We start from the raw sequence: 144,179 nt of genomic DNA, 5'->3' as shown, positions 1-144,179 counted from the left end.
CTGTACTCACCGTTCTCGTCTTTTAAATCACGGCGGTGTGCTATGTCATAATATGGTGGGCGGATCCTTGTCTTCCGCCTGCCTGGAGGTGGCCACCGCCGTGTTCAGTGGTCGTACCCCGCTGGCGGTTGGTGTGGTACATTGGCTGTCTGTGGGGGATTGGTGTGTGATCTGGGCTACAGAGAACACGGACGCGGATTTATAACCCTTAACAGGGATTTTCTTGATTTATTTTAAGTTCTAGGAAAGGTGGAACAAATAATAGAATGGTAGCTTTTCTTTTCCTTCTTTTGTTTCTCTTCCGCAAGTCTGTGGAACCTCCAAGGTCTTTAATGGTTTCCTTTTGTTTTCTCCCAGGTGGCGATCTCCGGGTGTCCTCCCCTTGGTATCACGATTTCCCTCTGAAGAACAAAAGAGGATACAGCAGGTAAGTGGGACGGTTTTTCTTGATCTCCTGATTTGGGGTTTAGTGAGGGGAGGGGAGGAGGTGTGAGGGGAATAGGAAGTGAACAGTCAAGCAAATAACTAATACGAGTTATGGTGTTTTTATTTTGTTAGTGGGGTGGTTTGGGGTTTGTGAGGGAAGGTGGTTCTGGGCTCTCTAGAGGTTAAAGGTCGAGTGGTAGGGTGCCCTGGGAGTTTCCCCAGTCCTTAACCTCCTGTATCTTACCACCCTCTCTCCCCCTCTCTCCTTCCCCTTCTCTCTCCTTATTGTGGTTGCCCGTACCTTGTGCAGCCACGACCCTCCTGGGCCGTGGCAGGCTATCTCGTGTTCTCTCCGTCTTTCTGCTCCGGCCGTCTTCTTCGGGTCGGGGTCTGTCCTCGTCTCCGGGTCTCCTCGCGCTGGGGATCTTTGGTGTTTCCCTTGCTCCGTCTTCCGCTCCTCGCGCTCGATCGCGGCGTCTTCACTTTTTAAATCCCTGGCAACCCGGAAGTCCGGGGCCGATTGCCGTCTCAGCCCCCACGCGTCTCCATGACGACGTGGGCAGAAGCCAGGGAAGGCGTCTGGCGAACGCCAATATTGTTTCTCAGTAGGTGAGGCGAGCGACGCCCGCCTACACACCCCTTCCCATGAACGGGACTGGTAGAGGACCATGGAGTGTGGACAGCGGGAGAGAAAGTCAGCGGGACATTGACGTGCCCCAGGAATGTGACAGACCTGAAAGGTAAAGGGTTGCAATTCAAGGAACCAGCGTAATACTCGGGAATTGGTATCCTTATGGGAAGACAACCATGTTAAGGGTGCATGATCAGTGTAAAGGATGAAAGGACGCCCCAGGAGATAGTATTGTAAACACTCTATCGCCCACTTTATGGCAAGGCATTCCTTCTCGATGGTAGGATAGTTTAATTCCCTAGGTAACAACTTCCTACTGATATACACAATTGGGTGATCGTGTCCCTGCTCGTCCGGCTGTGCTAATACGGCCCCCAATCCGACATTTGAAGCGTCAGCAAAAAGATGAAAAGGTCTGGAAAAATCGGGACATCGTAACACGGGTTCAGTAGTTAGGGCTTCCTTGAGCCAGTAAAATCCCCGGAGTTGTGCGGGGGAAAAAGGAGGGAGGGCGTTTGAGTATTGCTTCTTTAATAGGTCAGTAAGGGGGGCCGTAATGGTCGAGTACTGTGGTATGAACCGTCGGTAGAACCCTACCAGCCCCAGAAATGAACGGAGTTCCTTCTTAGTCTTGGGAAGTGGTATTTGTCTAATGGTGGCTACTTTATCTTTTTGTGGACTCAATACTCCCTTACCGATGACATAACCAAGATAGGAAATCTGTGTATGTCCTAGGACACACTTTTTTGGGTTGGCGGTAAGGCCTGCTGCTGCTAACGCTGAGAATACTTTCCCTAGGTGTAGGAGATGGTCTGGCCAGGTAGAGCTAAAAATGACAATGTCGTCGAGATAGGCAGCCGTAAAGTCATGGAAGGGTCTCAAAAGACGATCCATCAATCGTTGGAATGTAACCGGGGCACCATGAAGGCCGAATGGGAGGACGGTAAATTGATATAACCCCGAAGGGGAAACGAACGCTGTTGTCACGGTTTCGGGCGGGGCTGATCAGGACTTTGGTTGGGACACCCCTTGAGGTCACCGAATATCCTAAAGAGGTAGTACACTGGGGCAGAGGAGCAGCTAAAGGCATATACGGAAAGGACAGCTATGGATAGGCACAGGAAACAGGAAAGTAAAAGCAGAGCAACCCTTGTGCGAACAAACAGGAAACAGATTACCAGTGGACAAACACGCTGGGGTTGTACACAGAGTAAGGCGCAGAACCTCCCACAGTGACAGGGAATCTCAATGCCTCTGTGCAGTTTGCTCTTACAGATAGACACCCTGCCAGCCCCATAGAAAGGAGGCGGCAGAAGTGATTCTGTCTCTGGACCCTAGAGCACAAACAAGGATAGTACTTACATACACAGGACACGCTCTTGTGGGTCCAGCTGGAAACACAGTGGCGATTCCTGAGAAAACAGCAATAGCACACTGTCACTGTCAGGCACGATATACAACGTATAACACTGGACAAGGATGGGGGCTGGAATTGCCTCCTGGAAACCAGGAGCCAACCCCAGTACACAGGAGGACACGTATACACTGGTGAAGACTGATAGAACACTTACCAGACACAAAGAACCAAGAAGAAACAGAAACAGAAGGGAACAAACAAAGAGGCAGAGGCAAGAACTAGGAACAGGCTCAGGCTGAAGCAAAGGCGGGACTAGGACTTGAAAACAGGGCGCAAACTTCTGTCTGGGACAGACAGAGACAGGACTGGGAAACTGAGAACAGGCTCTGGCTGGAACAGGCAAGGACAGGACTGGAATACAGGGAGTAGGAAATGAGCAGTAAACAGGACTGGGAAACAGAGAGAAGGTTCAGGCTGAAACAAGGCAGGAGCAGGGCAGAGAAACAGGGAGCAGGCTTTGGAAGAAACAAACAGGTACAAGGCTAAGAAATAGGGAGCAGACTCTGGCTGGAAAAATCAGGAGCAGGGCAGAGAAACAGGAAAAAGGATCAGGCTGGAACAGAACAGGAACAAAACTGGAACACCATCCGACAAGGGGTCTGTAACACAAAGGAATTGAAGTCCGATGCACGACAAGGATCTTGAGGAAATGGCTGCTTATAAGCAGTTCCAAGCTGGGCTGCACAGGAGAGGTTTCAGGTGTGTGTGGTTTCGGACACTTGCAAGTCCTGGAGGAGAGGATCCAGTGAAAAGGAGCAACTGGATTTCTCCCATTGAAAACAATGGGAAACAGAATCCGGGTTTTCCTGACTACCAAGCAGTGCATTATGGGATTTGCAGTCCCAAGAAGCAAATGTAGTCCTACACAAGTGTACCATGGAAAAAAGAGAAACAAACAGGAGTCAGCAAGGGACTCTAGATAGGTGTTCAAGGTGATTCCCAGGCTTCTGACAGTCCCCTTACAGCGCCCCGTGGAAATGGGACGACCGAGTCGTAACAGTATACCCTCTCCCACCAGTCTGCTCAAGAAGAGAAGGCGATCCTTTGGCTGAAAAAAGTTGAAGAGGAACAGCCACAGCAAGAAAATCCAACACCAACCTTGGTGGATAAGTTTACAGTCCTGCCATAGGTGAAACTTCCAATGAGCAAAGCATGGATTAATACCCATATGGGCTCTGATGTCTTTCCTCTCTATTTTTCGATTGATATGGGAGGAGTGCATGGAGTTGGTTTCTGGTGAAGTAGATTCAGGAGCAAGGAGATCTGGAATGGCATCATGGGCGGTATTCTTTAGGACTTTAGTTTCCTGTTCAGTACTGTCTTCTTTGGAGGACATAATTGGCGTATTAGTAAGGTCTGTAACTCCTTCTGACAAGCAGGATATGTCTGTTTCTGCAGCAGTATTTGCATTGATTGTGGTCTGAGGCTTGCAAAGCATAGAAACTTGGGAGACATGGGTAACTGGTGTTCTCAAGGTGAACATGAAATATTCAGAATTTTCTTTAGTTTTGGATGACTTCGGAGTATCAATCACAGGATCAACAAGAGTTTTTAAGTCTTTAGAAACTGGATTAACATCTGAAAATGTAGAAGTTCCACAAACTAATTCTTTAGGGTGATCTTCTGACAAGACTGAGATTTCTTCATTGCAAGTGCTCTGTGGTGTATTCGTGGTATCAGAAATGGTTTCTTTGCAAGGTGTTTCTACTACAGGTAGTTGATCTTCAGCTCTGTTAACACTGAAAGGTTGTTCTTTGAATTGAAATAGAACTGGAGTCTCTTCAGAAATCGCCTCTATATTGTTATCTAAATCTTCAGCTTTAGCCTTTGTATTGATGATGGTTTCTTGCAATAAAACACTAAGAACAGTACTTATCATCAGATCTTCGAATACAAGATTCAAATTCAAGTCTTTAGTTTTAGTGGGAAGTATTACATCTTTCAGCACTTGAGCTTCGGTTTCAGATTGCTGGGTTTCAGGAGTCTTTAATTTCAGGGACACAGCAGGTGACATTGGTGTGGCTGATTTTACATCAAGATCAGATACCGGTAGCTCAGAGATCTGTTCTTCACTAATTGTGGAGCTGGAAACAGGATACACATTGGCAGGGATCAGCTGGTCAGGATCAGTGGTTGAGGCTGCAACTGTGTCCAGTTCTAGGCGAAGGATCTCATTTCTTATGACAGGCTGCTTGATTTCAGATTGCTGGCTTTGTTCCTTGTCTGAAATCTCCACGGTTTGCTTTGACACAGAAGAGATTTTTAAACTTTCTGAGAAGTCCATTACATTCTTAGTAATTGCGGGTATTTCTTCATGGTCAGAAAAATCCATTAGTTCACTTGAAACAGGAACTGTCTCTTTATTGTCTGAAAATTCTATGATATTGTTTGAAAGGGCAGGAGTATTCCCACAATCTGAAAATTCTGGTGTGTGCGCCATTTGTACAGCACTATCTGCAGGTTTGTTCACGGCAAGGCAGGAACCACTGTCATCACTAGATTCAGATTCTTCAACACTGTTGCACAACTTGCCATTAATCTCCAGTAAAGTCATATCTTGGTTTCTTAAGGTGCAGCTATTGGAGTCTGCATCAGAACTCTCTTCTTCCTTTGGCTTTATTTGTTCTGATAGAGGGGCTGAGACACTTCCTTCTGAAGACTCTGATCTATCCTTTGAATCAAGAGGTGTCAAATCTCTCAGAGATGTCAGAGATTCAGTCAACTGCACAGGGATATTCTCTGGAAAACTACAAGCTGAGAGAGAGTCTGAAGAAGAGGCTGATCTATATATAACTGGAGCTGTCTTTTGACTGTCATAAATAGAAGGGGCAATCTGCTCGATAGAAGTCTTTGGAGAGGCACACAAAGTAGCATACTGTTCTTTAAGCCAAAGCTGGTGATCATTTTCTTTTTTCAGGTTTTCAAATTGCCTTGCAGTAGTTTCCCTCAGCTGCTCTGTTACTTCTTCTACCTTACAGATAAACAGAATGTCTGGTTCTGGCAACAGTGAACTTTGCATTGATGAAAAGAGCCCACGTGCACGATTTCTTGTGTATGTTACAACATATTCATCATAGAAGTCCGATATCTGCCTTTTAATCTGCCAAAACTGCTCTTTTAGTGTGTGTATGTCCATATTGTTATCAAACCCACTCAGAATAGAAAAGGGTTTAGCAGAGCTTTTAGGGATTGAGACTGGTGTATTATCATCCAGTTTGGGAAGAGCACAAGCCTTTTGAGTTGACCTAAGGAATCCCACAGTCTTTACTGATCCCTTTGATACAGGTTCTATCCTGCTGACTTGAAAGCACTGAGGAACTGGTAGATCCTTACAAGAGTCAGCACAACACTTAGCAATTGAGACTGATGTACTGTCATCCAATTTGGGAGGAGCACAAGCCATTTGAGTTGAACTAAGGAATCCCACAGTTTTTACTGATCCCTTAGATACAGGGTCTAGCCTGCTGACTTGAAAGCTCTGAGGGACTGATAGATCTTTATAAGAGTCAGCACTGCACTTTGAATTCTGAGAAACTGGCCTAGATGGGCTGAAGCACTCAACAGAAAACAAGGGAATCCCTAGTGTGGCTTCGTGAACAGTGTCAGGGTTCTTTGTTATGGCAGAGTCCTGGAGGTGAACTTGGGATGCACTAGCATGAGGCAAGGAATTAACCATCTTTTCTTGAGAGTAAACGTCTTGTGCAGAGGTAGCAAAAGCACTTCCACGGTTACGAACATTCTTACTGGCTTCAGCTAATAGATATTGCAAAAACTCATTACGTCCTTGTAATTCTTCTACAGACAGGGACTGGGGGTCATAGCCACAAATAACATAATAGTCTATCATTGAAAGATTAGCAAGCCACTCAGTATAGTACTGAACTTGCAAGTTATGGTTTTCTTTAACAAGTCTATCCTTTAAACTAAGGTCTTTTTTAGAGGATTTCAGAGAATGTATAGGCTTAGAAAGGGGTGTCTTAACATGATAGGAAAGCATTTTAGGTCTGTGTGTGCCTTTACTGCCTGGGGAGCTTGACATTTTTGGGTCGTGCATTCTGTCACGGTTTCGGGCGGGGCTGATCAGGACTTTGGTTGGGACACCCCTTGAGGTCACCGAATATCCTAAAGAGGTAGTACACTGGGGCAGAGGAGCAGCTAAAGGCATACACGGAAAGGACAGCTATGGATAGGCACAGGAAACAGGAAAGTAAAAGCAGAGCAACCCTTGTGCGAACAAACAGGAAACAGATTACCAGTGGACAAACACGCTGGGGTTGTACACAGAGTAAGGCGCAGAACCTCCCACAGTGACAGGGAATCTCAATGCCTCTGTGCAGTTTGCTCTTACAGATAGTCACCCTGCCAGCCCCATAGAAAGGAGGCGGCAGAAGTGATTCTGTCTCTGGACCCTAGAGCACAAACAAGGATAGTACTTACATACACAGGACACGCTCTTGTGGGTCCAGCTGGAAACACAGTGGCGATTCCTGAGAAAACAGCAATAGCACACTGTCACTGTCAGGCACGATATACAACGTATAACACTGGACAAGGATGGGGGCTGGAATTGCCTCCTGGAAACCAGGAGCCAACCCCAGTACACAGGAGGACACGTATACACTGGTGAAGACTGATAGAACACTTACCAGACACAAAGAACCAAGAAGAAACAGAAACAGAAGGGAACAAACAAAGAGGCAGAGGCAAGAACTAGGAACAGGCTCAGGCTGAAGCAAAGGCGGGACTAGGACTTGAAAACAGGGCGCAAACTTCTGTCTGGGACAGACAGAGACAGGACTGGGAAACTGAGAACAGGCTCTGGCTGGAACAGGCAAGGACAGGACTGGAATACAGGGAGTAGGAAATGAGCAGTAAACAGGACTGGGAAACAGAGAGAAGGTTCAGGCTGAAACAAGGCAGGAGCAGGGCAGAGAAACAGGGAGCAGGCTTTGGAAGAAACAAACAGGTACAAGGCTAAGAAATAGGGAGCAGACTCTGGCTGGAAAAATCAGGAGCAGGGCAGAGAAACAGGAAAAAGGATCAGGCTGGAACAGAACAGGAACAAAACTGGAACACCATCCGACAAGGGGTCTGTAACACAAAGGAATTGAAGTCCGATGCACGACAAGGATCTTGAGGAAATGGCTGCTTATAAGCAGTTCCAAGCTGGGCTGCACAGGAGAGGTTTCAGGTGTGTGTGGTTTCGGACACTTGCAAGTCCTGGAGGAGAGGATCCAGTGAAAAGGAGCAACTGGATTTCTCCCATTGAAAACAATGGGAAACAGAATCCGGGTTTTCCTGACTACCAAGCAGTGCATTATGGGATTTGCAGTCCCAAGAAGCAAATGTAGTCCTACACAAGTGTACCATGGAAAAAAGAGAAACAAACAGGAGTCAGCAAGGGACTCTAGATAGGTGTTCAAGGTGATTCCCAGGCTTCTGACAGTCCCCTTACAGCGCCCCGTGGAAATGGGACGACCGAGTCGTAACAGTATACCCTCTCCCACCAGTCTGCTCAAGAAGAGAAGGCGATCCTTTGGCTGAAAAAAGTTGAAGAGGAACAGCCACAGCAAGAAAATCCAACACCAACCTTGGTGGATAAGTTTACAGTCCTGCCATAGGTGAAACTTCCAATGAGCAAAGCATGGATTAATACCCATATGGGCTCTGATGTCTTTCCTCTCTATTTTTCGATTGATATGGGAGGAGTGCATGGAGTTGGTTTCTGGTGAAGTAGATTCAGGAGCAAGGAGATCTGGAATGGCATCATGGGCGGTATTCTTTAGGACTTTAGTTTCCTGTTCAGTACTGTCTTCTTTGGAGGACATAATTGGCGTATTAGTAAGGTCTGTAACTCCTTCTGACAAGCAGGATATGTCTGTTTCTGCAGCAGTATTTGCATTGATTGTGGTCTGAGGCTTGCAAAGCATAGAAACTTGGGAGACATGGGTAACTGGTGTTCTCAAGGTGAACATGAAATATTCAGAATTTTCTTTAGTTTTGGATGACTTCGGAGTATCAATCACAGGATCAACAAGAGTTTTTAAGTCTTTAGAAACTGGATTAACATCTGAAAATGTAGAAGTTCCACAAACTAATTCTTTAGGGTGATCTTCTGACAAGACTGAGATTTCTTCATTGCAAGTGCTCTGTGGTGTATTCGTGGTATCAGAAATGGTTTCTTTGCAAGGTGTTTCTACTACAGGTAGTTGATCTTCAGCTCTGTTAACACTGAAAGGTTGTTCTTTGAATTGAAATAGAACTGGAGTCTCTTCAGAAATCGCCTCTATATTGTTATCTAAATCTTCAGCTTTAGCCTTTGTATTGATGATGGTTTCTTGCAATAAAACACTAAGAACAGTACTTATCATCAGATCTTCGAATACAAGATTCAAATTCAAGTCTTTAGTTTTAGTGGGAAGTATTACATCTTTCAGCACTTGAGCTTCGGTTTCAGATTGCTGGGTTTCAGGAGTCTTTAATTTCAGGGACACAGCAGGTGACATTGGTGTGGCTGATTTTACATCAAGATCAGATACCGGTAGCTCAGAGATCTGTTCTTCACTAATTGTGGAGCTGGAAACAGGATACACATTGGCAGGGATCAGCTGGTCAGGATCAGTGGTTGAGGCTGCAACTGTGTCCAGTTCTAGGCGAAGGATCTCATTTCTTATGACAGGCTGCTTGATTTCAGATTGCTGGCTTTGTTCCTTGTCTGAAATCTCCACGGTTTGCTTTGACACAGAAGAGATTTTTAAACTTTCTGAGAAGTCCATTACATTCTTAGTAATTGCGGGTATTTCTTCATGGTCAGAAAAATCCATTAGTTCACTTGAAACAGGAACTGTCTCTTTATTGTCTGAAAATTCTATGATATTGTTTGAAAGGGCAGGAGTATTCCCACAATCTGAAAATTCTGGTGTGTGCGCCATTTGTACAGCACTATCTGCAGGTTTGTTCACGGCAAGGCAGGAACCACTGTCATCACTAGATTCAGATTCTTCAACACTGTTGCACAACTTGCCATTAATCTCCAGTAAAGTCATATCTTGGTTTCTTAAGGTGCAGCTATTGGAGTCTGCATCAGAACTCTCTTCTTCCTTTGGCTTTATTTGTTCTGATAGAGGGGCTGAGACACTTCCTTCTGAAGACTCTGATCTATCCTTTGAATCAAGAGGTGTCAAATCTCTCAGAGATGTCAGAGATTCAGTCAACTGCACAGGGATATTCTCTGGAAAACTACAAGCTGAGAGAGAGTCTGAAGAAGAGGCTGATCTATATATAACTGGAGCTGTCTTTTGACTGTCATAAATAGAAGGGGCAATCTGCTCGATAGAAGTCTTTGGAGAGGCACACAAAGTAGCATACTGTTCTTTAAGCCAAAGCTGGTGATCATTTTCTTTTTTCAGGTTTTCAAATTGCCTTGCAGTAGTTTCCCTCAGCTGCTCTGTTACTTCTTCTACCTTACAGATAAACAGAATGTCTGGTTCTGGCAACAGTGAAATTTGCATTGATGAAAAGAGCCCACGTGCACGATTTCTTGTGTATGTTACAACATATTCATCATAGAAGTCCGATATCTGCCTTTTAATCTGCCAAAACTGCTCTTTTAGTGTGTGTATGTCCATATTGTTATCAAACCCACTCAGAATAGAAAAGGGTTTAGCAGAGCTTTTAGGGATTGAGACTGGTGTATTATCATCCAGTTTGGGAAGAGCACAAGCCTTTTGAGTTGACCTAAGGAATCCCACAGTCTTTACTGATCCCTTTGATACAGGTTCTATCCTGCTGACTTGAAAGCACTGAGGAACTGGTAGATCCTTACAAGAGTCAGCACAACACTTAGCAATTGAGACTGATGTACTGTCATCCAATTTGGGAGGAGCACAAGCCATTTGAGTTGAACTAAGGAATCCCACAGTTTTTACTGATCCCTTAGATACAGGGTCTAGCCTGCTGACTTGAAAGCTCTGAGGGACTGATAGATCTTTATAAGAGTCAGCACTGCACTTTGAATTCTGAGAAACTGGCCTAGATGGGCTGAAGCACTCAACAGAAAACAAGGGAATCCCTAGTGTGGCTTCGTGAACAGTGTCAGGGTTCTTTGTTATGGCAGAGTCCTGGAGGTGAACTTGGGATGCACTAGCATGAGGCAAGGAATTAACCATCTTTTCTTGAGAGTAAACGTCTTGTGCAGAGGTAGCAAAAGCACTTCCACGGTTACGAACATTCTTACTGGCTTCAGCTAATAGATATTGCAAAAACTCATTACGTCCTTGTAATTCTTCTACAGACAGGGACTGGGGGTCATAGCCACAAATAACATAATAGTCTATCATTGAAAGATTAGCAAGCCACTCAGTATAGTACTGAACTTGCAAGTTATGGTTTTCTTTAACAAGTCTATCCTTTAAACTAAGGTCTTTTTTAGAGGATTTCAGAGAATGTATAGGCTTAGAAAGGGGTGTCTTAACATGATAGGAAAGCATTTTAGGTCTGTGTGTGCCTTTACTGCCTGGGGAGCTTGACATTTTTGGGTCGTGCATTCTGTCACGGTTTCGGGCGGGGCTGATCAGGACTTTGGTTGGGACACCCCTTGAGGTCACCGAATATCCTAAAGAGGTAGTACACTGGGGCAGAGGAGCAGCTAAAGGCATACACGGAAAGGACAGCTATGGATAGGCACAGGAAACAGGAAAGTAAAAGCAGAGCAACCCTTGTGCGAACAAACAGGAAACAGATTACCAGTGGACAAACACGCTGGGGTTGTACACAGAGTAAGGCGCAGAACCTCCCACAGTGACAGGGAATCTCAATGCCTCTGTGCAGTTTGCTCTTACAGATAGTCACCCTGCCAGCCCCATAGAAAGGAGGCGGCAGAAGTGATTCTGTCTCTGGACCCTAGAGCACAAACAAGGATAGTACTTACATACACAGGACACGCTCTTGTGGGTCCAGCTGGAAACACAGTGGCGATTCCTGAGAAAACAGCAATAGCACACTGTCACTGTCAGGCACGATATACAACGTATAACACTGGACAAGGATGGGGGCTGGAATTGCCTCCTGGAAACCAGGAGCCAACCCCAGTACACAGGAGGACACGTATACACTGGTGAAGACTGATAGAACACTTACCAGACACAAAGAACCAAGAAGAAACAGAAACAGAAGGGAACAAACAAAGAGGCAGAGGCAAGAACTAGGAACAGGCTCAGGCTGAAGCAAAGGCGGGACTAGGACTTGAAAACAGGGCGCAAACTTCTGTCTGGGACAGACAGAGACAGGACTGGGAAACTGAGAACAGGCTCTGGCTGGAACAGGCAAGGACAGGACTGGAATACAGGGAGTAGGAAATGAGCAGTAAACAGGACTGGGAAACAGAGAGAAGGTTCAGGCTGAAACAAGGCAGGAGCAGGGCAGAGAAACAGGGAGCAGGCTTTGGAAGAAACAAACAGGTACAAGGCTAAGAAATAGGGAGCAGACTCTGGCTGGAAAAATCAGGAGCAGGGCAGAGAAACAGGAAAAAGGATCAGGCTGGAACAGAACAGGAACAAAACTGGAACACCATCCGACAAGGGGTCTGTAACACAAAGGAATTGAAGTCCGATGCACGACAAGGATCTTGAGGAAATGGCTGCTTATAAGCAGTTCCAAGCTGGGCTGCACAGGAGAGGTTTCAGGTGTGTGTGGTTTCGGACACTTGCAAGTCCTGGAGGAGAGGATCCAGTGAAAAGGAGCAACTGGATTTCTCCCATTGAAAACAATGGGAAACAGAATCCGGGTTTTCCTGACTACCAAGCAGTGCATTATGGGATTTGCAGTCCCAAGAAGCAAATGTAGTCCTACACAAGTGTACCATGGAAAAAAGAGAAACAAACAGGAGTCAGCAAGGGACTCTAGATAGGTGTTCAAGGTGATTCCCAGGCTTCTGACAGTCCCCTTACAGCGCCCCGTGGAAATGGGACGACCGAGTCGTAACAGTTGTCTTCTCTTTGTCCGAGGGAGCTAAGGGAATCTGCCAATATCCCTTCGTCAGATCAATAGTGGGCATAAAGCGGGCTTGTCCGATTTTCTCTAACACCTCATCCACCCGGGGAATGGGATAGGTATCGAAAAGTGATACCTCATTGAGTTTCCGAAAATCGATGCAGAAGCGGACCGAACCATCCGGTTTCGGCACTAGTACTATAGGAGAGCACCATGGGCTGGTGGACGTCTCAATAACCCCAAGAGATAACATTTTTGTTATTTCTTCCTTTATAAGGATTTTTCTCGCTTCGGGGATTCGATAGGGACGTTGGTGTACAATTTTGCCCTCAGGTGTTCGTATATGATGTTGGACCAAAGAAGTTTTCCCTGGCAGTTCAGAGAAGAAGCGGGCATGACTTTGGATTAGCTCCATTATTTGCCGTGTCTCCATCTCAGAAAGGGACTCATTGATCCTGGGAAGTTTTTGTGGGTCTAGTTGGGAGATGGGACATAGTTCTAACGCTAGTGGTTGATTCGGGGTGATCAGGTACCCCCTTGCAGGTGCATTGTTGCCGTTTTCCGGGTCCTCCCATTTCTTTAATAGATTGATGTGATAAGTTTGGGTTCGTCTGGGGTGGGTATTTAGGTCCACCAAATAGGTAACCGGGGTGACCGCTTTTATTATCCGATTCGGCCCTTGCCATTTGGCTATTAGCTTATGTTCCGAGGTGGGTCGGAGGATTAACACCTTATCGTTGGGCTGTAGTACCCGTAGTTTGGTACCCTGATCATAGTAAGTTTTTTGATTGTCTTGGGCTTTCTCTAAATGTTGTCTTACATCCTCCCACACTGTCTGGAGATGGGCTTTTAACTTGTGAATATAGTCTAGGATGGGTCGCTCCTCGTTATTCTCCTCTTACCATAATTCTGCCGCCATGTCTAGTAAATTTCTAGGTTGTCTCCCAAATACAAGTTCAAACGGGCTATGCCCGGTAGAGGATTGCTCGTGTGTTCTTATTGCATACAACACTAGGGGAAGTTTTTGATCCCAGTCTTTCCCCGTTTCGCTCACTATTTTCCTCAAAAGGGTTTTGATCGTGCGATTATATCGTTCCACTAAACCATCCGTTTGTGGGTGATATACTGATGTCTTGATTTGGAGAACACCTAGGGACTTACATATCTGTTTCATAAGTCCAGATACGAACGGTGTTCCCTGGTCGGTAAGAAGTTCTTCAGGAAAACCCACTCGGGCAAAGAAAGTTATCATGGCTTGCGCAACTGCTTTAGTAGTGATACTGGTGAGTGGAATTGCCTCGGGATACCTGCTCGCATAATCAACTAGGACGAGAATATGGGTGTGTCCTTTACTGGATGGCAGAAGGGGCCCAACTAGGTCCATACCGACTCGTTTGAATGGGGTATCAATAATCGGTAATGGTCGTAACGGGGCTCTCCTAATGGCTCCTGGCTCTACCAGTTGACAGTTCGGGCAGTGGGCACAATATCGCCGGATATGTGCATATACTCCGGGCCAGTAAAACCGTCTCAGTAAATATTCTTCGGTTTTCTCCCGGCCACAATGACCTCCTCCCGGGTGGCTATGGGCTAGGAAGAGTACCTGTGCTCTGTATGGTTCGGGGACTACGAGCTGCCTCTTTTCCCCATTTGCGCTGGTGGTTACTCTATACAGCAAGTCCTTGTGTATCAAGAAGTAGGGACCTACCTCTCCAGTAGAGGCATTTTTGGCAGTCTTCCAGGCATTCACTAGGGTAGGATCTTCGTGTTGACTCATTCTAAAAGATATGGGGGCAGTTTCTATATTGGCCACCAATCTCTCCTCTTCTTTTCGGTCTTGTTTGGTTGCAAACTTATGCTTCTCTGCTCTCCTTTCTTTCCGGGTTAACTTTTTCCTTGTGGGGGGGCTACATATGGAGTCATCCGAGAAAGGGGCCGTACCCCACCACTCATCTACCGGATTATGCTTTTGTGTTTGATCCAGAATCTCATAAAATCTCTGGTAGTCAGTCCCAATAACGCACTCCTCTATTAAGTTATTCATGAGCCCCACGGAGAGGGGGTCAAGGTGAGTGTTCCATTCAACTTCTACCGTTGCAAGGGGATACTGAGCACGGTCTCCATGAATACAACATATTGTTACCCACTGATCGTCAGTCGTTTTTATAGGGTGTATTATACTACGACGGATTACCGACTGACTGCATCCGGAGTCAATCAAGGCCATGACCGGAGACCCATTTATCCGAAGGGGGTGTTTAAAGGACACATCACTTTTTCCAAGGCATAGGACTCTTCCTCGAGTAACACCTATTTCCATCGGCTCTACCCCCTCATGTTTTTTTGGGCATCCGCGGGCGATATGACCCCACTCCCCACAACTGAAGCACTGAGGTTGTTGCATGGGACTTCTCTCCGTACTCCGTGAGGGTCCTGGTTCTTCTGTTGTTCATCTGGGAGGGAAATGAGGAGGAGTTATAGGCATTTTCCCCAAAGGCCGGGCTGGTTGATGTTTCACATCCACCGACCTATGGTAGGCGCATGCCAGGTCGACGGCTGTCTCAGTGTCTATTTTTGGGTGCTGCCTTATCCAGTTTCGGGTGCTGGACAGCAGGGAATCCAGATACTGTTCTAGGATTATGACTTTGATAACGTCCTCACAGTCAGTCCCTATGAGTCCCAGCCATTTTAGTCCCAGGTCCTTCACCCGGTAATAATAGGTCCGTGGGTCTTCATTGGGCCCCCATTTTACTTTTCGGAATTTTGCCCTGTAATACTCAGTGTCATGTCCCACACACTCTAAAACACTTTTCTTTATCTCAGAATATGGGGTGATGCCACCTGGATTGGCCGCCTGATAAGCAGATTGAAGAGTGCCCGTCAGGAGGGGGGCAATGTATTGTCCCCACCTATCTTCAGGCCATTGAGCGGAGGAGGCTACTCTTTCAAAGTTCGTGAAAAAAGAATCAGGATCTTCCCCTTCCTGATACTTTTGTAATACCGAACTTGGCACATTTGGATGCACCTTGCTGGCAGCGATGGTGTCGGTCAATTTTTTTAAAGCAGTCTCATGGACCAGTTGATTACTGGCCATGATAGTCGCCTGACTTTTTAGAGCGGATTGCAGGGCCTCTCTGTCCTCCTTGGCCTCCCTTTGTTGCGCTTCCCACACTAACTGGAGGTGGCGCTGACCTTCCGCAAGTTGTTTGATCATATCCTCGAGACTGGGTTTGGCCTCCATTGTAGAACTGTCTCTGTATGCCCGTCGGGACCAAATCCCACTTCTGACACCACTGTGGGGGATTGGTGTGTGATCTGGGCTACAGAGAACACGGACGCGGATTTATAACCCTTAACAGGGATTTTCTTGATTTATTTTAAGTTCTAGGAAAGGTGGAACAAATAATAGAATGGTAGCTTTTCTTTTCCTTCTTTTGTTTCTCTTCCGCAAGTCTGTGGAACCTCCAAGGTCTTTAATGGTTTCCTTTTGTTTTCTCCCAGGTGGCGATCTCCGGGTGTCCTCCCCTTGGTATCACGATTTCCCTCGGAAGAACAAAAGACGATACAGCAGGTAAGTGGGACGGTTTTTCTTGATCTCCTGATTTGGGGTTTAGTGAGGGGAGGGGAGGAGGTGTGAGGGGAATAGGAAGTGAACAGTCAAGCAAATAACTAATACGAGTTATGGTGTTTTTATTTTGTTAGTGGGGTGGTTTGGGGTTTGTGAGGGAAGGTGGTTCTGGGCTCTCTAGAGGTTAAAGATCGAGTGGTAGGGTGCCCTGGGAGTTTCCCCAGTCCTTAACTTCCTGTATCTTACCACCCTCTCTCCCCCTCTCTCCTTCCCCTTCTCTCTCCTTATTGTGGTTGCCCTTAAAAAGGGCATGTACCTTGTGCAGCCACGACCCTCCTGGGCCATGGCAGGCTATCTCGTGTCCTCTCCGTCTTTCTGCTCCAGCCGTCTTCTTCGGGTTGGGGTCTGTCCTCGTCTCCGGGTCTCCTCGCGCTGGGGATCTTTGGCTTTTCCCTTGCTCCGTCTTCCGCTCCTCGCGCTCGATCGCGGCATCTTCACTTTTTAAATGTCCGGCAACCCGGAAGTCCGGGGCCGATTGCCGTCTCCGCCCCCACGCGTCTCCATGATGACGTGGGCGGAAGCCGGGGAAGGCGTCTGGCGAACGCCAATATTGTTTCTCAGTAGGTGAGGCGAGCGACGCCCGCCTACACTGTCTATGGGAGGGATCTCCTCCATGGTCATTATTTGGCAGTCATTACCCCCGGCCTGGCGATGGTACTACCGCCATCGCCGGCGTGGCTGGCACCTGACCTCCAAGGTCATAATGAGGGCTGTAATCCTAAAATACTTCACAAACTACATGAATCTAGAAATCTGGTAAATGTTTATAAATATTATACATGTTTATGTGCTGGTTCACAGAACTGATCATTTAAGTGAAGTGACATTATTGTAGTCAAATCACACTTGTTTTCATACATTGATTGTTCTTAATGAACTATCAATAAAGATTTATTATTGCTTCACAGGCAGATCCGCGCCATCATAAAATATCTCTGGGCCCCTGGTCCATTTAGGAGGCATTTGTGTTACATGCCCCCTTCCTGCTTGCTCAGCAGTGAGGCACATTAGGCTCTGGCTCAAACTCCTGCACCTCACTGCCTTTAGACTATGTGCAGCCTTGAAGTCCTGTCTGCCAGTAACAGTGCATGCCCCTGGACTGCTCCTCTGTCGCTGCATGTAACCCGTGTATGTCTATGGATTGCCCCTCTGTTGCTGCCTGTAACTAGGGCACGACTGTGGAATGGCTCTTGTCTCTGCCTGTGACCCTCAGCATGCCTTCAGACTGTCTCTCTGTGGATACTTGTAATGCCTGGACGTATACAGCACATACCCTTGCTGCCTGTAACCAGTGCACTCCTGTGGGTCACTCCCCTGTCACTCCTAGATGGACACTCCTGTGGGCTGCTCCTCTGTCACTCCTGGGTGGACAGCCCTGTGGGATGCTCTTCTGTCAGTCCTGGGTGGACACCCGTGTGGGATGCTCCTCTGTCACTCCTCGGTGGAGTCTATAAAGCACATACCCTCGCTGCCTGTAACCAGTGCACTCCTGTGGGCTTCTCTGTCACTCCTGGGTGGACAGCCCTGTGGGATGCTCCTCTGTCAGTTCCGGGTGGACACCCCTGTGGGACGCTCCTCTGTCACTCCTCAGTGAGCTCTATAAATCACATACCCTGCCTGTAACCAGTGAACTCCTGTGGGTCGCTCCTCTGTCACTCCACGTTCGCTCTTCTGTCACTCCTGATGGAAACTCCTGTGGGCGTCTCCTCTGTCACTCCAGCGGGACGCTCCTCTGTCACTCATGGGTGGACACCCCTATGGGACGCTCCTCTGTCACTCCTGGTGGAGTGCTGGTGGACACTACTGTGGGTCGCTCCTCTGTCACTCCTGCTGGACACTCCTGTGGGTCGCTTCTCTGTCACTCCACGGTCGCTCATCTGTCACTCCTGGTGGACACTCCTGTGGGACTCTCCTCTGTCACTCCTGGGTGGACACCCCTGTGGAACGCTCCTCTGTCACTCCTGGGTGGACACTCCTGTGGGACACTCCTCTGTCAGTCCTGGGTGGACACCCCTGTGGGTCACTCCTCTTTCACTCCCGGGTGGACACCCCTTTGGGACTGTAGGAGAGCGTCAGAAATCGAAGACCACGTTTGTCTTTGATATAATGATTTATTAAAGTAAAGTAGAGTTTTACAGTCTCACAATCGTTTTATTCTTGATGTTTCTTGGCTCTTTGTGGTCTTTGCCTTCTCCTTTAATCTTCAAGGTTTCTCATCGTGTTATTCTTCACTTGTCCAGGGCAAAGCATGGAAAGGAACAGGGAGAACACAAGGGTTGGTAAGTATGTTCTCTTTTTGCCATATGTTCCCTCTCTTTCCTTGTCATTTCTTTAATTTTTCTCTCTACCTTTTCTTTTCTGGTGCTGGTCTTTCTTTGCTTTCCTCTCTGCTCCCCTTCTATTTCTATGCTTTTCTTAACTTCCTGTTGTGTTTCTTTGCTTTCTCTTCTTCTCCGTTTATCTTTCTGTCTCGCTTTTGTTGTCCTGTCTTTACTATCTTTTCCTGTTCTCCTCGGTATTGTTTGTCTTCTTTAACCGTCTCCAGTACTCAATAAACTGATTTGTGTCTCTGAATAAATAAAGATAGTAACCCACTGTTTCCGTTGATTTCTTAATTATTTCCTGGCATTCTGTTGTGGGCTGCTCTATGAATATATACTATCTCTAAAGCCAACTAAACACAACCATCTGGTTACACAACAAAAAAACAAATAAACAAAACCAAATCAGATCCTGCTCCGTTCTCTCTTCTCTATGGCCGGTTGGAGCGGTAAAACAGTGAAAAGAAAAAACCTAAAGTACAAGAACCTAAACATTCCCTTTCACGCCCGCCCCCCTCCCCGTTCCTGGTTAGGCCACGCTCTCCTAGAGCCTGGCCGGCTTCAGCGTTTTGCTGCCTCCGAGTGGTCCAGTCTGCTGTGCCTCAATCGTGAGGAATCTTCGTTGTCGCGGTCGGCTTGTGCTTTGTCTTCGGCTCCTCTGGTGACGGCGTCAGCTGTGGCGGCCCCCTCACCGTGATCTCCCAAGCTTTTTAAGAGCCCTTCCGTCCTCAATGGATGCAACCCGCAGGTACCCCGGGGGCACGTCCACGTATTTCAGGGGTACCTGCGGGTTGCATCCATTGAGGACGGCCCGCTACAGGGACGCTCCTCTCTCACTCCTGGGTGGACTCTATAAAGCACATACCCTTGTTGCCTGTAACCAGTGCACTCCTGTGGGCTGCTCCTCTGTCACTCCTCGGTGCACACTGTAGGAGGCTGGTCTGGCTTGCAGTGGGTACCAAGGGGTACTTGCACCTTGCACCAGGCCCAGGTATCCCTTATAATGTAGGAGGCTGGTCTGGCTTGTAGTGAGTACCTAGGGGTACTTGCACCTTGCACCAGGCCCAGTTATCCCTTATTAGTGTATAGGGTGTCTAGCAGCATAGGCTGATAGATAATGGTAGCTTAGCAGAGCAGCTTAGGCTGAACTAGGAGACGAGTGAAGCTACTACAGTACCACTGGTGTCATATGCACAATATCATAAGAAAACACAATACACAGATACTAAAAATAAAGGTACTTTATTTTTATGACAATATGCCAAAAGTATCTCAGTGAGTACCCTCAGTATGAGGATAGCAAATATACACAAGATATATGTACACAATACCAAAATTATGCAGTATAGTATTAGAAAACAGTGCAAACAATGTATAGTTACAATAGGATGCAATGGGGACACATAGGGATGGGGCAACACAAACCATATACTCCAAAAGTGGAATGCGAACCACGAATGGACCCCAAACCTATGTGAGCTTGTAGAGGGTCGCTGGGACTGTAAGAAAACAGTGAGGGTTAGAAAAATAGCCCACCCCAAGACCCTGTAAGGAAGGTGTAAAGTGCACCTACAACCCCCAGAGAGCACAGAAGTCGTGATAGGGGGATTCTGCAAGGAAAACCAACACCAGCAAAGCAACAACAGTGGATTTCCGGACCTGAGTACCTGTAAGAGAAGGAGACCAAGTACAAGAGTCGCGATAGTGTCAAGAGTGGGCAGATGCCCAGAAATGCCAGCTGAGGGTGCATGGAAACTTCCACCGGATGGGAGAAGCTTCGTGTTTTGCAAGAACAAAGAGGACTAGGAACTTCCCCTTTGGAGGATGGATGTCCCACGTCATGAAGAAGCTTTCAGAGGTGTTCCCACGCAGAAAGACCGCAAACAAGCCTTGCTAGCTGCAAGGCTCACGGTTAGGGTTTTTGGATGCTGCTGTGGCCCAGGAGGGACCAGGATGTCGCCACTTGGATGAGGAGACAGAGGGGGTGCCCAGCAAGTCAGGGAGCCCTCACAGAAGTAGGCAGCACATGCAGCAGTACCGGAACAGGCACTTAGAAGAGGAGTGAACCGGAGTCCACCCGAAGTCACAAAAGGGAGTCCCACGGCGCCTGAGGACAACTCAGAAGGTTGTGCACTGCAGGTGAGAGTGTCGGGGACCCAGGCTTCGCTGTGCATGAAGTAAATCCTGGAAGAGTGCACAGGAGCCAGAGCAGCTGCAAATCACGTGGTACCCAGCAATGCAGTCTAGCGTGGGGAGGCAAGGACTTACCTCCACCAAACTTGGGGGGTCATTACAACCCTGGCGGTTGGTGTTAAACCGGCGGTAAGACCGCCAACAGGCTGGCGGTCTTACTTTGGGGAATTATGACCATGGCGGTTACCGCCATGGTCATCAGCCGGTTTTCCGTTCCGCCCGCCAGGGCGGAGACAACCGCTGGGCTGGAGACCTGGGTCTCTAGCCCGGCGGCCGTCACTATACCGCCAGCGGTATTTGGACCCGGCCTACCGCCGTGGATTTCCAGCGGTTTGAACCGCCATGAAATCCACGGCGGTAAACACTATCAGTGCCAGGGAATTCCTTCCCTGGCACTGATATGGGTCTCCCCCACCAAGGACGGAGAGCTGCCAACGGTCATAAAAGGCCGCTCGTCGTGCTGAGAGGGGACCCAGAGGACCGGTGATGCAGTCTTTTGTTGCCTGCGGTTGCAGGGGGAAGATTCCGTCGACCCCCGGGAGATTTCTTCAGAGCTCCTGGTGCAAGAAGGAGGCAGGCCACCCCCAGAGCATGCACCACCAGGAAACAGGTGAGAAAGCCAGCAGGATGAAGTGATACAAGGTTGCAGTAGTCGTCTTTGCTACTTTGTTGCGGTTTTGCAGGCGTCCTGAGCAGTCAGCAGTCGATCCTTTGGCAGAAGGTGATGAGGGAGATGCAGAGGAACTCTGGCGAGCTGTTGCATTCGGTATCTGAAGAATTCCCCATAGCAGAGACCCTAAATAGCCAGAAAAGGAGGTGTGGCTACCTAGGAAGGAGGATAGGCTAGTAAGAAAGGTAAGAGCCTATCAGAAGGAGTCTCTGACGTCACCTGATGGCACTGGCCACTCGGAGCAGTCCAGTGTGCCAGCAACACCTCTGTTTTCAAGATGGCAGAGGTCTAGGGCACACTGGAGGAGCTCTGGGCACCTCCCCTGGGAGGTGCAGGTCAGGGGAGTGGTCACTCCCCTTTCCTTTGTCCAGTTTCGCGCCAGAGCAGGGCTGGGAGATCCCTAAATTGGTGTAGACTGGCTTATGCAGAGATGGGCAGCATCTGTGCCCATCAAAGCATTTCCAGAGGCTGGGGGAGGCTACTCCTCCCCAGCCCTGACACCTATTTCCAAAGAGACAGGGTGTAACACCCTCTCTCTGAGGAAGTCCTTTGTTCTGCCTTCCTGGGCCAGGCCTGGCTGGACCCCAGGAGGGCAGAAACCTGTCTGAGTGGATGGCAGCAGCAGCAGCTGCAGTGAAACCCCGGGAAAGGCAGTTTGGCAGTACCCGGGTTCTGTGCTAGAGACCCGGGGGATCATGGAATTGTCTCCCCATTGCCAGAATGGCATTGGGGTGACAATTCCATGATCTTAGACATGTTACATGGCCATGTGTGGAGTTACCATTGTGACGCTATACATAGGTAGTGACCTATGTATAGTGCACGCGTGAAATGGTGTCCCCGCACTCACAAAGTCCGGGGAATTTGCCCTGAACAATGAGGGGGCACCTTGGCTAGTGCCAGGGTGCCCACACACTAAGTAACTTTGCACCCAACCTTCACCAGCTGAAGGTTAGATATATAGGTGACTTATAAGTTACTTATGTGCAGTGGTAAATGGATGTGAAATAACATGGACGTTATTTCACTCAGGCTGCACTGGCAGGCCTGTGTAAGATTTGTCAGATCTCCCTATGGGTGGCAAAAGAAATGCTGCAGCCCATAGGGATCTCCTGGAACACCAATACCCTGGGTACCTCAGTACCATATACTAGGGAATTATAAGGGTGTTCCAGTATGCCAATGTGAATTGGTGAAATTGGTCACTAGCCTGTTAGTGACAATTTGGAAAGCAGAGAGAGCATAACCACTGAGGTTCTGATTAGCAGAGCCTCAGTGAGAAAGTTAGTCATCACACAGAGAACACATACAGGGCACACTTATGAGCACTGGGGCCCTGCCTGGCAGGGTCCCAGTGACACATACACTAAAACAACATATATACAGTGAAATATGGGGGTAACATGCCAGCCAAGATGGTACTTTCCTACACAACCCCGCCCCCCCAAACGAAGGACAATAAGACTAGCCATGACCTGATGAGTCTTCATTGTCTAAGTGGAAATACCTGGAGAATCCATCTGCATTGGAGTGTGTACTCCCAGGTCTATGTTCCACTGTATAGTCCATTCCCTGTAGAGATATGGACCACCTCAACAATTTAGGGTTTTCACCTTTCATTTGTTTTAGCCAAAGTAGAGGTTTGTGGTCTGTCTGAACAATGAAGTGAGTGCCAAACAGGTATGGCCTCAACTTCTTCAGTGCCCAGACCACAGCAAAGGCCTCCCTCTCTATGGCAGACCAACGCTTTTCTCTGGGGGTTAACCTCCTGCTGATAAAAGCAACAGGTTGATCCTGCCCCTCATAATTGAGTTGTGATAAGACTGCCCCTACCCCTAATTCAGATGCATCAGTTTGAACAATTAATTTCTTGGAGTAACATGGGCTTTTTAGGACAGGTGCAGAGCACATGGCCTGTTTGAGCTCCTCAAAAGCTTTCTGACAGCTAGCTGTCCACAATACCTTTTTAGGCATCTTCTTAGAAGTGAGATCATTAAGTGGGACTGCAATGGAGCCATAGTTTTTAATGAATCTCCTGTAATACCCAGTGAGGCCTAAGAAGGCTCCCACCTGGGTCTGAGTTGTAGGGGGAACCCAATCCATGATTATTTGGATTTTCCCCTGAAGTGGTGCAATCTGTTCTCCACCTACCAGGTGTCCCAGATAAACCACATTCCCCTGCCCTATCTGGCACTTTGAAGCCTTGATAGTGAGGCCTGCCTTTTGCAGGGCCTCCAAAACTTTCCACAGGTGGACCAGGTGATCATCCCAGGTGGAGCTAAAGACAGCTATATCATCTAGATATGCTGCACTAAAAGCCTCCAATCGTTGCAGGACTGTATTGACCAACCTCTGAAAAGTGGCAGGTGCATTTTTCAACCCAAAAGACATTACTGTAAATTGGTAGTGCCCTCCAATAGTCGAAAATGCAGTTTTTGCTTTAGCATCCTCTGATAACTTGATCTGCCTATACCCTGCAGTCAAATCAAAGGTGCTTAGATACTTGGCAGATGCCAGTGTATCTATGAGCTCATCTGCCCTGGGTATAGGGTGAGCATCTGTTTTTGGTACCTGGTTGAGACCTCTGTAATCTACACAAAACCTCATCTCCCTTTTTCCATCTTTTGAGTGAGGCTTTGGTACAAGCACCACAGGAGAGGCCCATGGGCTTTCAGAATGTTCAACCACTCCTAGTTCAAGCATTTTCTGAACTTCTTGTTTTATGCAGTCCCTGACATGGTCAGGCTGCCTATAGATTTTACTCTTGACAGGCACGCTGTCTCCAGTATCTATTGTGTGCTCACACCAAGATGTGGTACCTGGCACAGTTGAAAATAGTTCAGAAAACTGACCTAGGAGATTTAAGAAGTTGTCTTTCTGCTCAGCAGTAAGACAGTCTGCCAAATCTACACCTTCCACTAGAGCATCCTCATCTGTGGAAGAGAAGAGATCAGGGAGAGGGTCACTCTCTTCTTCCTGTCCCTCATCTGTTGCCATGAGCAGGGTGAGATCAGCCCTGTCATAGTAGGGTTTTAGGCGGTTGACATGGAGCACCCTAAGGGGACTCCTGGCAGTGCCTAGGTCAACCAAGTAGGTGACCTCGCCCTTCTTTTCAACAATGAGATGGGGTCCACTCCATTTGTCTTGGAGTGCTCTTGGGGCCACAGGCTCCAATACCCACACTTTCTGTCCTGGTTGGTACTGAATCAGAACAGCCTTCTGGTCATGCCATTGCTTTTGGAGCTCCTGGCTGGCCTGAAGGTTTTTACTGGCCTTTTTCATGTACTCCGCCATTCTGGATCTTAGGCCAAGTACATAGTCCACTATATCTTGCTTAGGAGCTTTTAAAGGTTGTTCCCAACCCTCCTTCACCAGTGTTAGAGGACCTCTTACAGGGTGCCCAAATAGGAGTTCAAAAGGGCTGAAGCCCACTCCTTTCTGGGTACCTCCCTGTAAGCAAAAAGTAGGCAAGGTAACAGGACATCCCATCTCCTCCTGAGTTTTTCAGGGAGTCCCATTATCATTTCTTTGAGAGTTTTATTAAACCTCTCTACCAGTCCATTTGTTTGTGGATGATAAGGTGTGGTGCATTTGTATGTTACACCACATTCTTTCCACATAGCCTTCAAGTATGCAGACATAAAGTTGCTACCTCTGTCTGATACAACCTCTTTTGGAAAACCCACCCTGGAAAAGATTCCCAGGAGGGCTTTTGCCACTGCAGGTGCTGTAGTGGTCCTTAGAGGAATTGCTTCAGGATATCTTGTGGCATGGTTCACTACCACCAAGATAAACCTATTGCCTGAAGCAGTAGGAGGGTCAAGAGGGCCAACTATGTCAACCCCTACCCTTTCAAAGGGAACCCCAACCACAGGTAGTGGAATAAGGGGAGCCTTTGGAGTGCCACCAGTCTTGCTACTGGCTTGGCAGGTCACGCAAGACGTACACAAATCTTTTGTGTCCTCTGACATCCTAGGCCAGTGAAACAGGGGGACAAGTCTTTCCCATGTTTTAATCTGACCCAAATGTCCAGCCAAAGGAATGTCATGAGCCAGAGTTAGGAGGAACTCTCTGTACTGCAGGGGAATGACCAATCTCCTGGCTGCTCCAGGTTTTGGGTCCCTTGCCTCTGTGTACAAGAGGTTGTCCTCCCAGTAAACCCTATGTGAGTCACTGACATCCCCATTTTGCTGTTTGACAGCTTGCTGTCTGAGACCCTCTAATGTGGGACAGGATTGCTGTGCCACACTCAGCTCCTTCCTGGCAGGCCCCCCTCCACCCAAAAGCTAAGCAGTGTCTGCTGCCAGCTCCTCTGGTGAAGGTTCTGCACAGGGTGGAAATTCTTCTTCCTCAGAAGTTGAATCGTCTGTAGAGGGAGGGATAGTGGGTAGGAACTTACCCTTGCTACCCCTAGCTTTAGGGAGCACTTGGTCCATTGTTCCAGGATCCAAGTCACCCTGTCCTTTTTGCTTTTTGGCCTGAGCCCTTGTCAAAGCAAAAATATGCCCAGGAATGCCCAGCATTGCTGCATGAGCCTCCAACTCCACTTCTGCCCAAGCTGATGTCTCTAAATCATTTCCTAGTAGACAGTCTACAGGTAAATCTGAAGCAACCACAACTTTCTTTGGACCAGTAAACCCCCCCCCCCCAGTTGAGATTCACAACAGCCATGGGGTGGCTAAGAGTGTTGTTATGAGCGTCTGTCACTTGGTACTGGTGACCAAGTAGGTGTTGTTCAGGGTGCACTAGTTTCTCTTTCACCATGGTAACACTGGCACCTGTGTCCCTGTTGGCCTGAACCTCAACACCATTGATTAGGGGGAGTTGCTTGTACTTATCCATATTAAGGGGACAAGCAACCAAGGTGGCCAAATCAATGGCACCTTCAGAGACTAACACAGCCTCTGTGGTCTCCCTAACAAGACCAACCCCAACTAAATTACCAAAAGTGAGCCCAGCTACTCCCTTGGATTGGCTATTAGTAGGTTTGCTCCCACCAACACTGCTATTACTAGGGGCACTAGAGGTTGCAGTAGGGGTTGTGGTAGTGGGAGGTTTGGTGTTTTTCTTTGGACAACTGGCATCAGTTGTCCACTGGCCTTTTACTTTACATAAATAACACCAAGTCTTTTTGATTTGATTAGAAGAGGATTTGGACCCACCACCCCCACCAGAGTGTTTTTGTGGGCCTGATGAAGACTCATTTTTAGATTTGTCCCCACCCTTGTCAGAAGACTTACCATCCTTCTTCTTGCCATTCTTGTCACCCCCTGTATGAACTTTTCTGTTCACTCTTGTTCTGACCCATTTGTCTGCCTTCTTTCCCAATTCTTGTGGAGAGGTCAGATCTGAGTACACTAGATATTAGTGTAACAAGTCAGACACACAGTTATTCAGAATATGCTCTCTCAGAATTAGATTGTACAGGCTTTCATAGTCAGAAACTTTACTGCCATGTAACCACCCCTCCAAGGCCTTCACTGAACAGTCAACAAAGTCTATCCAGTCTTGTGAGGACTCTTTTCTGGTGTCTCTGAACTTAATCCTGTATTGTTCAGTGGTTAAGCCAAATCCATCCAAGAGTGCATCCTTCAAAACTGCAAAATTATTGGCATCACTTTCTCTAACAGTAAGGAGCCTATCCCTACCCTTTCCATTGAAAGATAGCCATAGGATAGCAGCCCACTGCCTTTGAGGGACCCCCTATACCATACAGGCCCTCTCAAGTGCAGCAAACCACTTGTTAATGTCATCCCCCTCCTTGTAAGGGGGAACTATCTTGTGAAGATTCCTGGAATCATGCTCTCTCACAGGATTGCTATCAGGAATACTGCTGCTGCCACCATGGGGTCCAACCCCCAACCTCTATCTCTCCTTTTCCGGATCTAGGGATTCCCTGTCTAGAGCCAGCTGTTGCTGTTTAAGCTTCAGTCTGGTCTCTTCCACTCTCAACTTATTGAGTTCCCTTTCTAACATTTTGTCTTCAGGGTGGGTGGGTTGGGAATGTTTAGACACTGAGGATATATTGGAACCAACAGAGGGAGACCTGTCCCTAACAGCTTGCACCCTAACAACCTGGCCTCCAGGAACAAAAGCATCCCTACTGTGATGAGAGCTTCTACTACTACCAGCATTGCTAGGTGGTCTGCTAAGGGGCAGATTTGGAAGAGAACCCTGTACACCTCCCTCAAGGGGTTCCCCTGAGTCAGAGTGTGAGCTATCTACTAACTTCTCAGATGAAGTGCCACCTAGGGACTTATCATTCTCAATGAGCATGTTAAACAGAAATTCTCTAGAAGGGTTCTTTCCTTCCACTAAACCTCTATCAATGCAGAGACTCCTTAGGGTCTTAAAGTTAAGATTGTCATATGGTGTATTGACCATTTTAAGAGAAGTTCCTACATCAGACATGATAGAAGAAGGTTTAGGGACAGTGAGAAGAGAGAAAAAGTTTCAGGACTTTTAAAAGAACAGAAAAAAAACTTTTTCAAACTTTTTGAAACTTTTAGAAAGTTAAGGAGTACTTTTCAGCACTGAGCAAAAAGTGTAAGAGAAGAAAAGCAAAACTTTTTGGTTAGGTGTACATACACTGAACTTGTTTTGTATATTTTTCTCTTATGAAAAGTACAATATGACAAAGTGGTAAGTAGTTACAAGTACTTATCCCACCGCTGCACAACCAATGTAGGAGGCTGGCCTGGCTTTTAGTGGGTACCAAGGGGTACTTACACTCTGTACCAGGTCCAGTTATCCCTTATTAGTGTAGAAGAGGTGTTTCTAGCAGCTTAGGCTGATAGAAGGTAGTTATAGCAGAGCAGCTTAGGCTGAACTAGGAGACATGCAAAGCTCCTACTATGCCGCTGGTGTCATATGCACAATATCATAAGAAAACACAATACACAGATATACTAAAAATGAAGGTACTTTATTTTTATGACAATATGCCAAAAGTTTCTCAGTGAGTTCCCTCAGTATGAGGATGCCAAATATACACAAGATATATGTACACAATACCAAAAATATGCAGTAATAGCAAAAGGAAGTAATGCAAGCAGTGTAAAGTTACAATAGATTGCAATAGGAGCACATAGGTATAGGGGTAACACAAACCATATACTCCAAAAGTGGAATGCGAACCACGAATGGACCCCAAACCTATGTGAGCTTGTAGAGGGTCGCTAGGGCTGTAAGAAAACAGTGAGGGTTAGAAAAATAGCCTACCCCAAGACCCTGTAAGGTAGGTGTAAAGTGCACCTACAACCCCCAGAGAGCACAGAAGTCGTGATAGGGGGATTCTGCAAGGAAAACCAACACCAGCTAAGTAACAACAGTGGATTTCCGGACCTGAGTACCTATAAGAGAAGGGGACCAAGTCCAAGAATCGCGACAGTGTCGAGAGTGGGCAGATGCCCAGGAAATGCCAGCTGAGGGTGCAAGGAAGCTACCACCGGATGGGAGAAGCTTGGTGTTTTGCAAGAACGAAGAGGACTAGGAACTTAACGTTTGGAGGAAGGATATCCCACGTCGTGAAGAAGCTTGCAGAGGTGTTCCCACGCAGAAAGACCACAAACAAGCCTTGCTAGCTGCAAGGGTTGCGGTCAGGGTTTTTGGATGCTGCTGTGGCCCAGGAGGGACCAGGATGTCGCCACTTGGTTGAGGAGACAGAGGGGCGCCCAGCAAGTCAGGGAGCCCTCACAGAAGCAGGCAGCACCTGCAGAAGTACCAGAACAGGCACTTAGAAGAGGAGTGACTCAGAGTCCACCGGAAGTCACAAAAGGGAGTCCCACGACGACGGAGGATAACTCAGAAGGTTGTGCACTGCAGGTTAGTGTCGGGGACCCAGGCTTGGCTGTGTACGAAGGAAATCCTGGAAGAGTACACAGGAGCCAGAGCAGCTGCAAATCACGCAGTACCCAGCAATACAGTCCAGCGTGGGGAGGCAAGGACTTACCTCCACCAAACTTGGACTGATAAGTCACTGACTGTGTTGCTGAGTTACAGGGACCACGCTCGTCGTGCTGAGAGGGGACCCAGAGGACCGGTGATGCAGTCTTTTGTTGCCTGCGGTTGCAGGGGGAAGATTCCGTCGACCCACGGGAGATTTCTTCAGAGCTCCTGGTGCAAGAAGGAGGCAGGCTACCCCCAGAGCATGCACCACCAGGAAACAGGCATGAAAGCCGGCAGGATGAAGCGATACAAGGTTGCAGTAGTCGTCTTTGCTACTTTGTTGTGGGTTTGCAGGCATCCTGAGCAGTCAGCGGTCGATCCTTTGGCAGAAGGTGAAGAGGGAGATGCAGAGAAACTCTGGTGAGCTCTTTCATTCGGTATCTGAAGAATTCCCCAAAGCAGAGACCCTAAATAGCCAGAAAAGGAGGTTTGGCTACCTAGGAAGGAGGATAGGCTTGTAAGAAAGGTAAGAGCCTATCAGAAGGAGTCTCTGACGTCAGCTGATGGCACTGGCCACTCAGAGCAGTCCAGTGTGCCAGCAACACCTCTGTTTCCAAGATGGCAGAGGTCTGGGGCACACTGGAGGAGCTCTGGGCACCTCCCCAGGGAGGTGCAGGTCAGGGGAGTGGTCACTCCCCTTTCCTTTGTCCAGTTTCGCGCCAGAGCAGGGCTGGGGGATCCCTAAACCGGTGTAGACTGGCTTATGCAGAGATGGCCACCATCTGTGCCCATCAAAGCATTTCCAGAGGCTGGGGGAGGCTACTCCTCTCCAGCCCTGACACCTATTTCCAAAGGGAGAGGGTGTAACACCCTCTCTCTGAGGAAGTCCTTTGTTCTGCCTTCCTGGGCCAGGCCTGGCTGGACCCCAGGAGGGCAGAAACCTGTCTGAGGGGTTGGCAGCAGCAGCAGCTGCAGTGAAACCCCGGGAAAGGCAGTTTGGCAGTACCCGGGTTCTGTGCTAGAGACCCGGGGGATCATGGAATTGTCTCCCCAATGCCAGAATGGCATTGGGGTGACAATTCCATGATCTTAGACATATTACTTGGCCATGTTCGGAGTTACCATTGTGACGCTATACATAGGTAGTGACCTATGTATAGTGCACGCGTGAAATGGTGTCCCCGCACTCACAAAGTCCGGGGAATTTGCCCTGAACAATGTGGGAGCACCTTGGCTAGTGCCAGAGTGCCCACACACTAAGTAACTTTGCACCCAACCTTCACCAGGTGAAGGTTAGACATATAGGTGACTTATACGTTACTTAAGTGCAGAGGTAAATGGCTGTGAAATAACGTGGACGTTATTTCACTCAGGCTGCACTGGCAGGCCTGTGTAAGATTTGTCAGATCTCCCTATGGGTGGCAAAAGAAATGCTGCAGCCCATAGGAATATCCTGGAACCCCAATACCCTGGGTACCTCAGTACCATATACTAGGGAATTATAAGGGTGTTCCAGTATGCCAATGTGAATTGGTGTAATTGGTCATTAGCCTGTTAGTGACAATTTGGAAAGCAGAGAGAGCATAACCACTGAGGTTCTGATTAGCAGAGCCTCAGTGAGACAGTTAGTCATCACACAGGGAACACACACAGGGCACATTTATGAGCACTGGGGCCCTGCCTGGCAGGGTCCCATTGACACATACACTAAAACAACATATTTAGAGTGAAATATGGGGGTAACGTGCCAGGCAAGATGGTACTTTCCTACACACACTCCTGTGGGTCACACATGGAAAGAGGAAAAAACAAGGAGAAATAAATATTTTTCTCCTCGCTACGCCTGCTCTGGGGAGGCGTAAGGTTTTGGTGCTGCCCCAGGTTAACATTATTAGGTAAATCTGGGGCAGGATCAAAATCCATGGATGTTGCGTGGGAAAACCCACCGCAACGCCCATGGAACCCTTCCCTGATGCAGAGTAAGACAACGCAGCGACTTGCACTGCCTTGTCCGACTCCACATCTATGACGCCATTCAAAACCACGCACAGTGGCTTAGCGTGGCCTCACAGATCTGACACAAAGGTTTGGGCAGCCGCAGCATCACAAACAGTTACACTCCGGCGGCGCAAGCCTCTCATAAATATGCCCCTCAATGTGCCGGAAACTGTTGTTTGTTTTTCAAAAACAGGCTCCTGCTTTGGGAGTGTGTTCCTAAAACAAAAACACGTTCCTGTGTTGGTACCTTGAACATGGCTGTCTGAGAGCTGCAGTATCTCCACCATTTGCACACCTGTGGCGGTTCCTCGAAGGCACAACAATCTTCACATGAAGGCAAGCAGAGATCTCTAAGTTTGGTGGGCTGTGGCCCGCTAGGAAAGTGCAGTACATTCCCACGATGTCCTGGCAGAACTTAGGCCCATATTTATACTTTTTGACACAAACCTGCGTTAGCGCAGGTTTGCGTCAATAAGTTTAGCGCGGCTAGTGCCATTCCAGGATGCTAGCCAGGTGCCATATTTGAGGAATGGTGCAAGCCGGCGCTAAGGCCCAGTTAGGGTCAAAATACATGATGCTTACCGGGCAGGCATAGAGAAAACTGGAGGTTGTGTGCGAAAGAATGGCGCTAGTCAGGTTAGAGTCAAAATAATGGCTCTCGCCTGACTAGCGCCATTGTTAGACACACAACCCCCATGAACATGACTCCTGTCTAAGTAAAGACAGTAGTCATGCCCCCCAGCCCAATGGCCATGCATGGCCATTAGGCATAGTGCCATGTAGAGGGGCCCAAGTTAGGCCCCCATGGCACTTTAAAAAAAAAGATAAATTCTTACCTCTCCTTACTTGTGTTAACGAGTCCCTTTATGATTAATTTACTCCCTTTGGGACTCGTTTTAGGGCAATGAATCTTTTGACCCTGATTGAAGACACCTTAGGATGAGCTAACTAATCAGCATGTCAGTCAATAAGTCAATAACGTCATCAAGGTTTACTGTAATAAGACAATTCAGATTAGTCAAAGACATTAATAAAACTCAGAAACCACCATGACCTTGCAGTCATGAATAACCACACCAGTTTAGTACTATTATATGAAGTTTATTCCCTATTGATTACAATTCTACTAGTAAGTTTATTAGTCTCAAAACCAAGAAACACATTAACATAGTCACAATATGGCAACTCTGATAAGATTTCATCAAAGCAAGAATCACGAATATTAGAATGTAGCACGACGTCAACATAGGTTATCCTTAGCAGAGTATCATTATCACGTTATTCAACAAAGCATAGATTCAGTCATTTGTCTATTTGCGTATATTGGGTGAACCCCTCATCTAACCTCAAATTAGCATTGGCATGTTGGGCTTCATGCAAAACAATTTAGCAACACCAATTTAGAAAACATCTAACTATGGTCTCTGTCAAAAGAAGCAGTTGGTACCTAGAAAGGAAAAGCAAACAGACAATTAAAATTTCATTGTCATATTGTTACCCTCCGTATGGGGCAGCACACAGATTCAGTCTTCGTCCTCAGGACATCAGTTGATTCGCCATAAAGAATTCAGCAATAGGGAAAAAGGGGGGCACTTCCCTCATAAGGAGGTAAAGTGTAAACGGGCAATATAAGGCAAGGATGGTTTTAAGAACCAAACAGCAAAGTCTCTATGCAGAGTGACAAAGTGTCTGGGTCATAGCAAATCGCATCAGCATCTCCCCCTCCTCTAATCAAATGGCTCTCCTTTCTGATTTAGTTCCTTGTGTCAAGGGTTTTTATCCCTTTTCCGTTGTACAGTCCCTTAATTTTCCATTGGTCTGGGGTTTGCACCCCACTATCTCCCTCCAATAGGGTTTCAATGATTTCTTTAAATTTGTCACCCCATAACAGTTCTCACGTAGTTTATTGGTCCTTATCATTGACGTCTTCAGCGGGTAGAATGTCCGGTATGATTTCATCCTCTTGTGGTCCTTTTTTGCATCTTTAGTCAGTGGTTCCATTGTCTGTACCGGTTCAGGCGACCTTGTACCTGCGAGTATTCTACACTGTTGCATTCAGCAAGAATGTTTCACTAAGCAAGTTGAATTTCATGAGAACGGATCTACTACGGTTACATTAATCTTCTAGCTTTGGAAAAATTCGAGTTCATGTCCTTCAGCAAGTCAGCACACTGCACATTAGAAAAACACATTTAGGGGGTCATTACAACCCTGGCAGACGGTGTTAAAGCGGCGGTAAGACCGCCAACAGGCTGGCGGTCTTTTTTTGAGGATTATGACCATGGCGGTTACCGCCATGGTCATCCGCCGCTTCTCCGTTCCGCCCGCCAGGGCGGAGACGACCGCTGGGCTGCAGACCTGGGTATCCAGCCCGGCGGCCGTGACAATACCGCCGCCGGTATTTTGACCTGGCTTACTGCCGTGGATTTCCAGAGGTAGGAACCGCCATGAAATCCATGGCGGTAAGCACTATCAGTGCAAGGGAATTCATTCCCTTGCACTGATAGGGGTCTCCCCCACCCCCCACTCCCACCCCGACTCCCTCCGCTACACCCCCCACCACTCCTGCCACCCCACAAAGGTGGCAGGACCCCCCTCCCCACCCGACCCCCGACATTACCTTACACATACACACCCGACACGCACGCAGGCACCACCAACACACATACACGCACACACACCAACATACATGCCAACATCCACACACACAGTGAGACACGCACACCCACATTCAAACATACACGCACACATCCATACAGACATACCTACGGACATACACGCACTCATTCCCAAAACATGCAACACCCCTGCAAGCATACACGCACTCACACACCCCCTCTACATACACCCACGCACACCCCCATGCACCCACACAACACACAACACCCCTCCACCCTCCTCCCCTAACGGACGATCGACTTACCTGTTCCGTCGATCCTCCGGGAGGGGACGGGAGCCTTGGGGGCAGCTCCGCCGAAACCACACCGCCAACAGAACACTGCCGCGCCGAATCACAGGACGTGATTTGCTGGGCGGTGTTCTGTTGCCGTGGCGGTGGAGGTGGAGCAACCTCCACTTCCCCTCTGCCCGTCACTATGGCTGTTGGCGGCTCTCTGTCGGAAAAACGACGTAGAGCTGCCAACAGTCATAATACGCTGAGCGGAAAACCACCACCACTGGCGGTCTTCAGCCCGGCGGTCCGGCGGCGGTCTTGTAAAAAGACCGCCGAGGTTGTAATGACCCCCTTAATATGAAACCGGGCTGCTAGGCCTCGACTCATGCTAACTAAAGCCTAATGATTTATTAGCAGAACTTTAACATATAGGGGGTCATTCTGACCCTGGCGGTCCATGACCGCCATGGCGGAGGGCGGCGGAAGCACCGCCAACAGGCTGGCGGTGCTTCCTGGGCTATTCTGACCGCGGTCAGAAAAGGGAAACCGGCGGGTTCCCGACGGTTTTCCCCTGGCCCAGGGAATCCGCCATGGCGGTGCTGCTTGCAGCACCGCCATGGGGATTCCGACCCCCTTCCCGCCAGCCTGTTTCTGGCAGTGTCCACCGCCAGAACCAGGATGGCGGGAACGGGTGCCGTGGGGCCCCTGGGGGCCCCTGCACTGCCCATGCCACTGGCATGGGCAGTGCAGGGGCCCCCTAACAGGGCCCAACAAAGATTTAGGTGCCACTGCACCCGTCGCACCCCTGCAACTCCGCCGGCTCCATTCGGAGCCGGCTTCCTCGTTGCAGGGGCTTTCCCGCTGGGCCGGCGGGCGGCCTTTTGGCGGTCGCCCGCCGGCCCAGCGGGAAAGTTGGAATGACCGCCGCGGTCTTTTGACCGCGGTCATTTGGCGGTAACCGCATGGCGGGCGGCGAGCGCCGCCCGCCGCGGTCAGAATGACCGCCATAATCTCTTAACATTAGTGCAAAATCATACTTTAACATAACAATTGATCATGATTAATCAGTTTCATTAGTCATTGTATATATTGGCAGCCACTCCCCGTGGGCACATTTCAAGCGCACATTTAGCAAAATACATTAATACATTTTCTATGCAGCATTATCACACATTAGTTCATAAACATTTCATGTTAATATTGAGTATATAAGCTGCGCTCTCCCACCTGTACTTATCTGGGATAGGGTCCACCATCCTCTGCTGTCCCTTTGGTGAGGGTGGGGGTGTCCCTAGGGCCTGGGGAGGGCACCTGAGGGCTTATTCCATGGTGTTCTACCATGGAAATAGGTCCACAGGTCCCCTAACGTCTGCCCTGACCCAGGAGTTAAATAATGGCACCAAGCAAGCTTAGCGCCATTATTTAGGCCCGCCTCCCTCCCGTGCGTGATTTTTGCATAGGAGGATAAATAAGGCGCTAGGGCCTTAGAGTCATTTTTGCCAGGGAATGCCTACCTTGCAGGTCATTGACACAAGGTAGTTTTCCGCAGGCAAAAAATGACTTTAGCTCCAATATTTTGGCGTTATACATGCTTGGCACCAAAATATAAATATGGAGTTAAGTTTGCACCGGATTTGAGTGAAAAAAAAATATGCAAATCACTGTATTGCATTACTCTGCCCTGAACAGGTGTTTCCATGGGTGATGCGTGGGTGTTCCCATGCAGTACCCATGGAATTTGACACATCCTCAGAGTTACAAGAAGTTGCAAACCTGGAAATGCACCAAAAAGATATACCTCACCAGGAGAGGCGTCACGAGGAAAAATATTTTCATTTCCCCCCGTTTTTTCCTCTCTGCATTCTGCAGCACACATAGAAAGAGGAAAACGCCTCTCAGGATTGTGTTTGTGCAGGAACGTGTCCCTTCCTGCACAAAAACAACCCTGCATGCAATGGAGGTACCCCGGCACGTGGGGCTGCTGAGATGGCGCCAGCGCAGGGGTAAAGGACAGAAATGCACCGTATTGAATAAGTGTGGCACATTCCTGTGACGCCGCGCAGCAAGGGACTCACTGAGCTGCCCCTGGGCCACACAAGTCTCAAACATGCCCCTAAGTACAGCCCACCAGGTCTAGACAAGCCACCTTGTTTTTGAAATGTACCAATATTTCTGTTCTTCCTGCCTGATGAGAGCATCTGTCCAGATGACCACATAGTCTCCGGAAAGAGACCGAGCGAGAAGCAGGATCTTAGGGCGCGCGGCTCCCCTCGTACCGAGAGATGCTGTAACCACAACCCCTCTGTGCCCAGGGCTCTCTCAGATTAGCACAACCTTCAGCTATACACTAACTCAGCCTCTCGCCCTGGCCATCCTACGCTTCTGGTTATACTCTGGGGCTCTGAAGCTCAGCTTCTGAAGTTGTCACTGCTGAGAAATTGTTTTACAATAATTTGAAAATGGAGGTGATTGATCAGGTATATTTTTTAATCTTCTATTTATGTTTTATGTTTTCGCTTAGGGTATTGTAGTAAAGTCTCCTCTGTATTGTGATCTTTTAAGGATCTAAAAGGTACTTCCATGCCAGGTAAACAGCTTTATTTCGATACAGTGTGGAAAATCTTCCAGCAGCAAATTGAAAAGATCCCAGTCTACCCTGAGCCAAAGTAATTAACTGAAATGGATTTGTTTTTTTCAGTAAACAAGGTGTAATTGGATTTTTGAGCTTTACTCCTTAGACGCCCTTCTGAGCATGATGGATGATGGAGGCCAGTGCAGCCGCTCCCTCTGCAGGGAAGGACCCACAGGAGGCCTGCTCCAGGCAGAGACAGAGGACACGGAAGATGGAACAAGCCAGGCAGGCAGGGGGAAGAGATAAAGAGAGGCCAAACAACAAGAAACATGCCAGGCCCAGGTAGAGATAAAGAGAGGACAAAGAACAAGAAACATGCCAGGCCCAGGTAGAGATAAAGAGAGGACAAAGAACAAGAAACATGCCAGGCCCAAGTAGAGATAAAGAAAGGACAAGCAACAAGAAACATGCCAGGCCCAGGTAGCGATACAGAGAGAACAAAACAACAAGAAACATGCCAGGTCCAAGTAGAGATGAAGAGAGGCCAACAACAAGAAACATGCCAGGCACAGGTAGAGATAAAGAGAGGACAAAACAACAAGAGACATGCCAGGCCCAGGTAGAGATACAGAGAGAACAAAACAACAAGAAACATGCCAGGTCCAAGTAGAGATAAAGAGAAAGACAAAACAACAAGAAACATGCCAGGCCCAGGTGGAGATAAAGAAAGGACAAACAACAAGAAACATGCCAGGCCCAGGTAGAGATAAAGAGAGGACAAAGAACAAGAAACATGCCACGCCCAAGTAGAGATAAAGAAAGGACAAGCAACAAGAAACATGCCAGCTCCAAGTAGAGATGAAGAGAGGCCAACAACAAGAAACATGCCAGGCACAGGTAGAGATAAAGAAAGGACAAACAACAAGAAACATGCCAGGCCCAGGTAGAGATAAAGAGAGGACAAACAACAAGAAACATGCCAGGCACAGGTAGAGATACAGAGAGAACAAAACAACAAGAAACATGCCAGCTCCAAGTAGAGATGAAGAGAGGCCAACAACAAGAAACACGCCAGGCACAGGTAGAGATAAAGAAAGGACAAACAACAAGAAACATGCCAGGCACGGGTAGAGATAAAGAGAGGACAAAACAACAAGAGACATTCCAGGCCCAGGTAGAGATAAAGAGAGGACAAACAACAAGAAACATGCCAGGCACAGGTAGAGATAAAGAGAGAACAAAACAACAAGAAACATGCCAGGTCCAAGTAGAGATAAAGAGAGGACAAAACAACAAGAAACATGCCAGGCCCAGGTGGAGATAAAGAAAGGACAAACAACAAGAAACATGCCAGGCCCAGGTAGAGATAAAGAGAGGACAAAGAACAAGAAACATGCCACGCCCAAGTAGAGATAAAGAAAGGACAAGCAACAAGAAACATGCCAGGCCCAGGTAGAGATAAAGAGAGGACAAACAACAAGAAACATGCCAGGCACAGGTAGAGATACAGAGAGAACAAAACAACAAGAAACATGCCAGCTCCAAGTAGAGATGAAGAGAGGCCAACAACAAGAAACACGCCAGGCACAGGTAGAGATAAAGAAAGGACAAACAACAAGAAACATGCCAGGCACGGGTAGAGATAAAGAGAGGACAAAACAACAAGAGACATTCCAGGCCCAGGTAGAGATAAAGAGAGGACAAACAACAAGAAACATGCCAGGCACAGGTAGAGATAAAGAGAGAACAAAACAACAAGAAACATGCCAGGTCCAAGTAGAGATAAAGAGAGGACAAAACAACAAGAAACATGCCAGGCCCAGGTGGAGATAAAGAAAGGACAAACAACAAGAAACATGCCAGGCCCAGGTAGAGATAAAGAGAGGACAAAGAACAAGAAACATGCCACGCCCAAGTAGAGATAAAGAAAGGACAAGCAACAAGAAACATGCCAGGCCCAGGTAGAGATAAAGAAAGGACAAACAACAAGAAAAATGCCAGGACCAGGTTGTAGGAGGCTGGACTGGCTTGTAGTGAGTACCAAGGGGTACTTACACCTTGCACCAGGCCCAGTTATCCCTTATTAGTGTATAGGGTGACTAGCAGATTAGGCTGATAGATAATGGTAGCTTAGCAGAGCAGCTTAGGCTGAACTAGGAGACGAGTGAAGCTCCTACAGTACCACTAGTGTCATATGCACAATAGCATAAGAAAACACAATACACAGATATACTAAAAATAAAGGTACTTTATTTTTATGACAATATGCCAAAAGTATCTCAGTGAGTACCCTCAGTATGAGGATAGCAAATATACACAAGATATATGTACACAATACCAAAAATATGCAGTATAGTATTAGAAAACAGTGCAAACAATGTATAGTTACAATAGGATGCAATGGGGACACATAGGGATGGGGGCAACACAAACCATATACTCCAAAAGTGGAATGCGAACCACAAATGGACCCCAAACCTATGTGACCTTGTAGAGGGTCGCTGGGACTGTAAGAAAACAGTTAGGGTTAGAAAAATAGCCCACCCCAAGACCCTGAAAAGTGAGTGCAAAGTGCACTAAAGTTCCCCAAAGAGCACAGAAGTCGTGATAGGGGAATTCTGCAGGAAAGACACAAATCAGCAATGCAACAACAATGGATTTCCAAATGAGGGTACTTGTGGAACAAGGGGACCAAGTCCAAAAGTCACAAGCAAGTCGGAGATGGGCAGATGCCCAGGAAATGCCAGCTGTGGGTGCAAAGAAGCTGCTACTGGAGAGTAGAAGCTGAATATTCTGCAGGAACGACAAGGGCTAGAGACTTCCCCTTTAGAGGATGGATGCCCGACGCCGTGGAGAGTTGTGCAGAAGTGTTTTCCTGGAGAAAGACTGCAAACAAGCCTTGTTAGCTGCAAGTCATGCAGTTAGGGTTTTTGGATGCTGCTGTGGCCCAGGAGGGACCAGGATATCGCCAATTGCGTCTGGGGACAGAGGGGGCGTCGAGCAAGACAAGGAGCCCTCTCAGAAGCAGGCAGCACCCGCAGAAGTGCTGGAACAGGCACTACAAAGAGGAGTGAAACGGTGCTCACCCGAAGTCACACAAAGGAGTCCCATGTCGCCGGAGGACAACTTAGAAAGTCGTGCAATGCAGGTTACAGTGCTGTGGACCCAGGCTTGGCTGTGCATGAAGGATTTCCGCCGGAAGTGCACAGAGGCCGGAGTAGCTGCAAAAGTTGCGGTTCCCAGCAATGCAGTCTGGCGTGGGGAGGCAAGGACTTACCTCCACCAAACTTAGACTGAAGAGTCACTGGACTGTGGGAGTCACTTGGACAGAGTTGCTGGATTCAAGGGACCTCGCTCGTCGTGCTGAGAGGAGACCCAGGGTACCGGTGATGCAGTTCTTTGGTGCCTGCGGTTGCAGGGGGACGATTCCGTCGACCCACGGGAGATTTCTTCGGAGCTTCTAGTGCAGAGAGGAGGCAGACTACCCCCACAGCATGCACCACCAGGAAAGCAGTCGAGAAGGCGGCAGGATCAGCGTTACAGAGTTGCAGTAGTCATCTTCGCTACTTTGTTGCAGTTTTGCAGGCTTCCAGCGCGGTCAGCAGTCGATTCCTTGGCAGAAGGTGAAGAGAGAGATGCAGAGGAACTCGGATGAGCTCTTGCATTCGTTATCTAAGGAATTCCCAAAGACAGAGACCCTAAATAGCCAGAAAAGAGGGTTTGGCTACTTAGGAGAGAGGATAGGCTAGCAACACCTGAAGGAGCCTACCAGAAGGAGTCTCTGACGTCACCTGCTGGCACTGGCCACTCAGAGCAGTCCAGTGTGCCAGCAGCACCTCTGTTTCCAAGATGGCAGAGGTCTGGAGCACACTGGAGGAGCTCTGGGCACCTCCCAGGGAAGGTGCAGGTCAGGGGAGTGGTCACTCCCCTTTCCTTTGTCCAGTTTCGCGCCAGAGCAGGGCTGAGGGGTCCCTGAACCGGTGTAGACTGGCTTATGTAGAAATGGGCACCATGTGTGCCCATGAAAGCATTTCCAGAGGCTGGGGGAGGCCACTCCTCCCCTGTCTTCACACCATTTTCCAAAGGGAGAGGGTGTAACACCCTCTCTCTGAGGAAGTCCTTTGTTCTGCCTTCCTGGGCCAAGCCTGGCTGGACCCCAGGAGGGCAGAAACCTGTCTGAGGGGTTGGCAGCAGCAGCAGCTGCAGTGAAACCCCTGAAAAGGCAGTTTGGCAGTACCCGGGTCTGTGCTACAGACCCGTGGGATCATGGGATTGTGCCAACAATGCCAGGATGGCATAGAGGGGGCAATTCCATGATCATAGACATGTTACATGGCCATATTCGGAGTTACCATTGTGAAGCTACACATAGGTAGCGACCTATATGTAGTGCACGCGTGTAATGGTTTTCCCGCACTCACAAAGTCCGGGGAATTGGCCCTGAACAATGTGGGGGCACCTTGGCTAGTGCCAGGGTGCCCACACACTAAGTAACTTAGCACCCAACCTTTACCAGGTAAAGGTTAGACATATAGGTGACTTATAAGTTACTTAAGTGCAGTGTAAAATGGCTGTGAAATAACGTGGACGTTATTTCACTCAGGCTGCAGTGGCAGGCCTGTGTAAGAATTGTCAGAGCTCCCTATGGGTGGCAAAAGAAATGCTGCAGCCCATAGGGATCTCCTGGAACCCCAATACCCTGGGTACCTCAGTACCATATACTAGGGAATTATAAGGGTGTTCCAGTATGCCAATGTAAATTGGTAAAATTGGTCACTAGCCTGTTAGTGACTATTTGAAAGAAATGAGAGAGCATAACCACTGAGGTTCTGATTAGCAGAGCCTCAGTGAGACAGTTAGTCATAACACAGGTAACACATTCAGGCACACTTATGAGCACTGGGGCCCTGGCTGGCAGGGTCCCAGTGACACATACAACTAAAACAACATATATACAGTGAAAAATGGGGGTAACATGCCAGGCAAGATGGTACTTTCCTACACAACCCCCCCCCCCCCAAACGAAGGACAATAAGACTAGCCATGACCTGATGAGTCTTCATTGTCTAAGTGGAAATATCTGGAGAGTCCATCTGCATTGGAGTGGGTACTCCCAGGTCTATGTTCCACTGTATAGTCCATTCCCTGTAGGGATATAGACCACCTCAACAATTTAGGATTTTCACCTTTCATTTGTTTTAGCCAAAGTAGAGGTTTGTGGTCTGTCTGAACAATGAAGTGAGTGCCAAACAGGTATGGCCTCAACTTCTTCAGTGCCCAGACCACAGCAAAGGCCTCCCTCTCTATGGCAGACCAACGCTTTTCTCTAGGGGTCAACCTCCTGCTGATAAAAGCAACAGGTTGATCCTGGCCCTCAGAATTAAGTTGTGAAAGGACTGCCCCTACCCCTAATTCAGATGCATCAGTTTGGACAATGAATTTTTTTGAGTAACAGGGGCTTTTAAGGACAGGTGCAGAGCACGTGGCCTGCTTCAGCTCCTCAAAAGCTTTCTGACAGCTAGCTGTCCACAATACCTTTTTAGGCATTTTCTTGGATGTGAGGTCATTAAGAGGGGCTGCAATGGAGCCATAGTTCTTAATGAACCTCCTGTAATACCCAGTGAGGCCTAAGAAGGCTCTCACCTGGGTCTGAGTTGTAGGGGGAACCCAATCTATAATAGTTTGGATTTTCCCCTGCAGTGGTGCAATCTGTTCTCCACCTACCAGGTGTCCCAGATAAACCACCTTCCCCTGCCCTATCTGGCACTTTGAAGCCTTGATAGTGAGGCCTGCCTTTTGCAGGGCCTCCAAAACTTTCCACAGGTGGACCAGGTGATCATCCCAACTGGAGCTAAAGACAACTATATCGTCCAGATATGCTGCACTAAAAGCCTCCAGCCCTTGCAGGACTGTATTCACCAACCTTTGAAAAGTGGCAGGTGCATTTTTCAATCCAAAAGGCATTACTGTGAATTGGTAATGGCCTCCAATGGTTGAAAATGCAGTTTTTGCTTTTGCATCTTCTGATAATTTGATCTGCCAATACCCTGCAGTCAAGTCAAAAGTGCTTAGATACTTGGCAGATGCCAGTCTATCTATGAGCTCATCTGCCCTGGGTATAGGGTGAGCATCAGTTTTGGTTACTTGGTTGAGACCTCTATAGTTTACACAAAACCGCATTTCCTTCTTTCCATCTTTGGAATGAGGTTTTGGTACAAGTACCACAGGAGAGGCCCATGGACTTTCAGAGCACTCAACCACTCCTAGTTCTAACATTTTCTGCACCTCTTGTTTTATGCAGTCTCTGACATGGTCAGGCTGCCTATAGATCTGACTTTTGACAGGCAAGCTGTCTCCAGTATCTATAGTGTGCTCACACCAAGAAGTGGTGCCTGGCACAGTAGAGAAGAGTTCAGAAAACTGACCCAGGAGATTTATGCAGTGGTCTTTGTGCTCAGCAGTAAGACAATCTGCCAGTACAACCCCTTCCACTAGAGCATCTTGTTATGTGGAAGAGAAGAGATCAGGGAGAGGGTCACTCTCTTCTTCCTGTCCCTCATCTGTTGCCATGAGCAGGGTGAGATCAGCCCTGTCATAGTAGGGTTTCAGGCGATTGACATTGAGCACCCTAAGGGGACTCCTGGCAGTGCCTAAGTCAACTAAGTAGGTGACTTCACCCTTTTTCTCAACAATTGTGTGGGGTCCACTCCATTTATCTTGGAGTGCTCTTGGGGCCACAGGCTCCAAGACCCACACTTTCTGCCCTGGTTGGTACTGAACCAAAACAGCCTTCTGGTCATGCCATTGCTTTTGGAGCTCTTGGATGGCCTGAAGGTTTTTACTGGCCTTTTTCATGTACTCAGCTATCCTTGATCTGAGGCCAAGTACATAGTCCACTATGACTTGCTTTGGAGCTTTTAAAGGTTGTTCCCAACCCTCCTTAACAAGTGTTAGAGGACCTCTCACAGGGTGTCCAAATAGGAGTTCAAAGGGGCTGAAGCCAACTCCTTTCTGGGGTACCTCTCTGTAAGCAAAAAGGAGGCATGGTAAAAGGATATCCCATCTCCTGCGGAGTTTTTCAGGGAGTCCCATAATCATGCCTTTGAGAGTTTTGTTAAATCTCTCCACCAGTCCATTTGTTTGTGGATGATAGGGTGTATTGAACTTGTATGTCACAGCACACTCCTTCCACATGGCCTTTAAGTAAGCAGACATGAAATTGCTTCCTCTGTCTGATACCACCTCTTTTGGGAAGCCCACCCTGCAAAAGATTCCCAAGAGGGCCTTTGCCACTGCAGGGGCTGTAGTGGTCCTTAGAGGAATTGCTTCAGGATATCTGGTGGCATGGTCCACTACCACCAAGATAAATCTATTGCCTGAAGCAGTAGGAGGGTCAAGGGGGCCAACTATGTCAACCCCTACCCTTTCAAAGGGAACCCCAACCACAGGCAGTGGAATAAGGGGTGCCTTTGGAGTGCCACCTGTCTTGCCACTGGTTTGACAGGTTTCACAGGCTTACAAAATTCGTTTGTGTCCTCTGACATTCTAGGCCAATGAAACAAGGGAACAAGCCTGTCCCAAGTTTTCATTTGCCCTAAATGTCCAGCTAGGGGAATGTTGTGGGCCAGAGTTAGGAGGAACTTTCTGTACTCCTGAGGAATCACTAACCTCCTGGCAGTTCCAGGTTTAGGATCCCTTGCTTCAGTGTACAAGAGGTTGTCCTCCCAGTAAACTCTGTGAGAGTCACTGACATCCCCATTCGCTTGTTTGACAGCTTGCTGTCTTAGACCCTCTAGTGTGGGGCAGGTTTGCTGTGCCACACTCAGCTCCTCCCTGGCAGGCCCCCATTCACCCAAAAGCTCAGCAGTGTCTGCTTCCAGCTCCTCTGGTGTAGGTTCTGCACAGGGTGGGAATTCTTCTTTCTCAGAAGTAGAATCCACTGTAGAGGGAGGGATAGTAGGTAGTGCTTTACTTCTACTAGCCCTAGCTTTAGGGAGCACTTGGTCCATTGTTCCAGGATCCAAGTCACCCTGTCCTTTTTGCTTTTTGGCCTGAGCCCTTGTCAAAGCAAAAATATGCCCTGGAATGCCCAGCATTGCTGCATGGGCCTCCAACTCCACATCTGACCAAGCTGATGTCTCTAAATCATTTCCAAGTAGACAGTCTACAGGTAAATCTGAGGCAACCACAACTTTCTTTGGACCAGTAACCCCCCCCCAGTTGAGATTTACAACAGCCATGGGGTGGCTAAGTGTGTTGTTGTGAGCATCGGTTACTTGGTACTGGTGACCAAGTAGGTGTTGTTCAGGGTGGACCAGTTTCTCTATTACCATTATAACACTGGCACCTGTGTCCCTGTAGGCCTGAACCTCAACACCATTTATTAGGGGTAGTTGCTTGTACTTATCCATGTTAAGGGGACAAGCAACTAAGGTGGCTAAATCAATAGCCCCCTCAGAGACTAACACAGCCTCTGTGGTCTCCCTAACAAGACCAACCCCAACTAAGTTACCGAAAGTGAGCCCAGCTACTCCCTTGAATTGGCTATTAGTAGGCTTGCTCCCACCACACTGCTATTAGTAGGGACACTAGGTGTAGCAGTAGGGGTTGTAGTGGTAGGAGGCTTGGTGCTTTTCTTTGGACAACTGGGATCTGTTGTCCAATGGCCTTTTATTTTACATAAATAGCACCATGGTTTATTTTCTTTGTTTTGATTTGAAGAGGATTTGGACCCACCACCCCCACCAGAGTGTTTTTGTGGGCCAGATGAAGACTCATTTTTAGATTTGTCCCCACCCTTGTCAGAAGACTTACCATCCCTCTTCTTGTTGCCATCTTTGTCACCCCCTGTATGAACTTTTCTGTTCACCCTTGTTCTGACCCATTTGTCTGCCTTCTTTCCCAATTCTTGGGGAGAGGTCAGATCAGAGTCCACCAGGTACTGGTGCAACAAATCAGACACACAGTTATTAAGTATATGCTCTCTCAGGATTAAGTTATACAGGCTTTCATAATCAGTAACTTTACTGCCATGTAACCACCCCTCAAAGGCCTTCACTGAATGGTCAACAAAGTCTATCCAATCTGAAGACTCCTTTTTGGTTTCTCTGAACTTCATCCTGTACTGTTCAGTGGTTAAGCCGTAACCATCTAGGAGTGCATTCTTAAGAACTGCAAAATTATTGGCATCACTTTCTTTTACAGTAAGGAGCCTATCCCTACCCTTTCCACTAAATGATAGCCATAGGATAGCAGCCCACTGCCTTTGAGGGACATCCTGTACAACACAGGCCCTCTCAAGTGCAGCAAACCACTTGTTAATGTCATCCCCCTCCTTATAAGGGGGAACTATCTTGTGCAGATTCCTGGAATCATGCTCTTTTGCAGGATGACTATGGGGAATACTGCTACTGCCACCATGGGTTTCTAAACCCAATTTCTGTCTTTCTCTTTCCACCTCTAAGGACTGCCTATCCAAATCCAGCTGTTGCTTCTTGAGCTTCAGTCTGGTTTGTTCCACTCTCAATCTATTGAGCTCCCTTTCTAACACTCTGTCATCAGGGTGGGTGGGTGAGGCATGTCTAGAGACAGAAGTATGCTGAGATAAAACAGAATGAGACCTGGCCCTAACAGATGGCACCTTAACAACTTGGCTAACAGAAACAGCACTTCTACTGTGATGAGAAGGGATACTCTCACTGTGATGTGAGACAACACTATCAGTATGGGGTGATGCTGAGCTATGCTAGGTGGCTTGCTAGGGGGCAGGCTGGAAAGCTTCCCTCCCACATCTTTTGCTAGGGGTGCCCCAGAATCAGAGTGGGAACCATCAGCTAACTTTTCAACAGGAGTGCCAGCTCTGGCCTTATCCTGTTCAACAAGCCTATTCACCAACAGTTCTCTAGGGGGATTCTTCCCTACACTTAAACCTCTTTCTATGCAGAGACTCCTTGATCCTTTCCAGCTAAGGTGATCATAAGCAAGTTTGGACAGATCAACAGTTTGGCCTGTGCCAGATATTTTAGAAAGTGTTTTAAGTGATAGAAAAAAAGGAAGAAAAAAGTTTTTCAGAACTTTTAGAAAGACAGAAAAAAAACTTTTTAAAACTTTTTAAGAACTTTTTAGAAAGTTAGAGGTACTTTTCAGCACTTTAGAAAAGAAGTGAGAAAAGAAATGCAAAACTTTTTGGTTAGGTGTACATACACTGAACTTGTTTTGTATATTTTTCTCTTATGAAAAGTACAATAACAAGGGTGGTAAGTAGTCTCAAAGCAATTATCCCACCGCTGCACAACCAATGTAGGAGGCTGGACTGGCTTGTAGTGAGTACCTAGGGGTACTTACACCTTGCACCAGGCCCAGGTATCCCTTATTAGTGTATAGGGTGTCTAGCAGCATAGGCTGATAGATAATGGTAGCTTAGCAGAGCAGCTTAGGCTGAACTAGGAGACGAGTGAAGCTCCTACAGTACCACTAGTGTCATATGCACAATATCATAAGAAAACACAATACACAGATATACTAAAAATAAAGGTACTTTGTTTTTATGACAATATGCCAAAAGTATCTCAGTGAGTACCCTCAGTATGAGGATAACAAATATACACAAGATATATGTACACAATACCAAAAATATGCAGTATAGTATTAGAAAACAGTGCAAACAATGTATAGTTACAATAGGATGCAATGGGGACAGATAGGGATAGGGGCAACACAAACCATATACTCCAAAAGTGGAATGCGAACCACGAATGGACCCCAAACCTATGTGACCTTGTAGAGGGTCGCTGGGACTGTAAGAAAACAGTTAGGGTTAGAAAAATAGCCCACCCCAAGACCCTGAAAAGTGAGTGCAAAGTGCACTAAAGTTCCCCAAAGAGCACAGAAGTCGTGATAGGGGAATTCTGCAGGAAAGACACAAATCAGCAATGCAACAACAATGGATTTCCAAACGAGGGTACCTGTGGAACAAGGGGACCAAGTCCAAAAGTCACAAGCAAGTCGGAGATGGGCAGATGCCCAGGAAATGCCAGCTGTGGGTGCAAAGAAGCTGCTACTGGACAGTAAAACTGAAGATTCTGCAGGAACGACAAAGGCTACAGACTTTCCCTTTGGAGGATAGATGCCCTACGCCGTGGAGAGTCGTGCAGAAGTGTTTTCCTGGAGAAAGACTGCAAACAAGCCTTGTTAGCTGCAAGTCATGCGGTTAGGGTTTTTGGATGCTGCTGTGGCCCAGGAGGGACCAGGATGTCGCCAATTACGTCTGGGGACAGAGGGGGCGTCGAGCAAGACAAGGAGCCCTCTCAGAAGCAGGCAGCACCCTCAGAAGTGCCGGAACAGGCACTACAAAGAGGAGTGAAACGGTGCTCACCCGAAGTTGCACAAAGGAGTCCCACGTCGCCGGAGGACCACTTAGAAAGTTGTGCAATGCAGGTTAGAGTGCCGTGGACCGAGGCTTGGCTGTGCATGAAGGATTTCCACCGGTAGTGCACAGAGGCCGGAGTAGCTGCAAAAGTCGCGGTTCCCAGCAATGCAGTCTGGCATGGGGAGGCAAGGACTTACCTCCACCAAACTTGGACTGAAGAGTCACTGGACTGTGGGAGTCACTTGGACAGAGTTGCTGGATTCAAGGGACCTCGCTCGTCGTGCTGAGAGGAGACCCAGTGTACCGGTGATGCAGTTCTTTGGTGCGTGCGGTTGCAGGGGGACGATTCCGTCGACCCACGGGAGATTTCTTCGGAGCTTCTAGTGCAGAGAGGAGGCAGACTACCCCCACAGCATGCACCACCAGGAAAGCAGTCGAGAAGGCGGCAGGATCAGCGTTACAGAGTTGCAGACACACTGGAGGAACTCTGGGCACCTCCCAGGGGAGGTGCAGGTCAGGGGAGTGGTCACTCCCCTTTCCTTTGTCCAGTTTCGCGCCAGAGCAGGGCTGAGGGGTCCCTGAACCGGTGTAGACTGGCTTATGCAGAAATGGGCACCATGTGTGCCCATGAAAGCATTTCCAGAGGCTGGGGGAGGCTACTCCTCCCCTGCCTTCACACAATTTTCCAAAGGGAGAGGGTGTAACACCCTCTCTGAGGAAGTCCTTTGCTCTGCCTTCTTGGGCCAAGCCTGGCTGGACCCCAGGAGGGCAGAAACCTGTCTGAGGGGTTTACAGCAGCAGCAGCTGCAGTGAAACCCCTGAAAAGGCAGTTTGGCAGTACCCGGGTCTGTGCTACAGACCGTGGGATCATGGGATTGTGCCAACAATGCCAGGATGGCATAGAGGGGGCAATTCCATGATCATAGACATGTTACATGGCCATATTCGGAGTTACCATTGTGAAGCTACACATAGGTAGTGACCTATTTGTAGTGCACGCGTGTAATGGTGTTCCCGCACTCACAAAGACCGGGTAGTTGGCCCTGACCAATGTGGGGGCACCTTGGCTAGTGCTAGGGTGCCCACACACTAAGTAACTTAGCACCCAACCTTTACCAGGTAAAGGTTAGACAAATAGGTGACTTATAAGTTACTTAAGTGCAGTGTAAAATGGCTGTGAAATAACGTGGACGTTATTTCACTCAGGCTGCAGTGGCAGGCCTGTGTAAGAATTGTCAGAGCTCCCTATGGGTGGCAAAAGAAATGCTGCAGCCCATAGGGATCTCCTGGAACCCCAATACCCTGGGTACCTCAGTACCATATACTAGGGAATTATAAGGGTGTTCCAGTATGCCAATGTAAATTGGTAAAATTGGTCACTAGCCTGTTAGTGACAATTTGAAAGAAATGAGAGAGCATAACCACTGAGGTTCTGATTAGCAGAGCCTCAGTGAGACAGTTAGTCATAACACAGGTAACACATTCAGGCACACTTATGAGCACTGGGGCCCTGACTGGCAGGGTCCCAGTGACAAATACAACTAAAACAACATATATACAGTGAAAAATGGGGGTAACATGCCAGGCAAGATGGTACTTTCCTACACAGGTACAGATAAAAAGAGAGGACAAAAAACAAGAAACATGCCAGGCCCAAGTAGAGATAAAGAAAGGACAAGCAACAAGAAACATGCCAGGCCCAGGTAGAGATAAAGAAAGGACAAACAACAAGAAAAATGCCAGGACCAGGTACAGATAAAAAGAGAACAAAACAACAAGAAACATGCCAGGTCCAAGTAGAGATAAAGAAAGGACAAACAACAAGAAACACGCGGGGACCAGGTACAGATAAAGAAAGGACAAAACAACAAGAAACATTCTAGGCCCAGGTGGAGCTAAAGAAAGGACAAAACATCAAGAAAGATACCAGGCCCAGGTGGAGATAAAGAAAGGACAAACAACAAGAAACATTCCAGGCCCAGGTAGAGATAAAGAGAGAACAAAACAACAAGAAACATGCCAGGTCCAAGATGAGATAAAGAAAGGACAAACAACAAGAAACATGCCAGGACCAGGTAGAGATAAAGAAAGGACAAAACAACAAGAAACATGCCAGGCCCAGGTGGAGATAAAGAAAGGACAGAACAAGAAGAAACATGCCAGGCCCAGGTGGAGATAAAGAAAGGACAGAACAACAAGAAACATGCCAGGCCCAGGTAGAGATAAAGAGAGAACAAAACAACAAGAAACATGCCAGGACCAGGTACAGATAAAGAAAGGACAAGCAACAAGAAACATGCCAGGCCCAGGTAGAGTTAAAGAAAGGACAGAACAACAAGAAACATGCCAGGCCCAGGTAGAGATAAAGTAAGGACAGAACAACAAGAAACATGCCAGGCCCAGGTAGAGATAAAGAAAGGACAGAACAACAAGAAACATGCCAGGCCCAAGTAGAGATAAAGAAAGGACAGAACAACAAGAAACATGCCAGGCCCAGGTAGAGATAAAGAGATGACAAAATAACAAGACACATGCCAGGACCAGGTACAGATAAAGAAAGGACAAAACAACAAGAAACATGCCAAGCCCAGGTGCAGATAAAGAAAGGACAAACAACAAGAAACATTCCAGGCCCAGGTAGAGATAAAGAGAGAACAAAGCAACAAGAAACATGCCAGGTCCAAGATGAGATAAAGAAAGGACAAACAACAAGAAACATGCCAGGACCAGGTAGAGATAAAGAAAGGACAAAACAACAAGAAACATGCCAGGCCCAGGTGGAGATAAAGAAAGGACAGAACAAGAAGAAACATGCCAGGCCCAGGTGGAGATAAAGAAAGGACAGAACAACAAGAAACATGCCAGGCCCAGGTAGAGATAAAGAGAGAACAAAACAACAAGAAACATGCCAGGACCAGGTACAGATAAAGAAAGGACAAGCAACAAGAAACATGCCAGGCCCAGGTAGAGTTAAAGAAAGGACAGAACAACAAGAAACATGCCAGGCCCAGGTAGAGATAAAGTAAAGACAGAACAACAAGAAACATGCCAGGCCCAGGTGGAGATAAAGAAAGGACAGAACAACAAGAAACATGCCAGGCCCAAGTAGAGATAAAGAAAGGACAGAACAACAAGAAACATGCCAGGCCCAGGTAGAGATAAAGAGATGACAAAACAACAAGACACATGCCAGGACCAGGTACAGATAAAGAAAGGACAAAACAACAAGAAACATGCCAAGCCCAGGTGCAGATAAAGAAAGGACAAACAACAAGAAACATTCCAGGCCCAGGTAGAGATAAAGAGAGAACAAAACAACAAGAAACATGCCAGGTCCAAGATGAGATAAAGAAAGGACAAACAACAAGAATTATGCCAGGACCAGGTAGAGATAAAGAAAGGACAAAACAACAAGAAACATGCCAGGCCCAGGTGGAGATAAAGAAAGGACAGAACAAGAAGAAACATGCCAGGCCCAGGTGGAGATAAAGAAAGGACAGAACAACAAGAAACATGCCAGGCCCAGGTAGAGATAAAGAGAGAACAAAACAACAAGAAACATGCCAGGACCAGGTACAGATAAAGAAAGGACAAGCAACAAGAAACATGCCAGGCCCAGGTAGAGTTAAAGAAAGGACAGAACAACAAGAAACATGCCAGGCCCAGGTAGAGATAAAGTAAGGACAGAACAACAAGAAACATGCCAGGCCCAGGTGGAGATAAAGAAAGGACAGAACAACAAGAAACATGCCAGGCCCAAGTAGAGATAAAGAAAGGAGAGAACAACAAGAAACATGCCAGGCCCAGGTAGAGATAAAGAGATGACAAAACAACAAGACACATGCCAGGTCCAAGTAGAGATAAAGAAAGGACAAAACAACAAGAAACATGCCAAGCCCAGGTGTAGATAAAGAAAGGACAGAACAACAAGAAACATCCCAGGCCCAGGTAGAGATAAAGAAAGGACAGAACAAAAAGAAACATGCCAGGCCCAGGTAGAGATAAAGAGAGAACAAAACAACAAGAAACATGCCAGGACCAGGTACAGATAAAGAAAGGACAAGCAACAAGAAACATGCCAGGCCAAGGTAGAGTTAAAGAAAGGACAGAACAACAAGAAACATGCCAGGCCCAGGTAGAGATAAAGAAAGGACAAACAACAAGAAACATGCCAGGCCCAGGTAGAGATAAAGAAAGAACAAAACAACAAGAAACATGCCAGGACCAGGTACAGATAAAGAAAGGACAAAACAACAAGAAACATGCCAGGCCCAGGTAGAGGTAAAGAAAGGACAGAACAACAAGAAACATGCCAGGACCAGATAGAGATAAAGAAAGGACAAGCAACAAGAAACATGCCAGGCCCAGGTAGAGATAAAGAGAGGACAAAGAACAAGAAACATGCCAGGCCCAGGTAGAGATACAGAGAGAACAAAACAACAAGAAACATGCCAGGTCCAAGTAGAGATAAAGAAAGACTAACAACAAGAAACATGCCAGGCCCAGGTGGAGATAAAGAAAGGACAAACAACAAGAAACATGCCAGGCCCAGGTAGAGATAAAGAGAGGACAAAGAACAAGAAACATGCCAGGCCCAAGTAGAGATAAAGAAAGGACAAGCAACAAGGAACATGCCAGGCCCAGGTAGAGATAAAGAAAGGACAAACAACAAGAAAAATGCCAGGACCAGGTACAGATAAAGAGAGAACAAAACAACAAGAAACATGCTAGGTCCAAGTAGAGATAAAGAAACGACAAACAACAAGAAACATTCCAGGCCCGGGTAGAGATAAAGAAAGGACAAAACAACAAGAAACATTCGAGGCCCAGGTGGAGCTAAAGAGATGACAAAACAACAAGACACATGCCAGGACCAGGTACAGATAAAGAAAGGACAAAGCAACAAGAAACATGCCAAGCCCAGGTGCAGATAAAGAAAGGACAGAACAACAAGAAACATGCCAGGCCTAGGTAGAGATAAAGAAAGGACAAACAACAAGAAACATGCCAGGACCAGGTAGAGATAAAGAAAGGACAAAACAACAAGAAACATGCCAGGCCCAGGTGCAGATAAAGAAAGGACAGAACAACAAGAAACATGCCAGGCCCAGGTGGAGATAAAGAAAGGACAGAACAACAAGAAACATGCCAGGCCCAGGTAGAGATAAAGAGATGACAAAACAACAAGACGCATTCCAGGCCCAGGTACAGATAAAGTATCAAATCAAATCAAATCATTAACATTTATTAAGCGCGCTACTCACCCGTGCGGGTCTCAAGGCACTAGGGGGGAGGGGGGGCTACTGCTGCTCGAAAAGCCAGGTCTTGAGGAGTCTCCGGAATGCGGAGTGGTCCTGGGTGGTCCTGAGGCTGGTGGGGAGGGTGTTCCAGGTCTTGGCTGCCAGGTAGGAGAAGGACCTCCCACCCGCCGTGGAGCGGCGGATGCGAGGGACGGCAGCGAGCGCGAGGCCAGAGGAACGGAGGAGACGGGTGGGGGCGTAGAAGCTGAGGCGACGGTTGAGGTATTCCGTTCCCTTGTTGTGGAGGGCTTTGTGTGCGTGGGTGAGAAGTCGGAAGGTGATCCTTTTGCTGACTGGGAGCCAATGCAGGTGTCTCAGGTGTGCGGAGATGTGGCTGTTGCGGGGTACGTCGAGGATGAGGCGGGCCGAGGCGTTTTGAATACGTTGCAGGCATTTTTGGAGTTTAGCGGTGGTCCCAGCATAGAGGGTGTTGCCGTAGTCCAGACGGCTCGTGACGAGGGCGTGGGTCACGGTTTTTCTGGTGTCGGCGAGGATCCAGCAGAAGATATTGCGGAGCGTGAGCGTGATATGCTGAGGGTGAGGAAGCAGGCGGAGGACACGGCGTTGACTTGTTTGGTCATGGTGAGAAGAGGGTCCAAGATGAAGCCGAGGTTGCAGGCGTGGTCTGAGGGGGTCGGTGCGGTGCCAAGGGCCGTGGGCCACCAGGAATCGTCCCATGCGGTCGGGGTGTTGCCGAGGATGAGGACTTCCGTTTTGTCCGAGTTCAGCTTTAGGCGACTGAGACTCATCCAATCTGCGACGTCCTTCATGCCGTCTTTTAGGTTGGTCTTAGCGCTGGCGGGGTCCTTGGTGAGGGAGAGTATAAGTTGGGTGTCGTCGGCGTAGGAGGTGATGATGATGTTGTGCTTGCGTACGATGTCGGCGAGGGGGCTCATGTAGACATTGAAGAGTGTCGGGCTGAGCGAGGAGCCTTGAGGTACGCCGCAGATGATCTCGGTGGGGTCTGAGCGAAAAGGTGGGAGGTAAACTCTTTGAGAGCGGTTTGAGAGGAAGGAGGCGATCCAGTCCAGGGCCTGGCCTTGGATCCCGGTGGAGCGGAGGCGGGTTATTAGGGTGCGGTGACAGACGGTGTCGAAGGCAGCCGAGAGGTCGAGGAGGATGAGGGCGACTGTTTCACCGTTGTCCATCAGGGTTCTGATGTCGTCTGTGACTGAGATGAGGGCGGTTTCAGTGCTGTGGTTGGTTCGGAATCCGGTTTGTGAAGGGTCGAGAAGGTTGTTGTCTTCCAGGAAGTTGGTAAGCTGTTTGTTGACGGTCTTCTCTATTACCTTGTAAGTAAGGACAGAACAACAAGAAACATGCCAGGCCCAGGTGGAGATAAAGAAAGGACAGAACAACAAGAAACATGCCAGGCCCAGGTAGAGATAAAGAAAGGACAGAACAACAAGAAACATGCCAGGCCCAGGTAGAGATAAAGAAATGACAAAACAACAAGACACATGCCTGGACCAGGTACAGATAAAGAAAGGACAAAACAACAAGAAACATGCCAAGCCCAGGTGAAGATAAAGAAAGGACAGAACAACAAGAAACATGCCAGGCCCAGGTAGAGATAAAGAAAGGACAAAACAACAAGAAACATGCCAGTGCCAGGTAGAGATAAAGAAAGGCCAGAACAACAAGAAACATGCCAGGCCCAGGTAGAGATGAAGAAAGGACAGAACAACAAGAAACATGCCAGGCCCAGGTAGAGATAAAGAGATGACAAAACAACAAGACACATGCCAGGACCAGGTACAGATAAAGAAAGGACAAAAAAACAAGAAACATGCCAAGCCCAGGTGCAGATAAAGAAAGGACAGAACAACAAGAAACATGCCAGGCCAAGGTAGTGATAAAGAAAGGACAGAACAACAAGAAACATGGCAGGCCCAGGTAGAGATAAAGAAAGTACAAACAACAAGAAACATGCCAGGCCCAGGTAGAGATAAAGATAGAACAAAACAACAAGAAACATGCCAGGACCAGGTACAGTTAAAGAAAGGACAAAACAAACAAGAAACATGCCAGGCCCAGGTGGAGATAAAGAAAGGACAGAACAACAAGAAACATGCCAGGCAGAGATAAAGAAAGGACAAACAACAAGAAACATGTCAGGCCCAGGTAGAGATAAAGAGAGAACAAAACAACAAGAAACATGCCAGGACCAGGCACAGATAAAGAAAGGACAAAACAACAAGAAAAATGCCAGGCCCAGGTAGAGATAAAGAAAGGACAAACAACAAGAAACATGCCAGGCCCAGGTAGAGATAAAGAGAGAACAAAACAACAAGAAACACGCCAGGACCAGGTAGAGATAAAGAAAGGACAAGCAACAAGAAACATGCCAGGTCCAGGTAGAGTTAAAGAAAGGACAGAACAACAAGAAACATGCCCGGCCCAGGTAGAGATAAAGAAAGGACAAACAACAAGAAACATGCCCACCAGGGATTTATTTTTTAACTATTTTGAAAATGTTTGTATTTGGGAGCGGCCTCTTGGGCAAGGGTCTCTCCCTTTTGGGGTCATGTTTATTGTGGCCATTTCTGCCCCACTTGGGGGCAGATCGGCCTATTATTTTTAGACTGATCTGCCCCCAAGGGGGGGCAAAAGCAACTTAGACACCAGGGATAGTGTGTGTGTGTGTTAGTGGAGGGGGGCAACCCCTTGGGCAAGGGTCACCCCCCCTTTGGGGGCACGTGTACCAAAGCCATATCTGCCCCCCTTGGGGACAGATCAGCCTATTACTTTTAGGCTGATCTGCCCCCAAGGGGGGCAGAAACCACTAGAACGCCAGGGATTTTTTTAAATATGTTTATTTATGTGGGGGGCGTCCCCTTGGGCAATGGGCACCCCCCCCCAAGGGGGGCATTGAACTGTTGGCCATTTCTGCCCCCTTTGGGGGCAGATGGGCCTATTTTGTTTAGGCCCATCTGACCCCAAGGGGGCAGAAGCCACTTAGGCACGAATTTCTAAATGCTTGATGGTGGGATGTTTGTCAACTGACGAAGTATTTGCATTTGTGATAATTTTTTTCCTCCTTTTTGTTCTAGTTCAAAGCTTTTGCTTTCTTTGCTGTGGCTCCTTGCGGTTTTGGCAGTGGTTGACCTGCGGTTTGCATAGTTGCATGTTTTAGGTAAGTAAAAACAATTTACTCCAAAGGAGTATTGTTGCCATGCATGAATGATCTGTTTGCAGGTGGTCTACTAAATGCAGGTTTGTGTGAAATTGTCCTTAGATTTGTGCACAATGATATTTGTGTTGTCTTATTTCTAATTTGCTTTTCTTTCTTTCTTTTTAGTGGGATATCATTGGTGTAGGAAGTTGGCTCTGTATGTACTATATCAAAGTAAGAAATAGCATGCACAGAGTCCAAGGGTTCCCCTTAGAGTTAAGATAGTGGCAAAAAGAGATAATTCTAATGCTCTATTTTGTGGTAGTGTGGTCGAGTAGTAGGCTTATCAAAGGAGTAGTGTTAAGCATTTGTTGTACACACAAAAGCAATAAATGAGGAACACACACTCAGACAATTCCAGGCCAATAGGTTTTTGTATAGAAAAATATATTTTCTTAGTTTATTTTAAGAACCACAGGTTCAAGATTTACATGTAATACTTCAAGTGAAAGGTATTGCAGGTAGGTACTTTAGGAACTTTGAATTAGCAAAATAGCATATACAGTTTTCACATAAATCACATATAGCTTTTTTTAAAGTAGACAGTGCAATTTTCAACAGTTCCTGGGGGGAGTAAGAGTTTGTTAGTTTTTGCAGGTAAGTAAACCACCTACTGGGTTCAAGTTTGGGTCCAAGGTAGCCCACCGTTGGGGGTTCAGAGCAACCCCAAAGTCACCACACCAGCAGCTCAGGGCCGGTCAGGTGAAGAGGTCAAAGTGGTGCCCAAAACGCATAGGCTTCAATGGAGAAGGGGGTGCCCCGGTTCCAGTCTGCCAGCAGGTAAGTACCCGCGTCTTCGGAGGGCAGACCAAGGGGGGTTTGTAGGACACCGGGGGGGACACAAGTCAGCACAAAAAGTACACCCTCAGCGGCACGGGGGCGGCCGGGTGCAGTGTGCAAACAGGCGTCGGGTTCGCAATGTAATCCAATGGGAGACCAAGGGGTCTCTTCAGCAATGCAGGCAGGGAAGGGGGGGGGGGGCTCCTCGGGGTAGCCACCACCTGGGCAAGGGAGAGGGCAACCTGGGGGTCGCTTCTGCACTGGAGGTCGGATCCTTCAGGTCCTGGGGGTTGCGGGTGCAGTGTCCTTACCAGGCGCCGGGTCTTTGAAGCAGGCAGTCACGGTCAGGGGGAGCCTCGGGATTCCCTCTGCAGGCGTTGCTGTGGGGGCTCAACTCTGGCTACTCACGGGCTCGCAGTCGCCGGGGAGTCCTCCCTGTAGTGTTTGTTCTCCACAAGTCGAGCCGGGGGCGTCGGGTGCAGAGTGCAAAGTCTCACGCTTCCGGCGGGAAACGTGTGTTGTTTCAAAGTTGCTTCTTTGTTGCAAAGTTGCAGTCTTTGTGGAGCAGAGCCGCTGTCCTCGGGAGTTCTTGGTCCTTCTAGATGCAGGGTAGTCCTCTGAGGCTTCAGAGGTCGCTGGACCCTGTGGAACGCGTCGCTGGAGCAGTTTCTTTAGAAGTGGGGAGACAGGCCGGTAGAGCTGGGGCCAAAGCAGTTGGTGTCTCCGTCTTCTCTGCAGGGCTTCAGGTCAGCAGTCCTTCTTCATCTTAGGTTGCAGGAATCTATCTTGCTGTGTTCTGGGAGCCCCTAAAAACTCAATTTAGGGGTGTGTTTAGGTCTGGGGGGTTAGTAGCCAATGGCTACTAGCCCTGAGGATGGCTACACTCTCTTTGTGCCTCCTCCCTGAGGGGAGGGGGGCACATCCCTATCCCTATTGGGGGAATCCTCCATCTGCAAGATGGAGGCTTTCTAAAGGTCAGAGTCACCTCAGCTCGGGACACCTTAGGGGCTGTCCTGACTGGCCAGTGACTCCTCCTTGTTTTTCTCATTATCTCCTCCGGCCTTGCCACCAAAAGTGGGGCCGCGGCCGGAGGGGGCGGGCAACTCCACTAGCTCGAGTCCCCTGGGGTGCTGTAACAAAGGGGGTGAGCCTTTGAGGCTCACCACCAGGTGTTACAGTTCCTGCAGGGGGGGGGGTGAGAAGCACCTCCACCCAGTACAGGCTTTGTTACTAGCCACAGAGCGACAAAGGCACTCTCCCCATGTGGCCAGCAACATGTCTGGTGACTGGCAGGCTGCTAGAACTAGTCAGCCTACACGGATAGTCGGTTAAGGTTTCAGGGGGCACCTCTAAGGTGCCCTCTGGGGTGTATGTTACAATAAAATGTACACTAGCATCAGTGTGCATTTATTGTGCTGAGAAGTTTGATACCAAACTTCACACTTTTCAGTGTAGCCATTATGGTGCTGTGGAGTTTGTGCATGTCAGACTCCCAGACCATGTACTCTTATGGCTACCCTGCACTTACAATGTCTAAGGTTTTGCTTAGACACTGTAGGGGCATAGTGCTCACGCACTTATGTCCTCACCTATGGTATAGTGCACCCTGCCTTAGGGCTGTAAGGCCTGCTAGAGGGGTGACTTATCTATACCTATAGGCAGTGTGAGGTTGGCATGGCACCCTGAGGGGAGTGCCATGTCGACTTAGTCATTTTATCCCCAGCAGCACACACAAGCTGGCAAGCAGTGTGTCTGTGCTGAGTGAGGGGTCCCCAGGGTGGCATAAGATATGCTGCAGCCCTTAGAGACCTTCCCTGGCATCAGGGCCCTTGGTACCAGGGGTACCAGTTAGAAGGGACTTACCTGGATGCCAGGGTGTGCCAATTGTGGAAACAAAGGTACAGTTTAGGGAAAGAACACTGGTGCTGGGGCCTGGTTAGCAGGCCTCAGCACACTTTCAAATCATAACTTGGCATCAGCAAAGGCAAAAAGTCAGGGGGTAACCATGCCAAGGAGGCATTTCCTTACAATTGGTGATTGCTGTGGCTGTGCAGAGTAGTTGCTGGTGATTCAAGCTTTTTCAGGCAAGTGAGCGATATAGTTTTTGAGTTTATAACTCTTACTAATAAAGCTACACTTTGTTACTTATCTTACACAGTGCTGGTTGTTGGTGGTGAATTTGTCCAGTTAATTTTAGCAGGAGAGATCATGGCTAGCCGCAGGATGACCGCTCAGCAGGTGGTTGGTATGCTTTTTGAGTCATTGTCTGATCATGATTATCAGACGGACTCTGCATCTGGGGCAGAGGAGGAAGTGAGAGATTCTGGCAGTGATGTTTGTGTTGGAGGGGAATCTTCTGATGATGAAGCCACACTCAGTGCAGATGAAGGGCCTGTTTTAGAGGAGGACACTGATGTGCCAATAGTGCAGCAACCTGGGGCTGAAAGGTTTCCCGTTAGAAGACCTGAACTCTGGGTTGCCCCAAACATAGAGTTGCCAGCCTTTACTGGTCTCCAGGGGTGTAGAGTCCATACTGAGAACTTTTTGCCTATCAATTTCTTTGAGTTATTCATGGATGATATGTTTTTGGAAGAGATTGTTGAGCATTTGAGGGACAACGCTGCTAAACTTAGGCCACACTCTAGAGCTGCCCAGTGGATTCCCACAAATTTGGAGGAGATGAAAAGGTTTTTATGTTTGACTTTTTTGATGGGGTTGATCAGGAAGCCGTCACTGGCTTCTTATTGGTCTACTAGTCCCTTGATGGCAACAGCTGTATTTCCTGTAACAATGAGTCGTAATCAGTATTTGCTTCTTCTTCGGATGCTGCATTTTATTGACAATGCATTAGCCTTGCCACGAGATCACCCTGATTCTGACCGTCTTTTTAAGATTCGGCCTGTCCTTGATCATTTTGTAGATCGTTTTTCAGAGGTCTATGTTCCAGGCAAAGAAATAGCTGTGGACGAGTCTTTGGTCCTGTTCAAGGGTCGTTTGGTTTTTAGGCAGTACATTCCTAGCAAGAGGGCATGATGTGGAATTAAGATGTATCTGCTGTCTGAAAGTAGTACAGGATATGTGTATAGTTTCCGTGTCTACACTGGTAGGGATTCCAGTAGTGACCCCCCTGGTTGTCCACCCACTTTTAGTGTTACTGAGAAAATTGTATGGGAACTTGGTAGACGACTGTTCAACAAAGGTCACCATTTGTATGTAGATAACTTTTACACTGGAGTGCAGTTGTTCAAGGAATTGTTCTGAGTAGACACTGTTGCTTGTGGGACAATCCTCTCTAACCGGAAAGGCTATCCAAGGGAGCTTGTCTGTAAAAAACTTGAGAGGGGACAGTGCAGTGCCTTGCGGAATAATGAGCTGCTAGCTTTGAAATGTTCAGACAGGAGGGATGTGTACATGCTGTCTACCATTCATGATGAGAGTACTTCCACTGTGACTGTTTGGGGTCAGGTTGCGGAAGTGCGCAAACCTGCGTGCATTTTGGACTACAATAGGCACATGGGTGGTGTTGATTGAGTAGATCAGAGGATGGAACCTTACACTGCTCTTCGTAAGTCTTACGTGTGGTATAAAAAGTTGGCCCTATATTTATTTCATTTCGCAACTTTTAATGCTTTTATTGTGTTTAAGGATTGTTCACCTGAGTCAAGGATGAAATTTGTTAAATTTTAGGAGTCAGTGATAGAGATCCTTATTATGGTGGAACAGGCCAGAGTTCCTAGAGTAGCAGTGATGGAGGATGTGGCTAGATTGAAAGATCGCCACTTTCCTGATCACATTCCTCCCACTCCCAAAAAAGACTTTCCAGCTAAGAAATGTAGAGTGTGTTTTCGAAGAGGTATCCGGCGGGAGACTCAAATGTACTGCCCCGATTGTCCTTCAAAGCCTGGGCTGTGTGTGGGTGGTTGTTTTAAGAATTACCACACCCAGAAGAATTACTGGGAACAACCATGAGTGTAAACTCATGTCTGTTTTGTATTTTCATGTGTTCAGTTTCATGGTTAGCATTTCTGTCATGTATCTAGTTAGAGCTTTTGTGTTTGTAGTTTTGTAATGATTTCTAATTAGTTAGAGGTTTCTTTGTTTAAAAAAAAATTTAAAATAGGGATGCCATTGTGTGTGGAGTGGGGCTTGGCTGAGAGTGTTCATATTGACTTGCTGTTGGCTACTGCAACACACTGCCAGCCAAACAACAGTCCACACACTCCCATCAGCTGGTGTGATTGTTGTATCAGGCACGTGGGCGTATGTAAGTGATGGGCCCTTGAGTGGCGCTGTCTGTCAATGCGAGTGTTGTAATGTGCTGGGCCCGTGGCTGGCGGTGTGAATGGTCTTGTGTGTGTCATGTATGAAAGGTATGTGAATGGACTGTAAAACGGTTGGTGCCTTGACGTGTCTTTACCACTCACGAGCTGTGAGTCATTGGTTCAGTTTTTTGCCTTTCAGTTATTAACAGTGCATTTCATTTTTGTGAAATCTCTTGTTAATAAAATGTGATCTACTGAACCATCAGTCACCCTCGTGCCAAATCCAAACAGAATGTGTGGTAAAAATGACAAAACCTGCTCCGCTGTAATCAGGAGTCGCAGCACACCTGTGACAGGCTAGGTGCCTCGGGTGGGACCCCGATGATGAAGCATGCCACCAACTTGGTTGGTGGGTGAGGGGTCTTTTTCACATAACCTAAGTGTGTTTCTTTTCACAATTTTAGTGTTTGGCACATCACAGACGTATGTGGACACATCAAAATGATATATTACAAAACTACCTGTGTTTGGGGGGATGGGGCACCTATGTTTTTGGTCCTGGGTGCGGCCTTCATCTAGGGAAACCTACCAAACCCAGACATTTTTTTAAACTAGACACCCCAAGGAGTCCAGGGAGGTGTGGCTTCCGTGGATCCCCCAACATTTTCTTACCCAGACCCCTCTGCAAACCTCAACATTTGCTTAAAAAAGCATATTTTCCTAACTTTCGGTTGTACGATCACCGCTCCAGCACAAAATTCCTACTCCCCAGCGTTCCCCTCAGTCTCCCAAGTAAAATGACACCTCACTTGTGTGGGTCCCCAAAGGAGAGTCAGCCTAAAGATGTATAAAAGAAGAATATGTCCTTATCAACTCGCTGTGCTATCCCCTCTATCTCTACAAGTTTTGGGCCTTATTCTGTTGCAGGCACCTGGCGCACCCACACAAGTGAGGTATCAATTTTACCGGGAGGCTTGGGGGAACGCTGGGTGGAAGGACATTTGTGGCTCCTCTCAGATTCCAGAACTTTCTGTCACCGAAATGTGAGGAAAATGTGTTTTTTTAGCCAAATTTTGAGGTCAGCAAAGGTCTCTGGGTAACAGAACCTGGTCAGAGCCCCACAAGTCACCCCATCTTGGATTCCCCTAGGTCTCTAGTTTTAAAAAATGCACAGGTTTGGTAGGTTTCCCTAGATGCCGGCTGAGCTAGAGGCCAAAATCTACAGGTAGGCACTTTGCAAAAAACACCTCTGTTTTCTGTCAAAAAATGGAATGTGCCCACGTTGTGCTTTGGGGCATTTCCTGTCGTGGGCGCAAGGCCTACCCACATAAGTGAGGTACCATTTCTATCGGGAGACTTGGGGGAACGCTGGGTGGAAGGAAATTTGTGGCTCCTCTCAGATTCCAGAACTTTCTGTCACCGAAATGTGAGGAAAATGTGTTTTTTAGTCAAATTTTGAGGTTTGCAAAGGATTCTGGGTAACAGAACCTGGTCAGAGCCCCACAAGTAAACCCATCTTGGATTCCCCTAGGTCTCTAGTTTTCAAAAATGCACAGGTTTGGTAGGTTTTCCTAGGTGCTGGCTGAGCTAGAGGCCAAAATCTACAGGTAGGCACTTCGCAAAAAACACCTCTGTTTTCTGTGAAAAAATGGGAAGTGTCCACGTTGTGTTTTGGGGCATTTCCTGTCGCGGGCGCTAGGCCTACCCACACAAGTGAGGTATCAATTTTATCGGGAGACTTGGGGGAACATAGAATAGCAAAACAAGTGTTATTGCCCCTTGTCTTTCTCTACATTTTTTCCCTCCAAATATAAGAGAGTGTGTAAAAAAAAGACGTCTATTTGAGAAATGCCCGGTAATTCACATGCTAGTATGGGCAGCCCGGAATTCAGAGATGTGCAAATAACCACTGCTCCTCAACACCTTATCTTGTGCCCATTTTGGAAATACAAAGGTTTTCTTGATAGCTATTTTTTACTCTTTATATTTCAGCAAATGAATTGCTGTATACCCGGCATAGAATGAAAACCCACTGCAGGGTGCAGCTCATTTATTGGCTCTGGGTACCTAGAGTTCTTGATGAACCTACAAGTCCTATATATCCCCGCAACCAGAAGAGTCCAGCAGACGTAACGGTATATTGCTTTCAAAAATATGACATTGCAGGAAAAACTTACAGAGTAAAACGTAGAGTTTTTTTCACCTCAATTTCAATATTTTTTTTTCAGTTGTTATTTTCTGTAGGAAACCCTTGTAGGATCTACACAAATTACCTCTTGCTGAATTCAGAATTCTGTCTACTTTTCAGAAATGTTTCGGTTGCTGGGATCCAGCATTGGTTTCATACCCATTTCTGTCACTGACTGGAAGGAGGCTGAAAGCACAAAAAAATCGTAAAAATGGTGTATGTCCCAGTAAAATGGCAAAATTGTGTTGGAATATTGGGTTTTCTGATTCAAGTCTGCCTGTTCCTGAAAGCTGGGAAGCTGGTGATTTTAGCACCACAAACCCTTTGTTGATGCCATTTTCAGGGAAAAAACCACAAGCCTTCTTCTGCAGCACCTTTTTCCCATTTTTTTGAAACAAATGAAATTTTCGCTGTATTTTGGCTAATTTTCTGGCCTCCTTCTGGGGAACCCACAAAGTCTGGGTACCTCTAGAATCCCTTGGATGTTGGGAAAAAAGGACGCAAATTTGGCGTGGGTAGCTTATGTGAACAAAAAGTTATGAGGGTCTAAGTGCAAACTGCCCCAAATAGCCAAAAAAAGGCTCGGCACAGGAGGGGGAAAATGCCCGGCAACGAAGGGGTTAAAGAGATGAAAATACAACATGAAACATACCAGGCCCTAGTAGACATAAAGAAAGGACAAAAAAACAAGAAAAATACCAGGTCCAGGTAGAGATAAAGAGAGGACAAACAAGAAGAAACATGCCAAGCCCAGGTAGAGATAAAGAGAGGACAAACAAGAAGAAACATGCCAGGCCCAGATAAAGCTAAAGAGAGGACAAAGAACAAGAAACATGCCAGGGCCAGGTAGAGATAAAGAGAGGACAGAGTGCAAGAAACATGCCAGGCCCAGGTAGAGATAAAGAGAGGACAAAACAACAAGAGACATGCCAGGCCCAGATAGAGCTAAGGAGAGGACAAAGAACAAGAAACATGCCAGGCCCAGGTAGAGATAAAGAGAGGACAAACAACAAGAAACATGCCAGGCCCAGGTAGAGATAAAGAGAGGACAAAACAACAAGAAACATGCCAGGCCCAGGTAGAGATAAAGAGATGACAAAACAACAAGAGACATGCCAGGCCCAGGTAGAGATAAAGAGAGGACAAAACAACAAGAGACATGCCAGGCCCAGATAGAGCTAAAGAGAAGACAAAGAACAAGAAACATGCCAGGGCCAGGTAGAGATAATGAGAGGACAGAGTGCAAGAAACATGCCAGGCCAATACAGAAATAAAGAGAGGACAAAGAACAAGAAACATGCCAGGCCCAGGTAGAGATAAAGTGAGGACAAAACAACAAGAAACATGTCAGGCCCAGGGAAAGATTGTAGGAAAGTACCATCTTGCGTGGCATTTTACCCCCATTTTTACATGTATATCAGTTTGTTTTTGCCTGTCTCACTGGGATCCTGCTAGCCAGGACCCCAGTGCTCATAGTTTGTGACCTGATTGTGTGTACCTGTGTAGTGACTAACTGTGTCACTGAGGCTCTGCTACCCAGAACCTCAGTGCTTATGCTCTCTCTTCATTTAAATTTGTCACTTTAGGCTAGTGATCACTTTTACCAGTTTTAATTGGCACACTGGAACACCCTTATAATTCCCTAGTATATGGTACTGAGGTACCCAGGGTATTGGGGTTCCAGGAGATCCCTATGGGCTGCAGCATTTCTTTTGCCACCCATAGGGAGCTCAGACATTTCTTACACAGGCCTGCCACTGCAGCCTGAGCTAAATAACACACACGTTATTTCACAGCCATTTTACACTGCACTTAGGTAACTTATAAGTCACCTATATGTCTAACCCTCAATTGGTGAAGGTTAGGTGCAAAGCTACTAAGTGTAAGGGCACCCTGGCACTAGCCAAGGTACCCCCACATTGTTCAGGGCCTTTTCCCCGGACGTTGTGAGTGCGGGGACACCATTACACGTGTGCACTACATATAGGTCACTACCTATATGTGGCTTCACTATGGTAACTCCGAACATGGCCATATAACATGTCTAAGATCATGGAATTGTCCCCCCAATTCAAATCTGGTATTGGGGTGCCAATCCCATGCATCCCTTGGGCTCCAGCATGGAAACCGGGTACTGCCAAACCAGCTCTCTGGGGTTTTCTCTGCAGCTACCGCTGCTGCCAACCCTCAGACAGGTTTCTGCCCCCTGGGGTCCAGGCAGCCCAGTCCCAGGAAGGCAGAACAAAGGATTTCCTCTGAGAGAGGGTGTTACACCCTCTCCCTTTGGAAATAGGTGTTAAAGGCTGGGGAGGGGTAGCCTCTCCCAGCCTGTGGAAATGCTTTGAAGGGCACAGATGGTGCTTTCCTTGCATAAGCCAGTCTACACCGGTCTAGGGAACCCCCAGCCCTGCTCTGGCACAAAACTCTTCAAAGGAAAGGGGAGTGACTACTCCCCTGTCCATCACTACCCCAGGGGTGGTGCCTAGAGCTCCTCCAGTGTGTCCCAGACCTCTGGCATCTTGGATCCAGAGGTGTGAGGGCACTCTGGAGACCTCTGAGTGGCCAGTGCCAGGAGGTGACGTCAGACACCCCTCCTGATAGGTGCTTACCTGACTAGGTGGCCAATCCTCCTCTGAGGGCTATTAAGGGTCTCTCCTGTGGGCTTTTCCTCAGATAACAACTTGCAAGAATTCACCAGAGTTCCTCTGCACCTCACTCTTCGACTTCTGCCAAGGATCGACCGCTGACTGCTCCAGGACGCCTGCAAAACTGCAACAAAGTAGCAAAAAGACAACCAGCGACATTATAGTGCCTAATCCTGCCGGCTTTCTCGACTGTTTCCTGGTGGTGCATGCTCTGAGGGCTGTCTGCCTTCACCCTGCACCAGAAGCTCCGAAGAAATCTCCCGTGGGTCGACGGAATCTTCCCCCTGCTCCAGCAGGCACCATGCTTCAGCATCACTGGTACTCTGGGACCCCTCTGATCTTGGCGAGCGTGGCTCCTGGAACACAGATGGTGGACCCAAGTGACCCAGACTGTCCAGTGGTCCCACTGTCCAAATTTGGTGGAGGTAAGTCCTTGCCTCCCCTTTCCAGACAGTAATCCTGTGCACCACGTGAACTGCAGCTGCTAGGGTTTCTGTTCACATTTCCAAGGAATCTTTCATGCACAGCTGAGCTCAGGTTCCCAGCACTCCGTCCTGCAATGCTCAGCTCTCTGAGTTGATCTCCGGCTTCGTGGGACCCTCTTTTGTAGTGTTGAGATGACTACTGTGCTCAGTCTTCTTGAACCCATGTTCAAGGACTTCTGCGGGTGCTTCCTGCTTGTGCATGGGCTCTCTATGTTGCTGAGGGCCTTCTCTGTCTCCTCTCCCAAGTGGCGACATCCTGGTCCTTCCTGGGCCCGGGCAGCACCCTTTTTTTTTAACTGCGACCTTTGAAGCTAGCAAGGCTTGTTTGCGGTCTTTTGCCAAAAAAACAACTCATCATCCTCCAGCCCTCTGTGGGACATCTTCTGCAGGAAGGAGAAGTTCCTAGCACCATCCGGAGGCAGCCATTTTACACCATCATCCGGGGTTTAGTGGGCTCCTGTCCCCCCCGGACACTTTCACTACTCTTGGACTTGGTCCCCTTCCTTTGCAGGTCCTCAGGTCCAGGAATCCATCTTCAGTGCTTTGCAGTCTGTTGTAGTCTTTGAAAAAATCCTCTATCACAAGTTTAGTGTGTTTCTAGGGCAGTAGTAGCACTTTACTCCTACTTTTCAGGGTCTTGGGGTGGGGTATCTTAGACACCCTTAGTGTTTTCTTACACTCCCAGCGACCCTCTACACACTACACTAGCCTAGGGGTCCATACGTGGTTCTCATTCCACTTTCTTAGTATATGGTTTGTGTTGCCCCTAGGCCTATTGCATCCTATTGTATTGTATAGTGTTTGCACTACTTTCTGACTGTTTTACTTACCTGATTTTGGTTTGTGTGTATATTTTGAGTATTTTACTTACCTCCTAAGGGAGTATATCCTCTGAGATACTTTTGGCATATTGTCACTAAAATAAAGTACCTTTATTTTTAGTAACTCTGAGTATTGTGTTTTCTTATGATATAGTGCTAAGTGATATCAGTGGTATAGTAGGAGCTTTGCACATCTCCTAGTTCAGCTTAAGCTGCTCTGCTATAGCTAACTCTATCAGCCTAAGCTGCTAGAAACACCTCTATTCTACTAATAAGGGATGACCGGACCTGTCACAAGGTGTAAGTATCATCAGGTACCCACTATAAGCCAGGGCAGCCTCCTACATTGGTGGTGCAGCAGTACTTGTAACTGCGTTACCACTTTGTCATTCGTGCTTTTCATAAGAAAAACATATTCCAAATACTTAAAATATGTACAGTTAATCTAAACAGTCTAACTCTCTTTCTAAAAACTTTCTGAAAAGTTTCTAAAAAGTTTTGAAAAGTTTGAAAAAAAAATTCTCTTCTCTTTAGAAGTTTCTAAACTTTTTCCTCTCTTTCCTAAACTCTTTCTTGCAACTATGTCTGTAGTAGAGGCCACTCCCAAAGTTGTACAGACAACTTATGGCAGTTTAAACTTTCAAAGTTTGAGGGGTCTTAGTAAGAACCCTACCAAAGATCTTCTCCTCAGCATCCTCCTAGAAAGTGACCAGAACCAGTCTGGCCCTTCCCAGGATCAGGAGGTAGGGGAGGAGGGTGCCCAGGAAGAATCAGGGGAGGGCCCTGGGGACTCTGGGGAGGGTTCCTCCAAAGACCTGTCAGCTAACAGGCCTCCTAGTGAAGCTGGTAGTGGGGGGGAAGGGGGCGTCACACACTAGTAGGGCACCTTTCACTCCAAAAGGCCAGGTAACTAGGGTCCTGGTAGTTAGAGACAGGTCCACTTCTGCACCTTCCCACATTTTCTCTGTGTCTCAGAATTCCCAAGCCTCCCACCCTGAGGATAACACCCTAGACAGGGAACTCAGAAAGCTGAGGTTGGAAGAGGCCAGACTGAAGCTGAGACAGCAGCAGCTGGCCTTAGACAGGGAGCCCTAGATGTAGAGAGGGAAAGGCAGAGATTGGGGTTAGTTCCCCATGGTGGCAGCAGCAGTATTCCTGATAGTCATCCTGTAACAGAAACAGATTCAAGAAACCTGAACAAATTTGTCCCCCCTTATAAGGAGGGGGATGACATCAACAAGTGGTTTGCTGCACTTGAGAGGGCCTGTGTTGTACAGGGGGTCCCTCAAAGGCAGTGGGCTGCTATATTGTGGCTTTCACTGGAAAGGGTAGGGATAGGCTCCTTACTGTCAGGGAGAGTGATGCCAACAATTACAAAGTTTGAAAAGTTTTGAAAGATGCACTCTTAGATGGATTAGGGTTAACCACTGAACAATACAGGATTAAGTTCAGAGACACAAGAAAATAGGCCTCTCAAGACTGGGTAGACTTTGTAGACTGTTCAGTGAAGGCCTTGGAGGGATGGTTACATGGCAGTAAGGTGACTGACTATGAAAGCCTGTACAATCTAATCCTGAGAGAGCATATTTTGAATAATTGTGTGTCTGACTTGTTGCACCAGTACCTAGTAGACTCAGATCTGACCTCTCCCCAAGAATTGGGAAAGAAGGCAGACAAATGGGTCAGAACAAGAGTGAACAGAAAAGCTCATACAGGGGGTGACAAGGATGGCAAGAAGAAGGATGGTAAGTCTTCTGACAAGGGTGGGGACAAAGATAAAAAACATTCTGAGTCTTCACCAGGCCCACAAAAATCCTCTGGGGGGGGGACCCAAATCCTCTTCACACAATCAAAAGAAGCCATGGTGTTATTTATGTAAAAGTAAAGGCCATTGGGCAACTGATCCCACCTGCCCAAAGAAAAACACCAAGGCTCCCACCGCCACAACCCCCAGTGCGTCCACTAGTGCCCCTAGCAATAGCAGTGGTGGTGGGAAGAACACTACTAATAGCCAATCCAAGGGAGTAGCTGGGCTCACCATTGGCAGTGTAGTTGGGGTTGGTCTTGTTAGGGAGACCACAGAGGCTGTGTTAGTCTCTGAGGGGGCTATTGATTTAGCCACCTTAGTTGCTTGTCCCCTTAATATGGATAAGTACAAGCAACTACCCCTAATAAATAGTGTTGAGGTTCAGGCCTACAGGGACACTGGAGCCAGTGTCACTACGGTGATTGAGAAACTGGACCCTAACCCTGGAGCTGCCAGGAGATTGGTCATCCCTTTGCAGTACAGGGAGTTTCTTCTGACTTTGGCTCATGATATACCTTTGGCTGGGCATTTAGGCCAGAGTAAAACTTGGGACAGACTTGTTCCATTGTTTCACTGGCCTCATATGTCAGAGGACATTAAGGAGTTTTGTCGCTCCTGTCTGACCTGCCAAGCCAGTGGCAAGACTGGTGGCACACCTAAGGCCCCTTTAATTCCACTCCCAGTGGTTGGGGTGCCCTTTGAGAGGGTAGGGTTGACATTGTTGGCCCCCTTGACCCTCCAAGAGCTTCAGGCAATAGATTCATCCTTGTGGTAGTGGACCATGCCACTAGGTATCCTGAAGCTATCACCTTAAGGACCACTACAGCTCCTGCAGTGGCAAAGGCCCTCCTTTCCAGAGTGGGTTTCCCTAAGGGCCGGTCAGGTGCAGAGGTCAAAGAGGTGCCCAAAACACATAGGCTCCTATGGAGAACAGGGGTGCTCCAGTTCCAGTCTGCCAATAGGCAAGTACCTGCGTCTTCGAAGGGCAGACCAGGGGGGTTTTGTAGAACACTGGGGCGGGGGGGACACACGTAGGCACACAAAACATTAGGTGAGACTGAAAATAAGAGGCCCCCCCACTGTTGCTGAATGGGCTTCTGCACCCCAAAATAACTCTGTTGGGGCCCAGAAGGTGCAGGAGCAACTGAGCTCCCTTCAAATGCTGTTTTTATTTTCTGCTTTCCAAGACTGAGGTCAAATGCCAGGCTGCAGCTCCCTCTCTGCACACGAGGCTGGTGCTCACTCCCTCCTCTGGCTGCACAGCTCTCTATGAAGGGAGGTATCTGCGGCCTTGCTGGGCGCAGGGAGTGTGAGGGGAAAGGCCGCAGGTCTCAGTTTCTTCTAACACAACATTTAAACACCTGTGAGTGAACTCTGCAAATATTTCAAAAGGCAGCAGTTAGGGAATCACAAATGAAGCAGTTTTAGTAATTTTTAAATGTGACGGAATAAAGAGTTTAGTTGGATTAAATCAAATCAGGACACGAGACTTAGTGAGTGTAAATGATAACATTGGCGGAAGCCTAATGTCCACACATTGTGGTTCGTGCACTGTTCGCTTCCATCAGTGAAACTGCGCTTTGTGCAAATGTAGTGGCCATTTCAGTGGAAAATGTGCTATCGGTAAATGACACTGAGCGACTACTGAGCTACCACTGAGCTACCACACGGTGCTTTAGTGAGATATTTAAACGGTGTGCTGCAAAATCTACCACCAGCTTCAGACCACACCCTTACCAGCTCCAGACCACACCCTTACCACTCACCGGCTGCAGACCACGCCCTTACCAGCTTCAGACCACGCCCTTACCACTCACCGGCTACAGACCACGCCCTTACCAGCTCCAGACCACGCCCTTACCAGCTCCAGACCACGCCCTTACTGCTCACCTGCTACAGACCACGCCCTTACCGCTCACCGGCTACAGACCACGCCTTTACCAGCTCCAGACCACACCCTTACCAGCTCCAGACCACGCCCTTACCGCTCACCTGCTCCAGACCACGCCCTTACCAGCTTCAGACCACGCCCTTACCACTCACCTGCTACAGACCACGCCCTTACGACTCACCTGCTACAGACCACACCCTCACCGGCCACCAGCTCCATACCACACCCTTACCACTCACCGGCTACAGACCACACCCTTACCGCTCACGTGCTACAGACCACACCGTCACCGGCCACCAGCTCCATACCACACCCTTACCACTCACCGGCTACAGAGCCCACCCATACCGCTCACCGGCTACAGACCACACCCTCACCGTTCACCAACTCCATACCACACCCTTACCACTCACCGGCTACAGACCACACCCTTACCCCTCACGTGCTACAGACCATGCCCTTACCACTCACCGGCTACATACCACACCCTCACCGGCCACCAGCTCCATACCACACCCTTACCACTCACTGGCTACAGACCACACCCTTACCGCTCACCGGCTACAGACCACACCCTCACCGTTCACCAACTCCATACCACACCCTTACCACTCACCGGCTACAGACCACACCCTTACTGCTCACCTGCTACAGACCACACCCTCACCGGCCACCAGCTCCATACCACACCCTTACCACTCACCGGCTACAGACCACACCCTTACCGCTCACCGGCTACAGACCACACCCTCACCGTTCAGCAACTCCATACCACACCCTTACCACTCACCGGCTACAGACCACACCCTTACCACTCACGTGCTACAGACCACACCCTTACCACTCACCGGCTACAGACCACGCCCTTACCACTTACCGGCTACAGACCACACCCTTACCACTCACCAGCTCCAGACCATGCCCTTACCAGCTCCAGACCACGCCATTACCGCTCACCAGCTCCATTCCACACCCTTACCCCTCACCGGCTACAGACCACGCCCTTACCGCTCACCGGCTACAGACCACACCCTTACCGCTCACCTACTACAGACCACACCCTTACCACTCACCGGCTACAGACCACACCCTTACCGCTCACCTGCTACAGACCACACCCTCACCGGCCACCAGCTCCATACCACACCCTTACCACTCACCGGCTACAGACCACACCCTTACCGCTCACCTGCTACAGACCACACCCTCACCGGCCACCAGCTCCATACCACACCCTTACCACTCACCGGCTACAGACCACACCCTTACCGCTCACCTGCTACAGATCACACCCTCACAGTTCACCAACTCCATACCACACCCTTACCACTCACCGGCTACAGACCACACCCTTACCGCTCACCTGCTACAGACCACACCCTCACCGGCCACCAGCTCCATACCACACCCTTACCACTCACTGGCTACAGACCACACCCTTACCGCTCACCAGCTCCAGACCACGCCCTTACCAGCTCCAGACCACGCCCTTACCGCTCACCGGCTACAGACCACACCCTTACAAGCTCCAGACCACACCCTTACCACTCACCGGCTACAGACCACGCCCTTACCGCTCACCGGCTACAGACCACACCCTCACCGTTCACCAACTCCATACCACACCCTTACCACTCACCGGCTACAGACCACACCCTTACCGCTCACCTGCTACAGACCACACCCTTACCACTCACCGGCTACAGACCACACCCTTACCGCTCACCTACTACAGACCACACCCTTACCACTCACCGGCTACAGACCACACCCTTACCGCTCACCGGCTACAGACCACACCCTCACCGGCCACCAGCTCCATACCACACCCTTACCACTCACCGGCTACAGACCACACCCTTACCACTCACCGGCTACAGACCACACCCTTACCACTCACCGGCTACAGACCACACCCTTACCGCTCACCTGCTACAGACCACACCCTCACCGGCCACCAGCTCCATACCACATCCTTACCACTCACCGGCTACAGACCACACCCTTACCGCTCACCTGCTACAGACCACACCCTCACCGGCCACCAGCTCCATACCACACCCTTACCACTCACCGGCTACAGACCACGCCCTTAAGACTCACCTGCTACAGACCACACCCTCACCGGCCACCAGCTCCATACCACACCCTTACCACTCACCGGCTACAGACCACACCCTCACCACTCAACGCTACAGACCACACCCTCACCGGCTACAGACCACACCCTTACCACTCACCGGCTACAGACCACACCCTTACCCCTCACCGGCTACAGACCACACCCTTACCGATCACCGGCTACAGACCACACCCTTACCGCTCACCTACTACAGACCATGCCCTTACCGCTCACCTACTACAGACCACGCCCTTACTACTCACCAGCTCCAGACCACACCCTTACCGCTCAGCAGATACAAACCACGCCCTTACCGCTCACTCACTACAGACCACTCCCTTACCACTCACCGGCTGCAGACCACACCCTCACTGCTAAATGGTTACAGACCACACCCTTACCGCTCACCGGCTACAGACCACGCTCTTACCGCTCACCTACTACAGACCACGCCCTTACCGCTCACCTACTACAGACCACGCCCTTACCGCTCACCTGCTACAGACCACGCCCTTACCACTCACCTGCTACAAACCACGCCCTTACCGCTCACCTACTACAGACCACGCCCTTATCGCTCACCTACTACAGACCACGCCCTTACCGCTCACCTACTCCAGACCACACCCTTACTACTCACCAGCTCCAGACCACACCCTTACCGCTCACCTACTATATACCACCCCCTTACCAGCTCCATACCACCCCCTTACCGCTCACCAGATACAAACCACGCCCTTACCAGCTCCAGACCACACCCTTACCGCTCACCAGATACAAACCACGCCCTTACCGCTCACTCACTACAGACCACTCCCTAACCACTCACTGGTTACAGACCACACCCTTACCACTCACCTGCTACAGACCACGCCCTTACCGCTCACCGGCTACAGACCACGCCCTTACCACTCACCTACTACAGACCACGCCCTTACCGCTCACCTGCTACAGACCACGCCCTTACCGCTCACCTGCTACAGACCACGCCCTTACCGCTCACCTACTACAGACCACGCCCTTACCGCTCACCTACTACAGACCACGCCCTTACCGCTCACCTACTACAGACCACGCCCTTACCGCTCACCTACTCCAGACAACAGCCTTGCCACTCACCGGCTACAGACCATAGCAGGATGCTTGTGTTTTAGCATTGATTATGGGGCATGTCCGTCCCTAAATGTGCTCCTGGCTAGGCAGGGGCCCCAACATGATCTGAAATGGGCCCCCCCTAATCTCCAGCCATTTCTGTATCTGATGCAGTCTGCTGTTCTGCCCTCTTCTGGTATGCCCCGCTACCTGATGGTGTTCTACCCTCTTCTGCAATCCTCTCAGGCTGTATTCTACCCTCGCCTGCACTCATCTCAGGCTGTGTTCTACCCTCTCCTGGTCTGCACTTCTCCCAGGTTGTGTTCTACCCTCTCCTGGTCTGCACTCCTCTCAAGCTGCGTTCTGCCCTCTCCTGGCCTGCCCTCCTCCCAGGCTCTGTTCTACCTTCTCCTACCCTGAACTCCTCTCAGGCTGTGTTCTACCTTCTCCTACCCTGCACTCCCCTCAGGCTGTGTTCTACCTCTCCTGGTCTGCACTCCTCTCAGGCTCTGTTCTACCCTCTCACGGGGGTCCCCTCTCAGGCTGTGTTCTACCATCTTCTGGTCTGCCCTGTTCTCAGGCTGTGTTCTACCCTCTCCTGGTCTGCCCTATTCTCATGCTGTGTTCTACCCTCTCCTGCCTTGCACCCCTTTCAGGCTGAGTTCTGCCCTTTCCTGGTCTGCACTCCTCTCAAGCTGTTTTCTGCCTTCTCTTGGTCTATATTCCTCCCATCTGTGTTCTACCCTTTCCTGGTCTGCACTCGGGTACTGTTCTACCCTCTCCTGGTCTACACTCTCCCCAGGCTGTGTTCTACCCTCTCCTGGTCTGTACTCCTCTCAGGCTCTGTTCTACCGTCTCCTGGTCTACACTCCCCACAGGCTGTGTTCTACCCTCTCCTGCCTTGCACTCCTCTCACGCTGTGTTCCCCCCTCTCCTGATCTGCCCTGTTCTCAGTCTGTGTTCTACCATCTCTGGGTCTGCACTCCTCTCAGGCTGTGTTCTGCCCTCTCCTGGTCTTCACTGCCCTCAGACTGTGTTCTGCCCTCTCCTGGTCTTCACTCCCCTCAGGCTGTGTTCTGCCCTCTCCTGGTCTTCACTCCCCTCAGGCTGTGTTCTACCCTCTATGGGTCTGCACTCCTCTCAGGCTGTGGTCTACCCTCTCGTGCCCTGCACTCCTCTTACGCTGTGTCCTACCCTCTCCTGCCCTGAACTCCTCTCACGCTGTGTTCTACCCGCTCCTGATCTCCCCAGTTCTTAGGCTGTCTTCTACCCTCTATGGGTCTGCACTCCTCTCAGGCTGTGGTCTACCCTCTCCTGCCCTGCACTCCTCTCACGCTGTGTCCTACCCTGTCCTGCACTCCTCTCAGGCTGTGTTCTACCCGCTTCTGATATCCCCTGTTCTTAGGATGTGTTCTACCCTCTCTGGGTCTGCACTCCTCTTGGGCTGTGTTCTGCCCTCTCCTGGTCTACACTCCCCTCAGCCTGTGTTCTGCCCTCTCCTGCCCTGCACTCCTCTCAGGCTATGTTCTACCCTTCCCTGATCTGCACTCCTCCCAGGTTGTGTTCTACCCTCTCCTAGTCTGCACTCCTCTCAGGTTGGGTTTTACCCTCACCTGCCCTGCACTCCTCTCAGGCTGTGTTCTACCCTCTCCTGCCCTGCACTCCCCTCAGACTACGTTCTACCCTCTGCTGATCTGCCCTGTTCTCAGGCTGTGTTCTACCCTCTCTGGGTCTGCACTCCTATCAATCTGTGTTCTACCCCCCCCTGATCTGCCCTGTTCTCAGGCTGCATTCTACCCTCTCCTGGTCTACACTTCTCCCAGGTTGTGTTCTACCCTCTCCTGGTCTGCACTCCTCTTAGGCTGTGTTCTACCCTCTATGGGTCTGCACTCCTCTCAGGCTGTGTTCTACCCTTTCCTGGCCTCCACTCCTCTCAGGCTGTGTTATACCCTCTCAGGCTGTGTTCTACCGTCTCCTGGTCTGCGCTCCTCTCAGGCTGTGTTCTACCCTCTATGGGTCTGCTCTCCTCTCAGGCTGCGTTCTATCCTCCCCTGGTCTACACTCCACTCAGGCTGTGTTCTACCCTTTCCTGGTCTGCACTCAGGCTGTGTTCTACCCTCTCCTGGTCTGCACTTCTCTTAGGCTGTGTTCTACCCTCTCTTGCCCTGCACTCCTCTCAGGTTGTGTTCCACCCTCTCCTGGTCTGTACTCCTCTCAGGCTCTGTTCTACCTTCTCCTGGTCTGCACTCCTCTCAGGCTGTGTTCTTCCCCTCTCCTGGTTTGCACTCCTCTCAGGCTCTGTTCTACCCTCTCCTGTTCTGCACTCCTCTCAGGCTGTGTTCTACCTTCTCCTACCCTGCACTCCCCTCAGACTGTGTTATACCCTCTCCTGGTCTGCTCTCCTCTCAGGTTGTGTTCTACCTTCTCCTACCCTGCACTCCCCTCAGACTGTGTTCTACCCTCTCCTGGTCTGCACTCCTCTCAGGTTGTGTTCTACCCTCTCCTGGCCTGCTCTCCTCTCAGTCTGTGTTCTACCTTCTCCTGCCCTGCACTCATCTCAGGCTGTGTTCTACACTCTCCTGGTCTGCACCCAGGCTGTGTTCCACCCTCTCCTGGTCCACACTGAGGCTCTGTTCTACCCTTTCACGATGGTCTCCTCTCAGGCTGTGTTCTACCCTCTTTTGGTCTGCCCTGTTCTCAGGCTGTGTTCTATCCTCTCCTGGTCTGCCCTATTCTCATGCTGTGTTCTACCCTCTCCTGCCTTGCACCCCTTTCAGGCTGAGTTCTGCCCTCTCCTGGTCTGCACTCCTCTTGGGCTGTGTTCTACCCTCTCCTGGTCTGCACTCCTTTCAAGCAGTTATCTGCCCTCTTCTGGTCTGCAGTCCTCTCAGGCTGTGTTCTACCCTCACCTGGTCTGCACTCCCCTCAGGCTGTGTTCTACCCTCTCCTGGTCTACATTCCTCCCAGCTGTGTTCTACCCTTTCCTGGTCTGCACTCAGGCACTGTTCTACCCTCTCCTGGTCTACACTCTCCCCAGGCTGTGTTCTACCCTCTCCTGGTCTGTACTCCTCTCAGGCTCTGTTCTACCCTCTCCTGGTCTACACTCCTCTCAGGCTGTGTTCAACCCTCTCTTGGTCTGCACTCCTCTTATGCTTTGTTCTACCCCCTCCTGCCCTGCACTCCTCTCAGGCTGTGTTAAACCTTCTTCAGCCCTGCACTCCTCTCACGCTGTGTTCCCCCCTCTCCTGATCTGCCCTGCCCTGTTCTCAGGCTGTGTTCTACCCTCTCTGGGTCTGCGCTCCTCTCAGGCTGTGTTCTGCCCTCTCCTGGTTTTCACATCCCTCAGGCTCTGTTCTACCCTCTCCTGCCCTGCACTCCCCTCAGGCTGTGTTCCACCCTCTCCTGCTCTGCCCCGCTCCTCTGACGTCTCCTGCCCCTCCCTCTGGCTGTCACTGGTCTGTCCGCCCCCCATGTGGTGATGAATGAGCCTGGAGGCGCCGTCTGGGCCTGTCCTGGAGCAGACCCGCAGCCTCGGGACATGTTCAGGGCTTGTTATCCACAGCTCAATGAGGCAGGAAATTGGGCTGCGGAGGGTGGGGGTGGGTGGGGGGGTGAGGGGGAGAGAGGAAGACAAGAGGCACTGATGGTTTGTGAGGAGGGAACATAGGGGACACTGATAGGCTGTGAGGAGGAGGGAAGGCAGGGAAGCACTGATGGACTGTGAGGAGGAGGGAAGGCAGGGGGCACTGATGGGCTGTGAGGAGGAGTGAAGGCAGGGGGGACTGATGGTCTGTGAGGAGGAGGGAACATAGGGGACACTGATAGGCTGTGAGGAGGAGAGAAGGCAGGGGGCACTGATGGACTGTGAGGAGGAGGGAAGGCAGGGGGCACTGATGGGCTGGGAGGAGGAGTGAAGGCAGGGGGGACTGAAGGTCTGTGAGGAGGAGGGAAGGCAGGGGGCACTGATGGTCTGTAAGGAGGAGGGAAGGTAGGGGGCACTGATGGTCTGTGAGGAGGAATGAAGGCAGGGGGCACTGATGGGCTATGAGGAGGAGGGAAGGCAGGGGGCACTGATGGTCTGTAAGGAGGAGGGAAGGTAGGGGGCACTGATGGTCTGTGAGGAGGAATGAAGGCAGGGGGGACTGATGGGCTATGAGGAGGAGGGAAGGCAGGGGGCACTGATGGACTGTGAGGAGGAGGGAAGGCAGGGGGCACTGATGGGCTGTGAGGAGGAGTGAAGGCAGGGGGGACTGATGGTCTGTGAGGAGGAGGGAACATAGGGGACACTGATAGGCTGTGAGGAGGAGAGAAGGCAGGGGGCACTGATGGACTGTGAGGAGGAGGGAAGGCAGGGGGCACTGATGGGCTGGGAGGAGGAGTGAAGGCAGGGGGGACTGAAGGTCTGTGAGGAGGAGGGAAGGCAGGGGGCACTGATGGTCTGTAAGGAGGAGGGAAGGTAGGGGGCACTGATGGTCTGTGAGGAGGAATGAAGGCAGGGGGCACTGATGGGCTATGAGGAGGAGAGAAGGCAGGGGGCACTGATGGTCTGTAAGGAGGAGGGAAGGTAGGGGGCACTGATGGTCTGTGAGGAGGAATGAAGGCAGGGGGGACTGATGGGCTACGAGGAGGAGGGAAGGCAGGGGGCACTGATGGACTGTGAGGAGGAGGGAAGGCGGGGGCACTGATGGGCTGTGAGGAGGAGTGAAGGCAGGGGGGACTGATGGTCTGTGAGGAGGAGGGAACATAGGGGACACTGATAGGCTGTGAGGAGGACAGAAGAAAGGGGGCACTGATGGACTGTGAGGAGGAGGGAAGGTAGGGGGCACTGATGGGCTGTGGGGAAGACAGAAGAAAGGGGGCACTGATGGACTGTGAGGAGGAGGGAAGGTAGGGGGCACTGATGGGCTGTGGGGAAGAGTGAAGGCAGGGGGGACTGATGGGCTATGAGGAGGGGGGAAGGCAGGGGGCACTGATGGGCTGTGAGGCGGAGTGAAGGCGGGGGGACTGATGGGCTGGGAGGAGGAGGGAAGGCAGGGGGCACTGATGGGCTGTGAGGAGGAGGGAAGGCAGGGGGCACTGATGGGCTGTGAGGAGGATGGAAGGCGGGGGGCACTGATGGGCTGTGAGGAGGAGGGAAGGCAGGGGGCACTGATGGTCTGTAAGGAGGAGGGAAGGTAGGGGGCACTGATGGTCTGTGAGGAGGAATGAAGGCAGGGGGAACTGATGGGCTACGAGGAGGAGGGAAGGCAGGGGGCACTGATGGACTGTGAGGAGGAGGGAAGGCAGGGGGCACTGATGGGCTGTGAGGAGGAGTGAAGGCAGGGGGGACTGATGGTCTGTGAGGAGGAGGGAACATAGGGGACACTGATAGGCTGTGAGGAGGACAGAAGAAAGGGGGCACTGATGGACTGTGAGGAGGAGGGAAGGTAGGGGGCACTGATGGGCTGTGGGGAGGAGTGAAGGCAGGGGGGACTGATGGGCTATGAGGAGGGGGGAAGGCAGGGGGCACTGATGGGCTGTGAGGCGGAGTGAAAGCGGGGGGACTGATGGGCTGGGAGGAGGAGGGAAGGCAGGGGGCACTGATGGGCTGTGAGGAGGAGGGAAGGCAGGGGGCACTGATGGGCTGTGAGGAGGATGGAAGGCGGGGGGCACTGATGGGCTGTGAGGAGGAGGGAAGGCAGGGGGCACTGATGGTCTGTAAGGAGGGAAGGCAGGTGGCACTGATGGACTGTGAGGAGGAGGGAAGGCAGGGGGCACTGATGGGCTGTGAGGAGGAGAGAAGGCAGGGGGCACTGATGGACTGTGAGGAGGAGGGAAGGCAGGGGGCACTGATGGTCTGTGAGGAGGAGGAGGAGGGAAGGCAGGAGGCACTAACGGTCCGTGAGGAGGAGGGAAGGCAGTGAACACTGATGGGCTGTGAGGAGGAGGGAAGGCAGGGGACACTGATGGTCTGTGAGGAGGAGGGAAGGCAGGGGGCACTGATGGCCTGTAAGGAGGAGGGAAGGCAGGGGGCACTGAAGGTCTGTGAGGAGGAGGGAAGGCAGGGGGCACTGATGGTCTGTAAGGAGGAGGGAAGGTAGGGGGCACTGATGGCCTGTGAGGAGGAGGGAAGGCAAGGGGCACTGATGGGCTGTGAGGAGGTGGAGGGATGGGGCACTGATGGGGTGTGAGGAGGAGGGAAGGCCTGTCCTGGAGCAGACCCGCAGCCTCGGGACATGATGGGCTGTGAGGAGGAGGGAAGGCAGGGGCCATTGATGGGCTGTGAGGAGGAGGGAAGGCAGGGGGCACTGATGGTCTGTAAGGAGGTAAGGCAGGAGACACTGATGGGCTGTGAGGAGGAGAGAAGGCAGGGGGCACTGATGGTCTGTGAGGAGGAGGAGGGAAGGCAGGAGGCACTGACAGTCTGTGAGGAGGAGGGAAGGCAGGGGACACTGATGGGCTGTGAGGAGGAGGGAAGGCAGGGTGCACTGATGGGCTGTGAGGAGGAGGGGGTGAGGAAGCAGGGTGTCTACAGAGCTGGAACAAGGGAGGGGTGGCTGGTGCGTGTGAGTGGGTGATGGAAGACAGGGGTGGCTGTGTGAGATGAAGGTTGGGAGGTAAGTGGCATGTGTGTATGTGAGGAAGGGAGGGGCAAAATAATGGGCTGTGCGAGGAAGAGAGGGGAATTAAGGAAGGTGTGTCTGTGTGTGAGAGGGTGTATGTGAGTGCATGTGCAAAAGTAGGAGTTAGTGAGGGGCTGTGTGAGGCAGAGGGGTAGATGGTAAGGGTGTGTGTGTGTGAGGAGGGACACAGTGATGGGCTGTTTGAGGGGGATGGGAGGTACGTCAGTGATTTGTGTTTGTGTGTGTGTGGTGTGTGTGTGTGTGTGTGTGGAGTGTGTGTATGTGCAAGAGGAGGGAGGCAGTGATGGGCTGTGTGAGGTTGAGGGGTGGGAGGTAAGGGGTGTGTGTGTATGTGTGAGAGGAAGTAGGTAGTGATGGGCTGTGTGAGGTGAAGGGGTGGGAGGTGAGGTGTGTGTGCGTGTGTGTATGTGCAAGAGGACGTAGGCAGTGATGTGCTGTGTGAGGTGGAGGGGTGGGTGGTGGGGGGTGTGTGTGTGCATGTGTTTGTGTGAGGAGGGAGGCAGGGATGGGTCATGTGAAGGAGACAGGAGGGAGGTAAAGGATGTGTGTATGTGAGGGAGTATTTGTGTGAATGTGCGAGAGGAGGAGGCAGTGATGGGCTGTGTGAACCAGAGAGGTGGGTAGTAAGGGTATGTGTGAGGAGAGACGCAGTGATGGGCTGTGTGAGGCAGATGGGAGGTAGGTAAGGGGTGTGTGTTTGTGTGTGTGGTGTGTATGTAGTGATGTGTGTGTATGTGTGTGTGCGTGTGTGTGTGTGTAAGTGTGGTGTGTGTATGTGTGAGAGGAGGAGGCAGTGATGGGCTCTGTGAGGTAGAGGGGTGGAAGGTAGAGATGTGTGTGTGAGGAGGTAGGCAGTGATGGGCTGTGTGAGGTGGATGGGAGGTAAGTAAGGGGTGTGTGTTTGTGTGTGTGGTATGTGTGGTGTGGGTAGTGGTGTATGTGTGTATGTGCTAGAGGAGGGAGGAAGTGATGGGCTGTGTGAGGTGGAGGGGTGGGATGTAAGGGGTGTGCGTGTATGTGTGTGATGTGTGTGTGTGTATGTGTGAGAGGAGGTAGGCAGTGATGAACTGTGTGAGGCAGAGGGGTGGGCGTTGAGGGTATGTGTGTGTGAGGAGGGACACAGTGATGGGCTGTGTGAGGTGGATGGAGAGGGAGGTAAGGGGTGTGTGTTTGTGTGTGGTGTGTGTGGTATGTGTGTGTGTGTTTGAGAGGAGGGAGGCAATGACGGGCTGTGTGAGGCGGAGGGATGGAAGGTAGGGGATGTGTGTGTGTGTGAGGAGGGAGGCAGTGATGGGCTGTGTGAGGTGGAGGGGTCGGAGGTAAGGGGTGTGCATGTGTGTGTATTTGTGTGGTGTGTATGTATGTGTGAGAGGAGGTAGGCAGTGATGGACTGTGTGAGGTAGAGGGGTGGATGTTAAGTGGGTGCCTGTGTGTGTGTGTGTAGGGACACAGTGATGGGCTGTGTGAGGAGGATTGAGAGGTAAGTAAGGGATGTGTGTTTTTTTGTGTGGTGTGTGTGTGTTTGAGAGGAGGGAGGCAATGATGGGTTATGTGAGGTGGAGGGGTGGAACGTAAGGGATGTGTGTGTGTGTGTGTGTGTGTGTGTGAGGGGGGAGGCAGTGATGGGCTATGTGAGGTGGAGGGATGGAAGGTAAGGGATGTGTGTGTGTGTGTGTGTGAGGAGGGAGGCAGTGATGGGCCTTGTGAGGTGGGGGTGGGAGGTAAGGGGTGTGCATGTGTGAGTATGTGTGCGGTGTGTGTATGTGTGAGAAGAGGTAGACAGTGATGTGCTGTGTGAGGTGGAGGGGTGGGAGGTGAGGGGGGTGTGTGTGACGAGGGAGGCAGTGATGTGATGTGTGAGGTGGGGGTGGGAGGTGAGGGATGTGTGTGTGTGACGAGGGAGGCAGTGATGTGCTGTGTGAGGTGGAGGGGTGGGAGGTGAGGGGTGTGTGCGTGTGAGGAGGGAGGCAGTGATGTGCTGTGTGAGGTGGAGGGGTGGGATGCGAGGAGTGTGTGTGTGTGAGAGGAGGGAGGCAGTGATGGGCTTTGTGAGGTAAAGTGGTGGGTGATGAGGGGTGTGCATGTGTGTGTGTGTGTGTGTGTGTGAAGAGGGAGGCAGTGATGGGCTGTGTGAGGTGGAGGGGTGGGAGGTAAGGGGTGTGCATGTGTGTGTATGTGTGTGGTGTGTGTATGTGTGAGAGGAGGTAGGCAGTGATGGACTGTGTGAGGTAGAGGGGTGGATGTTAAGTGTGTGTGTGTGAGGAGGGACACAGTGATGGGCTGTGTGAGGAGGATGGAGAGGTAAGTAAGGGATGTGTGTTTGTGTGTGTGGTGTGTATGTTTTTGAGAAGAGGGAGGCAATGATGGGCTATGTGAGGTGGAAGGGTGGAACGTAAGGGATGTGTGTGTGTGTGTGTGTGAGGGGGGAGGCAGTGATGGGCTATGTGAGGTGGAGGGATAGAAGGTAAGGGATGTGTGTGTGTGTGTGTGTGTGAGGAGGGAGGTAGTGATGGGCCTTGTGAGGTGGGGGTGGGAGGTAAGGGGTGTGCATGTGTGAGTATGTGTGCGGTGTGTGTATGTGTGAGAAGAGGTAGACAGTGATGTGCTGTGTGAGGTGGAGGGGTGGGAGGTGAGGGGGGTGTGTGTGTGACGAGGGAGGCAGTGATGTGATGTGTGAGGTGGGGGTGGGAGGTGAGGGGTGTGTGTGTGTGTGACGAGGGAGGCAGTGATGTGCTGTGTGAGGTGGAGGGGTGGGAGGTGAGGGGTGTGTGCGTGTGAGGAGGGAGGCAGTGATGTGCTGTGTGAGGTGGAGGGGTGGGATGCGAGGAATGTGTGTGTGTGTGAGAGGAGGGAGGCAGTGATGGGCTTTGTGAGGTAAAGTGGTGGGTGATGAGGGGTGTGCATGTGTGTGTGTGTGTGTGTGTGTGAAGAGGGAGGCAGTGATGGGCTGTGTGAGGTGGAGGGGTGGGAGGTAAGCGGTGTGCATGTGTGTATGTGTGTGGTGTGTGTATGTGTGAGAGGAGGTAGGCAGTGATGGACTGTGTGAGGTAGAGGGGTGGATGTTCAGTGTGTGTGTGTGAGGAGGGACACAGTGATGGGCTGTGTGAGGAGGATGGAGAGGTAAGTAAGGGATGTGTGTTTGTGTGTGTGGTGTGTATGTTTTTGAGAGGAGGGAGGCAATGATGGGCTATGTGAGGTGGAAGGGTGGAACTTAAGGGATATGTGTGTGTGTGAGGAGGGAGGCAGTGATGGGCTGTGTGAGGTGGAGGTATGGAAGGTAAGGGATGTGTGTGTGTGTGTGTGAGGAGGGAGGCAGTGATGGGCTGTGTGAGGTGGAGGGGTGGGATGTGAGGGGTGTGTGTGTGTGAGGAGGGAGGCAGTGATGGGCTTTGTGAGGTGGGGGGTGGGAGGTAAGGGGTGTGCATGTGTGAGTATGTGTGTGGTGTGTGTATGTGTGAGAGGAGGTAAACAGTGATGTGCTGTGTGAGGTGGAGGGGTGTGAGGTGAGGGGTGTGTGTGTGTGAGGAGGGAGGCAGTGATGGGCTGTGTGAGGAGGATGGAGAGGTAAGTAAGGGATGTGTGTTTGTGTGTGTTTTTGAGAGGAGGGAGGCAATGATGGGCTATGTGAGGTGGAAGGGTGGAACGTAAGGGATGTGTGTGTGTGTGTGTGTGAGGAGGGAGGCAGTGATGGGCTTTGTGAGGTGGAGGTATGGAAGGTAAGGGATGTGTGTGTGTGTGTGTGAGGAGGGAGGCAGTGATGGGCTGTGTGAGGTGGAGGTGTGGGATGTGAGGGGTGTTTGTGTGTGAGGAGGGAGGCAGTGATGGGCTTTGTGAGGTGGGGGTAGGAGGTAAGGGGTGTGCATGTGTATGTGTGCGGTGTGTGTATGTGTGAGAGGAGGTAGACAGTGATGTGCTGTGTGAGGTGGAGGGTTGGGAGGTGAGGGGTGTGTGTGTGTGTGAGGAGGGAGGCAGTGATTGTAGGAAAGTACCATCTTGCCTGGCATGTTACCCCCATTTTTCACTGTATATATGTTGTTTTAGTTGTATGTGTCACTGGGACCCTGCCAGCCAGGGCCCCAGTGCACATAAGTTTGCCTGAATGTGTTACCTGTGTTATGACTAACTGTCTCACTGAGGCTCTGCTAATCAGAACCTCAGTGGTTATGCTCTCTCATTTCTTTCAAATTTTCACTAACAGGCTAGTGACCAATTTTACCAATTTACATTGGCATACTGGAACACCCTTATAATTCCCTAGTATATGGTACTGAGGTACCCAGGGTATTGGGGTTCCAGGAGATCCCTATGGGCTGCAGCATTTCTTTTGCCACCCATAGGGAGCTCTGACAATTCTTACACAGGCCTGCCACTGCAGCCTGAATGAAATAACGTCCACGTTATTTCACAGCCATTTTACACTGCACTTAAGTAACTTATAAGTCACCTATATGTCTAACCTTTACCTGGTAAAGGTTGGGTGCTAAGTTACTTAGGCGGTCATTCTGACCGTGCGCCCGCCATGCGGTTACCGCCGAATGACTGCCCCGCGGTCAAAAGACCGCGGCGGCCATTCCAACTTTGCCACTGGGCTGGCGGGCGACCGCCAAAAGGCTGCCCGCCGGACCAGCGGGAAAGCCCCTGCAACGAGGAAGCTGGCTCCGAATGGAGCCGGCGGAGTTGCAGGGGTGCGACGGGTGCAGTGGCACCCGTCGCGATTTTCACTGTTTGCAAAGCACACAGTGAAAATCTGTATGGGGCCCTGTTAGGGGGCCCCTGCACTGCCCATGCCAGGGGCATGGGCAGTGCAGGGGCCCCCAGGGGCCCCACGACACCCGTTCCCGCCATTCTGGTTCTGGCGGTGAAAACCGCCAGAAACAGGCTGGCGGGAAGGGGGTCAGAATCCCCATGGCGGCGCTGCAAGCAGCACCGCCATGGAGGATTCCCTGGGCCAGGGGAAAACCGGCGCGAAACCGCCGGTTCCCCTTTTCTGACCGCGACATTACCGCCGCGGTCAGAATAGCCCAGGAAGCACCGCCAGCCTGTTGGCGGTGCTTCCGCTGCCCTCCGCCCTGGCGGTCAGAGACCGCCAGGGTTGGAATGAGGGCCTTAGTGTGTGGGCACCCTGGCACTAGCCAAGGTGCCCCCACATTGTTCAAGGCCAATTCCCCGGACTTTGTGAGTGCGGGGACACCATTACACGCGTGCACTACATATAGGTCACTACCTATATGTAGCTTCACAATGGTAACTCCGAATATGGCCATGTAACATGTCTATGATCATGTAATTGCCCCCTCTATGCCATCCTGGCATAGTTGGCACAATCCCATGATCCCACAGGTCTGTAGCTCAGACCTGGGTACTGCCAAACTGCCTTTCCCGGGGTTTCACTGCAGCTGCTGCTGCTGCCAACCCCTCAGACAGGTTTCTGCCCTCCTGGGGTCCAGCCAGGCTTGGCCCAGGAGGGCAGAACAAAGGACTTCCTGAGAGAGAGAGGGTGTTACACCCTCTCCCTTTGGAAAATGGTGTTAGGGCTGGGGAGGAGTAGCCTCCCCCAGCCTCTGGAAATGCTTTCATGGGCACAGATGGTGCCCATTTCTGCATAAGCCAGTCTACACCGGTTCAGGGACCCCTCAGCCCTGCTCTGGCGCGAAACTGGACAAAGGAAAGGGGAGTGACCACTCCCCTGACCTGCACCTCCCCTGGGAGGTGCCCAGAGCTCCTCCAGTGTGCTCCAGACCTCTGCCATCTTGGAAACAGAGGTGCTGCTGGCACACTGGACTGCTCTGAGTGGCCAGTGCCAGCAGGTGACGTCAGAGACTCCTTCTGATAGGCTCCTTCAGGTTTTGCTAGCCTATCCTATCTCCTAAGTAGCCAAACCCTCTTTTCTGGCTATTTAGTGTCTCTGTCTTTGGGGATTCCTTAGATAACGAATGCAAGAGCTCATCCGAGTTCCTCTGCATCTCTCTCTTCACCTTCTGCCAAGGAATCGACTGCTGACCGCGCTGGAAGCCTGCAAAACTGCAACAAAGTAGCAAAGACGACTACTGCAACTCTATAACGCTGATCCTGCCGCCTTCTCGACTGCTTTCCTGGTGGTGCATGCTGTGGGGGTAGTCTGCCTCCTCTCTGCACTAGAAGCTCCGAAGAAATCTCCAGTGGGTCGACGGAATCGTCCCCCTGCAACCGCAGGCACCAAAGAACTGCATCACCGGTACCCTGGGTCTCCTCTCAGCACGACGAGCGAGGTCCCTTGAATCCAGCAACTCTGTCCAAGTGACTCCCACAGTCCAGTGACTCTTCAGTCCAAGTTTGGTGGAGGTAAGTCCTTGCCTCCCCACGCCAGACTGCATTGCTGGGAACCGCGACTTTTGCAGCTACTCCGGCCTCCGTGCACTTCCGGCGGAAATCCTTTGTGCACAGTCCAGCCTGGGTCCACGGCACCCTAACCTGCATTGCACGACCTCCTAAGTTGTCCTTCGGCGGCGTGGGACTCCTTTGTGCAACTTCGGGTGAGCACCATTTCACTCCACTTTGTAGTGCCTGTTCCGGCACTTCTGCGGGTGCTGCCTGCTTCTGAGAGGGCTCCTTGTCTTGCTCGACGCTGCCTCTGTCCCCAGACGCAATTGGCGACATCCTGGTCCCTCCTGGGCCACAGCAGCATCCAAAAACCCTAACCGCACGATTTACAGCTAGCAATGCTTGTTGGCGGTCTTTCTTCAGGAAAACACTTTTGCACGACTCTCCACGGCGTGAGGGATCCGTCCTCCAAAGGGGAAGTTCCTAGCCCTTGTCGTTCCTGCAGAATCTTCAGCTTCTACTGTCCAGTAGCAGCTTCTTTGCACCCACAGCTGGCATTTCCTGGGCATCTGCCCATCTCCGACTTGCTTGTGACTTTTGGACTTGGTCCCCTTGTTCCACAGGTACCCTCGTTTGGAAATCCATCGTTGTTGCATTGCTGATTTGTGTCTTTCCTGCAGAATTCCCCTATCACGACTTCTAAGTCCTTTGGGGAACTTTAGTGCACTTTGCACTCACTTTTCAGGGTCTTGGGGTGGGCTATTTTTCTAACCCTAACTGTTTTCTTACAGTCCCAGCGACCCTCTACAAGGTCACATAGGTTTGGGGTCCATTCGTGGTTCACATTCCACTTTTGGAGTATATGGTTTGTGTAAAGAAATGTCTCCCTGTTGCAGTTACCCCCCACTTTTTGCCTGATACTGATGCTGACTTGACTGAGAAGTGTGCTGGGACCCTGCTAACCAGGCCCCAGCACCAGTGTTCTTTCACCTAAAATGTACCATTGTTTCCACAATTGGCACAACCCTGGCACCTAGGTAAGTCCCTTGTAACTGGTACCCCTGGTATCAAGGGCCCTGATGACAGGGAAGGTCTCTAAGGGCTGCAGCATGTCTTATGCCACCCTAGGGACCCCTCACTCAGCACAGACACACTGCTTGCCAGCTTGTGTGTGTTGATGGGGAGAAAATGACTAAGTCGACATGGCACTCCCCTCAGGGTGCCATGCCAACCTCCCACTGCCTGTGGCATAGGTAAGTCACCCCTCTAGTAGGCCTTACAGCCCTAAGGCAGGGTGCACTATACCACAGGTGAGGGCATATGTGCATGAGCACTATGCCCCTACAGTGTCTAAGCAAAACCTTAGACATTATAAGTGCAGGGTAGCCATAAGAGTATATGGGCTGGGAGTCTGTCAAAAACGAACTCCACAGCTCCATAATGGCTACACTGAATACTGTGAAGTTTAGTATCAAACTTCTCAGAATAATAAACCCACACTGATGCCAGTGTTGGATTTATTAAAAAATGCACACAGAGGGCATCTTAGAGATACCCCCTGTATTTTACCCAATTGATCTGTGTAGGCTGACTGGTTCCAGCAGCCTGCCACACTAGAGACATGTTGCTGGCCCCATGGGGAGAGTGCCTTTGTCACTCTGAGGCCAGTAACAAAGCCTGCACTGGGTGGAGATGCTAACACCTCCCCCAGGCAGGAGCTGTAACACCTGGCGGTGAGGCTCAAAGGCTCACCCCTTTGTTCCAGCACCGCAGGACACTCCAGCTAGTGGAGTTGCCCGCCCCCTCCGGCCACGGCCCCCACTTTTGGCGGCAAGGCCGGAGGAAATAATGAGAATAACAAGGAGGAGTCACTGGCCAGTCAGGACAGCCCCTAAGGTGTCCTGAGCTGAAGTGAGTCTAACTTTTAGAAATCCTCCATCTTGCAGATGGAGGATTCCCCAATAGGTTTAGGGATGTGACCCCCTCCCCTTGGGAGGAGGCACAAAGAGGGTGTACCCACCCTCAGGGCTAGTAGCCATTGGCTACTAACCCCCCAGACCTAAACACGCCCTTAAATTTAGTATTTAAGGGCTCCCCTGAACCTAAGAATTTAGATTCCTGAAACTACCGAAGAAGAAGACTGCTGAGCTGAAAACCCCTGCAGAAGAAGAAAGAAGACACCAACTGCTTTGGCCCCAGTCCTACCGGCCGGTCTCCTGCCTTCTAAAGAACCCTGCTCCAGCGACGCTTTCTCCAGGACCAGCGACCTCTGAATCCTCAGAGGACTGCCCTGCTTCCAAGAGACCAAGAAACTCCTGAGGACAGCGGTACTGCTCCAAAAAGACTGCAACTTTGTTTCGAAGGAGCAGATTTAAAGACCCCTGCAACTCCCCGCAAGAAGCGTGAGACTTGCAACACTGCACCCGGCGACCCCGACTCGACTGGTGGAGAACCAACACCTCAGGGAGGACCCTCCGGCGACTCCGAGTCCGCGAGTAACCAAAGTTGTCCCCCCTGAACCCCCACAGCGACGCCTGCAGAGGGAATCCCGAGGCTCCCCCTGACCGCGACTGCCTGAACTCCATTTCCCGACGGCTGGAAAAGACCCTGCACCCGCAGCCCCCAGCACCTAAAGGAACGGAACTCCTGTGCAGGAGTAACCCCCAGGAAGCCCTCTCCCTTGCCCAGGTGGTGGCTACCCCGAGAAGCCCCCCCCCTTGCCTGCCTGCAACGCTGAAGAGATCCCTTGATCTCTCACTGATTTCCATTGAAAACCCGACGCTTGTTTCTACACTGCACCCGGCCGCCCCAGTGCCGCTGAGGGTGTACTTTTTGTGTGAACTTGTGTCCCCCCCGGTGCCCTACAAAAAACCCCTGGTCTGCCCTCCGAAGACGCGGGTACTTACCTGCTGGCAGACCGGAACCGGGGCACCCCCTTCTCTCCATTGAAGCCTATGTGTTTTGGGCACCTCTTTGACCTCTGCACCTGACCGGCCCTGAGCTGCTGGTGTGATAACTTTGGGGTTGCTCTGAACCCCCAACGGTGGGCTACTTTGGACCCAAACCTGAGACTTGTAAGTGATTTACTTACCTGACAAAAACTAACAAAAACTTACCTCCCCAGGAACTGTGAAAATTGCACTGTGTCCACTTTTAAAACAGCTTATTGTGTTTTATGTGAAAAGTATACATGCTAATGTAATGATTCAAAGTTCCTAAAGTACTTACCTGCAATACCTTTCAAATGAGATATTACATGTAGAATTTGAACCTGTGGTTCTTAAAATAAACTAAGAAAAGATATTTTTCTATAACAAAACCTATTGGCTGGATTTGTCTCTGAGTGTGTGTTCCTCATTTATTGCCTGTGTGTATGTACAACAAATGCTTAACACTACTCCTTTGATAAGCCTACTGCTCGACCACACTACCACAAAATAGAGCATTAGTATTATCTCTTTTTGCCACTATCTTACCTCTAAGGGGAACCCTTGGACTCTGTGCATACTATTCCTTACTTTGAAATAGTGCATACAGAGCCAACTTCCTACAGTTTGTGTTGCCCCTATCCCTATGTGTCCCCATTGCATCCTATTGTAACTATACATTGTTTGCACTGTTTTCTAATACTATTACTGCATATTTTGGTATTGTGTACATATATCTTGTGTATATTTGCTATCCTCATACTGAGGGTACTCACTGAGATACTTTTGGCATATTGTCATAAAAATAAAGTACCTTTATTTTTAGTATATCTGTGTATTGTGTTTTCTTATGATATTGTGCATATGACACTAATGGTACTGTAGGAGCTTCACTCGTCTCCTATTTCAGCCTAATGTGCTCTGCTAAGCTACCATTATCTATCAGCCTAAGCTGCTAGACACCCTATACACTAATAAGGGATAACTGGGCCTGGTGCAAGGTGTAAGTACCCCTAGGTACTCACTACAAGCCAGTCCAGCCTCCTACAGTGATGGGCTGTGTGAGGTGGAGGGGTGGAAGATGAGGGGTGTGTGTGTGTGACGAGGGGTGTGTGTGTGTGACGAGAGATGTGCTGTGTGAGGTGGAAGGTTGGGAGGTGAGGGTTGTGCACGTGTGTGTGAGGAGGGACTCAGTCATGGGCTGTTTGAGGTAGATGGGAGGTAGGTAAGGTCTGTGTGTGAGGAGGGAGGCAGTGATGGGCTGTATGAGGTGGGGGTGAGAGGCGAGGGGTGTGTGTGTGTGACGAGGGAGGCAGTGATGTGCTGTGTGAGGTGGAGGGGTGGGATGCGAGGGGTGTGTGTGTGTGAGTATGTGTGCGGTGTGTGTATGTGTGAGAGGAGGTAAACAGTGATGTGCTGTGTGAGGTGGAGGGGTGGGAGGTGAGGGGTGTGTCTGTGTGACGAGGGAGGCAGTGATGTGCTGTGTGAGGTGGAGGGGTGGGAGGTGAGGGGTGTGTGTGTGTGACCAGGGAGGCAGTGATGGGCTTTGTGAGGTGAAGTGGTGGGTAATGAGGGGTGTGAATGTGTGTGTGTATTTGTATGTGTGAGGAGGGAGGCAGTGATGGGCTTTTTGAGGTGAAGTGATGGGTGATGAAGGGTGTGCATGTGTGTGTGTATTTGTATGTGTGAGGAGGGAGGCAGTGATGGGCTTTGTGAGGTAAAGGGGTGGAAGATGAGGGGTGTGCATGTGTATGTGCGAGAGGAGGTAGGCAGTGATGGGTTGTGTGAGGCGGAGGGGTGGGAGCTGAGGGGTATGCGTGTGTGTGTGTGAGGACAGAGGCAGTGATGGGTCATGTGAGGCAGGGGAGAGGGAGTTAAAGGATGTGTGTGAGAGGAAGGTGGAGGGAGGCAGTGATGGGATGTATGAGGAGGAGTTGAGGGTGTGTAAAGAGGTCAGCGAAGCAATAATGGCAAGTGTGAGGATGAGAGGGATAGAAAGTGTGTGAGGGGCTGAAAGAGGCCAAGGATAGGATGTGCGAAGTAGGGAGCGTGGAGGGATGCAAGGTGTGTGTGTGTGGAGAGGCACGGAGGGGGCGGGTGACAAGTTGTGTGTGAGTAGGTGGAGGGAGGTAAAGATGGGCAGTGTGAGGAAGTGAGAAGAGATACACCCTGAATTTCCAAACGGTGCACTGCGCCCCCGCTCCTCCGGAATGGCTACCTATGGCGGCCGGCTCTGTTGCCACCATCACTGCCTGACATTGTTGTATTTCAGGGGATCAAAGCCTGCAAGTGGACTGAAGGGAGAGCCTTTTCCAGGACTCTCATTGCCTTTGGGGACACTTATCTCTTTCCTTATTGAATTCTGATTGCATGCACACTCTGTAAAAGGAACAATTGTGTTTCAATTTGCAGGTCCCCATGGGCCTGCGACATGCCTTCTTGGGGCACAGCCTGCCACGCAGCTGTCTAGTTTGCTAACAACGTGGTGGGGACATTCAGAAAGCTTCCCTGGGAATGCATCCCGGTTGGTTGCCATCAGCTTTGTGGTTTGTAACTCACATTTTCTGGCTTTATTTGTTTCAGGCTGCCCAGTGTGAGTTTGTTCCTCCCAAGGAGCAACGCCTTTCACAGCATTCTTGCAGGAGGGCTCCTTTCTGTAAACAGGCCTGTAAATCTTGTTCTTATCTTCCTGCCACATTTGCTATGCATTCAAAGACCAGGTCAAATGCCAGGCTCTGTCTTCCTGAGCCTGGTGTTTACTTCGCTTTTTCTGACTTCATAGTGAGAGGATTAATGTGCCAGTCTTTAAAAGGGCTGTTTCTGGCACACAACAACATTTAAATGAACAAGTAGTTCTGAATATATCAGAGTAAGCTAAGCACAAATTAAACATGTTTTGTTAATTCTGAATTGTGTGGGAAACAAATACTTTAACATGATCAAAATAAATCAATACATTGGGGATGACATTTCCACACATTTTCGTCTGTGCACTGTGTGGCTTTATTAGTAAAACTGTAGGTCTGTGTAAACGTAATGGTCATTTCAATTGCAGATATGTTTTCTGTAACGGCAGTGCGCTACCACACAATGAATACCCCACTCTACACCACTGCACTGCACTCTGCACACTCCACGCCCCTGCACTCTACTCCACATCACTGCACTCTACTCTGCATCACTCCACTCTACACTGCTGCTCTCTGCGGTACTCTAAACCACTGCACTCTACTCTGCACACTCCACGCCCTTGCACTCTACTCTGCACACTCCACGCCCCTGCACTCTACTCCGCATCACTGCACTCTACTCTGCACACTCCACGCCCTTGCACTCTACTCTGCACACTCCACACCCCTGCACTCTTCTCCGCATCACTCCACTCTACTCTGCACACTCCATGCCCCTGCACTCTACTCTGCACACTCCACGCCCTTGCACTCTACTCTGCATCACTGCACTCTACACTGCACGCCCTTGCACTCTACTCTGCATCACTGCACTCTACACTGCACACTCCACGCCCCTGCACTCTACTCTGCACACTCCACGCCCTTGCACTCTACTCTGCACACTCCGTGCCCCTGCACTCTACTCCACATCACTGCACTCTACTCTGCACACTCCACGCCCCTGCACTCTACTCTGCACACTCCACGCCCTTGCACTCTACTCCGCATCACTGCACTCTACTCTGCACACTCCACGCCCCGCACTCTACTGTGCACACTCCATGCCCCTGCACTCTACTCAGCACACTCCACGCCCTTGCACTCTACTCTGCATCACTGCACTCTACACTGCACACTGCACGCCCTTGCACTCTACTCTGCACACTCCACGCCCTTGCACTCTACTCTGCACACTCCGTGCCCCTGCACTCTACTCCGCATCACTGCACTCTACTCTGCACACTCCACGCCCTTGCACTCTACTCTGCACACTCCACACCCCTGCACTCTTCCCCGCATCACTCCACTCTACTCTGCACACTCCATGCCCCTGCACTCTACTCAGCACACTCCAGGCCCTTGCACTCTACTCTGCATCACTGCACTCTACACTGCACACTCCACGCCCTTGCACTCTACTCTGCATCACTGCACTCTACACTGCACACTCCACACCCTTGCACTCTACTCTGCACACTCCACGCCCTTGCACTCTACTCTGCACGCTCCACGCCCCTGCACTCTACTCCACATCACTGCACTCTACTCTGCACACTCCTCGCCCCTGCACTCTACTCTGCACACTCCACGCCCCTGCACTCTACTCCGCATCACTCCACTCTACTCTGCACACTCCACGCCCCGCACTCTACTCTGCACACTCCACGCCCCTGGACTCTACTCTGCACACTCCACGCCCCTGCACTCTACTCCTCATCACTCCACTCTACTCTGCACACTCCACGCCCCGCACTCTACTCTGCACACTCCACGCCCTTTCACTCTACTCTGCAAACTCCACGCCCCTGCACTCTACTCCACATCACTCCACTCTACTCTGCACACTCCACGTCCCTGCACTCTACTCTGCACACTCCACGCCCTTGCACTCTACTCCGCATCACTGCACTCTACTCTGCACACTCCACGCCCCGCACCCTACTCTGCACACTCCACGCCCTTGCACTCTACTCTGCAAACTCCACGCCCCTGCACTCTACTCCGCATCACTCCACTCTACTCTGCACACTCCACGCCCCTGCACTCTACTCTGCACACTCCACGCCCTTGCACTCTACTCCGCATCACTGCACTCTACACTGCACACTCCATGCCCTTGCACTCTACTATGCACACTCCACGCCCTTGCACTCTACTCTGCATCACTGCACTCTACACTGCACACTCCACGCCCTTGCACTCTACTCTGCACACTCCACGCCCTTGCACTCTACTCTGCACACTCCACGCCCTTGCACTCTACTCTGCACACTCCACGCCCCTGCACTCTACTCCACATCACTGCACTCTACTCTGCACACTCCTCGCCCCTGCACTCTACTCTGCACACTCCACGCCCCTGCACTCTACTCCGCATCACTCCACTCTACTCTGCACACTCCACGCCCCGCACTCTACTCTGCACACTCCACGCCCCTGCACTCTACTCTGCACACTCCACGCCCCTGCACTCTACTCCGCCTCACTCCACTCTACTCTGCACACTCCACGCCCCGCACTCTACTCTGCACACTCCACGTCCTTTCGCTCTACTCTGCACACTCCACGCCCCTGCACTCTACTCCACATCACTCCGCTCTACTCTGCACACTCCACGCCCCTGCACTCTACTCTGCACACTCCACTCCCTTGCACTCTACTCCGCATCACTGCACTCTACTCTGCACACTCCACGCCCTTGCACTCTACTCTGCACACTCCACGCCCTTGCACTCTACTCCACACCACTGCACTCTACTCTGCACACTCCACGCCCCTGCACTCTACTCCACATCACTGCACTCTACTCTGCACACTCCACGCCCCTGCACTCTACTCCGCATCACTGCACTCTACTCTGCACACTCCACGCCCCTGCACTCTACTCTGCACACTCCACGCCCTTGCACTCTACTCTGCATCACTGCACTCTACTCTGCACACTCCACGCCCTTGCACTCTACTCTGCACACTCCACGCCCTTGCACTCTACTCTGCATCACTGCACTCTACACTGCACACTCCACGCCCTTGCACTCTACTCTGCACACTCCACGCCCTTGCACTCTACTCTGCACACTCCACGCCCCTGCACTCTACTCCACATCACTGCACTCTACTCTGCACACTCCTCGCCCCTGCACTCTACTCTGCACACTCCTCGCCCCTGCACTCTACTCTTCACACTCCAGGCCCCTGCACTCTACTCCGCATCACTCCACTCTACTCTGCACACTCCACGCCCCGCACTCTACTCTGCATACTCCACACCCCTGCACTCTACTCCGCATCACTCCACTCTACTCTGCACACTCCACGCCCCGCACTCTACTCTGCACACTCCACGCCCTTTCACTCTACTCTGCACACTCCACGCCCCTGCACTCTACTCCACATCACTCCACTCTACTCTGCACACTCCATGCCCCTGCACTCTACTCTGCACACTCCACGCCCTTGCACTCTACTCCGCATCATCACTGCACTCTACTCTGCACACTCCACGCCCCGCACTCTACTCTGCACACTCCACGCCCTTGCACTCTACTCCGCATCACTCCACTCTACTCTGCACACTCCACGCCCCGCACTCTACTCTGCACACTCCACGCCCTTTCACTCTACTCTGCACACTCCACGCCCCTGCACTCTACTCCACATCACTCCACTCTACTCTGCACACTCCACGCCCCTGCACTCTACTCTGCACACTCCACGCCCTTGCACTCTACTCCGCATCACTGCACTCTACTCTGCACACTCCACGCCATTGCACTCTACTCTGCACACTCCACGCCCTTGCACTCTACTCTGCACACTCCACACCCTTGCACTCTACTCCGCATCACTGCACTCTACTCTGCACACTCCACGCCCCTGCACTCTACTCCACATCACTGCACTCTACTCTGCACACTCCACGCCCCTGCACTCTACTCCGCATCACTGCACTCTACTCTGCACACTCCACGCCCCTGCACTCTACTCTGCACACTCCACGCCCTTGCACTCTACTCTGCACACTCCACGCCCTTGCACTCTACTCCGCATCACTGCACTCTACTCTGCACACTCCACGCCCTTGCACTCTACTCTGCACACTCCACGCCCTTTCACTCTACTCTGCACACTCCACGCCCCTGCACTCTACTCCACATCACTCCACTCTACTCTGCACACTCCACGCCCCTGCACTCTACTCTGCACACTCCACGCTCCTGCACTCTACTCTGCACACTCCACGCCCTTGCACTCTACTCTGCACACTACAGGCCCCTGCACTCTACTCCACATCACTGCACTCTACTCTGCACACTCCACGCCCCTGCACTCTACTCCGCATAACTCCACTCTACTCTGCACACTCCACGCCCCGTACTCTACTCTGCACACTCCACGCCCTTGCACTCTACTCTGCACACTCCATGCCCCTGCACTCTACTCCACATCACTCCACTCTACTCTGCACACTCCACGCCCTTGCACTCTACTCTGCACACTCCACGCCCCTGCACTCTACTCTACATCACTGCACTCTACTCTGCACACTCCACGCCCCGCACTCTACTCTGCACACTCCACGCCCTTGCACTCTACTCTGCACACTCCACGCCCTTGTACTCTACTCTGCACACTCCACGCCCCGCACTCTACTCTGCACACTCCACGCCCCGCACTCTACTCTCCAAACTCCACGCCCTTTCACTCTACTCTGCACACTCCACGTCCCTGCACTCTACTCCACATCACTCCACTCTACTCTGCACACTCCACGCCCCTGCACTCTACTCTGCACACTCCACGCCCTTGCACTCTACTCCGCATCACTGCACTCTACTCTGCACACTCCACGGCCCGCACCCTACTCTGCACACTCCACGCCCTTGCACTCTACTCCGCATCACTCCATTCTACTCTGCACACTCCACGCCCCGCACTCTACTCTGCACACTCCACGCCCTTTCAATCTACTCTGCACACTCCACGCCCCTGCACTCTACTCCACATCACTCCACTCTACTCTGCACACTCCACGCCCCTGCACTCTACTCTGCACACTCCACGCCCTTGCACTCTACTTCGCATCACTGCACTCTACTCTGCATACTCCACGCCCTTGCACTCTACTCTGCACACTCCACGCCCTTTCACTCTACTCTGCACACTCCACGCCCCTGTACTCTACTCCACATCACTCCACTCTACTCTGCACACTCCACGCCCTTGCACTCTACTCTGCACACTCCACGCCCCTGCACTCTACTCTGCACACTCCACGCCCCTGCACTCTACTCTGCACACTCCACGCCCTTGCACTCTACTCTGCACACTCCAGGCACCTGCACTCTACTCCACATCACTGCACTCTACTCTGCACACTCCACGCCCCTGCACTCTACTCCGCATCACTCCACTCTACTCTGCACACTCCACACCCCCACTCTACTCTGCACACTCCACGCCCTTGCACTCTACTCTGCACACTCCACGCCCCTGCACTCTACTCCACATCACTCCACTCTACTCTGCACACTCCACGCCCTTGCACTCTACTCTGCACACTCCAAGCCCCTGCACTCTACTCTACATCACTGCACTCTACTCTGCACACTCCACGCCCCTGCACTCTACTCCGCATCACTCCACTCTACTCTGCACACTCCACGCCCCTCACTCTACTCTGCACACTCCACGCCCTTGCACTCTACTCTGCACACTCCATGCCCTTGGACTCTACTCTGCAGACTCCACGCCCGCACTCTACTCTGCACACTCCACGCCCCGCACTCTACTCTGCACACTCCACGACCTTTCACTCTACTCTGCACACTTCACGCCCCTACACTCTGCTCCACATCACTCCACTCTACTGTGCACACTCCACGCCCCTGCACTCTACTCTGCACACTCCACGCCCTTGCACTCTACTCTGCATCACTGCACTCTACTCTGCACACTCAACGCCCCGCTGTAGGAAAGTACCATCTTGCCTGGCATGTTACCCCCATTTTTCACTGTATATATGTTGTTTTAGTTGTATGTGTCACTGGGACCCTGGTAACCCAGGGCCCCAGTGCTCATAAGTGTGCCTGAATGTGTTACCTGTGTAGTGACTAACTGTCTCACTGAGGCTCTGCTAATCAGAACCTCAGTGGTTATGCTCTCTCATTTCTTTCCAAATTGTCACTAACAGGCTAGTGACCATTTTTACCAATTTACATTGGCTTACTGGAACACCCTTATAATTCCCTAGTATATGGTACTGAGGTACCCAGGGTATTGGGGTTCCAGGAGATCCCTATGGGCTGCAGCATTTCTTTTGCCACCCATAGGGAGCTCTGACAATTCTTACACAGGCCTGCCACTGCAGCCTGAGTGAAATAACGTCCACGTTATTTCACAGCCATTTTACACTGCACTTAAGTAACTTATAAGTCACCTATATGTCTAACCTTTACCTGGTAAAGGTTAGGTGCAAAGTTACTTAGTGTGAGGGCACCCTGGCACTAGCCAAGGTGCCCCCACATTGTTCAGAGCCAATTCACTGAACTTTGTGAGTGCGGGGACACCATTACACGCGTGCACTACATATAGGTCACTACCTATATGTAGCTTCACCATAGTAACTCCGAATATGGCCATGTAACATGTCTATGATCATGGAATTGCCCCCTCTATGCCATCCTGGCATTGTTGGTACAATTCCATGATCCCAGTGGTCTGTAGCACAGACCCTGGTACTGCCAGACTGCCCTTCCTGGGGTTTCACTGCAGCTGCTGCTGCTGCCAACCCCTCAGACAGGCAGCTGCCCTCCTGGGGTCCAGCCAGGCCTGGCCCAGGATGGCAGAACAAAGAACTTCCTCTGAGAGAGGGTGTGACACCCTCTCCCTTTGGAAAATGGTGTGAAGGCAGGGGAGGAGTAGCCTCCCCCAGCCTCTGGAAATGCTTTGTTGGGCACAGATGTGCCCAATTCTGCATAAGCCAGTCTACACCGGTTCAGGGACCCCTTAGCCCCTGCTCTGGCGCGAAACTGGACAAAGGAAAGGGGAGTGACCACTCCCCTGACCTGCACCTCCCCTGGGAGGTGTCCAGAGCTCCTCCAGTGTGCTCCAGACCTCTGCCATCTTGGAAACAGAGGTGCTGCTGGCACACTGGACTGCTCTGAGTGGCCAGTGCCACCAGGTGACGTCAGAGACTCCTTGTGATAGGCTCCTTCAGGTGTTAGTAGCCTTTCCTCTCTCCTAGGTAGCCAAACCCTCTTTTCTGGCTATTTAGGGTCTCTGTCTCCTGGGAAACTTTAGATAACGAATGCATGAGCTCAGCCGAGTTCCTCTGCATCTCCCTCTTCACCTTCTGATAAGGAATCGACCGCTGAACGCGCTGGAAGCCTGCAAACCTGCAACATAGTAGCAAAGACGACTACTGCAACTCTGTAACGCTGATCCTGCCGCCTTCTCGACTGTTTTCCTGCTTGTGCATGCTGTGGGGGTAGTCTGCCTCCTCTCTGCACCAGAAGCTCCGAAGAAATCTCCCGTGGGTCGACGGAATCTTCCCCCTGCAACCGCAGGCACCAAAAAGCTGCATTACCGGTCCCTTGGGTCTCCTCTCAGCACGACGAGCGAGGTCCCTCGAATCCAGCGACACCGTCCAAGTGACCCTCACAGTCCAGTGACTCTTCAGCCCAAGTTTGGTGGAGGTAAGTCCTTGCCTCACCTCGCTGGGCTGCATTGCTGGGAACCGCGACTTTGCAAGCTACTCCAGCCCCTGTGCACTTCCGGCGGAAATCCTTCGTGCACAGCCAAGCCTGGGTCCACGGCACTCTAACCTGCATTGCACGACTTTCTAAGTTGGTCTCCGGCGACGTGGGACTCCTTTGTGCAACTTCGGCGAGCACCGTTTCACGCATCCTCGTAGTGCCTGTTTCTGGCACTTCTCCGGGTGCTACCTGCTTCAGTGAGGGCTCTTTGTCTTGGTCGACGTCCCCTCTCTCTGCAGGTCCAATTTGCGACCTCCTGGTCCCTCCTGGGCCCCAGCAGCGTCCAAAAACGCCAAATGCACGATTTGCGTGTAGCAAGGCTTGTTGGCGTTCATCCGGCGGGAAAACACTTTTGCACGACTCTCCAAGGCGTGGGGGATCCATCCTCCAAAGGGAAAGTCTCTAGCCCTTGTCGTTCCTGCAGTATTCACAGTTCTTCAGCCTAGTAAGGGCTTCTTTGCACCAACCGCTGGCATTTCTTGGACATCTGCCCATCTCCGAGTTGCTTGTGACTTCTGGACTTGGTCCCCTTGTTCCACAGGTACCCTCAGTCAGGAATCCATCGTTGTTGCATTGCTGATTTGTGTTTTCCTTGCATTTTCCCTCTAACACGACTATTTTGTCCTTAGGGGAACTTTAGTGCACTTTGCACTCACTTTTCAGGGTCTTGGGGAGGGTTATTTTTCTAACTCTCACTATTTTCTAATAGTCCCAGCGACCCTCTACAAGGTCACATAGGTTTGGGGTCCATTCGTGGTTCGCATTCCACTTTTGGAGTATATGGTTTGTGTTGCCCCTATCCCTATGTTTCCCCATTGCATCCTATTGTAACTATACATTGTTTGCACTGTTTTCTAAGACTATACTGCATATTTTTGCTATTGTGTATATATATCTTGTGTATATTTCCTATCCTCTCACTGAGGGTACACTCTAAGATACTTTGGCATATTGTCATAAAAATAAAGTACCTTTATTTTTAGTATAACTGTGTATTGTGTTTTCTTATGATATTGTGCATATGACACTAAGTGGTACTGTGGTAGCTTCACACGTCTCCTAGTTCAGCCTAAGCTGCTCTGCTAAGCTACCATTATCTATCAGCCTAAGCTGCTAGACACCCTATACACTAATAAGGGATAACTGGGCCTGGTGCAAGGTGCAAGTACCCCTTGGTACTCACTACAAGCCAGTCCAGCCTCCTACATTGGTTGTGCAGTGGTGGGATAAGTGCTTGAGACTACTTACCACTCTTGTCATTGTACTTTTCATAAGAGAAAAATATACAAAACAAGGTCAATGTATATACACATAGCCAAAAAGTTTTGCATTTCTTTTTTTCACTCTTTTCTAAGTGCTGAAAAGTACTTCTAAAACTTTCAAAAAGTTCTTAAAAGTTTAAAAAGTTTTTTCTGTCTTTCCAAAAAGTTCTGAAAACTTATTTCTCTTTTTCTATCACTTTAACTCTCTCTAAAAAATGTCTGGCACAGGAAAAAATGTTGAACTGTCCAAACTTGCATATGATCACCTTAGCTGGAAAGGAGCAAGGAGTCTCTGCATAGAGAGAGGTTTGAGTGTAGGGAAGAATCCTTCCTTAGAACTGTTAATTAATATGCTTAGAGTACAGGATAAGGCCATAAGTGCCCAATCTGTAGAAAAAGTAGCTAATGGTTCTCAATCTGATCCAGGGACTCCCCCAGGAAAAGGTTCAGGAAAGAAACTTCTCAGCCTGCCCATTACTAGACAGTCTAGCATAGTTGGTACAGAGGTTGAATCACACCATACTAATGGTGTGCTCTCACATTATACTGGTAGCCAAGCTGTTAGGGTGCCCTCTGTAAGGGACAGGTCTCCTTCTGTTCATTCCCATCATACCTCTGTATCTAGAAATGTCCCTCCCACCCACCCTGATGACAGATTGTTAGAAAGGGAGCTCAATAGATTGAGAGTGGAGCAAACCAGACTGAAGCTCAAGAAGCAACAGCTGGATTTGGATAGACAGTCTTTAGAAATAGAGAGGGAAAGACAGAAGATGGGTTTAGATACCCTTGGTGGCAGCAGCAGTATTCCCCATAGTCATCCTGCAAAAGAGCATGATTCCAGGAATCTGCACAAGATAGTTCCCCCTTATAAGGAGGGGGATGACATTAACAAGTGGTTTGCTGCACTTGAGAGGGCCTGTGCTGTACAGGATGTCCCTCAAAAGCAGTGGGCTGCTATCCTATGGCTATCATTTACTGGAAAAGGTAGGGATAGGCTCCTTACTGTAAAAGAAAATGATGCTAACAATTTCCAAGTTCTTAAGAATGCACTCCTGGATGGTTATGGCTTAACCACTGAACAGTACAGGATAAAGTTCAGAGATACCAAAAAGGAGTCTTCACAAGACTGGGTTGATTTCATTGACCAGGCAGTGAAGGCCTTGGAGGGGTGGTTACATGGCAGTAAAGTTACTGATTATGACAGCCTGTATAACTTGATCCTGAGAGAGCATATTCTTAATAATTGTGTGTCTGATTTGTTGCACCAGTACTTGGTGGACTCTGATCTGACCTCTCCCCAAGAATTGGGAAAGAAGGCAGACAAATGGGTCAGAACAAGAGTGAACAGAAAAGTTCATACAGGGGGTGACAAAGATGGCAACAAAAAGAAGGATGGTAAGTCTTATGACAAGGGTGGGGACAAATCTAAAAATGAGTCTTCATCAGGCCCACAAAAACACTCTGGTGGGGGTGGTGGGTCCAAATCCTCCTTTAATCAGAACAAGGAAAAGAAACCATGGTGCTATTTATGTAAAATAAAAGGCCATTGGACAACAGATCCCAGTTGTCCAAAGAAAGGCACCACAGCTCCTACCACTACAACCCCTACTGCTACACCTAGTGTCCCTACTAATAGCAGTGGTGGTGGGAGCAAACCTACTAATAGCCAATCCAAGGGAGTAGCTGGGCTCACTTTTGGTAATTTAGTTGGGGTTGGTCTGATTAGGGAGACCACAGAGGCTACTTTAGTCTCTGAAGGGGCTATTGATTTAGCCACTTTGGTTGCTTGCCCCCATAACTTGGAGAAGTACAAGCAACTAACCCTAATAACTGGTATTGAGGTCCAGGCCTACAGGGACACAGGTGCCAGTGTCACAATGGTGATTGAGAAACTGGTGCACCCTGAACAACACATACTTGGACACCAGTACCAAGTAACCGATGCTCACAACATAACACAAAGCCACCCCATGGCTGTTGTAAATCTCAACTGGAGGGGGTATCTGGTCCAAAGAAAGTTGTGGTAGCTTCAGATTTACCTGTAGACTGTCTATTAGGGAATGATTTGGAGACATCAGCTTGGTCAGATGTGGAGTTGGAGGCCCATGCAGCAATGCTGGGCATCCCAGGGCATATTTTTGCTTTGACAAGGGCTCAGGCCAAAAAGCAAAAAGGACAGGGAAGCTTGGATCCTGGAACAATGGACCAAGTGCTCCCTAAAGCTAGGGCTAGTAGAAGCAAACCACTTCCTACTATCCCTCCCTCTACAGTGGATTCTACTTCTGAGGAAGAAGAATTCCCTCCCTGTGCAGAACCTACACCAGAGGAGCTGGAAGCAGACACTGCTGAGCTTTTGGGTGAAGGGGGGCCTGCCAGGGAGGAGCTGAGTGTGGCACAGCAAACCTGTCCCACATTAGAGGGTCTCAGACAGCAAGCTGTCAAACAGGCTCATGGGGATGTCAGTGACTCTCACAGAGTTTACTGGGAGGACAACCTCTTGTACACTGAGCATAGGGATCCTAAACCTGGAGCTGCCAGGAGATTAGTGATTCCTCAAGAGTACAGAAAGTTCCTCCTAACACTGGCACATGACATTCCCTTAGCTGGGCACCTGGGTCAAATGAAAACTTGGGACAGATTGGTACCATTGTTTCATTGGCCTAGGATGTCTGAGGACACAAAAGAATTTTGTAAGTCCTGTGAAACCTGTCAAGCCAGTGGCAAGACAGGTGGCACTCCAAAGGCACCCCTTATCCCACTGCCTGTGGTTGGGGTTCCCTTTGAAAGGGTAGGGGTTGACATAGTTGGCCCCCTTGACCCTCCTACTGCTTCAGGCAATAGGTTTATCTTAGTGGTAGTGGACCATGCCACAAGATATCCTGAAGCAATTCCTTTAAGGACCACTACAGCTCCTGCAGTGGCAAAGGCCCTCCTGGGAATATTTTCCAGGGTGGGCTTCCCAAAGGAAGTAGTATCAGACAGAGGAAGCAATTTCATGTCTGCATACTTAAAGGCCATGTGGAAGGAGTGTGGTGTAACTTACAAGTTCACAACACCCTATCATCCACAAACAAATGGACTGGTGGAGAGATTTAATAAAACTCTCAAAGGCATGATTATGGGACTCCCTGAAAAACTCCGCAGGAGATGGGATATCCTTCTACCATGCCTCCTTTTTGCCTACAGGGAGGTACCCCAGAAAGGAGTGGGCTTCAGCCCCTTTGAACTTCTTTTTGGACACCCTGTTAGGGGTCCACTCACACTTGTAAAGGAGGGTTGGGAACAACCTTTAAAAGCTCCTAAGCAGGATATTGTGGATTATGTATTGGCCTCAGATCAAGGATGGCTGAGTACATGAAAAAGGCCAGTAAAAACCTTCAGGCCAGCCAAGAGCTCCAGAAGCAATGGCATGATCAGAAGGCTGTTTTGGTTCAGTACCAACCAGGGCAGAAAGTGTGGGTCTTGGAGCCTGTGGCCCCAAGAGCACTCCAAGATAAATGGAGTGGACCCCACACAATTGTTGAAAAGAAGGGTGAAGTCACCTACTTGGTTGACTTAGGCACTGCCAGGAGTCCCCTTAGGGTGCTCCATGTCAACCGCCTGAAACCCTACTATGACAGGGCTGATCTCACCCTGCTCATGGCAACAGATGAGGGACAGGAAGAAGACAGTGATCCTCTACCTGATCTCTTCTCTTCCACAGAACAAGATGCTCTTGTGGAAGGAGTAGTTTTGGCTGATTGTCTTACTGCTGAGCAGAAAGATAATTGCATAAATCTCCTAGGACAATTTTCAGAACTCTTCTCCATTGTGCCAGGCACCACTTCTTGGTGTGAGCACACTATAGATACTGGAGACAGTTTACCTGTCAAAAGTAAGATCTATAGGCAGCCTAACCATGTCAGGGACTGCATAAAGCAAGAAGTTCAGAAAATGTTGGAACTAGGAGTGGTTGAGCACTCTGACAGTCCATGGGCTTCTCCTGTGGTACTGGTACCAAAACCCAATTCTAAAGATGGAAAGAAGGAAATTAGGTTTTGTGTAGATTATAGAGGTCTCAACTTGGTAACCAAAACTGATGCTCACCCTATACCCAGGGCAGATGAGCTCATAGATACACTGGCATCTGCCAAGTATCTAAGCACTTTTGATTTGACTGCAGGGTATTGGCAGATCAAATTGTCAGAAGATGCTAAACCTAAGACTGCATTTTCTACCATTGGAGGACATTACCAGTTTACTGTAATGCCTTTTGGTTTGAAAAATGCACCTGCCACTTTTCAGAGGTTGGTGAACACAGTCCTGCAAGGGCTGGAAGCTTTCAGTGCAGCATATTTGGATGATATAGCTGTCTTTAGCTCCAGCTGGGATGATCACCTGGTCCACCTATGGAAAGTTTTGGAGGCCCTGCAAAAGGCAGGCCTCACTATCAAGGCTTCAAAGTGCCAGATAGGGCAGGGTAAGGTGGTTTATCTGGGACACCTTGTTGGTGGGGAACAGATTGCACCACTTCAGGGGAAAATCCAAACTATTATTGATTGGGTTCCCCCTACCACTCAGACTCAGGTGAGAGCCTTCCTAGGCCTCACTGGGTATTACAGGAGGTTCATTAAGAACTATGGCTCCATTGCAGCCCCTCTTAATGACCTCACATCCAAGAAAATGCCTAAAAAGGTATTATGGACAGCAAGCTGTCAGAAAGCTTTTGAGGAGCTGAAGCAGGCCATGTGCTCTGCACCTGTCCTGAAAAGCCCTTGTTACTCTAAAAAATTCTATGTCCAAACTGATGCATCTGAATTAGGAGTAGGGGCAGTCCTATCACAACTTAATTCTGAGGGCCAGGATCAACCTGTTGCTTTTATTAGTAGAAGGTTGACCCCTAGAGAAAAGCGTTGGTCTGCCATTGAGAGGGAGGCCTTTGCTGTGGTCTGGGCTCTGAAGAAGTTGAGGCCATACCTGTTTGGCACTCACTTCATTGTTCAGACAGACCACAAACCTCTACTTTGGCTAAAACAAATGAAAGGTGAAAATCCTAAATTGTTGAGGTGGTCCATATCCCTACAGGGAATGGACTATACAGTGGAACATAGACCTGGGAGTAGCCACTCCAATGCAGATGGACTCTCCAGATATTTCCACTTAGACAATGAAGACTCATCAGGTAATGGCTAGTCTTATTGTCCTTCGTTTGGGGGGGGGTTGTGTAGGAAAGTACCATCTTGCCTGGCATGTTACCCCCATTTTTCACTGTATATATGTTGTTTTAGTTGTATGTGTCACTGGGACCCTGGTAACCCAGGGCCCCAGTGCTCATAAGTGTGCCTGAATGTGTCACCTGTGTAGTGACTAACTGTCTCACTGAGGCTCTGCTAATCAGAACCTCAGTGGTTATGCTCTCTCATTTCTTTCCAAATTGTCACTAACAGGCTAGTGACCATTTTTACCAATTTACATTGGCTTACTGGAACACCCTTATAATTCCCTAGTATATGGTACTGAGGTACCCAGGGTATTGGGGTTCCAGGAGATCCCTATGGGCTGCAGCATTTCTTTTGCCACCCATAGGGAGCTCTGACAATTCTTACACAGGCCTGCCACTGCAGCCTGAGTGAAATAACGTCCACGTTATTTCACAGCCATTTTACACTGCACTTAAGTAACTTATAAGTCACCTATATGTCTAACCTTTACCTGGTAAAGGTTAGGTGCAAAGTTACTTAGTGTGAGGGCACCCTGGCACTAGCCAAGGTGCCCCCACATTGTTCAGAGCCAATTCACTGAACTTTGTGAGTGCGGGGACACCATTACACGCGTGCACTACATATAGGTCACTACCTATATGTAGCTTCACCATGGTAACTCCGAATATGGCCATGTAACATGTCTATGATCATGGAATTGCCCCCTCTATGCCATCCTGGCATTGTTGGTACAATTCCATGATCCCAGTGGTCTGTAGCACAGACCCTGGTACTGCCAGACTGCCCTTCCTGGGGTTTCACTGCAGCTGCTGCTGCTGCCAACCCCTCAGACAGGCAGCTGCCCTCCTGGGGTCCAGCCAGGCCTGGCCCAGGATGGCAGAACAAAGAACTTCCTCTGAGAGAGGGTGTGACACCCTCTCCCTTTGGAAAATGGTGTGAAGGCAGGGGAGGAGTAGCCTCCCCCAGCCTCTGGAAATGCTTTGTTGGGCACAGATGTGCCCAATTCTGCATAAGCCAGTCTACACCGGTTCAGGGACCCCTTAGCCCCTGCTCTGGCGCGAAACTGGACAAAGGAAAGGGGAGTGACCACTCCCCTGACCTGCACCTCCCCTGGGAGGTGTCCAGAGCTCCTCCAGTGTGCTCCAGACCTCTGCCATCTTGGAAACAGAGGTGCTGCTGGCACACTGGACTGCTCTGAGTGGCCAGTGCCACCAGGTGACGTCAGAGACTCCTTGTGATAGGCTCCTTCAGGTGTTAGTAGCCTTTCCTCTCTCCTAGGTAGCCAAACCCTCTTTTCTGGCTATTTAGGGTCTCTGTCTCTGGGGAAACTTTAGATAACGAATGCATGAGCTGAGCCGAGTTCCTCTGCATCTCCCTCTTCACCTTCTGATAAGGAATCGACCGCTGACCGCGCTGGAAGCCTGCAAACCTGCAACATAGTAGCAAAGACGACTACTGCAACTCTGTAACGCTGATCCTGCCGCCTTCTCGACTGTTTTCCTGCTTGTGCATGCTGTGGGGGTAGTCTGCCTCCTCTCTGCACCAGAAGCTCCGAAGAAATCTCCCGTGGGTCGACGGAATCTTCCCCCTGCAACCGCAGGCACCAAAAAGCTGCATTACCGGTCCCTTGGGTCTCCTCTCAGCACGACGAGCGAGGTCCCTCGAATCCAGCGACACCGTCCAAGTGACCCTCACAGTCCAGTGACTCTTCAGCCCAAGTTTGGTGGAGGTAAGTCCTTGCCTCACCTCGCTGGGCTGCATTGCTGGGAACCGCGACTTTGCAGCTACTCCGGCCCTTGTGCACTTCCGGCGGAAATCCTTAGTGCACAGCCAAGCCTGGGTCCACGGCACTCTAACCTGCATTGCACGACTTTCTAAGTTGGTCTCCGGCGACGTGGGACTCCTTTGTGCAACTTCGGCGAGCACCGTTTCACGCATCCTCGTAGTGCCTGTTTCTGGCACTTCTCCGGGTGCTACCTGCTTCAGTGAGGGCTCTTTTTCTTGCTCGATGTCCCCTCTCTCTGCAGGTCCAATTTGCGACCTCCTGGTCCCTCCTGGGCCCCAGCAGCGTCCAAAAACGCCAAACGCACGATTTGCGTGTAGCAAGGCTTGTTGGCATCCATCCGGCGGGAAAACACTTTTGCACGACTCTCCAAGGCGTGGGGGATCCATCCTCCAAAGGGGAAGTCTCTAGCCCTTGTCGTTCCTGCAGTATTCACAGTTCTTCAGCCTAGTAAGGGCTTCTTTGCACCAACCGCTGGCATTTCTTGGGCATCTGCCCATCTCCGAGTTGCTTGTGACTTCTGGACTTGGTCCCCTTGTTCCACAGGTACCCTCAGTCAGGAATCCATCGTTGTTGCATTGCTGATTTGTGTTTTCCTTGCATTTTCCCTCTAACACGACTATTTTGTCCTTAGGGGAACTTTAGTGCACTTTGCACTCACTTTTCAGGGTCTTGGGGAGGGTTATTTTTCTAACTCTCACTATTTTCTAATAGTCCCAGCGACCCTCTACAAGGTCACATAGGTTTGGGGTCCATTCGTGGTTCGCATTCCACTTTTGGAGTATATGGTTTGTGTTGCCCCTATCCCTATGTTTCCCCATTGCATCCTATTGTAACTATACATTGTTTGCACTGTTTTCTAAGACTATACTGCATATTTTTGCTATTGTGTATATATATCTTGTGTATATTTCCTATCCTCTCACTGAGGGTACACTCTAAGATACTTTGGCATATTGTCATAAAAATAAAGTACCTTTATTTTTAGTATAACTGTGTATTGTGTTTTCTTATGATATTGTGCATATGACACTAAGTGGTACTGTGGTAGCTTCACACGTCTCCTAGTTCAGCCTAAGCTGCTCTGCTAAGCTACCATTATCTATCAGCCTAAGCTGCTAGACACCCTATACACTAATAAGGGATAACTGGGCCTGGTGCAAGGTGCAAGTACCCCTTGGTACTCACTACAAGCCAGTCCAGCCTCCTACACCCGCACTCTACTCTGCACACTCCACGCCCTTGCACTCTACTCCGCATCACTCCACTCTACTCTGCACACTCCACGCCCGCACTCTACTCTGCACACTCCACACCCTTTCACTCTACTCTGCACACTCCACGCCCCTGCACTCTACTCCACATCACTCCACTCTACTCTGCACACTCCACGCCCCTGCACTCTACTCTGCACACTCCACGCCCTTGCACTCTACTCTGCACACTCCTCGCCCTTGCACTCTACTCTGCACACTCCACGCCCCTGCACTCTACTCCACATCACTGCACTCTACTCTGCACACTCCACGCCCCTGCACTCTACTCCGCATCACTGCACTCTACTCTGCACACTCCACGCCCCTGCACTCTACTCTGCACACTCCACGCCCTTGCACTCTACTCTGCACACTCCACGCCCTTGCACTCTACTCCGCATCACTGCACTCTACTCTGCACACTCCACGCCCTTGCACTCTACTCTGCACACTCCACGCCCTTTCACTCTACTCTGCACACTCCACGCCCCTGCACTCTACTCTGCACACTCCACGCCCCTGCACTCTACTCTGCACACTCCACGCGCTGGCACTCTACTCTGCACACTCCAGACCCTGCACTCTACTCCACATCACTGCACTCTACTCTGCACACTCCACGCCTCTGCACTCTACTCTGCACACTCCAGGCCCTGCACTCTACTCCACATCACTGCACTCTACTCTGCACACTCCACGCCCCTGCACTCTACTCCACATCACTGCACTCTACTCTGCACACTCAAGGCCCCTGCACTCTACTCCGCATCACTCCACTCTACTCTGCACACTCCACGCTCCGCACTCTACTCTGCACACTCCACGCCCTTGCACTCTACTCTGCACACTCCACGCCCCTGCACTCTACTCCACATCACTCCACTCTACTCTGCACACTCCACGCCCTTGCACTCTACTCTGCACACTCCACGCCCCTGCACTCTATTCTACTCAGTGCACTCTACTCTGCACACTCCACGCCCCTGCACTCTACTCCGCATCACTCCACTCTACTCTGCAGACTCCACGCCCCGCACTCTACTCTGCACACTCCACGCCCTTGCACTCTACTCTGCACACTCCACGCCCCTGCACTCTACTCTGCACACTCCACGCCCTTGAACTCTACTCTGCACACTCCACGCCCGCACTCTACTCTGCACACTCCACGCCCCTGCACTCTACTCTGCACACTCCACGCCCTTGCACTCTACTCTGCACACTCCACGCCCCTGCACTCTACTCCACATCACTCCACTCTACTCTGCACACTCCACGCCCCTGCACTCTACTCTGCACACTCCATGCCCTTGCACTCTACTCCGCATCACTGCACTCTACTCTGCACACTCCACGCCCCGCACTTTACTCTGCACACTCCACGCCCCTGCACTCTACTCCTCATCACTCCACTCTACTCTGCACACTCCACGCCCCGCACTCTACTCTGCACACTCCACGCCCAGCACTCTACTCTGCACACACCACGCCCTTGCACTCTACTCTGCACACTCCACGCCCCTGCACTCTACTCCACATCACTGCACTCTACTCTGTACACTCCACGCCCCTGCACTCTACTCCGCATCACTGCACTCTACTCTGCACACTCCACGCCCCTGCACTCTACTCTGCACACTCCACGCCCTTGCACTCTACTCTGCACACTCCACGCCCTTGCCCTCTACTCCGCATCACTGCACTCTACTCTGCACACTCCACACCCTTGCACTCTACTCTGCACACTCCACGCCCTTTCACTCTACTCTGCACACACCACGCCCCTGCACTCTACTCCACATCACTCCACTCTACTCTGCACACTCCATGCCCCTGCACTCTACTCTGCACACTCCATGCCCTTGCACTCTACTCTGCACACTCCAGGCCCCTGCACTCTACTCCACATCACTGCACTCTACTCTGCACACTCCACGCCCCTGCACTCTACTCCGCATCACTGCACTCTACTCTGCACACTCCACGCCCCTGCACTCTACTCTGCACACTCCACGCCCCTGCACTCTCCTCCACATCACTCCACTCTACTCTGCACACTACACGCCCTTGCACTCTACTCCGCATCACTGCACTCTACTCTGCACACTCCACGCCCCTTCACTCTACTCTGCAAACTCCACGCCCTTGCACTCTACTCCGCATCACTGCACTCTACTCTGCACACTCCACGCCCTTGCACTCTACTCTGCACACTCCACGCCCTTTCACTCTACTCTGCACACTCCACGCCCCTGCACTCTACTCTGCACACTCCACGCCCCTGCACTCTACTCTGCACACTCCACGCCCTTGCACTCTACTCTGCACACTCCAGGCCCCTGCACTCTACTCCACATCACTGCACTCTACTCTGCACACTCCACGCCCCTGCACTCTACTCCGCATCACTCCATTCTACTCTGCACACTCCACGCTCCGCACTCTACTCGGCACACTCCACGCCCTTGCACTCTACTCTGCACACTCCACGCCCCTGCACTCTACTCCACATCACTCCACTCTACTCTGCACACTCCACGCCCTTGCACTCTACTCTGCACACTCCACGCCCCTGCACTCTACTCTACATCAGTGCACTCTACTCTGCACACTCCACGCCCCTGCACTCTACTCCGCATCACTCCACTCTACTCTGCACACTCCACGCCCCGCACTCTACTCTGCACACTCCACGCCCTTGCACTCTACTCTGCAAACTCCACGCCCCTGCACTCTACTCCGCATCACTCCACTCTACTCTGCGCACTCCACGCCCCTGCACTCTACTCTGCACACTCCACGCCCTTGCACTCTACTCCGCATCACTGCACTCTACACTGCACACTCCATGCCCTTGCACTCTACTCTGCACACTCCACGCCCTTGCACTCTACTCTGCATCACTGCACTCTACACTGCACACTCCACGCCCTTGCACTCTACTCTGCACACTCCACGCCCTTGCACTCTACTCTGCACACTCCACGCCCCTGCACTCTACTCCACATCACTGCACTCTACTCTGCACACTCCTCGCCCCTGCACTCTACTCTGCACACTCCACGCCCCTGCACTCTACTCCGCATCACTCCACTCTACTCTGCACACTCCACGCCCCGCACTCTACTCTGCACACTCCACGCCCCTGCACTCTACTCTGCACACTCCACGCCCCTGCACTCTACTCCGCCTCACTCCACTCTACTCTGCACACTCCACGCCCCGCACTCTACTCTGCACACTCCACGTCCTTTCGCTCTACTCTGCACACTCCACGCCCCTGCACTCTACTTCACATCACTCCGCTCTACTCTGCACACTCCACGCCCCTGCACTCTACTCCGCACACTCCACTCCCTTGCACTCTACTCCGCATCACTGCACTCTACTCTGCACACTCCACGCCCTTGCACTCTACTCTGCACACTCCACGCCCTTGCACTCTACTCCACACCACTGCACTCTACTCTGCACACTCCACGCCCCTGCACTCTACTCCACATCACTGCACTCTACTCTGCACACTCCACGCCCCTGCACTCTACTCCGCATCACTGCACTCTACTCTGCACACTCCACGCCCCTGCACTCTACTCTGCACACTCCACGCCCTTGCACTCTACTCTGCATCACTGCACTCTACTCTGCACACTCCACGCCCTTGCACTCTACTCTGCACACTCCACACCCTTTCACTCTACTCTGCACACTCCACGCCCCTGCACTCTACTCCACATCACTCCACTCTACTCTGCACACTCCACGCCCCTGCACTCTACTCTGCACACTCCACGCCCTTGCACTCTACTCTGCACACTCCTCGCCCTTGCACTCTACTCTGCACACTCCACGCCCCTGCACTCTACTCCACATCACTGCACTCTACTCTGCACACTCCACGCCCCTGCACTCTACTCCGCATCACTGCACTCTACTCTGCACACTCCACGCCCCTGCACTCTACTCTGCACACTCCACGCCCTTGCACTCTACTCTGCACACTCCACGCCCTTGCACTCTACTCCGCATCACTGCACTCTACTCTGCACACTCCACGCCCTTGCACTCTACTCTGCACACTCCACGCCCTTTCACTCTACTCTGCACACTCCACGCCCCTGCACTCTACTCTGCACACTCCACGCCCCTGCACTCTACTCTGCACACTCCACGCGCTGGCACTCTACTCTGCACACTCCAGACCCTGCACTCTACTCCACATCACTGCACTCTACTCTGCACACTCCACGCCTCTGCACTCTACTCTGCACACTCCAGGCCCTGCACTCTACTCCACATCACTGCACTCTACTCTGCACACTCCACGCCCCTGCACTCTACTCCACATCACTGCACTCTACTCTGCACACTCAAGGCCCCTGCACTCTACTCCGCATCACTCCACTCTACTCTGCACACTCCACGCTCCGCACTCTACTCTGCACACTCCACGCCCTTGCACTCTACTCTGCACACTCCACGCCCCTGCACTCTACTCCACATCACTCCACTCTACTCTGCACACTCCACGCCCTTGCACTCTACTCTGCACACTCCACGCCCCTGCACTCTATTCTACATCAGTGCACTCTACTCTGCACACTCCACGCCCCTGCACTCTACTCCGCATCACTCCACTCTACTCTGCAGACTCCACGCCCCGCACTCTACTCTGCACACTCCACGCCCTTGCACTCTACTCTGCACACTCCACGCCCCTGCACTCTACTCTGCACACTCCACGCCCTTGAACTCTACTCTGCACACTCCACGCCCGCACTCTACTCTGCACACTCCACGCCCCTGCACTCTACTCTGCACACTCCACGCCCTTGCACTCTACTCTGCACACTCCACGCCCCTGCACTCTACTCCACATCACTCCACTCTACTCTGCACACTCCACGCCCCTGCACTCTACTCTGCACACTCCATGCCCTTGCACTCTACTCCGCATCACTGCACTCTACTCTGCACACTCCACGCCCCGCACTTTACTCTGCACACTCCACGCCCCTGCACTCTACTCCTCATCACTCCACTCTACTCTGCACACTCCACGCCCCGCACTCTACTCTGCACACTCCACGCCCCGCACTCTACTCTGCACACACCACGCCCTTGCACTCTACTCTGCACACTCCACGCCCTTGCACTCTACTCTGCACACTCCACGCCCTTGCCCTCTACTCCGCATCACTGCACTCTACTCTGCACACTCCACGCCCTTGCACTCTACTCTGCACACTCCACGCCCTTTCACTCTACTCTGCACACTCCACGCCCCTGCACTCTACTCTGCACACTCCACGCCCCTGCACTCTACTCTGCACACTCCACGCCCTTGCACTCTACTCTGCACACTCCAGGCCCCTGCACTCTACTCCACATCACTGCACTCTACTCTGCACACTCCACGCCCCTGCACTCTACTCCGCATCACTCCATTCTACTCTGCACACTCCACGCTCCGCACTCTACTCTGCACACTCCACGCCCTTGCACTCTACTCTGCACACTCCACGCCCCTGCACTCTACTCCACATCACTCCACTCTACTCTGCACACTCCACGCCCTTGCACTCTACTCTGCACACTCCACGCCCCTGCACTCTACTCTACATCAGTGCACTCTACTCTGCACACTCCACGCCCCTGCACTCTACTCCGCATCACTCCACTCTACTCTGCACACTCCACGCCCCGCACTCTACTCTGCACACTCCACGCCCTTGCACTCTACTCTGCAAACTCCACGCCCCTGCACTCTACTCCGCATCACTCCACTCTACTCTGCACACTCCACGCCCCTGCACTCTACTCTGCACACTCCACGCCCTTGCACTCTACTCCGCATCACTGCACTCTACACTGCACACTCCATGCCCTTGCACTCTACTCTGCACACTCCACGCCCTTGCACTCTACTCTGCATCACTGCACTCTACACTGCACACACGCCCTTGCACTCTACTCTGCACACTCCACGCCCTTGCACTCTACTCTGCACACTCCACGCCCTTGCACTCTACTCTGCACACTCCACGCCCCTGCACTCTACTCCACATCACTGCACTCTACTCTGCACACTCCTCGCCCCTGCACTCTACTCTGCACACTCCACGCCCCTGCACTCTACTCCGCATCACTCCACTCTACTCTGCACACTCCACGCCCCGCACTCTACTCTGCACACTCCACGCCCCTGCACTCTACTCTGCACACTCCACGCCCCTGCACTCTACTCCGCCTCACTCCACTCTACTCTGCACACTCCACGCCCCGCACTCTACTCTGCACACTCCACGTCCTTTCGCTCTACTCTGCACACTCCACGCCCCTGCACTCTACTCCACATCACTCCGCTCTACTCTGCACACTCCACGCCCCTGCACTCTACTCTGCACACTCCACTCCCTTGCACTCTACTCCGCATCACTGCACTCTATTCTGCACACTCCACGCCCTTGCACTCTACTCTGCACACTCCACGCCCTTGCACTCTACTCCACACCACTGCACTCTACTCTGCACACTCCACGCCCCTGCACTCTACTCCACATCACTGCACTCTACTCTGCACACTCCACGCCCCTGCACTCTACTCCGCATCACTGCACTCTACTCTGCACACTCAACGCCACTGCACTCTACTCTGCACACTCCACGCCCTTGCACTCTACTCTGCATCACTGCACTCTACTCTGCACACTCCACGCCCTTGCACTCTACTCTGCATCACTGCACTCTACACTGCACACTCCACGCCCTTCCACTCTACTCTGCACACTCCACGCCCTTGCACTCTACTCTGCACAGTCCACGCCCCTGCACTCTACTCCACATCACTGCACTATACTCTGCACACTTGTCGCCCCTGCACTCTACTCTGCACACTCCTCGCCCCTGCACTCTACTCTTCACACTCCAGGCCCCTGCACTCTACTCCGCATCACTCCACTCTACTCTGCACACTCCACGCCCCGCACTCTACTCTGCACACTCCACACCCCTGCACTCTACTCCGCATCACTCCACTCTACTCTGCACACTCCACACCCCGCACTCTACTCTGCACACTCCACGCCCTTTCACTCTACTCTGCACACTCCACGCCCCTGCACTCTACTCCACATCACTCCACTCTACTCTGCACACTCCATGCCCCTGCACTCTACTCTGCACACTCCACGCCCTTGCACTCTACTCCGCATCATCACTGCACTCTACTCTGCACACTCCACGCCCCGCACTCTACTCTGCACACTCCACGCCCTTGCACTCTGCTCCGCATCACTCCACTCTACTCTGCACACTCCACGCCCCGCACTCTACTCTGCACACTCCACGCCCTTTCACTCTACTCTGCACACTCCACGCCCCTGCACTCTACTCCACATCACTCCACTCTACTCTGCACACTCCACGCCCCTGCACTCTACTCTGCACACTCCACGCCCTTGCACTCTACTCTGCATCACTGCACTCTACTCTGCACACTCCACGCCATTGCACTCTACTCTGCACACTCCACGCCCTTGCACTCTACTCTGCACACTCCACACCCTTGCACTCTACTCCGCATCACTGCACTCTACTCTGCACACTCCACGCCCCTGCACTCTACTCCACATCACTGCACTCTACTCTGCACACTCCACGCCCCTGCACTCTACTCCGCATCACTGCACTCTACTCTGCACACTCCACCCCCCTGCACTCTACTCTGCACACTCCACGCCCTTGCACTCTACTCTGCACACTCCACGCCCTTGCACTCTACTCCGCATCACTGCACTCTACTCTGCACACTCCACGCCCTTTCACTCTACTCTGCACACTCCACGCCCCTGCACTCTACTCCACATCACTCCACTCTACTCTGCACACTCCACGCCCCTGCACTCTACTCTGCACACTCCACGCCCCTGCACTCTACTCTGCACACTCCACGCCCTTGCACTCTACTCGGCACACTACAGGCCCCTGCACTCTACTCCACATCACTGCACTCTACTCTGCACACTCCACGCCCCTGCACTCTACTCCGCATAACTCCACTCTACTCTGCACACTCCACGCCCCGTACTCTACTCTGCACACTCCACGCCCTTGCACTCTACTCTGCACACTCCACGCCCCTGCACTCTACTCCACATCACTCCACTCTACTCTGCACACTCCACGCCCTTGCACTCAACTCTGCACACTCCACGCCCCTGCACTCTACTCTACATCACTGCACTCTACTCTGCACACTCCACGCCCCGCACTCTACTCTGCACACTCCACGCCCTTGCACTCTACTCTGCACACTCCATGCCCTTGTACTCTACTCTGCACACTCCACGCCCCGCACTCTACTCTGCACACTCCACGCCCCGCACTCTACTCTCCAAACTCCACGCCCTTTCACTCTATTCTGCACACTCCACGCCCCTGCACTCTACTCCACATCACTCCACTCTACTCTGCACACTCCACGCCCCTGCACTCTACTCTGCACACTCCACGCCCTTGCACTCTACTCCGCATCACTGCACTCTACTCTGCACACTCCACGGCCCGCACCCTACTCTGCACACTCCACGCCCTTGCACTCTACTCCGCATCACTCCATTCTACTCTGCACACTCCACGCCCCGCACTCTACTCTGCACACTCCACGCCCTTTCACTCTACTCTGCACACTCCACGCCCCTGCACTCTACTCCACATCACTCCACTCTACTCTGCACACTCCACGCCCCTGCACTCTACTCTGCACACTCCACGCCCTTGCACTCTACTTCGCATCACTGCACTCTACTCTGCATACTCCACGCCCTTGCACTCTACTCTGCACACTCCATGCCCTTGCACTCTACTCTGCACACTCCACGCCCTTTCACTCTACTCTGCACACTCCACGCCACTGTACTCTAATCCACATCACTCCACTCTACTCTGCACACTCCACGCCCTTGCACTCTACTCTGCACACTCCACGCCCCTGCACTCTACTCTGCACACTCCACGCCCCTGCACTCTACTCTGCACACTCCACGCCCTTGCACTCTACTCTGCACACTCCAGGCACCTGCACTCTATTCCACATCACTGCACTCTACTCCGCATCACTCCACTCTACTCTGCACACTCCACACCCCGCACTCTACTCTGCACACTCCACGCCCTTTCACTCTACTCTGCACACTCCACGCCCCTGCACTCTACTCCACATCACTCCACTCTACTCTGCACACTCCATGCCCCTGCACTCTACTCTGCACACTCCACGCCCTTGCACTCTACTCCGCATCATCACTGCACTCTACTCTGCACACTCCACGCCCCGCACTCTACTCTGCACACTCCACGCCCTTGCACTCTGCTCCGCATCACTCCACTCTACTCTGCACACTCCACGCCCCGCACTCTACTCTGCACACTCCACGCCCTTTCACTCTACTCTGCACACTCCACGCCCCTGCACTCTACTCCACATCACTCCACTCTACTCTGCACACTCCACGCCCCTGCACTCTACTCTGCACACTCCACGCCCTTGCACTCTACTCTGCATCACTGCACTCTACTCTGCACACTCCACGCCATTGCACTCTACTCTGCACACTCCACGCCCTTGCACTCTACTCTGCACACTCCACACCCTTGCACTCTACTCCGCATCACTGCACTCTACTCTGCACACTCCACGCCCCTGCACTCTACTCCACATCACTGCACTCTACTCTGCACACTCCACGCCCCTGCACTCTACTCCGCATCACTGCACTCTACTCTGCACACTCCACCCCCCTGCACTCTACTCTGCACACTCCACGCCCTTGCACTCTACTCTGCACACTCCACGCCCTTGCACTCTACTCCGCATCACTGCACTCTACTCTGCACACTCCACGCCCTTTCACTCTACTCTGCACACTCCACGCCCCTGCACTCTACTCCACATCACTCCACTCTACTCTGCACACTCCACGCCCCTGCACTCTACTCTGCACACTCCACGCCCCTGCACTCTACTCTGCACACTCCACGCCCTTGCACTCTACTCGGCACACTACAGGCCCCTGCACTCTACTCCACATCACTGCACTCTACTCTGCACACTCCACGCCCCTGCACTCTACTCCGCATAACTCCACTCTACTCTGCACACTCCACGCCCCGTACTCTACTCTGCACACTCCACGCCCTTGCACTCTACTCTGCACACTCCACGCCCCTGCACTCTACTCCACATCACTCCACTCTACTCTGCACACTCCACGCCCTTGCACTCAACTCTGCACACTCCACGCCCCTGCACTCTACTCTACATCACTGCACTCTACTCTGCACACTCCACGCCCCGCACTCTACTCTGCACACTCCACGCCCTTGCACTCTACTCTGCACACTCCATGCCCTTGTACTCTACTCTGCACACTCCACGCCCCGCACTCTACTCTGCACACTCCACGCCCCGCACTCTACTCTCCAAACTCCACGCCCTTTCACTCTATTCTGCACACTCCACGCCCCTGCACTCTACTCCACATCACTCCACTCTACTCTGCACACTCCACGCCCCTGCACTCTACTCTGCACACTCCACGCCCTTGCACTCTACTCCGCATCACTGCACTCTACTCTGCACACTCCACGGCCCGCACCCTACTCTGCACACTCCACGCCCTTGCACTCTACTCCGCATCACTCCATTCTACTCTGCACACTCCACGCCCCGCACTCTACTCTGCACACTCCACGCCCTTTCACTCTACTCTGCACACTCCACGCCCCTGCACTCTACTCCACATCACTCCACTCTACTCTGCACACTCCACGCCCCTGCACTCTACTCTGCACACTCCACGCCCTTGCACTCTACTTCGCATCACTGCACTCTACTCTGCATACTCCACGCCCTTGCACTCTACTCTGCACACTCCATGCCCTTGCACTCTACTCTGCACACTCCACGCCCTTTCACTCTACTCTGCACACTCCACGCCACTGTACTCTAATCCACATCACTCCACTCTACTCTGCACACTCCACGCCCTTGCACTCTACTCTGCACACTCCACGCCCCTGCACTCTACTCTGCACACTCCACGCCCCTGCACTCTACTCTGCACACTCCACGCCCTTGCACTCTACTCTGCACACTCCAGGCACCTGCACTCTATTCCACATCACTGCACTCTACTCTGCACACTCCACGCCCCTGCACTCTACTCCGCATCACTCCACTCTACTCTGCACACTCCACACCCCCACTCTACTCTGCACACTCCACGCCCTTGCACTCTACTCTGCACACTCCACGCCCCTGCACTCTACTCCACATCACTCCACTCTACTCTGCACACTCCACGCCCTTGCACTCTACTCTGCACACTCCACGCCCCTGCACTCTACTCTACATCACTGCACTCTACTCTGCACACTCCACGCCCCTGCACTCTACTCCGCATCACTCCACTCTACTCTGCACACTCCACGCCCCTCACTCTACTCTGCACACTCCACGCCCTTGCACTCTACTCTGCACACTCCATGCCCTTGGACTCTACTCTGCACACTCCACGCCCCGCACTCTACTCTGCACACTCCACGCCCCGCACTCTACTCTGCACACTCCACGCCCTTTCACTCTACTCTGCACACTTCACGCCCCTGCACTCTGCTCCACATCACTCCACTCTACTCTGCACACTCCACGCCCCTGCACTCTACTCTGCACACTCCACGCCCTTGCACTCTACTCTGCATCACTGCACTCTACTCTGCACACTCAACGCCCCGCACTCTACTCAGCACACTCCACGCCCTTGCACTCTACTCTGCATCACTCCACTCTACTCTGCACACTCCACGCCCGCACTCTACTCTGCACACTCCACACCCTTTCACTCTACTCTGCACACTCCACGCCCCTGCACTCTACTCCACATCACTCCACTCTACTCTGCACACTCCACGCCCCTGCACTCTACTCTGCACACTCCACGCCCTTGCACTCTACTCTGCACACTCCTCGCCCTTGCACTCTACTCTGCACACTCCACGCCCCTGCACTCTACTCCACATCACTGCACTCTACTCTGCACACTCCACGCCCCTGCACTCTACTCCGCATCACTGCACTCTACTCTGCACACTCCACGCCCCTGCACTCTACTCTGCACACTCCACGCCCTTGCACTCTACTCTGCACACTCCACGCCCTTGCACTCTACTCCGCATCACTGCACTCTACTCTGCACACTCCACGCCCTTGCACTCTACTCTGCACACTCCACGCCCTTTCACTCTACTCTGCACACTCCACGCCCCTGCACTCTACTCTGCACACTCCACGCCCCTGCACTCTACTCTGCACACTCCACGCCCCTGCACTCTACTCTGCACACTCCACGCGCTGGCACTCTACTCTGCACACTCCATGCCCTTGGACTCTACTCTGCACACTCCACGCCCCGCACTCTACTCTGCACACTCCACGCCCCGCACTCTACTCTGCACACTTTACGCCCTTTCACTCTACTCTGCACACTTCACGCCCCTGCACTCTGCTCCACATCACTCCACTCTACTCTGCACACTCCACGCCCCTGCACTCTACTCTGCACACTCCACGCCCTTGCACTCTACTCTGCATCACTGCACTCTACTCTGCACACTCAACGCCCCGCACTCTACTCAGCACACTCCACGCCCTTGCACTCTACTCTGCATCACTCCACTCTACTCTGCACACTCCACGCCCGCACTCTACTCTGCACACTCCACACCCTTTCACTCTACTCTGCACACTCCACGCCCCTGCACTCTACTCCACATCACTCCACTCTACTCTGCACACTCCACGCCCCTGCACTCTACTCTGCACACTCCACGCCCTTGCACTCTACTCTGCACACTCCTCGCCCTTGCACTCTACTCTGCACACTCCACGCCCCTGCACTCTACTCCACATCACTGCACTCTACTCTGCACACTCCACGCCCCTGCACTCTACTCCGCATCACTGCACTCTACTCTGCACACTCCACGCCCCTGCACTCTACTCTGCACACTCCACGCCCTTGCACTCTACTCTGCACACTCCACGCCCTTGCACTCTACTCCGCATCACTGCACTCTACTCTGCACACTCCACGCCCTTGCACTCTACTCTGCACACTCCACGCCCTTTCACTCTACTCTGCACACTCCACGCCCCTGCACTCTACTCTGCACACTCCACGCCCCTGCACTCTACTCTGCACACTCCACGCGCTGGCACTCTACTCTGCACACTCCAGACCCTGCACTCTACTCCACATCACTGCACTCTACTCTGCACACTCCACGCCTCTGCACTCTACTCTGCACACTCCAGGCCCTGCACTCTACTCCACATCACTGCACTCTACTCTGCACACTCCACGCCCCTGCACTCTACTCCACATCACTGCACTCTACTCTGCACACTCCAGGCCCCTGCACTCTACTCCGCATCACTCCACTCTACTCTGCACACTCCACGCTCCGCACTCTACTCTGCTCACTCCACGCCCTTGCACTCTACTCTGCACACTCCACGCCCCTGCACTCTACTCCACATCACTCCACTCTACTCTGCACACTCCACGCCCTTGCACTCTACTCTGCACACTCCACGCCCCTGCACTCTATTCTACATCAGTGCACTCTACTCTGCACACTCCACGCCCCTGCACTCTACTCCGCATCACTCCACTCTACTCTGCAGACTCCACGCACCGCACTCTACTCTGCACACTCCACGCCCTTGCACTCTACTCTGCACACTCCACGCCCCTGCACTCTACTCTGCACACTCCACGCCCTTAAACTCTACTCTGCACACTCCACGCCCCGCACTGTACTCTGCACACTCCACGCCCCTGCACTCTACTCTGCACACTCCACGCCCTTGCACTCTACTCTGCACACTCCACGCCCCTGCACTCTACTCCACATACTCCACTCTACTCTGCACACTCCACGCCCCTGCACTCTACTCTGCACACTCCATGCCCTTGCACTCTACTCCGCATCACTGCACTCTACTCTGCACACTCCACGCCCCGCACTTTACTCTGCACACTCCACGTCCCTGCACTCTACTCCTCATCACTCCACTCTACTCTGCACACTCCACGCCCCGCACTCTACTCTGCACACTCCACTCCCCGCACTCTACTCTGCACACACCACGCCCTTGCACTCTACTCTGCACACTCCACGCCCTTGCACTCTACTCTGCACACTCCACGCCCCTGCACTCTACTCCACATCACTGCACTCTACTCTGTACACTCCACGCCCCTGCACTCTACTCCGCATCACTGCACTCTACTCTGCACACTCCACGCCCCTGCACTCTACTCTGCACACTCCACGCCCTTGCACTCTACTCTGCACACTCCACGCCCTTGCCCTCTACTCCGCATCACTGCACTCTACTCTGCACACTCCACACCCTTGCACTCTACTCTGCACACTCCACGCCCTTTCACTCTACTCTGCACACACCACGCCCCTGCACTCTACTCCACATTACTCCACTCTACTCTGCACACTCCATGCCACTGCACTCTACTCTGCACACTCCATGCCCTTGCACTCTACTCTGCACACTCCAGGCCCCTGCACTCTACTCCACATCACTGCACTCTACTCTGCACACTCCACGCCCCTGCACTCTACTCCGCATCACTGCACTCTACTCTGCACACTCCACGCCCCTGCACTCTACTCTGCACACTCCACGCCCCTGCACTCTACTCCACATCACTCCACTCTACTCTGCACACTCCACGCCCTTGCACTCTACTCCGCATCACTGCACTCTACTCTGCACACTCCACGCCCCTGCACTCTACTCTGCACACTCCACGCCCTTGCACTCTACTCCGCATCACTTCACTCTACTCTGCACACTCCACGCCCTTGCACTCTACTCTGCACACTCCACGCCCTTTCACTCTACTCTGCACACTCCACGCCCCTGCACTCTACTCTGCACACTCCACGCCCCTGCACTCTACTCTGCACACTCCACGCCCTTGCACTCTACTCTGCACACTCCAGGCCCCTGCACTCTACTCCACATCACTGCACTCTACTCTGCACACTCCACGCCCCTGCACTCTACTCCGCATCACTCCATTCTACTCTGCACACTCCACGCTCCGCACTCTACTCTGCACACTCCACGCCCTTGCACTCTACTCTGCACACTCCACGCCCCTGCACTCTACTCCACATCACTCCACTCTACTCTGCACACTCCACGCCCTTGCACTCTACTCTGCACACTCCACGCCCCTGCACTCTACTCTACATCAGTGCACTCTACTCTGCACACTCCACGCCCCTGCACTCTACTCCGCATCACTCCACTCTACTCTGCACACTCCACGCCCCGCACTCTACTCTGCACACTCCACGCCCTTGCACTCTACTCTGCACACTCCACGCCCCTGCACTCTACTCTGCACACTCCACGCCCTTACACTCTACTCTGCACACTCCACGCCCCGCACTCTACTCTGCACACTCCACGCCCCTGCACTCTACTCTGCACACTCCACGCCCTTGCACTCTACTCTGCACACTCCACGCCCCTGCACTCTACTCCACATCACTCCACTCTACTCTGCACACTCCACGCCCCTGCACTCTACTCTGCACACTCCACGCCCTTGCACTCTACTCCGCATCACTGCACTCTACTCTGCACACTCCATGCCCCGCACTCTACTCTGCACACTCCACGCCCTTTCACTCTACTCTGCACACTCCATGCCCCTGCACTCTACTCCACATCACTCCACTCTACTCTGCACACTCCACGCCCCTGTACTCTACTCTGCACACTCCACGCCCTTGCACTCTACTCCGCATCACTGCACTCTACTCTGCACACACCAAGCCCTTGCACTCTACTCTGCACACTCCACGCCCTTGCACTCTACTCTGCACACTCCACGCCCCTGCACTCCACTCCACATCACTGCACTCTACTCTGTACACTCCACGCCCCTGCACTCTACTCCGCATCACTGCACTCTACTCTGCACACTCCACACCCCTGCACTCTACTCTGCACACTCCACGCCCTTGCACTCTACTCTGCACACTCCACGCCCTTGCCCTCTACTCCGCATCACTGCACTCTACTCTGCACACTCCACACCCTTGCACTCTACTCTGCACACTCCACGCCCTTTCACTCTACTCTGCACACACCACGCCCCTGCACTCTACTCCACATCACTCCACTCTACTCTGCACACTCCATGCCCCTGCACTCTACTCTGCACACTCCACGCCCTTGCACTCTACTCTGCACACTCCAGGCCCCTGCACTCTACTCCACATCACTGCACTCTACTCTGCACACTCCACGCCCCGCACTCTACTCTGCACACTCCACGCCCTTGCACTCTACTCTGCACACTCCACGCCCCTGCACTCTACTCCACATCACTCCACTCTACTCTGCACACTCCACGCCCTTGCACTCTACTCTGCACACTCCACGCCCCTGCACTCTACTCTACATCACTGCACTCTACTCTGCACACTCCACACCCCTGCACTCTACTCCGCATCACTCCACTCTACTCTGCACATTCCATGCCCCGCACTCTACTCTGCACACTCCACACCCTTGCACTCTACTCTGCACACTCCACGCCCTTGCACTCTACTCTGCACACTCCACGCCCCGCACTCTACTCTGCACACTCCACGCCCCGCACTCTACTCTGCACACTCCACGCCCTTGCACTCTACTCTGCACACTCCACGCCCCTGCACTCTACTCTGCACACTCCACGCCCCTGCACTCTACTCCGCATCACTGCACTCTACTCTGCACACTCCACGCCCCGCACTCTACTCTGCACACTGCACGCCCCTGCACTCTACTCTGCACACTCCACGCCCTTGCACTCTACTCTGCACACTCCACGCCCCTGCACTCTACTCCACATCACTCCACTCTACTCTGCACACTCCACGCCCCTGCACTCTACTCTGCACACTCCACGCCCTTGCACTCTACTCCGCATCACTGCACTCTACTCTGCACACTCCATGCCTCGCACTCTACTCTGCACACTCCACGCCCTTTCACTCTACTCTGCACACTCCATGCCCCTGCACTCTACTCCACATCACTCCACTCTACTCTGCACACTCCACGCCCCTGTACTCTAGTCTGCACACTCCACGCCCTTGCACTCTACTCCGCATCACTGCACTCTACTCTGCACACACCACGCCCTTGCACTCTACTCTTCACACTCCACGCCCTTGCACTCTACTCTGCACACTCCACACCCCTGCACTCCACTCCACATCACTGCACTCTACTCTGTACACTCCACGCCCCTGCACTCTACTCCGCATCACTGCACTCTACTCTGCACACTCCACGCCCCTGCACTCTACTCTGCACACTCCACGCCCTTGCACTCTACTCTGCACACTCCACGCCCTTGCCCTCTACTCCGCATCACTGCACTCTACTCTGCACACTCCACACCCTTGCACTCTACTCTGCACACTCCACGCCCTTTCACTCTACTCTGCACACACCACGCCCCTGCACTCTACTCCACATCACTCCACTCTACTCTGCACACTCCATGCCCCTGCACTCTACTCTGCACACTCCACACCCTTGCACTCTACTCTGCACACTCCAGGCCCCTGCACTCTACTCCACATCACTGCACTCTACTCTGCACACTCCACGCCCCGCACTCTACTCTGCACACTCCACGCCCTTGCACTCTACTCTGCACACTCCACGCCCCTGCACTCTACTCCACATCACTCCACTCTACTCTGCACACTCCACGCCCTTGCACTCTTCTCTGCACACTCCACGCCCCTGCACTCTACTCTACATCACTGCACTCTACTCTGCACACTCCACACCCCTGCACTCTACTCCGCATCACTCCACTCTACTCTGCACACTCCACGCCCCGCACTCTACTCTGCACACTCCACACCCTTGCACTCTACTCTGCACACTCCACGCCCTTGCACTCTACTCTGCACACTCCACGCCCCGCACTCTACTCTGCACACTCCACGCCCCGCACTCTACTCTGCACACTCCACGCCCTTGCACTCTACTCTGCACAATCCACGCCCCTGCACTCTACTCCGCATCACTGCACTCTACTCTGCACACTCCACGCCCCGCACTCTACTCTGCACACTCCACGCCCCTGCACTCTACTCTGCACACTGCACGCCCTTGCACTCTACTCTGCACACTCCACATCTCTGCACTCTACTCTGCACACTCCACGCACCTGCACTCTACTCCACATCACTGCACTCTACTCTGCAACCCTGCATTTGCTGCCAATGCACGGTACGCCACTGCACTCTATTCTGCATCAGTCCACTCTACACTACTGCTCTCTGCGGTTCTCTACACCACTGCTCTCTACGCAACTGCACTCTGCGCCAATACAATCTAAGCCACTGTACACCACTGCACTCTAAGCAACTGCACTCTGCGCCAATACACTCTACGCCACTGTACACCACTGCACTTTACGCAACTGCACTCTGCGCCAATACACTCTAAGCCACTGTACACCAATGCACTCTACGTAACTGCACTCTGCACCAATACGCTCTAAGCCACTGAACACCACTGCACTCTACGACACTCTGCTCTCTACCTTATCCTCTTGTGTCTCTCTACTTCGCACGCTTGTGTCTCTCCACCTCTCCCACTTGTGTCCCTCTACCTCTCCTGCTTGTGTCTCTCTACCTCTCCTGCTTGTGTCTCTCTACCTCTCCCGGTTGTGTGTCTACCTCTCACGCTTCTGTCTTTCTACCTCTCCTGCTTGTGTCTCTCTACCTCTCCTGCTTGTGTCTCTCCACCTCTCCTTTTTCTGTCTGTCTCCCATATGTGTCTCTCTACCTCTCCTGCGTGTGCCTCTCTACCTCTTCTGCTTGTGTCTCTCTACCTCTCCCACATGTGTCTCTCTACCTCTCCTGCTTGTGTCTCTCCACCTCTCCCACTTCTGTCTCTCTACCTCTCCTGCTTGTGTCTCTCCAGCTCTCCCACTTCGGTCTCTCTACCTCTCCCACTTGTGTCTCTCTACCTCCGCCGCTTGTGTCTCTCTACCTCTCCTGCTTCATTCTCTCTTTAGCTCTCCCAGTTGTGCCTCTCTACCTCTGCCACTTGAATCGCTCTACCTTACCTGATTGTGTCTCTCTACCTTACCCGCTTCTGACTCTCTAACTTACCTGCTTGTGTCCCTCCTCCTCTCCTGCTTGTGTCTCTCTAACTCTCCTGCTTGTGTCTCTCTACCTCTCCCGCTTGTGTCTCTACCTCTCCTAGTTGTGTCTCTGCCTCTCCCGCTTGTGTCTCTCTACCTCTCCTGCTTGTGTCCCTCTACCCCTCCTGCTTGTGTGTCTACTTGTCCTGCTTCTCTCTCTCTACCTCTCTTGTTTGTGTCTCTAACTCTCCTGCTTGTGTCTCTCTACCTCTCCCGCTTGTGTCTCTACCTCTCCTAGTTGTGTTTCTGCTTCTCCCGCTTGTGTCTCTCTACCTCTCCTGCTTGTGTCCCTCTACCTCTCCTGCTTGTGTTTCTTTACCTCCCCCGCTTGTTTCTCTCTACCTCTCCCGCTTGTGCCTCTCTCAACCTCGCCTTCTTGTGGCTCTCTACATCTCCCACTTGTGTCTCTCTACCTCTCCTTGTTGTGTCTCTCTGCCTCTTCCGCTTGTGTCTCTCTACCTCTCCTTGTTGTGTCTCTCTGCCTCTTCCGCTTGTGTCTCTCTACCTCTCCCGCTTGTGTCTCTGCCTCTCCCGCTTGTGTTTCTCTCCCTCGCCGGCTTGTGTCTCTACCTATCCTGCTTGTGTCTCTCTTCCTCTCCCGTTTGTGTCCCTCTACCTCTCTCATTTGTGTCTCTACCTCTCACGCTTGTGTCTCTTTCTACCTCACCTGCTTGTGTCTCTCTACCTCTCCCGCTTGAGTCTCTCTTTACCTCTCTGTCTTGTGTCTCTCTACCTCGCCTGCTTGTGTCTCTCTCTACCGCTCTGTCTTGTCACTCTCTACCTCTCCTGCTTGTGTCTCTACCTCTTCTGCTTGTGTATTTTTACCTCTCCCGCTTGTGTCTCTCTATCTCTCTCGCTTGTGTCTCTCTATGTCTCCGCTTGTGTCTCTCTACCTCTCCCAATTGTGTCTCTCTACTTTTCCTGCTTGTCTCTCTACCTCTCCCGCTTGTCTCTTTCTACTTCTCTTGCTTGTGTCTCCACATCTCTGCTTGTGTCTCTACCTCTCCAGCTTCTGTCTCTACCCCTCCCGCTTGTGTCTCTCTAACTCTCCCACTTGTGTCTCTACCTCTCCTGCTTGTGTCTCTACCTCTCTGTCTTGTGTCTCTCTACCTCTCCCGCTGGTGTCTCTCTACCTCTCTGGCTTGTGTATCTCCACCTCTCCTTTTTGTGTCCCTCTACCTCTCCCATATGTGGCTCTCTACCTCTCCTGCTTGTGTGTCTACTTATCCCGCTTCTCTCTCTCTACCTCTCCTGATTGTGTCTCTAACTCTCCTGCTTGTGTCTCTCTACCTCTCTTGCTTCTGTCTCACTACCTCTCCTGCTTGTGTCTCTCCAGCTCTCCCACTTCTGTCTCTCTACCTCTCCCACTTGTGTCTCTCTACCTCCTCCGCTTGTGTCTCTCTATCTCTCCTGCTTCATTCTCTCTCTAGCTCTCCCAGTTGTGCCTCTCTACCTCTGCCACTTGAATCGCTCTACCTTACCTGATTGTGTCTCTCTACCTTACCCGCTTCTGACTCTCTAACTTACCTGCTTGTGTCCCTCCTCCTCTCCTGCTTGTGTCTCTCTAACTCTCCTGCTTGTGTCTCTCTACCTCTCCCGCTTGTGTCTCTACCTCTCCTAGTTGTGTCTCTGCCTCTCCCGCTTGTGTCTCTCTACCTCTCCTGCTTGTGTCCCTCTACCTCTCCTGCTTGTGTGTCTACTTGTCCTGCTTCTCTCTCTCTACCTCTCCTGTTTGTGTCTCTAACTCTCCTGCTTGTGTCTCTCTACCTCTCCGGCTTGTGTCTCTACCTCTCCTAGTTGTGTCTCTGCTTCTCCCACTTGTGTCTCTCTACCTCTCCTGCTTGTGTCCCTCTACCTCTCCTGCTTGTGTTTCTTTACCTCCCCCGCTTGTTTCTCTGTACCTCTCCCGCTTGTGCCTCTCTCTACCTCGCCTTCTTGTGGCTCTCTACATCTCCCACTTGTGTCTCTCTACCTCTCCTTGTTGTGTCTCTCTACCTCTCCCGCTTGTGTCTCTGCCTCTCCCGCTTGTGTCTCTCTACCTCTCCTGCTTGTGTCCCTCTACCCCTCCTGCTTGTGTGTCTACTTGTCCTGCTTCTCTCTCTCTACCTCTCTTGTTTGTGTCTCTAACTCTCCTGCTTGTGTCTCTCTACCTCTCCCGCTTGTGTCTCTACCTCTCCTAGTTGTGTTTCTGCTTCTCCCGCTTGTGTCTCTCTACCTCTCCTGCTTGTGTCCCTCTACCTCTCCTGCTTGTGTTTCTTTACCTCCCCCGCTTGTTTCTCTCTACCTCTCCCGCTTGTGCCTCTCTCTACCTCGCCTTCTTGTGGCTCTCTACATCTCCCACTTGTGTCTCTCTACCTCTCCTTGTTGTGTCTCTCTGCCTCTTCCGCTTGTGTCTCTCTACCTCTCCTTGTTGTGTCTCTCTGCCTCTTCCGCTTGTGTCTCTCTACCTCTCCCGCTTGTGTCTCTGCCTCTCCCGCTTGTGTTTCTCTCCCTCGCCGGCTTGTGTCTCTACCTATCCTGCTTGTGTCTCTCTTCCTCTCCCGTTTGTGTCCCTCTACCTCTCTCATTTGTGTCTCTACCTCTCACGCTTGTGTCTCTTTCTACCTCACCTGCTTGTGTCTCTCTACCTCTCCCGCTTGAGTCTCTCTTTACCTCTCTGTCTTGTGTCTCTCTACCTCGCCTGCTTGTGTCTCTCTCTACCGCTCTGTCTTGTCACTCTCTACCTCTCCTGCTTGTGTCTCTGCCTCTTCTGCTTGTGTATTTTTACCTCTCCCGCTTGTGTCTCTCTATCTCTCTCGCTTGTGTCTCTCTACGTCTCCGCTTGTGTCTCTCTACCTCTCCCAATTGTGTCTCTCTACTTTTCCTGCTTGTCTCTCTACCTCTCCCGCTTGTCTCTTTCTACTTCTCTTGCTTGTGTCTCCACATCTCTGCTTGTGTCTCTACCTCTCCAGCTTCTGTCTCTACCCCTCCCGCTTGTGTCTCTCTAACTCTCCCACTTGTGTCTCTACCTCTCCTGCTTGTGTCTCTACCTCTCTGTCTTGTGTCTCTCTACCTCTCCCGCTGGTGTCTCTCTACCTCTCTGGCTTGTGTATCTCCACCTCTCCTTTTTGTGTCCCTCTACCTCTCCCATATGTGGCTCTCTACCTCTCCTGCTTGTGTGTCTACTTATCCCGCTTCTCTCTCTCTACCTCTCCTGATTGTGTCTCTAACTCTCCTGCTTGTGTCTCTCTACCTCTCTTGCTTCTGTCTCACTACCTCTCCTGCTTGTGTCTCTCCAGCTCTCCCACTTCTGTCTCTCTACCTCTCCCACTTGTGTCTCTCTACCTCCTCCGCTTGTGTCTCTCTATCTCTCCTGCTTCATTCTCTCTCTAGCTCTCCCAGTTGTGCCTCTCTACCTCTGCCACTTGAATCGCTCTACCTTACCTGATTGTGTCTCTCTACCTTACCCGCTTCTGACTCTCTAACTTACCTGCTTGTGTCCCTCCTCCTCTCCTGCTTGTGTCTCTCTAACTCTCCTGCTTGTGTCTCTCTACCTCTCCCGCTTGTGTCTCTACCTCTCCTAGTTGTGTCTCTGCCTCTCCCGCTTGTGTCTCTCTACCTCTCCTGCTTGTGTCCCTCTACCTCTCCTGCTTGTGTGTCTACTTGTCCTGCTTCTCTCTCTCTACCTCTCCTGTTTGTGTCTCTAACTCTCCTGCTTGTGTCTCTCTACCTCTCCGGCTTGTGTCTCTACCTCTCCTAGTTGTGTCTCTGCTTCTCCCACTTGTGTCTCTCTACCTCTCCTGCTTGTGTCCCTCTACCTCTCCTGCTTGTGTTTCTTTACCTCCCCCGCTTGTTTCTCTGTACCTCTCCCGCTTGTGCCTCTCTCTACCTCGCCTTCTTGTGGCTCTCTACATCTCCCACTTGTGTCTCTCTACCTCTCCTTGTTGTGTCTCTCTACCTCTCCCGCTTGTGTCTCTGCCTCTGCCGCTTGTGTTTCTCTCCCTCGCCGGCTTGTGTCTCTACCTATCCTGCTTGTGTCTCTCTTCCTCTCCCGTTTGTGTCCCTCTACCTCTCTCATTTGTGTCTCTACCTCTCACGCTTGTGTCTCTTTCTACCTCACCTGCTTGTGTCTCTCTACCTCTCCCGCTTGAGTCTCTCTTTACCTCTCTGTCTTGTGTCTCTCTACCTCGCCTGCTTGTGTCTCTCTCTACCGCTCTGTCTTGTCACTCTCTACCTCTCCTGCTTGTGTCTCTACCTCTTCTGCTTGTGTATTTTTACCTCTCCCGCTTGTGTTTCTCTATCTCTCTCGCTTGTGTCTCTCTACGTCTCCGCTTGTGTCTCTCTACCTCTCCCAATTGTGTCTCTCTACTTTTCCTGCTTATCTCTCTACCTCTCCCGCTTGTCTCTTTCTACTTCTCTTGCTTGTGTCTCCACATCTCTGCTTGTGTCTCTACCTCTCCAGCTTGTGTCTCTACCCCTCCTGCTTGTGTCTCTCTAACTCTCCCACTTGTGTCTCTACCTCTGCTGCTTGTGTCTCTACCTCTCTGTCTTGTGTCTCTCTACCTCTCCCGCTGGTGTCTCTCTACCTCTCTGGCTTGTGTCTCTCCACCTCTCCTTTTGTGTCCCTCTACCTCTCCCATATGTGGCTCTCTACCTCTCCTGCTTGTGTGTCTACTTATCCCGCTTCTCTCTCTCTACCTCTCCTGATTGTGTCTCTAACTCTCCTGCTTGTGTCTCTCTACCTCTCTTGCTTCTGTCTCTACCTCTCCTAGTTGTGTCTCTGCCTCTCCCGCTTGTGTCTCTCTACCTCTCCTGCTTGTGTCCCTCTGCCTCTTCCGCTTGTGTCTCTCTACCTCTCCCGCTTGTGTCTCTGCCTCTCCCGCTTGTGTTTCTCTCCCTCGCCGGCTTGTGTCTCTACCTATCCTGCATGTGTCTCTCTTCCTCTCCCGTTTGTGTCCCTCTACCTCTCTCATTTGTGTCTCTACCTCTCACGCTTGTGTCTCTTTCTACCTCACATGCTTGTGTCTCTCTACCTCTCCCCCTTGAGTCTCTCTTTACCTCTCTGTCTTGTGTCTCTCTACCTCGCCTGCTTGTGTCTCTCTCTACCGCTCTGTCTTGTCGCTCTCTACCTCTCCTGCTTGTGTCTCTACCTCTTCTGCTTGTGTATTTTTACCTCTCCCGCTTGTGTCTCTCTATCTCTCTCGCTTGTGTCTCTCTACGTCTCCGCTTGTGTCTCTCTACCTCTCCCACTTGTGTCTCTCTACTTTTCCTGCTTGTCTCTCTACCTCTCCTGCTTGTCTCTTTCTACTTCTCTTGCTTGTGTCTCCACATCTCCGCTTGTGTCTCTTCCTCTCCAGCTTCTGTCTCTCTACCTCTCCCGCTTGTGTCTCGCTACCTCTCCCGCTTGTGTCTCTCTACCTCTGTGGCTTGTGTCTCTCTACCTCTCCTTCTTGTGTCTCTCTACCTCTGTGGCTTGTGCCTCTCTAACCGTCCTTCTTGTGTCTCTCTACCGCTCCTTCTTGTGTCTCTCTACCTCTCCCGCTTGTGTCTCTCTACCTCTCCATGTTGTGTCTCTCTCTACCTCTCCCGCTTGTTTCTCTCTACCTCTATGGCTTGTGTCTCTCTACCTCTCCTTCTGGTGTGTCTCTACCTCTGTGGCTTGTGTCTCTCTACCCGTCCTTCTTGTGTCTCTCTACCTCTCCTTCTTGTGTCTCTCTACCTCTCCCCCTTGTGTCTCTCCACCACTCCTTCTTGTGTCTCTCTCTACCTCTCCCGCTTGTGTCTCTCTACCTGTCCCGCTTATGTCTTTCTACCTCTCCAGCTTGTGTCTCTGTACCTTCGCTGCTTGTGTCTCTTTACCTCTTCCACTTGGGTCTCTCTCTACCTTACCCACTTGTGTCTCTATCTCTCCCACTTCTGTCACTCTCTACCTCTCCTGCTTGTGTCTCTACCTCTACCGCTTCTCTCTCTCTCTCCCTCGCCCACTTGTGTGTCTCTACCTCTCCTACTTGTGCCTCTCTACCTCTCCCGCTTGTGTGTCTCTACCTCTCCCACTTGTCTCTCTCTTCCTCTCCCACTTGTGTCTCTCTCTACCTCTCCCACTTGTGTCTCTCTAGCTCTGTGGCTTGTGTCTCTCCACCACTCCTTCTTGTGTCTTTCTACCTCTCCTTCTTGTGTCTCTCTACCTCGCCAGCTTGTGTCTCTCTACCTTTGCTGCTTGTTTCTCTCTACCTCTCCCAGTTGGGTCTCTCTCTACCTTACCCACTCGTGTCTCTACCTCTCCCACTTCTGTCACTCTCTACCTCTCCTGCTTGTGTCTATACCTCTACCGCTTGTCTCTCTCTCTCTCTCCCTCTCCCACTTGTGTGTCTCTACCTCTCCTGCTTGTGCCTCTCTACCTCTGTGGCTTGTGTCTCTCTACCTCTGTGGCTTGTGTCTCTCCACCACTCCTTCTTGTGTCTCTCTACCTCTCCCGCTTGTGTCTCTCTATCTCTCCCACTTGTGTCTCTCTACTTCTCCTGCTTGTGTCTTTCTACTTCTCCAGCTTGTGTCTCTCTACCTTCGCCGCTTGTGTCTCTCTACCTCTCCTGCTTGTGTCTCAACCTTTTCTGCTTGTGTCTCTCTACCTCTCTGCTTGTGCCTCTCTACCTCTCCTGCTTGTGTCTCTCTACCTCTCTTGCTTGTCTCTCTCTACCTTTCCCACTTGTATCCCTCCACCTCTCCTGCTTGTGTCTCTACCTCTCCTGCTTGTGTCTCTCTACCTCTCCAATTTGTCTCTCTCTACCTCTCCCATTTGTGTCTCTACTTCTCCTGCTTGTGTCTCTACCTCTCCCACTTGTGTCTCTCTACTTCTCCTGCTTGTGTCTTTCTACTTCTCCAGCTTGTGTCTCTCTACCTTCGCCGCTTGTGTCTCTCTACCTCTCCCGCTTGTGTCTCAACCTTTTCTGCTTGTGTCTCTCTACCTCTCTGCTTGTGCCTCTCTACCTCTCCTGCTTGTGTCTCTCTACCTCTCTCGCTTGTCTCTCTCTACCTTTCCCACTTGTATCCCTCCACCTCTCCTGCTTGTGTCTCTACCTCTCCTGCTTGTGTCTCTCTACCTCTCCAATTTGTCTCTCTCTACCTCTCCCATTTGTGTCTCTACTTCTCCTGCTTGTGTCTCTACCTCTCCCACTTGTGTCTCTCTACCTCTCTGCTTGTGTTTCTATACCTCTCCCGCTTAAATCGTTCTACCTCTCCCGCTTGTGTCTCTCAGGAGCATCTATTTCACTCCAGACTTGGGCAGTAAGTACCCAGCATGATTTCCTGCTGGTCTTTAAGAAACAATATCTCAGAGTCACTCTGCACGAGAGGACAAAGAAAGGACCTAGATTCCTGCGGATATATTATCCTGATATATAGCGCCTGTGAGATCCTCTGGGATCTGGTCCTCGGGGCTTGGATCCCTGGATCACTGGGGATAGAGTCCTCTTTCCCCTCCAAGGAGCATTCAGAGAAGGACTTTCAAGGACCCACCAGATCCACACCTTCTCCTAATCATCATAAATATAGTTCAGCCAATGGTCCTTCTTCGTGGTGTTTCTAGATCATCATGGGATCGTCTGATCTGGTCCCAGCACGTCCTCTGCGGGTGAGACCATGTGTCCCGGTCCAACTGGACTTAGTTCAGCCTCTGTCACTGATCCGGCCTTCCAGGGAGACTGACCCAAGAGGACGCGGTTTGGTGCAGGACAGCGCCGCCAGGCTCCTCGCTGCACTGCGCCAAAGTGAAAGGGCAGCAATGAACCGTATTTATGCAAGATGGAGCATTCGTGTCCTTTCACCCTGCGCTTGTGCAGTCTCACCAGGCTAGCTCCAACGCAGGCACCGTTGCGCCATGGTGCATGGGTGCCTGCAGTGGAGGCAGGGTTGTTTTTATGCAGGAAGGGCCACCTTCCTGCACAAAACCTATCCCGGGCTCCTCTTTCCTCTTTCTATGTGTGCAGCATACACAGAAAAACCGTGAAGAAATAGAGATATGTGTCTTTGTTACTCCTCACCTGGGAGGCATAGTATTGTGAGGCACTCCAGGGTCTATTAGTAATGGTAAATCTGGGAATTTGCCCAAATCCTGGCTGTTGCGTGGGAACACCCTCTCAAGGCCCACGAATGCCTCCCTCGTCACAGTAACGGAACACAGAGACTTGATTTATCAAGCCAGCAGGGCATGCAAGGTGGCATTGCGGGGCATGATAAATCTAACTTAAGATCTACTTCGCTCTTACGCTCCGTTGCGTGGCACAAGGGTGACGCAGGTCTTTAATAAATATGCCCCAAAACCCCCCTTTGTCCCGGAATGGGAAAAAGTAGCCACATTTTCAAACCTGGGCTTCTGTCAAAAAATAAATTCAGGTGCAAGCACATGATTTTCAGGTCTATGAATGGAAGAGAAATGTAAAACTCTTGAAAAGCTACCGAGCAGGCTCCACCCCTCGTAGAGTGCACACCAACACCTTGTCTTGTCTCACCCACAGAGGGAGGAGGCTTTTCACTCCGCGGGAGGGGGGCTGCCTGCTGCACAAGCACACAGAAGAAAAGAAGCCCCTGGCCCCAGCAGACTGCTGCTGTGGAGGCAGAGAGGACATGAAACGTTTCATGCTGAGCCTCTGTACAACCCTCTGAGGCCCAGACCCATCACAACATCCTGCCCAGAGGACAGCTCCGGGTGAGGAATCATGTCTCTCCTCAGAGACCTTTCAGGCCTCACCCCAACTCTCAGCATATCTCACAAGAAGATGGGATGTAGTCCATGCTATGTACCAACACTATTGTATTGTATTGTATTGTATTGTAATAGTATTTATATAGCGCTTACTACCCCTGACGAGGCGTCGAAGCGTTAACACTATGGCGCGCGCACTTGCAAACAGGATGTGTTCCTCGCTGCTTGGTCCAGCCTCTTCAACAAACACATCAGGGATGGCTACTCTCTGCCAGTTCAGATGCGCTCTCTCTCGTGCCCGGGAGGTGGGGTTCTTGAACCCCAACAAGCTGAGAGTGAAGTGCGCACATCAGTGTGCACAGCTGTGAGAAGGCTGCAGCGGCCCCGGAGAGGCCGGCACAGTTGCAATTACTGCCAAAGGTAGCGCCCACATTGTGGTCCCTAGAGGCGACTGATGATGGAGCACGTGCAGGCGTGAGTGAACCCCAGTAACAGCCGCCCAGACTGACCCTGCAGCAGCTAAAGCCTGGGCCGGAGGAAGCAACCTGCCCTGTGAAGCCGGTGTGATTGGGCGAAGGGTTTTGGTGCAGATTGTTAGTAGATGTCCCTGCGGCACAGCAAGCCAGCCTCCTGCGCTCAGTGCGCTGCGCCACTGGAAAAGGGCGGGACTGTACCGTATTTAAGGCATACCCTGGCTTCCCCCCCGGCACCTGTGCACAATGCGCTGCCTCGCGCCACCGTGGGAACCCGTGCACTACGGTGCAAGGTGTCTGCGGTGGAAGGGGCACCTTCCTGCACAAAAACAATCCCAAGAGGCATTTCCTCTTCCCGTGTGCGCTGCAGAAAGAGGAAGAAGCGAGGAGAAATAGAGGTGCTTTTCCTTCTTACGCCTCTCCTGGAAAGGCGTAAGATTTTGACACATTCGCAGATTTACAACTTCTTGTAAACCTGCGAATGCATCAAGAACCATGAGACTTCTGTGCGAACACCCTCCAAAATGGCCATGGAACTAAACTTACACCAAAGGTCTAAACTTGGACCAAAAGTCTAACTTTACTTTGAGTAAAGTCAGTGCTTAATTTGTGCTTGCTGTTTCCGGTGCTGAGCACCGGCACTTATTTTTGAGGGCCGATGCTTATTCTTCTGCCTCAAGCATTTCCTGCGAGCAAAAGACATATATGGGAAAGACGGAGGAAGAGAAAAACGAAAACGCGTTACAATGGGAGAAAGCAGAAAGCTGCAAAAGTGAGCTGAAGAGGCAGGGAGAGGCTTTAAATGGATTGAAGAGGCCTGAGATGGCTTCAGGATTACGCTGCCTCAGTATTCCAGGTTCCCACATTTAATTGCAGCAACCGCGTGTTTAAGAGGAAGGCTTTGAGCACCAGCACGGTTTTATTGACAAATTAAACACTGAGTAAAGTTAGACTTTAGGTGTAAACTTGGACTTTTGCTTTAAGCTTACCTTTGAGAATCAGGCCCTTTGAGCAGGAAAACAGGTGGGAAAACTCAGCCAGATTAGGAGGAGTGATCATCCCCAGCCTGCACCAACCCCAGGTGTGGAGGAGTGGCGACCACTTCCTTTAATTTTCCTCCATCTTGGATGGCAGGAAAATAGCCTATCATGGTTAGGGGACTTCTTCCTACAGGAAGTGGTCACAGAGTGGGTGTCGCCACCCTAAGGTAAGTGGCCTATTGGCCACTACCAGGTACTCCCCTTAATGCCCACTACATGCAGTGTTTAGTGGCCACCCCTAAACCTGCAGATCAGAATTGACTGACACAAGAACGCCAGTGACAAAGAAGACCGGAAGAAAGAGCACAGAAGTCCTGCTGCAAGAACAAAAAGGCGCCAAACCCTGCCCGCTGCACCCAGGACTCGACAATCGCAGCTGAGGGGTCAACGGGGCATCGGACAGACTCTAAGAAACCACAGAGGACCTCCAACCTTCTGAAAATCACCAAGAACCCCCTCCAGAGTGAAGACATCACTCCCTGCACCCAGCAGGCAAGAACCGGTGACGTCCAGTACACTGACTGGCTGCTTACCAATGAACCGGACATATCAGTCAGACCAAATTTCACCTGATGTACTTGGAGGACAAACCCTGCCCGTGTGCCAAGTTTTGTGGCACTGTAACCTCTAGTGGCCGAGACGTACCACAGCCCAGGGTAATGGACCCCCAATCCCAAGCACCCGGAAGTAAAGTCCACTGTGGACTCTCCAAGGACCAGAAGTAAGCTTCAGTTGAGGGACTTCAGGGCACCCAACAATCATCCCCCAGAGTGGCCCTGCTGACCTGCAATCCACCCTCAAAGTGACCTCCACCTGGGACACATGACCCTTGGCTGACTTATCTGCACTGAACCCGGACTCCCTGGCCCCTGCATCGGAAAAACAGCTGTGCTCGAGGGGTCCCTAGCTGCTTGCGACCTCTGCACTTCAAGGGGACCCAACGGATTTGCCTTTAAGTCCTGTTGTGCAGTGCGTTCCCAAGTGGTCCCCTTCACTGCTCTTCACCAGCTCCAAGACTTTCAGCCACTGCTCCCACCACTAGGAACCACCCGAACTTCTCCAGCTGACCCACAGGACATCTCGACGACCTCGACCTAAAAACAGAAGGTGACACTTGCAAGAGCATTGCATGATTTTATATGCATTTTTAAAGTTTTCTCCCATTGATTCCTGTAGTGCGTAATTACGCACAAAAAGATTACGGGGGTCATTATGACCCTGGCAGTAAAATGGAGAAAAGTACTGCCAACAGGCTTTGATGGTTTCGCTCAAGCCAAACCGCCAATATACTACACCATCCGCGCAGCGGTAACGACCTCCGGGCTGGAGACTTCAGTCTCCAGCCAGGCGGCCGTCACTAGCCCGCCCGTGGGATTATGACCCTCCCTACCGCCATGGTTTCCGTGGCAACCTTACCACCACGAAAACCATGGTGGTAGACACCATCAGTGACAGGGAATTCCTTCCCTGTCACTGATGGGGGTCTTCTCCGCCCCCTCCCCAGATTTTTCACCCAACCCCCCCTCTCTCCAGACCCCTCCCCACGACATACACGCACCTTCACTCACCAATGTACACACACATACACACACTCATACCCACATTCACCCACGCATGCATACATCCATTCACACACACCCTGACATACATACATGCACTCACACATCCATACACGCACACACATTCAACATGCATCACACGCCCTCATACACGCATGCACAGACATACACACACACCCCCACACACAACGCTCCCCACCCCCCTTCCCTGTCGGAGCACCCAACTTACCTGATGTCAGGAGGTCCTCCGGCAGGAGACGGGATGGGGCTCTGCTGCCAGCAGCAGCGTCCGCCAGCAGAACCCCGCCAGGCCGTATTATTGTCATAATACGGCCGGCGGCAGTCTACTGGCGTGGCGTTGCTGCTGGCAGCAGCGCCACCTTACCGCCATCCACGGGCATGGCCACAGCCGGATTTCTGCCATCCTTCTGACAGAAATCCTGCTATGGTCATAATCCGGCTGACTGCTGGTAGCCACAGCGGTAGGCAGCATATACCACCAATGTTGTAATGAGGGCCTATGTTTGCTAAACTTTGAAAAATCATAACTTAAAATTTTTTGATCTTGGTCTTAAAATTTTTATAAAAAGCTGAGGTCTTTTTGGAAATTGGCCTTGAGTTATTCTTCCGAGTGTGTGTCCACATTTATTGAGACTGTGAGTACAACCAATGCTTAGCACATCTCCAAGATTAGCTGAATTGCTCTCCCACACGACCACAAAAACAGAGCCTTAGGTGGTCTACTTAATACCTCTGGAACCCAAGGTGGGATTGCTTCAACTCTCTGCACAGCGCACATCATTTTTGTACACTGTATAGCAAGCCAGCCTCCTACATGTGTGCATTGCCTTCTGGTGATGGGAGCTCTTTGGCCGCAGTAACAATTCAGGAGGAAAGTCTTTGGAGCAAGGTGTCATTTTGAAAAGTCTTTGGGGTGGTGTGTTTCGGAGCAAGCCTTTGGAGCAGTGTGGTTCAGGATCCCGTTGGGTGTATTGATGTAAGAAAGTACTTGGAGTGAGTCGCGGCTCTTGGTCTTGCTTGGAGTACTGGTGCAGCCACCGTTTTCCATGGTTTTGGTACTTGCCGGAAGGTGGACCCTCTTTGGATACCTAATTTAGAAAAAACAGGTTATTGTTTTTAGGCACGTATTGACCTTTATGGTTTCTCGGGCCTCTCCCCTCTCCATGCCTGACTAAGTTTACCTCTGAAGGTATGCTTTACGGGGTGACTCTCATGCATGAGGGTGATTTTAAATTTTAGCTGGTGCTCTGTTGGCGTTGCCAGCCCTTCAGTACCCCAGTGTGCAATGGGGGCATCAGCGGTGTGGGCAGTGACTTCGACCTATACATGTGCAGGGATGTGAAACAGAGGAGGCGTGTTGTGCTGAAAGTTGGTTGCCGATCGCAACATGCCATGAGGTCACAAGGTGCCCTTCTTGTCCCGGCATGTGGCGTGCAACGTGACCTTCCCAAGTGGTGCCAGGTGACTTTGCTGCGCCCTTTTCTAGAGGCTTCCTTTGGGCTTCTTTTGTTTAATCTTTTGGGTGCTCCCCTACATCTTCGATCTTAATTGTCGTGAACTGGAAGGGGCAGCAGAGATATACCACGGTGCCCATGTGCCTACGAGCTGTGGTGCTGGACATGGGGGACCACGTCTCCTCTGGAGGGTGTGCACAAGGCCCAGCATGTTGGTTGATAGCGTAGGCTTGGTACAGGGGTGATCGTCTTTCTGGGTCCTGATCTAAGCTGTGATGGATTCCCACTGACTCTGTCTCCCAGCACCCTCTTCTGCCTAGAACCATATTTCAAGAGCTTATGAGGGAAAGGGGAGGCAAAATGGCTGTATCGAGAGCCTGGAGCAATCTGCCTAAACTCTGTGCATGTGCTGTGGATGGTATGGAGCTCGCACCATCCTAAGTGTGCAGGAAGCCTGGCTCCCACCACCGGAGGACAGCTTAATTTTAGAACTGAAAGTGGGCCTCTATTTGGCTGGAGGCCATTTAACTTTCTGCAGGTTCTACTGCTGTTGGGACTACATGACATGAGGAGATCTTGGTCCCAGCTGGGTGCTTGTGAATGTGGATCTTTTTGAATTAGTCATTGGAACTTGCCCCAATTTGGCTTGTGGGTGCGAGGACCTGAGGTGCCTGCTTTTTAAGCACTTGTTGGGAAGCTGCCCTGCCCCTTCCTCATCAGACTGCCTTCCCCTTGGAGCGTGGACATCAACCTCGCCCTGGGTGACCAGCAGCACAGTGGGGCCTAGGCTCCACCGGGCACCCCCAAATGGCAAACTTTGGTGAGGATACCCTATCAACACAAAAGGATGATGGACTGAGTGCTGACAATGCAAACACACACCCCCAGTCACAGATCTGGGTTTAATCCATCGCTCTTTTGCTCACTGTAGGAAAGTACCATCTTTCTTGGCATGTTACCCCCATATTTCACTGTATATATGTTGTTTTAGTTGTATGTGTCATTGGGACCCTGCCAACCAGGGCCCCAGTGCTCATAAGTGTGCCCTGTATGTGTTCCCTGTGTGATGACTAACTGTCTCACTGAGGCTCTGCTAACCAGAACCTCAGTGGTTATACTCTCTCTTTGCTTTCCAAATTGTCACTAACAGGCTAGTGACCAATTTCACCAATTCACATTGGCATACTGGAACACCCTTATAATTCCCTAGTATATGGTACTGAGGTACCCAGGGTATTGGGTTTCCAGGATATCCCTATGGGCCGCAGCATTTCTTTTGCCACCCATAGG

This window comes from Pleurodeles waltl, chromosome 5 (assembly GCF_031143425.1).
Source record: "Pleurodeles waltl isolate 20211129_DDA chromosome 5, aPleWal1.hap1.20221129, whole genome shotgun sequence".
NCBI classification, from domain to species: Eukaryota; Metazoa; Chordata; class Amphibia; order Caudata; family Salamandridae; genus Pleurodeles; species Pleurodeles waltl.
The sequence above is the reverse complement of the archived record's forward strand: the minus strand, read 5'-3'. Positions refer to the sequence as shown.